At 40.8% G+C, this 144,179-nt stretch overlaps 1 protein-coding gene across 2 annotated transcripts; it reads left to right on the forward strand.

Moving 5' to 3' along the window:
* Positions 1 to 41,965: 41,965 nt before the first annotated feature.
* Positions 41,966 to 105,663, forward strand: FAM78B (family with sequence similarity 78 member B). Of its 2 annotated transcripts, none has more exons than XM_075182682.1 (2): positions 41,966 to 43,100; positions 104,886 to 105,663. In XM_075182682.1, exons 1-2 carry the CDS (start codon positions 42,838 to 42,840, stop codon positions 105,406 to 105,408), a joined length of 786 nt encoding a protein of 261 aa, XP_075038783.1. In that variant the 5' UTR covers positions 41,966 to 42,837; the 3' UTR covers positions 105,409 to 105,663. The 2 variants fall into 2 exon arrangements, with proteins under 2 accessions (XP_075038783.1, XP_075038784.1); XM_075182683.1 differs by having other exon boundaries at positions 41,966 to 42,688.
* The last annotated feature ends 38,516 nt before the right edge of the window (positions 105,664 to 144,179 follow it).

Here is a 144,179-nt window from a genome sequence, read left to right on the forward strand (position 1 = left end):
TGACTAAGTAAGTTTTGTCACAGGCCGTGAGGCACAAGACAACACCACCAACATTATTGACTTGATGCACCACATAAAAGGAGGTCATTCTCCTACCCTATTGTTATCCACTGACGCTGAGAAGGCCTTTGACAGGGTGGACTGGCAATTCCTACAAGGCGTGCTGGAGCACATGGGACTGGGTCTGATTTGTCTTCATAGAATCCTTTCCCTCTATAAGAACCCAACAGCGTGTATTAAGATTAATGGCTCTCTCTTTGACCCGGTCTATTAGAAAAAAAACAGATATTTCTGGGGTAAGGGTGGGGACAACAGAGCACAAATTGGCTCTCTTCGCAGATGACCAATTAGCAACGATAACCAATCCCTTAATCTCACTACCCAATTTAATGCTTGAATTTGAAAGGTTTGGGACACTGTCCAATTTTAAAAGCAACTATACAAAATCTACGGCTCTGAACCTCTCCATCCCATTGCTCGTTGTGGAAGGTCTTAAAAGCTCATTCCCCTTCACCTGGCATCCCTCTCAAATTAAATACCTGGGGGTACTGCTATCGGAAGACCTCTCCATCTTATACAAAATTAATTTTGGCCCATTGATCCCCAAATTTCGAGCAGACTTTGCCCGCTGGCGTTCTCGGGGCTTCTCATGGCTAGGGAGGATAAATATTATCAAAATGAATATTCTTGCAAAGATCGTATAGCTTCTCCAAACCCTCCCGATACATATTCCTCCCTGATTCTTCTTAGATCTACAAAGATTGGTACGCAAATTTGTTTGGGCTGGTAAGCCACCTAGGATTTGCCATGACATTTTATATAGGTGGAAGAGTCAGGGGGGCTTTCAGCTCCCTCACTTTGCTAAATATTATCAGGCGATACTTCTAAACAGGGTGATGGAGTGCACTAGCACGACACCCTTTAAGCAGTGGATTCATATTGAAGAACATGGAATGGGGGTCTCCACAACTATATTTCCCTGGTTGCCCAAACTCGCACACACTTCACATCCCACAAATGGGCCCACTCTTCAATGCTGGGCCAGACTCCGAACTTTAAAATTTATATCATCCCCATTATCACCTCTTGCTCCCCTGACTGCTAATCCTGACTTTACACCTAGACTCACACCAGGGGCTTTTGGAACTTGGTACAGAGACAAGACGCTTCGGAGTGGCCAGCTGGTGGTTAATGGACGAGTACATGCCTTCTCTCTCTTACAGGACAGACTAGGCCTATCTGCTTCAGAGTTTTGGTCATACCTGCAAATTAGACACTATTTACAATTGAGAGATGTTATGGAGGGTGCAAATAGGGGTCTAACCGGCTTTGAGGAGTTGTGCTGCGTCTCCACTGAACCCAAACATACCATCTCAAAGATATACCAAATACTCATTGTTCATTTATACTTCAAATTACCTGTTTATGCCAGTACTTAGGACAGAGAATTGAGGAGAAAATCCTCTGAACAATTTTGGACAAAGCTTTCCAATACACGATGGCGAGCTCCTCTAGCCTCTCTGTGGTGGAGATGCGATACAAGGTCCTCTCCCGTTGGTACAGATGCCCTTCTCAACTTAGCAAAATGCACCCGGATGTCTTGGGGTTGTGTTGGAGATGTGGTTATGGACCAGGAACCACCTTCCACATATGGTGGTCCTGCCCTGTGATAGCGACATTTTGGAGTAAGATGAAAACTGTTACAGAGAACATTTTAGGCACCTCGTCCCCAGATGGACCAGACATCTGGTTATTTAGTATCTCAAATATACCAATTTCTCAATACAAAAAATCCTTACTTCTCCATCTTTGTAATGCTGCCTTAGCAGTTGTCCCAGTCCACTGGTGGTCTCCTGTGCCCCCTGACATACGGGAGGGGTTTAGATGGATTGACCTTTATTGGCTTATGGAGAACATATACTTCTCCAGCCAAAAGAAGGTCACTGAATGCGTGTCAATATGGCTACGATGGCTTGAATTTAAAGAATCCACGTCTTACCGCTCTCTTATCGACTCAGGTTAACTTTTCTCAGTTGAGATCTGATGTTCATTAACACAGATATTTAGAACGTCTAGTTGATAACTTTTAATAATTAATATTAAAATAAATAAAATATAAAAGCCAGCGAAATATAAAAAAAAAAAATGTGTACATAAATAAACTAAAATGTGTATTTAAAACTGCTGGATGCACTTAATTCATCTCCTATATATTTATTGAGAAATTAATGCCCAAATCAAAGAGATTTTATAGTCAGAATATTCAATTCAATTGGTCTTTGGGGACAAGAATTCCCTATGTGTGGTTTACACTTTTCATTGAAGATTATTTATAAAATTCTATAATTACAATCCTTCTTAAATATCCATCATTAATTATATTGTATCATTCATATATCTGGCTGGTCACTATGTTGCCGTGTCTAGCATGATTTGATACATGTATCTTTTAGTATAGAATCGCTACCTCTGAACGTTTGTAGCAATGCAGGGGATAACTAGCTGACTATTCCCACGCACTTCGTTCTCCCTGGGGGCTTGGGAAGTTTAATGCAGTAAGCGGACCTAGCTGTTAACGGAGATAATTCTCTGACTACCTCCTAAATGCTCAATACTCGGCTAAAACTTTGAACTTTGAAGAAACTTATTTTCTTTTTTTTCTTAAATATCAACGATGCCAAGTTAAGTGGTCACACCGCATGGTTAATGAGTGAGAAATATCTCTGAATGTGCAACCTAGGGCATCTTAACTCCTGGTGCAAAAGTAACCCCTCTTCTTTTTGCTTGATCTGCATTTTATACGAGAATGTGTTTTTTTACATGCATTTCTATCACTTTAGTGGTAGAAATGCACGTAAAGAAAACATGTGATAAAAGCAGTCCTCCGCATGATTAATTTAAGACTTGCAGTTCGAGTGAACAGTAATTTGTGTACAAAACTGTAAAGTTTAAACAACAGTAGATATGATTTAAAGGGACATTTTTACACTATGCACAGGGCCAGTGGGTTCCATATTCCCACAAATATTAGCAAAGAATGATTTTTCAGCCACCAGAATGTAACCATGTACCTATGCATGCATCAGGTGGATAGATATATTTGCACAAAATTAAAATATGCTGCCAAAGCTATTTTTTCCAGTTCATATGTAGTTCGTATATCATCACCAATGTAATGGAAGTTGAGTTATAGCAATTTGCTTAGGTGCTAACATAACATGCTCCTATAAACTGTGATGCAATAGGAAATGGATGTTTTTAAATAAGTATAATAAGGCATGTTATGCTAAATTTAGAAGAACCATACATAAGATCATGTCAAATAGCTTGCTATGGTGGGCTAATTTGGTTATTTAAATAACAGTACAGACAGAGCTGTAAAGCATTGTCATAATGAGAGGACATTAAAATAGCACACACCAACAGTACAAATGTTGGAGACCTTTAGAAATGTTTGTCATTCCTTTCCACATTCCTGAAGAAATACCTCTAGCAGTGTACTAGTTAAAAATAATACTTGAAACCATGTTGTAATGTATGCTGCAGATGCACTGCTGGGGCAGCAACTAATCGATAGACATCACTACAGTAGGACTGTGGCATTCTGTAGAAGCCAGTGGAGCAGTCGGAGGGACTAATATAGAAATTGCTCACATGCTTTTAATTCTTCAGCTACTTTGGTCCCAGCTTTTAACTTGACAGTAGGAAAAGTGATCCAGCTAAAAGCCTGGCAGTCTTGTGGGCTCCTGTAACACTTGCCATCAACAATTAAGAGCTTGGTAGTTGTTTCTTGATGTGTAAGGCTTTTCTTAGTGCTCAGACATAGAACCAACAAAAGAATGTCATACTTCATATCATCATGAACACCTTATCTGGCAGACAAGAAAACATAATTAAAACAATAGATGCATCCTTTTATTTTTCTACCAATAACATTCAAATATATATTTAAGATTATAAATGCCTTAATAGGTATAAAAATGTTCCTATTTAACATAACTTATAACAATATATGTTATAAAGCTTTGTTCTTCATTAAAAATGACTTTCCCCTGCACAGCAAACTTCATCACTAAACCCTCTGAAGGAAATATAATTCAGCCCAGAGCTGCATACAGACCCCATGAGACCCCAGGCAAGAAACTGGTTTGAGCCCCACCTATTTGATTAGCCCTTACAAAATGCCAAGTTCTTCCGAAGCAGACCAGTATTCTGCAAATTGTTGCCCTCAAGTTGTTGTTAAACTACAAGCACCAGCATACCACACATGTTTGTAGTTCCACAGCAAGTGGAGGACAGCATATTGCATAATACTGGTCTACATAAGTTCTTTGAAGTAAGTTTTATTAAAAAGGCATTATAAAAAAGTTTTATTCAAAATGCTGTACTTACCTTTCAGGGTCCACCAATGATAATTACATATCCGCTTGACTTATTGAGAGTAACCCAATGTCAGTCACACATCAGATGTGTCCATTCATGAACTATGTACTTTATCTTAAACTTTAGCTGCTGGACTGTCTGCCTAAAATGTAGTGGCCACAGTGGGGGCAGATTCAGGAAGCCCTGCTCACCCCCGCTACATGATCCAAGCCTCATTGGAAAAATAAAAGGTTTAGAATATCCTGGTGGCAGCTGCCCACCCCCCCCCCCCCCCCCCCAAGAACAAATAAGGTGGTCCTTAATCAGCCTAGTTTTGTCTGAAATGGGGAATAATAGCAACTAGGGCTGCCCGTAAGAAGATTGGGCCCCTTGACAATTTTTGATTCCAGGCCCACTTATTTTTGAGAAATGAGGTGAAAAATGTTCATATGCATGTTCAATGCTATGTATTTTATTAGCCACATGTCGATCTGTCATTATGATGTTAGTAACATGGCTTAAAGTTGCCAGCATACCATACTGCATTAGAGATGACAACGCAATTTCAGGGTGTTTATGGGCGTCGGAGTGAATGATTGTCAGGGCAACCTAATGGGTTATAACATAGCCTTATTTATGAAAACTTTCTTCATAATGTAAGTTGCTGCAATATTAGGTACAAACACCCTGAGATCGCGAGCCCCAGAACATCTGTCCCTTCTGTAGTGGAATGACAATTGTTGCCAGTGCTTTTTGTCAGAGAGGATGCCAGAGCCTGTGTAAGCCAAGTAGGTAATTTCATCACCGCAGAGGAAGGATGAATAGCAGTTGAGGAGTGATAGAGCTGCATAAGAGAAGCTGACCCTGGATAAGGGAGGGGTAAGGTTTAACCTGTCAGAGTGAAAGTGAAATCCAGCTGAGTACAAGGAGTCTTCATGTGATGAAGGGTAGTAAAAAACAGCCTAAAAGTGTGCCTGCAGACGGAGAGCTGATTCATCTGAGGGAAGTGGAACTACAGTGCCCAGGGTGGTTTGTAACATGAATTGTAAGCTATGCAGCTGACTTGTTTTATCTGTGAACTGTGATATTTACAACCTGGCAACTGACAAAGATTTGTACCGGAGCGAGGATGGAGCTGTACATAGTTACTGTACTAGTGTTATTTGCAACTCAAGTATCTTGCTGGAGTGAAAAAGAGTGTAAATAAAGATGTTCTATTTTGTGATTATTGAAACTCCTATTGCACTGTATCACCTGTGTCCCTTCACCTTCACATAGACTTTGTACAAAAACCTGCATGTACAGGGATCCTTTGGTCATCTACATCTATGCCCAGGAGCTAGCGAGGGCTAGAGAAGCCTGTGCACCTCCACACTACACACAGAGACAGGGGTTACGTAAATGTAAAATTGTGATGCATGAAATCAATATAGCAGAATGTCCCCTAATTGTCATAAGATATAAAATGCATGTGATAGTATATTTGACGGGAAACAGAGTTAAGTGCAGCGCATGCACCCTGGGCTCCCAAGGAGGATCTCACCCCTTCTTTTCTTACCTTCTAATCTTTTGTTCCTCAAACTATGAGTGTGGCACTGGGCAGTAGCATCATTGTCCAGATCCAAACTCCATGCCTATCACTGACATAGAGGAGCAACAGCCAGCAGTGTTACAGATAATAAATTGCCGAATGCTGTTGCAGGAGCAATAAGGTCACTGAAAGTGTGACATCATGTTACTCATACAGTGTTTTAAGCTCATCCAAAACCCTGGCACCTTAGGCTATTGCCTAGTTTTATCTAGTGAGAGCACCAACACTGATTAAGTAGCGTACAAGCATCATAGCTGTACTTTGTAGAGATATTTGCAGAAATAAACTAGCACCTCTGTTAGGGTGTATAAAGCATCTGGTTGATATATCAGCATGTGGCCATGTTAGGAAATATGTGCCAGGTGGTTGCAAACTTTATTAAATGACCTCTGGTCACAGGAGTTGGGTACTAAATTGTGACTACCATGACACCTACATTACTTACCCAGGCATCCTCATCACAAAATTGTTCTTCCCAACATCTTGCCATTCCTGATTCTTGAAAAAGCTGACTTTCCACCCACGTACAGTCCGGCACACAGAATGACGTCAGTTGTAAGCGCGACCCTATTATTGGTGGCGTTAATGGGGCAATGCAACAACGCTACGGCTGGACAATGTAGAAGGATTACTAAAAAGAGGTTACTTTCAGGATGGACTGTGTGTTATCTGTGTGTTAACCAAGATCCAAGTGGGGACAGATTCTGTCCTGTACATCAGAAAGCAGGCGGTTGCTGCATCTCAGGAGACACTCGCCAAGTTCTGTGTAAATCGGTGCACCCACGATAGTGAGAAGACTGATACCCAGAGCCTCACCATGCTGGTGGAGAATTGGCCAAGTGGCCAGGAGCAGCAAGATATTAAAACTCTCTGGACCTTCTATTGACATATTCTTTTGCCTGTGGAACTTTTGCATGACTAAGGTGGATGGCTAGCCTTGCTGGGACTCCTTTTGACACTGGTGATCTGCTGACCTATTGTTTAATGCATGCAGCTTTATTTTCTATTGTTTTACTGTAAGAAAAGTAAAGATAGCATTGTATCTTTTGTTTTCCTCCTTGCCTGTAATATTTCTGAACCTAAGGGGGGGCGGGTAACCTAGTGAACTTTGGTTCTAAAAACCTGGTATCCTCACACAGACTTATTATTATTTGGGAATCCACCACTAAGCACCCTGCATAGCTCCATGTCTATCTGCATGATCATGACTTTGGATGGACTGTAAACCTATGTTACCACACAGGTGTCCTCGTCTTTTAATTGATGTTAATAATCTTTTTTATCGCACATTACAGTGAAACTGTAAATAAAGCACCCTACAATGTACTGGTGACATAACTGAGATGCATGGCAGTACGGATTTTCAGACCTATAAAATCCATTACTGTTCTGGAAGAAGCAGGGGACTGATTGGCAATTAGATGTACGACAAATGTGGAGGGTGCACCAATGTTCAAAAATATGCTTACTCACAAATATAGCAATATTTTACTGCTACTAAACTAAAACATAACATACAAATTAGCTTACCAATAACTGGAAAAATAGTCCCTGGCTTGAAGGGAAAGGATCTATACCGATATTTTACTTTTATGTTATTAATGTTTTTACTTATCTTTACTATTGTGGTTGAAATTGTACCAAATACACTTTGATTATAGGGTGTTTGATACTACTTCTCTGTGTTCCAACTTTCAGACACATTGTTGTATTCTGTTGTAGCAATTGCTTCTCTCAACTACTGCTATAATCTCTCACATCTAATAAACTTGTTTTATTTTGTATTTCTCTTCTTGGTGTGTGACTTAAGTGAGTAACAGTTATTTTGTATTTTTACAAGTCTTAACAGTGAATTTATTGTGCAGTTTGATTAACTATTTTTCTCCCCACATATCGATTGTAAAATCTGTTATTTGGTGAAAAATTGTTGTGATATATACACACGGTAATAAATTCTTATTTTTACTCTATCTGTTAAGACAGAGGTACTGAGACTGGTGGTAATCATATTTCCGAAGGTGAAAATACAGACGGAAATAATACTGACACAAAAGTCCCAACAATTTAAATACTGACATGCAGAAAATGCCTAACAATGTAAATACCAACATGGAATAAGACGGCAATGCCGAAAACGCCATCAGTAGACATAGAAAACAATAAATAAATGTTTTAAAAAAACATAACCCCCCAGTCATATCAACCCCAGTGCTGAGGAAAATCGGGGGGGCAAACAGCGTGAGATCTCCTGGTTCTCTTCCAACCAGCTCTATGCTTAGCCAGCTGGGGCTGGTGGCACCATAGCAGAGGACCACGCAGCAGACAACCAGTCCCAGGTTGGTAAGCATGGGACTGAATTACCTAGGGAGTTGGGGTCTGCAAAAAAAAAAAAAAAGCAGGCTCACTCCTTAGGGGTACCCAACCCGGTGCTGACTGCACTAGGGCTCTTCCCACACCCTTGGGCAGTGGGTGTGGGTAATGAAAGTGTTACGCTGTCAGAGACGCAGTCGGCAGGTCTATAAATAAACCTTCCAGCTGTTAGATTTTGCGCTGAGTTGCTTATGGATTATTACGGGGATCAAGCTCCCAGACAGAGGATATATTGGAATATTTTTTGGGCATCTTTTTTTTTTTTCATCTATTGGAATATTTTTGGGCTTTTTTGAATTATTTTACTTAATTTGGAATATTTTTCGGGTTCTATTTTTTTTCCTTTACTTCACTCACTTTGGATTAAAAGCTTACAAGACTGAATCATGAAGCACAAAGAAGAATAGAATTTGTAAGGCTAGCCTGGGGCTTGTTGACATGAAGGCAGGGGGACTCCCTACTGCGGGTTAACCTGCTATGGTGCCACCAGCCCCTGCTAAGCCTGTGGCTGGTTTGAGGAAAATAGGGGGGGGGGGCACTCTACGCTGTTTGTCCCCATTAATTTCCTCTAGCTAGCCTTAGGCTGACAGCATTAGGTCTTTCATTAACAGTTGCCGCACACCCACTGCCCACTGGTGTTGGAAGAGCCCTGAGCTGTCAGCATGGGGCCTGGGTACCCTAGGCAGGGGGCCCACATTTGTTGCAGACCCCAACTCCTTAGAGGCAGACCCCACACTGTTTGTCCCCCCCCCCTAGTACAATCACCGGACCAGCTCGCATTGCCGTCTTAATGTCGGCAGTGTTACTGTTGGCGTTTTCACTGTCAGCAATCACACTGTCTGTATTTTACGCATACTTGCCAACTCCCGGAAACTTGTTACCGGGAGAGGGGGTGTGACTGGAGGGTGGGAGGGGGCATGACTGGAGGGTGGGAGGGGGCGGGACGAGGCTAATCGCGTCATTTGGCCCTGCCCCCGTGAAACCGTAATTTGCGGTGCAAGGGGTGGGGCCAAAATGACGCGATTGGCCTCGCCCCGCCCCCTCACGCCATCCAAAATGGCGTGAATCATTTCACGCGATTCGCTGTGAAATCCAGGATGCGGGAGAAATGCCAACTCGCCCGGGAGCCCGGGAGACTGACCCGAATTTCGGGAGTCTCCCGGACTTTCCGGGAGAGTTGGCAAGTATGATTTTATGTGTAGGTATTTTCCTTATTGTATCATTATTGTATGCATCAGATACATGGTGTCAGATGTAATCCAGCCCACAACTGATGCTGCTCACTAGAAATGAAACACTCAAAATTTTGGTAAACCTTATGCAAGGTCTATGTGATTGAAAGCACATATACTATTGAGAACAAGTTTACAGCTATTTTGAAGAGAGAGAGAGAGCACATTATTATGGAAACTGAAAGCAGTATTCCTCCCCCAAAGGGAATGCAGATATGTAGCAATTTGAGTAGCAAGTGGGACAACTTCAGAGCTGAATTTGAAGATTTTGCATTAGCCACATGCCTTAATGACAAGCCAGGAGGAGTGCAGGCAGCCACACTGAGGAGAGTGATGGACAGTGAATATCGTCAGATTTATAAGCACAATCTGGGCCTTACAGAGGTACAGCAAAAGGATGTTAAATCAATATTAGATGCATTAGAGAAATACTTTAAAACTGCAAATGAAAGTAATTTATGAAAGGTAAATTTTTGGCTGTTGCAAACAACATGAAGGTGAACAAACTGACATCTTTCTTACCTGGCTGAGAGAGAAAGTAGCAACATGTGAGTATGGAATCTTAAAAGATGAACTAATACAAGACAAATTAGTAATGGACACAAGTAGTGATAGCACACAACTACGGCTATTAAGAGAACTAGACTTAGACCTGACAACAGCTATTGAGATGTGTTCAGTGGCGCACGCAGGGGGGGTTATGAGTCTCTAGAAACCCCCCCCCTGCACACCATATCGGCACCGTCCTATATAGCAGCCGCGGTGCTGTCAAAGAAGCGGTATACAGCACCGCCACGGACGCTTCTTTGGCCGCGCCGCGGCTGCTGTATAGGACAGCGCTGCTGAAACGGAGCTGCTCGTGTTTTTTTTGTATTTTTTTCTGGGTCGGTGGGGGGGGGAACCCCCCCCTGACAATCCTGCGTGCGACCCTGGTGTTGCACAATAGAGCTCACTGACCAATGAATTAGAGTAATGTATAGTCAGCAGATCGAAAATGTTAATTCGACAGAATACCATCAGCTCAGTAAAGGTGATTTAGTTAATGGACAACTGCCCAAGTAGCAGCAAAAAAGTGCAACAGCAGCCAAACATTACAAATCACTTTGCTAAAGTGTGTTTGTCATGCAAGAGGCAGAATTCAGCAGGAAAACTAAACACATTAGAAGAAACAGATCCAACTGAAGCAAACCTCCACTAAAGTAATGTGCTCAACAGAATGCATTGGAACTGTAAGAACAGCAGTCCAAAAGTGGTTTGCACGTCTCACCTAAAATAATCAGAGGCTACCCTGCCAGTTAGACTCAGGTGCAACATGTAGTGTGATGAGTCTGAGAGACAAGATGAATCTAGCACCTAGAACCCTGCTACAGCCAAGTAATGCCAATATAAAGCTTTATTCTGGAGAGCTGATGAAATCATTAGGACAGTTCCAAACAAAATGTGCTGTTCGTGGATGTACGCACATGCAGACACCACTCACAGTAACGGACTACTGGTTATTCCGAGATTAAATCAGCATATAGAATGGTATCCTTTATAAGGGACCAAGGATCATTATACCTAAATCTTTAAGGCCAGAGATGGTAGCACACATACATTCAAGACACATTGGGGGCAATGCATGTTACAGACATGCAAAATATACATTGTACTGGCCCAACATGTAAAGTGAGATTAAAGACTTTGTCACCAACTGTTCAGCATGTAATGAATATGCACATGTACAACAGAAAGAAACCCTGATGTCACATGAAATACAACACGTCTATGACAGGTTGTCAGCATGAATTTATTTACATATGAAGGCAAGGAATTTCTTTTGATAGTTGACTACTATTCCCAGAGTGGTCGTCAGTTATGACCGCCTGACAGACCCAATTTATAGAGGTATAGTAGACTTTTATCTGTATTATAATAAACACACAAAATAAAAACAAGGGAGATGTTACAGATGTTACCCTGATATCTGGCCCTACCCAGTGGTGCAATGTTATTGATTAATATTGCCAAGCCCTACCTCTGGTCTGGATGTGTTTTGTGTTCTGCTCCTGTTTTAACATGGCTACATTTATCTATGTTTTGTGTGTGAGTCTTTATTGCATGCATCAGGAACACAAAGCTACCATCCTCAAATGTATAAGTAGATGGACAGCAAAAAACAAAATGCAATGACGCCACAAGCACCCCTCAGTAGTCAGGGAGCATTGTGACTGCCTTTATTATTTGTGGCACCTTTGTGTGTTTAATTTTTTTTTTTTACATTGGGCAAAGAAGGCCTACAAATGCATTTTCTATCAAAAACACAAAATGCATCCTATTGAAAGGTTCGATCTCTATCAGCTTAGAGGTGGTTAAAATTCAAGTCCTGTGTGTCCCTCCGCACAGCAAGGAACATGACTAAAATTGTGCCTTCTCCACTATTTTATTTCAATAATCTCACTCTGCAAAGTGAATTTTTATTTTTGCACTGCTCTTCAAAACTAGGCTCACCTGTGCACCTACTTCCTATGAAAAGAATGCTCTCACTTTGCCCATTGGTCGCTACAAACTTCTGCTCCTCCACAAACGCCTGCATCTTACTCCATTGGCAACCATTGGCATTACTTTGATTGCACCTATATTTAAATTACCACACATTTCATGTTGAAGTAAGAAGAAAGTAACACAAAATTTTGTCTGGACTTGCCAGTCTTATAATAAAAAAAAAAATCACCCATACAAGCCACCTGCACACTGCAAATGACCAAAGTAAAACGATCAAAGCCAGAATTGGTGATTCGCTGGTGATAAACAGCTTTGATAGTTTTGCTTTGGTCATTCGTAGTATGAGAATTGGTCTTTTTTTATGATGATTTTTTGGGAGGGGAGATTTAATAGTGATTTATTCAAATACTGTTTTTTTTAAATTGTGTGTAGAGTATATATTTTACTCTTTTTTATGTTTTTTTTTTTAACTCATTTGGTGTTATGGATAGCGGTTTTAGTGACCCATGTCAATTATTTTGGGACCAATGAACCATTCCAGGGGCCCAATCTAATTAATTCCCTGACCTCCACAACCAGTGGGTAGAGAAGTCCTGGTGCTTTACAGTGTGGGGCTACAAACCTCTAGGATGGGAAGAGGGGGCATGCTGTTTTTTGCCTCATATAAATGCACCAGTCCTGCTTTGAACAGCCTGTGGCTAGTGTTCACTTTAAAAAGGGCTTCAAGCTCATACTCTCTGTTATATTGGGAGTTAAGTCCAGTTGACTAGCACTGGGGCTCCTTGAGCATTATGGTGTGGGCACACAGCCTATATATTATTTATATTTATTTATATTACATTACACTGTACATAAAAAATGGCAAAAAAAACTTCTGTCAAACACAAACTTATTGTGCACGGAATTTTGCCACAATTTCACTTATCTGTTATTAGGGTAAACTAATGTGTGCAAAAATTATAAACCAATTAGGAGGGGGTAACCATTTACCCTTTTTTTTTGCAAAATGATTGTGTATGAACAATAACAATAATAATAATATATAACAGCAAACCGTTTGAACTTTCATTGATTACCCCTTAATGCTACTTGTGTTTGTTGAAAAACTTTCATCCATCATCTGCACCAGCTCCCCAAACCCCATCCATGTCTCACATGTATAAAATAAATAAATATACTCTGCAAATCATTAAAAACATTTTTACATGCAGGCACACAAAACAAACATATTGTGGCCTATTCCTGCATACAGGTATACATGTATAGGAAGCAATAGGAGGTACATTAGTAATTGAAAACTCAAAACCATGGATCTAGAAGCTGATTTAGAGTCATATTCTAGGCCTTAACTTTATAAAGTGGCTAAAAAGTGCAAAGCACAGGGGGCCTGATTCATTAGGGCAAACAAGACAAACGTAAATTTTTAAAAAACGTTTTTTAAAAAAAAATGCAATTCGGGCAATTGCACATTCATATTCAACAAGGAGCCGTTCTCTCCGTTCCGTCTCTTGTTGAATACTGCTCTGACACACAACACACTGCAGGATACGTCCAATAGTTATGTGAAATATAAAGACTCAGCAGAATGCACAGGAAAAACGGTACTCAATTAATGTCACTTGTCACTAATATAGTCATTAATGACAAAATATAAAAAAAAATGTGTTTTTATTTAAAAAAAAAAAAAGTTTTCTTCCATAAAATATATTTATGCCCCTAACAACCTGAAAGGGGATTCATCAGAGAAAATTACTTTACCCCAGTCCGCAGCAGACCAATCCCTGTACCTTTTGCAGAATATCAGTCTGTCAGTGATGTTTTTCCTGGAGATAAGTGGCTTCTTTGCTGGCCTTCTTGACACCAGGCCATCCTCCAAAAGCCTTCACCTCACTGTGCGTGCAGATGCACTCACACCTGCCTGCTGCCATTCCTGAACAAGCTCTGCACTGATGGTGCCACGATCCAGCAGCTGAATCAATTTTAGGAGACAGTTCTGGAGCTTGCTGGACGATCTTGGACGCCCTGAAGTCTTCTTTACAACTATTGAACCTCTCTTCTTGAAGTTCTTGATGATCCAATAAATGGTTGATTTAGGTGCAATCTTACTAGCAGCAATATCCTTGCCTGTGAAGCACTTTTTGTGCAAAACAATGATTGCTGCATATGTTTCCTTGCAGATAACCATGGATAACAGAGGAAGAACAATGATTTCAAGCACCACCCTTCTTTTAAAGCTTCCAATCTGTTATTCTAACTCAATCAGCATGACAGAGTGATCTCCAGCCTTGTCCTCATCAACACTCTCACCTGTGTTAACGAGAGAATCACTGACCTGATGTCAGCTGGTTCTTTTGTGGCAGGGCTGAAATGCAGTGGAAATGTTGTTTTTGAGATAAAGTTCATTATAATGGCAAAGCAGGACTTTGAAATAAATTACAATTCATCTGATCACTATTCATGACATTCTAGAGTATATGCAAATTGCCATCATAAAAACTGAGGTAGCAGACTTTGTGTAAAATAATATTTGAGTCATTCTCAAAACTTTTGGCCATGACTGTATGCAAACCTACACTAATCTAACAAGGTTCAATGACCTTAAGAACTATGTGATCACTATGCTGCACAACTAATAACTACAGAGTAGGTGTAATGCACTAACCGAACTAGTTCTATAATACCCCATAATACACAACTAGACACAACAATAAAAACCTAAGCATAGAATACAGAAATATACAATACAGTAGTGATGAAAACAATCATTAATAATCACCGGTCTTTGATTTTATAACATAGAACAGATTCAGCCACAATTTAATTAGCACACTGACTAGGAACAAATCCTTCCCCCATCTGGGAATATGGATTGTAAATACTTGATAAACAGGTTTTGAACATTTGGTCTGTAATTAACATATGAAAGACTGTAGCCAGGTTCTAGACTCCACCCACAAGAAAGGTTTTTACTGTACACAGAGAAATAATCCCTTTCTTCATGCTTGGTGCTCGGACTGAGGGGACATGCTGCCTTTTGCTCCTAGGTGAGCAGGCCTTAGGCCCTGACTAGTGTGAATGATGGAGCTTGAATGTAGTGAAAGGTGAGTGAGTATGGATACATAAATGTTACATGGGAATGAATGATTATGTGTAGAGTATATGAGAATGAAAGTTTGAATACAGATGGTAAATGTGATTGGAAAGATTTTTGTTTGGTATGGACAGTGTTACGTAAATGCATGCCTTGTTTGGGATAGATTGTTGAGATAAATGGAGACGTTTGTGTTATACATGGTTCTGTATTGGTTAAGCTTTGGTCATGGAAGCATTGGTGTTATACATAGTCCTGTGTGGTTTTGTGTTGGTTTCAGGAAGTGATCAGATTGCTAAATATAACGTTTTGTTGGCTGTGTTGGTTTATGCATAGAAAGTGCAGGAAGTGATCAGATTGTTAAATATAATGTTTTGTTGGCTGTGTTGGTTTATGCATAGAAAGTGCAGGAAGTGATCAGATTGTTAAATATAACGTTTTGTTAGATTGTTGGTTTGAAGGGAAAGTAGAGCAGATGGATCTGGTTGTAACATGTGTTTAAAAATGGCTGTTGGACTTGAGTGAGGTGTGCATGCTTGCCTGTATGGATTCTTCCCCTCCCCCTTCACTACACAATGCATTCACATATACATACCTTAAAACATACACACACACACTACACCTTTAGACAAGAGTTAGTTAACACACACACAATTACATATATATATTACGTATATTACAGGCAATAAGAATGATGTATGGCACAAAATCTATATTTTGTGTAAAATATTGTTACGCTGTTTATTGTTCTATAATATAATACAACATACTTTAAATGAAGCTATTTCGTGTTGTGGTTATTCTTGAAGTCTGTCGATATAAGGGAATATAAGATTGATGTTTCTTGGGTTAATTTAGAAATACCTTTTGCGAGGAGTTGGTTGACGGTAATAATCATATATATAAAACGGTATTAAATGGTCATACATACATTTGCCAGAATATTAAGGAGATTGAAACACTAAAGGTGGTTAAAATCCTTTAACACATGTGCCCAAAGGCCTTACTTGGATTATGCAGCTATCTGCATCAGCAGGGAAGAACCATGATTATAACACGTTCCCCTGCAGTCTTCTTGCAGCTGTCAATGTCTTCTATCTTGACTCGGCTGCCAATGTCTTCTTTGTTGATCTCGCAACCTCCTATCTGCAGCAAGCTTCAATTGGCTCTCCATGACAGCCTCCGATTGGACCAAAATTAAATTTCACAGACTCATTTGATCGAGGAACGGAGTGGGGCGCAGATGTCTAACCTGTTCCATGATGTCGGCGAGCAGGTAAGTGGTGCTCTTCTTCCTGGCACCTCTTCACAGTGGGACACTATTTAGCTCAGTAACACACCCAGAATTTGAGATTTATTATTTCTTTTACATCTGGGATATTTTGCATCAGAATGGCGAAAGCAATGTTCATTTTTTTTTTTGTTGCACTAGCAATATACATTATACACTACATATCTTTTTCAAGATAGAAAGGCCTTTCTTAAAACATTTTTTTTTCATTTATAGGCATTTTTCCCTAGGGGAAAAACAGCCAAAAATAAGCCTCCATTCCTGTCTATAGATATACCAAATCAAATATACATATTGTGCTCAAGGTCTAACTTGAAACAAAGATACATATTTTACTTTTAAATGTTTTGCTGTTTCAATTTTGTACCGTGACAAAATACAGATACAAAAAATAGGTTTGTTCAGTTGCTAAGGTCAATGCATGAGAAGAGAGGGATAGTGGTAAGCAGACAAATGCTGGGGGGCTTTAAACAACTTCGACTTCCTTCATGCATGACATTCATGTACTTTTCTGTAACACGCATGGCAAATAGTCTTGTGTTGGGAAATTGGCTACAGAAAGATGATCATTTCTTTTTATACGTTTGTTAATCATTTAATTTAGATTATTTTAATAATATAATCAATAAACTGTTGTCTGCAATTAAGACACCTTGTGAGCCTTCTGCTGTTGCTGTTGAAGAAACTGCAAAAGCATTAATAAAAAGATATGGCTGAAAACCACCATTTAAGCTTATCAGCATTGCAGCATCTGTACATGTTAAAGTGTTTGTGTTGGATTTCAGAAACAATGAGCTCTTTTACTATTCAATGACATTGGTCTCGGAACAATAGAGAGGCGGAACCAGAACCAAAGGATTCCCTATTTAAGAACTAATAGTTTTGAGTGATACCCAACCCTTGAGAAAGTCCTACAGGACGCGTTGACATGGATCCTATTGGCCCTATATTGTGACATCATTACACAGTGCACAGTTGTGCGCATAACCCGGCATACCGTAAGTCTTCATGCGTTCCAAGGACTGAGCGATGGAAACGCACACAGCTTACTACGGATAGCTGGACTGGCACAAGATACGCAGCTCCAGTTTAGTAAGTAATTTGGAGAACGTGGATGAGAAAAGTGAATGGCATTTGAGACCGAATGGATAAATGTATCTGTGTACCACAGTGAACTTTTTAGAACTTTTTTGGAACTTACCACTGGTTTTGGACTCAGACATTATTTAGTACATTGGTATTGGTCAATTGTTTTTATTGGCTTTTAAATTTATTCTTTTACTGTTACATTTTGTTTAAGAATATTCATTAAATAGAAAGTTTTTATGAAGTTGACTACATATTGTATTTGTTAGAGGTTGTGCGCTCTTTTTTCAAGAATATACATATTTATAGAGGGATCTATATTGGGCAGCACCCTCATACATATATTACATTGACTTACAAAGATATTAGTCTCATATTGTATATTTAATTGGTGCAGTGCTTATTTTTCTGTAGTTTATCATGGCCACAACTTATATATAGTATACATGGAAAAAAATACACCAGTAAAGTACTGTTTATACTTGGTGGAAGTCAGTTAGCAATAACAATTGTTCTGAAATTCAATTATTATTACAAACTGAAAGGGCAACAACAACAAATGGTGTTTTTAACTATCCACATATGAGTTAGTGATTCTGGGAAAGGAAGACAATGTTATTTTTTGAAATTTAGTTTTAAATCTTTTTATTTTGAAAGACAGAGCGATACACATACATAAATATTGGAATTACAACAATATAAATAAGCATCAAAGTCAAACCAATACAACAATATAAGTAAGTGTCTTATAATGTTGTGCAAATCTAAAATAATAAGTAAAATTTTCCAGCTCATTACATAAAATAAAATGGAATGATTCTGATCTATTTTTAAAGACAATATACATCAGTCTAAATTCTCCACCAATACACACATTTAATCAGAAACCAATTATTCTGACAGTGTGTTTTTGGATTGTTAGAGAACATGTGACTATGGGAAAACAATACAAACTTTACACAGGTAGTGACTTGTTTGAAATTGAACCCTTGGCCCCTGTGCTAACAGGTAGCAATGCTAATCAACTTGCCATTATGTCACCCAATAACTTGATTTTCAATAAAACTTTTGTAAAGTTGCTACAAAAAGTATGAATTAGAAGAACAAAATGTAATCAACTCTTGATTGAAGTTTTGAATCTTGTAAAAGTGGGAAAGTGTACACTTAAATAAAATGTACCAAATGGAAATTTTTTTTACAAATATTTGAAATAATTACCATTTCAAGTACATACTGTATGGCAACAACCTTTCTAGGAATAAAAGGCTAAACTGGAAATTATTACGGGTAGTAGCAGGAAAAAAAACACATTTAAACCATTAAATATAGAAGGTACTAAAATTTTAATTATGGAAATACAATTTATGTAGCGAGACATGTGAAAAGGAAATCAAGTTATCAAAGATTGAAGCTACATATCAAATTGCGAGAGATAGTAACCCTATTTCCAGGCTATTTTTCAAGTGAATAAACACAGCGAAAAATAACATTTATAATATCAAGCCACTAAATAATAAAATAAAAAAAATAAATTGTTGAAAATAAAGAGACAGCGGATCTTTTAGGTATTTTTTTTTCAGATTCACAATGAAGAAACAAATACCAGGAACAGGTTGTGTAGTATTAGCCAAGGAGTACCATTAAATGTAACTTGTCTAACACTAACACGGGCGGAGGTGCAGTTATACTTAAACAAAAGAGATGAGCACCTGGTACAGATGACATCCATACGTGTTAGGTAATTTAGACTGTAAGTCTTAATGGGGCAGGGACTGATGTGAGTTCTCTGTACAGCGCTACGGAATTAGTGGCGCTATATAAATTGATGATGATGATGATGGATTTCCTCATATTTGGGTTAGTGCTATAGGATTGGTTCAAAGCAGATGTGGTAATGTTTTAAAAGGGGACAAAATTGGTTCCAGGAAACTATAGATTTGTGAGCCTGAATTCTGTAATGGGTAAATTATTTTGAGGGGATTCTGAAGTATAAAATTCTGAAATATAATGTACAAAATATTTTGATAACACAGTGTCAGCACGGATTCATTAAGGATCATTCTTTCCGAGAAACATAGTTTAAATGGAGAGGTAAGTTTTAAAATGTATCTTGGTAGTGCAAATTGATGTGATATATTTGGATTTTGCACAAGTGTTCAGTACTATTCCACATAACAGCCTTGAACATAATCACTCACTAATCACACTAGTGATTAGTGAGTTACCAAAGGGATTAGTATTGCGCCTGTCCATTTTAATAATTTTTTTAAAGACCTTGTTGATGGCATAGAAAGAAAGAGATTCATATTTCCTGATGATTTTAAACTATAGTAGGCTAGTAACATGCTACAAGAAAGATTAAGACAATATGGCAGATAAAATTTAATGTAGATAAATTAAAGTTTATGCATCTAAGCCATGGTAATAATTATGTTATATATTTAATGGAATACAATTGGAAAAACTAAGATGTAAGACTTAGGAATACTAATTGATATGAGGCTGAGTAGCCAGTGCCAGGCAGTGGCTGTAATGGTTTATAAACTACTGGGATGGATAAAAAAAGGATAAATGCATGTGATACAAACATTGTATTGCGATTGCATAAGTCATTAGATATACCTTATCTTGAATATGGTGCATAGCTGGGCACTTTTTTCTACATGGGAGAACTGAAAGCGATTTTAGAGATGGGAAACCTTAATAAAGGGAATGGAAAGGTTAAATTATAAAAACAAGGTTTGTTAATTTTGAAAAAGTTGCCTTAGAGGTGGCAGTTAATATGTGTAAATATATTTGAGGTCAATACAAAGATTTGTCTAACAATTTTTTCATACACAGAGGACAAAAGGCCATTAATTGTTAATGGTAGCCCAACGGGTTTAACATAAGCATAGGAATGCTGTATAGTAGCATTCTAATGTCTGGGAATCACTAGTTATGGTTCCCAACAGTTGCACAATTTTCAATAGCTTACAGTCAGTTAGGTTACTTGGTGCATGAAGACAACATATAGCAGAATGTACAGTTACATACCGTTGAGCAAAGGAAATAAAGACAGTTGCAGGAGCGCACGGAGGATTTGTCAGGGGGGGTTTCCTCCGCCCCCGGAAAAAATAATAATCTAGAGACCTGCCGTGCATGCGCGGCAGCGCCGTTTCGGCTGCACTGTAGTATACAGCAGCCACGGCGCTGTCAAAGAAGCGTCCGCGGCGGTGCTGTATACAATACAGCACCGCCGCGGACGCTTCTTAGACAGCGCCGCGGCTGCTGTATACTACAGTAGGGCACTTGTAGGGCACTTTTTAGCGGAGGGGGGGGGGGTTTCTGGAGACCCAGAAACCCCCCCTGCGTGTGCCACTGAGTTGACAGAGAACTAAAAGCAAAACAAAACCCCAAAAAACCCAAAGTGTCTTATTCAAGATAACCATTCCAATATGTTAGTAGTAGCCTGGACTGCCCTACAAATAAGTTTAGTGTATAAGGATGTTAGAATAAAAACATTATAAGAAATTACATAGGAATAATAAAAGTGTAATATTATTTGATGTTAATATGCTAGACATGTCAGTTGTTCAATTTAGAAATCGATTGTTTTCAGTAAAGTTGTATAGCTTGAAACATTGATGTGTGAGTTGCCATGGGAATATCTGATGATCAGCAGAACAGAAAGTTGACAATAATAGCTGGAGAGAAATAAAGAGAGCTCACAAGAGTATGTGAGAGAGGTTAAGATATCATCCACAGAGAAATACAACAGGGATGAGTCACCTGAGACTGATCCAGTACCTGAAGAAGAGAGATCATAAATAACTCCCAGAGAGTTAAGTGACAACACTCAGAAACTTGTACATTACACTTACCAAAGATAATAATTTGTACGCGTAAGCTCTGGCTAGGTGAAATTAGCCAATGAGGGACTAGCCATAAGAACAAAACTGTACCACCTTCAAACTCCAGTTAATTTAGTAGCAGAATTGTGGACTAAAATACGACCTATCTGAATACATACTGTGTAAGGCTGTTAAGAGCAAATAAGAGTACTGCATCCTTAATACTGAAGATTTTGGCTGTTAAGACAGTGCTTATACCATTATAAAAATAGCATCATAGTTTGAACTGTTGTGATCCTCAAGCTTTTTATTGTTTAGAGAATAATGTTCATATGGGATGTCATTGAAATGTCTACATCATAATGTCTACAGAGATAATGTCTACATTGTTATAATGTTGAACAACAAAATGTTGACATACATCAGGTCTACACATGCAAAATGTTGACTGTCTTCATGTTCATAATGTCTACACAGTTAAAATGTCGACAGTATATAAAAAATGTAAAAAATAAAAATCTGTGAGAGCTGATATAGTCTTCCTTCAAGAGACCCACCTCACGGGACAACACACTCGTCTACAAAGTAAGCTTTATACCCAAACATTTTTTGCCTCTGCGGACTGCAAGAAGAGTGGGGTGGCAATTTTAATACACAATAGGGTTCCCTTTCTCCTAACTAAATCATATTCAGACCCAGATGGTCGGTACTTGATTCTGATTGGCACACTCCGATCTGAGCAGATTACACAAATTTCTCTATACGCACCTAATCAGGGTCAGAGTTCCTTTTTTTCTGAAGTATTTAGTCGTGTTGGGCGCATTGCACAGGGTCATATAATTCTTGCTGGGGACTTCAATACAATTTTACACCCAACACTAGACAGATCCTCTAGCACCTCCAACCAAAAACATTCACCCACTTCCTTAAAAGGCTCTCAATCTCTACTGGCATGCCTACACAATTTGGCTCTACATGACACTTGGCGACTTAAAAATGCGGACGCAAAAGACTTCACACATTATTCAGCCCCTCATGGCAGCTATTCTCGCATAGATATGATTTTTGTTTCCCATTCACTCACTCATGCGATATTAGATGCAGGAATTACCCCTCTCAGCTGGACAGATCATGCAGAAGTAGATATCACTCTTGACTTGATAAAATTAGCTCCAAAACCTCGTCGATGGCGCCTGGATGACTCACTGTTGTTGTCCCACTCTGTCCACCAAGAGATTAATGAAGCAATTAAAGATTACTTTGAACTGAATACTTCAGAAGAGATCGCTCCAGGAATTATTTGGGAAGCTCATAAGGCTACCCATCCGAGGAAAAATGATAAGCAAGACTTCCGCAGCTAAAAAATTGGCCTCTGAAGAAATAATATGCCTTGAGAAAAAATTAGCCTTACTGCTTTCCCTACATAAACTACGCCCATCTACTACTCTTCTAACACAAATTTCTGCAGTCAGAGGCCAACTGAATACAATCCTCTCCCGCAGAGCTGCAAATACACTTAAAAAATTAAACCAGCAATACTATGATAAAACTGACAAAGCAGACTCTATACTAGCTAACAAACTTCGACAGAGGAAAGCTAAAGGACTGATCACAAAACTTAAAAAAACATCTAACTCTCAGGCGGTGTATGACCTGGTGCAAATCGCCCAAGAATTTCACGATTATTATAAAGCACTGTACAATCTCCACGATGCCACATCCTCTGCCGCCTCTCTTGACGAGAAGATCACATCCTTTATATCATCTCTTTCATTGCCGCATCTCTCAGACAGTGACCTCACCTTCTTAAACGCTGATATCACTCAGATAGAGACAATCTCAGCGATTAAGATGATGAAATCATCTTCTACCCCGGGCCCTGACGGACTTACCCCACAATATTACAAAAAATTCGCTAAAGTTCTCGCCCCTCACATGACAGACTTTTTTAATAAAGTATTAGCAGGTTCCCTGTTTAACGAAGCGACAACCTTGGCCACCATCATTGTTATACCAAAGCCAGACAAAGATTCCACCTTGTGCTCCAGCTATAGACCAATATCGCTACTGAATGTAGATCTTAAGATATACGCAAAAATTTTAGCTAATGGGTTGAATGTCCTTCTTCCTTCCTTGATCCACCCGGATCAGGTCGGGTTTATACCAGCCCGCCAAGCCATAGATAACACTAGACGTGCTATTGACCTCGTACACTCTATTAATACCACTAAATGTCCATCACTGATTATGGCGCTTGACGCTGAAAAAGCATTTGACCGAATTTCTTGGCCCTTCATGTCTAGGATCTTGAGGTCAATGGGCTTCTCTGGTAAATTTCTAGACGGTCTATTAGCTCTATACCAATCACCCAGGGCAACGGTGGTGGCCAATGGGATCTCATCCTCCCCCTTTTCAATCTCCAATGGGACTAGGCAAGGTTGCCCCCTCTCACCTTTAATCTTTGCCCATCTAATTGAGCCCCTAGCTGCAAAGATTCAATCTAATAAGGCTATTCATGGAATTAAAGCAGGTAAATCTGAACACAAAATATCATTGTATGCTGACGATGTTCTCCTGACTCTCTCGGACCCAGCAGTCTCTCTACCCCCCCTCCTTGCAGATATCAACACTTACAGCGCCATCTCAGGATACAAAATAAATCCCCAATAAACAGAAATTCTTGATTTCTTTCTGACAGATAAAACTAGATCTTCCCTCTCTCAGCAATTTCCCTTCAAATGGCATCAAAAAAAGATTAAATATGTAGGCATTCACGTCACTGAGCAATATAACCAACTTTTTCAAGCTAATAACCCAAAATTACTCTCCCAGATTAAATCTGATCTTGAAGCCTGGAGCCAACATTTTATTTCATGGATAGGACGCATCAATTCAATCAAAATGAACATCTTGCCTAGATTACTATATCTTTATAAAGCCTTACCAATACGCATTCCTCCATATGTTTTCAAATTTCTACAACACTACACATCGCAATTTATATGGGGCAAAAAACGCCCAAGAGTCCACCTTCTCGTAGTATTTTTTTTTTAAAGTTATCCGTTCACCCCACCGACAAAGAGGGGAGCGATCAGTGTCGGGGCCTACCTGGGGATATCCCAGCCCCCCGGCGGCCCAGTCCTACCCTGGAGCAATGCTATTCTTAGCACTAAAATGAGTGCGTCCACTAATAATGTAAGATGCAATCAATAAACTATATATCAAATTCTAGCATCCAATTAACCTACTGGTATATTTTTGGAGTGTGGGAGGAAACCGGAGCATCCGGAGGAAACCCACGCAAACACAGGGAGAACATACAAACTCCACACAGATAAGGCCATGGTCGGGAATCGAACTCACGACCCCAGCGCTGTGAGGCAGAAGTGCTAACCACTTAACCACCGTGCAGCCATGAATTGGAATCAACTGGCTGACACGTTTAGTCTGCTGACATCCAGACTTTCTCAAAGCAATAGTAAAAAGTCTTGAAACTCCACCTATATAAAGGCTGAAAGTGCGGTCAACTGCCAATGCCAAGATGAATATAATTAATATACATATCAACATCACATGAGAGACTCATTTGCATCCCAAATGGTCACAAATAGCCCAATACTAGCTTAACCAAGTAACAAAAAATATTTTCCAATAAACCAACTGAATAAATACATATAAGTCTATAAAAATATATTAAAATATATGGTTCTAAACATACACAATTAATCATATATTATACCAGTTGCATATGAAAGAGTCCATAAAGTTTATACCATAATAAAATAAAATAAAATTAAAAATATTATTTAAAAAATACAACATTCAAACAATAAAACTAAATGTATATGTATAAATAACATGGTTGGCCACACACTCTCCGGAGACGTGACTGACATCTTTCAGACCTGCATAGTACAGCATTTCAGCCAGGTCCACAACACCACATATTGATGCACTGAAGCTGAAATGAATTATGAAGGCAAACAAACAGCAAGAGATATTAAAATATTTCCTTTCTATATCAATTGAATAATTATCAAATACAGGTTCAGGATTTAATAATTATTCAATAATATTTGAATAATTATTAAATCCTGAACCTGTATTTGAGAATCAAAGAATAGTATAAGCACTATCAATAATATAGAAAGATGTATTACACTGCTGAGGGCAATGTTTAAAGGACAGAGATAATATTTGTAATGATATACTCTTCTTCGCAGAAGCAACACCTGGTAACACATTAAGCACATCACTAGTTGAGAGGGTTTAATAATGCTTGATACTTTCCTACGGTAACACACGCTCATATTAAACACATATTTTTAATAGGGTCATGTATATATAACATGGGGATTTCCCAAAACCTGAACTCCAGCCGTGGGAAATCCCCATGTTATGTATATGACTGCACTGATACTAAGACCAGCCTAGGGCTGGTACCCCATGCTGCAGGTTTTTCTACTATAGTTCCTCTAGCCCACACTGGCAGAGCCTAGTGCTGATAATAGTAAATTTGGGGGAGCCAAATGCTTTTTGTCCCCTCCATTTTGTTAGTACCAGCCTAGGCTGGCAGCACTAGGGTTGGTTAAGCTGTTTTTGGAGGGGGGGGATGCTGTATTTTTACATTTATCTATTATGTATTGTCAACATTTTAACCATGTAGACATTATGAACAAGTAGATAGTTGACATTTTGCAAGTCTAGGCTTTATGTATGTCAACATTTTAACTGTGTAGACATCATGAAAATGTAGATATTTTGTTGGTGATTTCTAAATGTATCTTCCATTAAATGATGTGATTATCTCATTGTTCCTTAAAGCTGACTTGACATGAATTTAAATTTCTTGACACAGTGGTAAATGATAGAAAGGAGAGAAATGCAAATTGGCTCACAGTTGCATGGTTGCATATGAAAGAGTCCATAAAGTTTAAACGACTATATTCGACATATACATACTAGCAGTGTTGATAAAGAGCAAGTACCCAGCTGCCAATGTATCATAAGAGTAGGGAAAAAATAATTCCCGACCCCATTAATAGCAATGGTATTATTCCCCTTGACCAAACACTGCAAAAATACAGTCTCATAATAACAGCTGAACACCAGTTAAAAAACTGGACATCTTCTTTGGTAGAGAATTTCAAAGTCTGAATAACCTTACAGTGAAGATCCCTGTTGTATGATGATGAAAATATCTTTCTTCCAGTCGAAGTGGATACTCCCTTGTCACCTGTACAATACTTAGTAGAATAATGTCATTACACAAATTTTTCATTGACCTCAGATATACAGTACTTACACATATCTAACACCCCATTAATGCATTAGTACGATAGATGCCTCATGAGTTGCAAGGTACTACCCTGAGGGCATGACAGATTGTGGGATTGTAGGGTTTAAAACAGACAGAGCCCAAACAACACTTTGGTAATACCCTTGTTGGTCTTGTGCATGTGGAAGTGTTGAAATGGGTTAATATCGAGTCAAGTTTTTGATTCCTCAAGTCTCCTCGACCATGACTGCCCATGGGTATTCATATACTGTTCCGAGAAAGTGGCTTCAGAACCCAGTGAATGTCAAGTGTGCTGACAGCAAATTGTAAATGGAGTCTGTGTTCTGAGAGGAAGACTCTGGAATCCAATTTACATTGTATGGGGTCTGACATATGCTGACTGCATGAGAGCTCAACATAAGAGACCAATGACTGTAGTCGAGTACTAAGTAGGAAATCCTACATGGTAAACTGCTACCATTGGCATGTACACCAAATGTTACCCCTGAGATGTCACAGAGTAATAGCTAGCAGAGAGAGAGAGAGAGAGAGAGAGAGATCCAATGCTGACTGAGAACGAAGGGACAGTGAGAGGATGGTAATGCACAGTTGAGATGTCAAGAGACAGACTTACAGTACTTACATCTAGAGAATCTATATCAGCTCTTGAGACTACCTGTGTAAGTCATTGCCTTCATGTGTACTGAAATTAAGAAATGGGCAGGAGAGAAAAGAGATGTAAATATACTGACAGGATGGACCGCCTATGCCACCCTGTCTGCTGTTGCTGGGAACCCATTGGGCTTACTTTGCCACCATTCCCTTTCATTATCCCAAATACGCCCTCTTGCCGCAGTAAGAGGGGCTTACACGTGCTGTTACCACTGGACTTCTTACTGGAATCCAGAACCGGGTTTCTGCGGGGTGACTGACGCTGGTAGCGTACCCTGTTACTGGTGTACCTGGGCTTGTACCCTGAACTCGTCCTATAGATCAGTGTTGCTGTAGATGGATCCCCCCAGGCCTATCACACTGGCCAGAGCTGCTGGGTAGCGGGCAGAGCTGTGGTACTGGGTGCTGGGTCCAAACCTCAGAACAGCCGGGAACGGATTAGAGTTGGATCTAATCTGTAGGTCCCAGGATAGAGAAGTTTCTAAGCAGGTCTTTGAAGCAAGTGATGTTTATTTGCTCTTACACTGGTTACAGGTACCAGTGATCAAGTCAGATGAAAGAAGAAGAACAGCTTTTAAAACAAATCAGTGTCTTTTTATACACATTTGGAGACTTGTCTTTGACAGGAGGGAATCTGTCCCCCTGTCCCTTTAACCAATCTGGGCTGATTCATGCAGCCTGCCCGTGAATTAGCACAGAGAGGTTTAACAACTTTAACATTGCTGCTAGTGGCAGGGGAGAGTATACTTCCCCCCTGTCCACGAGCTGCCATGAAGAGGGGGCCTCTCTGCTTGGGGCGAGAGATTTATCTTTTAAATCTCCAGCCCAAACTGACATCCAGGGACCCTGCCCTGTCGCTAGTTGAAGCTATTGGAGCTCCAACTAGAGACTTAGCTTCCTGGGACCCCCAGGAGGCGCTACAACTCCTGGACCCAATTAATTCCAGGAGGCTGGTTGTCACCCTCCAGCAGCCACTGAAGCTGGCTGCCAGAGGGTGACAGGGATACAGAGCTGTCTCCGCAGCCCTAGCACAGGGTAAGTACTTTTTATTTATTATACATACATACTTTACACACATATGCATTTAAAATACACATTTAGGGGGGCGTGGCCTGGCAGCCATTCTAAGAGGGCGCAGGATTGAGGAGCTCCGGTACAAAACACCTATTTTCTCCCTCCTCACGGATCTTAAAGAGAGTTGTCCTCTATTTTAGTGGGGCGGGCACCTCCTGGAAGTTCCCCACGGCTGTGGAGCTCCAGTTTCCGCCTGGCAACACCCGCGCGGCCTTCCCTGCCCGCTGACACCCACTGTCAAGCCATATCCTCAGCACCTGCAAGCGTTACAATCACCTGGTGACTCGGCGCAACTCCTGCACTGGGGGATCCATGAGCGTTTAACCCCAGCTTCCCCCCTACATCCTGTGGCTGTATGTGCTGTGGCTCCTGTAGCAGCTTGGAAGTAGTCTGTGCCTCTTCCCCCCCTCCTTTCTAAAGCCATCTCCTAACACAGTGTCCACGAAACCCAGCAGGACACCCTCATTCCCACTATCCTGGTCCCCTGTGCCATATAATACTGCCTACCTGTTTGGCTGGGATCCTCTCGGGATTTCTTCTGGAGTAGCTGCTCTCTGGGCGATTCCTGCAGGGGTCCTGCTTCTGTATATTGGCTGCCTGCATTACACAGTACAGCAACCTCAGGTCTACACATTCTGCTGCCCTCTAGTGGTCAGTTGCCTATATTACCGTGACTGTGTTTCCAAGCAGCTAGAGCTCAGAATCAGGCTCTTAGTCCTTCCTTATAAAATCTGCTTCAGGTTTCCAACTCACCTACTCCGCATTCTATTGGATTCCAGGTCGGACATTGCAGTGGCTCATTTTAACCTGGTTCTCTTGTGCCGTCCAATGATGTAATAACCCTCCACATGCGGGCGGGGGGGGGGGAGTTGTTTCTATTTTGCTCTACACTTCCAGATTCATGTGAGTTCTCTCACCTACGTGGGTCCGCACTTTCTATTTTACTCTACTAACCTGCTTGGGTTTACCACTGATTCAACGATTCCTGCTTAAATTTCCAGCTCTCTGAGTCCTTCCACAATGCCTAAGGGAAGTAAGAAGTCTCATCCCAAAGGTCTTCCTCAATATTTCTCGAAGCAATCAGCCTCAACCCCGCACCGGGGGAGGACAGATTCTCCACATACCTCTGCCGGCTCTGACTCAGAAGAGGAGGATACATCCCCAATAACTAGACGGGACTTTCTAACGCTAATTAAGGAAATGAAGGAACTTAAATCTTCCGTCCACTCAGAGGTGCAGACTGCCCTTCACTCACTACGTGCGGAAGTGTGCGCGATCGGTAACCGCACTGACCGAATTGCACAAAGACTGGAGACGGTGGTGTCCTCCCAGACAGGAATGGGAGAAAAGATTGGTCGTCTTCGCAGTGACCTGACATCTGTACAGGAACACCAGGAAGACATGGATAACCGGGCTAGGCGAAATAATCTACGTCTAAAGGGCATTCCAGAAACGGTCGAATCTGCACACCTGGACCAATATCTCAAGAAGCTTTTCTTCCAAATGGCTCCAGAGGTCCCGGAGGACCACTTGCGATTGGACAGAGCCCATAGGGCCCTAAAACCCGACCAAAACCAACCTAGGGATGTTATTCTATGTCTTCATTTCTATACTACCAAGGAGATGATCCTACGGGGAGCCCGAAAACTGCATACTCTAACGTATGAAGGTCACAACATACAAATCTTCCTGGACTTGTCACCAACCACCTTGGCTAGATGTCGGGAGTTTGCTCCAGTAACGCAAGTTTTATGAGATCATAATGTGCATTATAGGTGGGGCTTCCACCCTTCCACCGCTTCCTCTAGCATCAGGAGTGCCAGATTTCCGCTCGCACACTTCCAGAGGCCCAGGCTCTTCTTCATCGATTGGGCCTGGCTCCCAGTCCTCCTCCAAGCTCCTCTCAACCATCTACTTCAGGCGATCAGGATTCTAGTCCACGACGTCAAAGAGCGCCACAAAGTGATGGGTCCACGGTCCAGAAGTCAGTGGTCTGCGTATAGCAAGTTGTACCACTGCTTATGGTGAAGAGACTTGTCCAGGTGCAGGTAGGATAGCGGGGAAGTCAGTGGTCTGCGTATAGTGTACAAGTGTGGATGAGTGGAAGCATGCAAAGATAATAGGATGCAGACACTGAGAGCACAGAGGAACTTGATCCCAATAGGTATGCAGCGTATCCAACAAAGTCTATATAACGGTATGTGTGGCGCTGCTTGGTAGAGACTTGCTCAGCACAGATATGCAGGCCAATAATGGATAGTCAATCACAGTTATGCATATAACGACTGAGTAGTATGGTTAATTCCAAACAGGTATGCAGCGTAACAATAACAGTCTATAGCGGGTATGGATACCGCTGCTGAGCGTGGAGACTTGTCCTAGCGGATATGCAGAGTAAACATAGAAAGTCAATAACAGATAGGCATACCGCTATTCAGTAGAACAGTCTGTCCACAGGGAGATGCAGGAACTGCAGAGACGCTGGACGGCAGAGACGAGTGTAGGAACCACAGGTGAGTAGATCCGGTAATCAGAGTCCAGCTGAGGACACAGGCAGGAAACAAGAGACTGTAGCAGGTATGGAAACCAGCGATGAGTAGCACAGGGAATCCACAGGAACTGAAGACACTAGTAGTACACAGGAGATGGTAGCGGGTATGGAAACCAGCGATGAGTAGATCAGAAATCAGCAGGAAACTGAAGACACTAGTAGAACACAGGGAACACCTTCAGAGACTCACAGGGAATGAGACTCCAAGATCAGGCAATGAGGTAATGCACACAGGTGCCTTAAATAGGGAGTTGCCTGATCAACCAATTTGGATTAAAAGCAACAGTCACAAGAGTTCTTGGGAGCTGCGCATGCGCAGTCCATTAGGATGGCGGACGGCCGCGGTTCAGGATAGGTGCCGGCAGGAAGGCTAGGGAGCCACGCACCAGCGCAGAGGCACTCACGGTCCGGTGAGTGACAATACCGTTGTTTAGCATTTATTCTTCCCCATACGGGTCATCATTTGTCATAAACTCGAAGGGCCTATACACCAACCATACACCTTCTGAAACCCCCCCCCAAGATATCCACTGTATCTTATCTATGACCTAAAATAAATACACGGACACATATGCAGATTGGCAAAATAAAGGTCACAGTTTATTTAAACAGAAACTAAAGAAGTGCAGGATAGCTACCAGTCAATGTGAACCTATGAAAACTGGGGATGGCCCTGAATTCTTTAAATACGAAAAAAAATTGATACTTAGTGAGGGGTGTTCCATCAGCATGAAGCAACCACACCTGCCCACTGACTGGCCCCCCAGTGAATATGCCTTGGCAAGAGCCGCTGAGCAAATCGCTACCTCTTTGTGAGCCATCATAGTGACGCAACGCCCCTTGCCAAACTGGTCAGTTTTGGATTTGTGTTTCTTGCCCAGCAGGAATGCATCTTTTACAATAATATTCTTACACAAAAGGCCAGAATTCACCGCGGACCTGGAGGCAGCTACCAGTTCCCCTACTTGAAAAGCCCCAAAATTAGCTGTTGCAAAAGCAATACTAAATAGCAGGGCCTCATACTCCGTCATAGTCACGTCACATGTAGCGATTACCAGTTTATGAAATAAATGTACATGAATTGGACGTCTTGTGTCGGGGAGAGCAGGTTGGCACCTACGCCAAGCTTTCAGAGCTTTTTTGACTAAGAAACTCTTTGTGAAGTCACACCTTCCTTCTAATTGGGACATAAAAGAAATAGCCGCTAGAGTAGTTGTCATGGATGCTCTAGAAACACCTAAACTGAATTATGCCAAACGTAACATAACATACATTGTTGTTGATCCGAATGCAGACAACTGACTCCAGCAGAGAATTGCGCCCAATTGCGCCAAGCCATTCTGTAGGCCCTCAAGATGGAAGTAACTAGTGATCTCTCCGCAAGTCCCCCTATGCCAGCTCTACAATCTGCCAAACATGAGGGGGACAATGGGTACCAGCAGCGTCAGCATTGGGAGCCAGCTCTCTAAATTTTCCCCAATTGAAATGGGAAAGGGCGTCCACTAATGTATTCTCCACCCCCGGTACATGCCTAGCTCTAAAACCAACATTATGCTCCAGGCAGCGCAACACTAAATGCCGTATGAGTTGAATAGCAGGAACGGTCATGGCATTTTGTTTGTTCAGTGATTGGACAACACTCAACTTATTGCACCAAAATATTAAAAATATTAAGTTACGATCTTTAAGACAAGGGGCCCAGAGTTCCATAGCAACTACTATAGGAAAAGGCCGAAGATTCCTCCCCACTTTGGTTTTGTCTCTCCCAGGAACACTTGTGAATGTGCCCGGGGTATTGCTTGTAGAAAGTGTGCCTTTATTGAGGCCAGGAGGGGGAAAGATTTTCTGATGCCTTTAAATTAGCTCCGGGGATTCAAGGCCAGCTGGCCATCCCCAGTTTTCATAGGTTTGCATTGACTGGTAGATATCCTGCACTTGTTTTCATTGCCACCATAATTTCCTCAGTCTCCCAAGCCCGCTGCCTTGGTGTCTCCGCCCTCTGCTTTGTTCCTCACATCCAGACTATCCCACAGTCCTGTAGATTCCAACTTAAAATCACTGCCAGAATATGCCCTTTTTTTACTCAGCATGCTGCCAAAACTCTTATCCATTCTCTCATCATCTCTCGTCTTAACTACTGCAACCTTTGCTATCTGACCCTGACATTTACGCCACCCATATATCCACACTTCAATTCATCCTAATTGCTGCTGCAAGACTGAGCTTTCTCTCTCACTGCTCCACATCTGCTGCACCACTTTGCAAATCCCTACACTGGCTCCTTGTGTCCTCCAAATTACTCACCCTTACCTACAAATCCCTCAGCAATATCACCCCTTTATACATCTCAAATTTCACATCAAAATACTTTCCCTCTTGCCCTCTTAGATCTACCTCAAACCTGCTCCTTGTCTCATCATCACTCGCGACTACAAAACTTCTCCTGTGCTGCTCCCCACTTATGGAATTCTCCACCGCACCCAATCAGGATTTCCCACAGCCTTCAAATCATTAGACGTTCTCTAAAAACCCATCTCTTTTTGAAAGCTTACCAATTGGCCTGCAGGTCGGCTCCTGGGGACTTTATTCCTGGCACAGTTATCACAAGAGAGGACATAGCTTTTGACGTCAGCAGACAATGACTGCCACCAGACCGTTCGGGAGAGAATTTCGAGCCTTTTCTGGATTCCAGGATGTCCAGCAGTCTTACTATTATGTGCCTCTGTAAGAACCGCCTTCCTTAAGTGAACCGGAACGAATAGACATCCCTCTGGCATATTATCAGGAGCTAGTCTTTGGAATCTTTGAAGTGTTGTGCTCAGGTCTTGAGTTAGCCCAGCATGAATTATGGACGAAGGAATGATGGGTTCCGGATTAGTAACTGGAACATGATGTGCCAAGAAGCTCAGAGATAGCGCATCTGCCCGGACATTTTTAGAACCTGGTCGGTAGGTGATTACGAAATTAAAATGAGTAAAGAACAGCGACCAACGGGCCTGTCTGGGGTTCAGACGTTTGGCCGATTGTATAAACTGTAAGTTTTTATGGTCCATGATAACAGAGATTTGATGTATTGCACCCTCCAGCCAATGTCGCCACTCCCCAAAGGCCCATTTAATTGCCAGTAGTTCCCTATTGCCCACATCGCAGTTGGCTTCGGCTGAATCATCATCATAATCATCATTTATTTATATAGTGCCACTAATTCCGCAGCGCTGTACAGAGAACTCACTCACATCAGTCCCTGCCCCATTGGGGCTTACAGTCTAAATTCCCTAACAAACACACACACACACTAGGGTCAATTTATTAGCAGCCAATTAACCTACCAGTATGTTTTTTGGAGTGTGGGAGGAAACCGGAGCACCCGGAGGAAACCCACGCAAACACGGGGAGAACATACAAACTCCTCACAGATAAGGCCATGGTCGGGAATTGAACTCATGACCCCAGTGCTGTAAGGCAAATGTGCTAACCACTACGCCACCATATATTACAAAGTTTGGTTGTCTGTAGTATAAAAGCACACAGAAATGTCTGTTCATGTCCATCTACAATGTCAGGTAAAATACTTCACTTGCTGGTCCTTGACATAACCAGCAACAACATAACTATCACGCTTTGCGTTGAATTCATCAGGCATTATCAGGTGCGATAATAGCATGAAGTTCGGGAGTAGAAATCAAATAATTTATAAATTGTCAGTATTATTGTGAAGCAAGTCCTAAGCACTATCTGAACTCTTCCTTAATTTAGTGAGCCTTCGGCAGGGTCGTGCTGTTAGAAAGACAATACTTGACTTGCAAACATTCTGCTGAAGAGTTCAAGGGGCAACATTCAAGAAAGGTTGTAGTTCTGAGTGCGGAGGTAACCTCCTTATGCTTCACCAGTGACAAGCAGCTATAGGAATAATACAGGAAGATTTCCAGCACTGTCTACCTTGGGACTGAAGAGAACTTACGTGAGAAGTAGGCACATGGGTGCAGACGGTGAGTATGAGAGTCCTTCTGAGATAATATAGCACCAGCACCGACATCAGAGGCGTCGACCTCAAGAACAAACGTTTTTTTAGGATCTGGGTGTCTAAGGACCTGAGCGGATACAAAGGCCTTTTTCAAGTTTTCAAATGCAGCTATTGCTTGAGGCGACCAATTAGTGGAATCCATTCCTTTGCGGGTCAGGGTGACAATAGGTGCCACAATATCAGCAAAGCCATGAATGAATCTTCTATAATAATTATTGAAGCCCAGGAACCTCTGCACCGCTTTGTGATTATTTGGTTGCACCCAATCCAGGATAGCTTGGACCTTGGTTGGATCCATAGAGAACCCTTCTGAAGAAATTACGTAACCTAGGAAGGATGCCTTCTGCACCTCAAACTCGCACTTTTCTAATTTGGCGTAAAGGTGGTGTTCTCGCAATATCTGTAGGACCTGTTTGACGTGACCCTGATGTATAGTTAATGATTTGGAATAGATGAGAATGTCGTCTAAATAGACGACCACGAAACAATCGAGGAACTCCCGTAGCACTTCATTAATCAGATCTTGAAACACAGCAGGTGCATTACTGAGGCCAAACGGCATGACCAGATACTCGTAGTGGCCGGAGTGTGTATTGAATGCCGTCTTCCATTCATCTCCCTCTCTGATGCGGATGAGGTTGTATGCTCCACGGAGATCGATTTTGGTGAAGACCGTGGCACCTCTTAACTGATCGAATAACACTGAGATGAGAGGGAGAGGATAGGTGTTCTTGACTGTAATTTGATTGAGACCCCGATAGTCAATGCAGGGCCGCAGTCCACCATCTTTTTTTGATACAAAGAAGCATCCGGCACCTACAGGAGATTTAGATGGCCTCATGAACCCCTTCTCAAGATTCTCCTCAATATAAACTTGCATGGACTTGGTCTCGGGACCAGAGAGAGAATATAATCGCCCCTTAGGTAACTTGGAACCAGGAATCAGCTCAAAAGCACAGTCGAAGTCTCGATGAGGCGGTAACGTGTCCGCAGCCTTTTTGGAGAACACATCCCAGTATTCATGATATTGTGCGGGAAGTTGCTCCGGAATAGACTGGATCACACGCAGAGGCAGAGTTAAGAAGGACTGTGTACAAAACGAGCTCCACTGGACAATTTCACCTTTTGCTCAATCCACGACAGGATTATGACGGGAAAGCCACGGATGGCCCAGGATCAGCGGGACTGACGGACAGTCGATAAGGAAGAGGGTTATGGCCTCGGAATGGAGAGCTCCTCTGTTCAGTTGTAGTAATGGAGTCTCACAAACAATTTTACCTCCAGGCAATGGACTCCCATCTAGCCCACAAACTGTAACTGCAGAACGAAGCTTCACCATAGGAATCCCAGCAGAATGGGCAACCCCGATGTCAAGGAAGTTGCCTGCAGCTCCACTTTCAATGAAGGCCGACAGGGCCACGGAACTGGCACCGAAAGCGATTTGTGCGGGAATAAGGACAGAATTCTTTTGGGAAACAATTTGGAAACCTAAGTGGACCTTTCCCAGACATGCTCCTTTTTCAGGTTTATATGGACAAGAGCAGGAGAAGTGGCCTTTATTGCCACAATAAAGACATAGACCTTGCGACCGTCTCTTGTCTCTTTCCTTAAGGAGGGAGGCGATACGCCCCTGACTGCGTAGGCTTCTCAACATCCGTGGAAGCCGGAGTAAATGTAGATGAAAAAGAAGATGACTCTTTCTCAGTCCTCCTCTCCTTGAGTCTTCTGTCAATTTTAATAGCGAGCTGCATAAGACTCTCCAATGAGGAGGGGGAAGGATACTGGACAAGTGAATCCTTTATCTCCTCTGACAATCCTAGGCGAAATTGGCAACGCAATGCTGGGTCATTCCACTCACTGTCAGGCGACCATCTGCGGAATTCAGCGCAGTAGTCTTCTGCCAGACACTGGCCTTGTTTTAAGGCCCATAGGTGAGCCTCAGCAGAGGCAACCCGATCTGGATCATCGTAGAGGAGACCTAACGCATTGAAGAAGGCTTCCAATGATTGCACGATAGGACTCGACTGTGGTAGGGTGAAAGCCCAGGACTGGGGGTCACCCTGCAGGAGGGAGATGACAATTCCAACTCTCTGCTGTTCTGAACTAGAAGATAGAGGTTTCAGCCGAAAATAGAGCTTGCAGCTTTCCTTAAAGTTCCGGAACAGGGCTCTGTCTCCGGAGAACCGGTCCGGCAAGTTCAACTTGGGTTCATTGGTGGAACCGGAAATGACTAGTGTAGTCCGGGGGTCCTTCTCTTGGGCGGACAAACACTGGGACAGTTCCCGGATCATCTGGAACAGGGTCTCAACATGACCCGCCAGGGCTTGCAAAGGAGACGATTGGGTTCCGCTTTCTTCCATCCCAATTTCGTCTCCGGAACGTCTGTATTGAGGCCGGTTATAATGTTAGGAACCCCTCTAGCCGGTACAGCACAACCCGGAGTCTGCTCTGCTAGTCAGGTGTTCACTGGAGCCCCTAGTGGTGGGGACAGACTTGGCCGCAGACTAGCAGAGGGTCGTGAAGTGCGTACCGACTAGGGAGAACCCAGGAAAGCGGAGTAAGTCCAGGCAAGGGTCGAGGGCCGGCAGCAGACAGGGAAACCAATATACAATCCGGGGTCAAGGGTCACAGGCACGATAGCTAGGTCCAGATGCAGGCAAGAAGGTCAGGGTCACAAGATACACAGGCAGGGTCCAAATCCGGGCAAGGGGTCATACACAGGTAATCAGTTCAACAGGTTTTCACCAATACAAGGCAGGAGCAGGAGAAAGTTAATCTAACAGGCAAACTGGACGCTATAACCGGCAGGGAGGCTAAGCCCTCCCTGCCTTATATACAGACTTTGGCCAATCAGGGCTTAGCCCTGCAATACATCACAACCCATGCCCCTGACATTAATTAGCCCGCAGGCTATCCTAGCGCATGCGCCCAGCTGGCTCACTTGCCGGGGCGCACCGCTTGTCACACTCAGCGTCCGGCCATCGCCTTGGCCCGAGAACCGGAAGTGACGCCCCGGTCGTGATGGAGACAGCCGGGACATTCACTAGAACCAGGAAGTGAGTCGCGGCGGTGTCCGAGGCCGCCGCGGCTCCTGACACCTTGATGATACTATTCACACTAATACACCCTCACAGCTGTCCCAATCTGTAAGCCACCCTCACTTCTTTTGTTTCAGCTGTGCTCTCTTCCACTTAGAATGCAAGCTCTCTAATGAGCCGGGTCCTTTTGCCTTTATTTTCATGTCTGCATTTATTCTGTCTGCCTTGTATGTTCTTGTTTGACGAAACAAGTTTGATTACACCTTAGCCAGCCTATTCCTTGTTTCCCACAAAATGGGGATTACAGCATGTACTTTTTATAGCCCAGTGTCTAATTACATGTGGATAAGTGGACATTGTAGCTTATTGTAAATATGTATACTGTTTATTGTATATTGTTGATATTGCAGTGAAGCTGTTATTCATTGACCTTAAAGTGAAGTCAGAGGGGTTATGTGTAAGGATCAGGTTGCAGGATACAGGTGAGGGGGAAGACCAAATAGTATCCATTGTTCCTCCACAGGACTAGTCCAGACAGTTTGTCTGCAACCCAGCAGGGAGCTTCTATGGAAGCACAGGTCATCTCCACTCCCCCTTCAACCCCCTGGTTCAGCACTCACTAATGTTTTAAGATGGAATAACCCAGGGGTTTGCCCAGTAAGGGGAAAAGTCTGTGGATATTTGACCCTAGATATAAGGAGCCACTCTAGGGGACAATGTGATGTTAATTCTGGGAATTGATGGCTGGAAGCTGCAGGGTGGCTGGTTTTTGAGTTGCCGTCCTCTACCAGTGGAATATATCAGCAGATCCACGGGTTGTCAAGTCAGGACAGCCAGGTGACTGTAACTCCTTAAGCTAGTGGGGTAAGGGACAGATAATGTGGTGAACCTGCCTGGCATTTATTTACTATGTGTATATAATATTCTAGTGATTGTTTTCATTGCAATAAATGTATTGTTTTACTTTCTAACTGCATTTGCCTGAGTGACTATACAAACCTTAGAAGGTACTGGGGTAGGCTTCCCTGGCATAGTAAGGCACCCCTGGGTGCCAGCGTGAAGTGGGTAGAATTGGGCCAAAACAAATGGTATCTTCACACCTTGTTTTTATGTATGTCCTTGTTTTAAGTATGTCCTGTTTTATGTATGTCCTGTTTTATGTATGTCCTGTTTTTCCTACTGTATTGCACTGCAGATGGCGCCTTACAAATCTGCGATAATAATATTGATAATATTTGTAGATTTCTAATTTAATTCTTCAATCCGTGTTCCCTGGTGGAAATTAACTTACTAGACAAAGAAAAAGACTATTTGACTTCCTGCAAAGCAGAAAACACCCATGTAAATGCATTTATTACCTCTTTAACTCATTTAAATGATATACTTTGCAAAAAATCAATCTGATTGTTACATATTGGTGCAAAACTCACTCATGCACCTAATCTTTACTCAACATCTTCCAAGCAGACACTGCCATCTTGGACCATAAATTCATGCACTCACCTGTAAAACATGTTATATTTGTACAAACAATGAGCATGTGACTAAAACCATTTGTGCTGTGTGTATGCACTTTGTAACACTGTAAGTTAGGCTGGGGTACACTACTGTGTTTTCAGCTGATTATTGGGCCAATCAGATGATAAATGACCAGTTGGCTCCATATCAATGTACCCTGCAATGAGGAACAATTATCGTTCCAAAGCACATCATATCTTTGATCGAGATTTTGAAACTTAACTAAAAATCTTGTTCAACAATGTTGTTCCAATTATGCAGTGTGTATGCATTCAATACAGGTTTCCGCTATATATTATGCTGCTAGCCTAATTGTCCTGTGATACAGTCCACCAGACTATAACTGTCACCACTCAGACATTTACTGTCATATCCTAAAGCACAACAGTAAAATGGGCTTACAATCTTATTGGTTGTCACAGGTTACAGCATCTTATTTCCTCAGCACCAGTTTCTGTGGATTGCCCCCAGCCTATAAAATTTATTTGTCTGGATGATTGTAACATTTCTCTGTCTGTCAGACAATCCCTGCTATGGGGTTATCCTCTTATATCGGGGTGTTTTTCCTCTTAGTGCTATTATGCCCTCCATTAAACGGTGTCACACATGGCCAGGATATATATGTACAAATGTGTAGAATCTCCAATGAGCACTACAAATATAACTGAACATTTATACTATCTGTTCCCTCTTATTCCGAACATTTATACTGTCTGTTACTTCTCATTACCTACAATGCGACTGGCAACATATAAAGTGACTGGTAAATAGCCAGAAACTGGAATCATAGGCTACAATACAGTCCGATTAATGATCTGACCAATCAGCTTCCATCTGACACCATACACACATTGGGTAAACGTATCAAGATGCGAGTTTCCATTAGGTTTGAAAAGTGGAAATGTTACTTATAGCAACCAATCAGATTCTAACTCATTTTGTAGAATGTACTAAATAAATGATAACTAAAATCTGATTGGTTGCTATAGGCAACATCTCCACTTTTCAAACTCACCGGAAACTCGCAGCTTAATACATTTATCCCCGTGACTCAGCTGCAATCACTGCAGGTATCTCCGGGGTTCTACTAGTTTGGGGCAGGGAAGTTCAGGGGAAATAATAGTTTAAATAATAGCAGGACGTCAGGCCTGCATGAACAGGGTTTCACGCAAAACCCATTGCGCAAGGATGTTTGGATTGGCCCAGCGGCCGAGAGCGAGCACTGATTCTGGAGAGTGGAGGAGACCACAAACGGATTGTGGGTATGGGGCTCCTAGGTCAGGTACTGTACCCTAGGTGGAAGGCGCAATCTGTATTACAAGTTGCTGGGGACACTGTGCCCATCACTCTGTTACCATGCAGTTACTTTTTAGCCAATAATTATGACAGATGAAGAGCACAGATATGAAGGTAAATCATGTACAACATGTATAGTGTGTACACATGAATCGGCATGCTGATTGAGACTTTTTTTTTCTGTCGTTGGTAAAAATCGATAAAACTATCACATTGTTAGAATTTGCCTGTAGTGTGTACCCAGCCTTACCTTCTCTTTAAAAGCATTATGTAGTGTTTGACTCCAATGTTTTGCATACACAAATTTCATGGCTTCCATTTCATGAGCTCACTAAATGCATTTCCAAACAGGTTTATTACTGATTTCTTAAGAGCAGAACCAGGTCAAGGTATCAGATGTAGTGGAGCACATTCCATGCCTATTTTTAATCTGTCAGAAGAAGCTGGGGGGATTGCACCATGACATGCAGCTTTGCTAATGTCCATTTGACCACTGTGCATGTTTTCTGCTCATGAAGCTACAAGAATAGCCATGTTTCCCAAAATAAACTGCAAAGCAGACAGTTCCTTATCCTGGACTAAAATATAATTTTCTTACTGCATAATAGCATAGGTGCACCTTATTTTCTATAATAAAAACTCAAAATACTAATGTGTTACTCTCTCAAAACAACTATTTAGTAGGATGTAAGACTTTCCAAGTCTGTATAATAAACAGTTACAATATTAATTTATTTGCAAAAGCAAATATTCTTTCTTCTTGTATTCATTCTGTGTGATTAAAAAGTATGGTGCAAGAATGCAACAGAATGATTCGATAAACAATAAATAATAAAATGTCAACATATTTAGTGCATGTAGCACAGTAAATGCTAAGCATCTAAGGCCTCCCTGCTGTCTCAGATTATTAGATCACTTGTGTTTGTTGTTTGTTGAAGCAATTACATATTCATTTAATGTGATTTAACAACCACATTACATGTATCACTTATATATTTTTGTAGTTTGAGGTATTTTCATTTTTTCCACTAGCAGACAATCGCATCTATATACACATTAATGCTCGACTTCTACAACCTGCAAGTGTGTGTGTGTGTGTGTGTGTGAAGGTATCAGGGGATTTAAACCTTCTAATCTTAGCGTGGCCGAGAAGGGACAAACCCATCATGACAGTCATTACAATCCACCCATTTTAATTTAGGTAACAGCTATTATGCAGAGAGTTTTGGTAATGTGCATATGCAGAATTAAGGAAGCAACGATAAATGACAAAGAAGGGCGTGTACAGAGAGAGAGATGATGGAGATACGGTGGTTTGTACCGCTTGCATACTCACAAAGCCTCCCATGCTAGATGCCTGCCTCCCCTCCCTTACCAGATACAGAGAGGTGCATGTTGGTAGTTATAGCAGAAGATCATGCAGTGTATTTGGATCCACAACCTGCATATGGCAAGGATCTCCCTAACCGGTGCTTCTGATTCTCTAACAGCACGGTGGGTGGGAGTGTCAGACTGAAACCCCCCTCCCCTCCCAAACCGCACAAAGCGACTGACAGCAAGAGGAAATAGAATCCAGCAACAACGATAACATCAGTTTCTGTCCACCTGGGACATGACAAGTCCTGGCTACCCTAGCTGGGCTCAGGATGAGAGGCTAGTATTGGCCTGTGGTGGAGGGCAGAGGTTGGGAGTGGGTCGGGTAGAAGGAATCAGAGGCAGGTGGCACTGGAAAACAGCATGGTAGGGAGAACAAGATGAAGAGGAGGAGGAGGAACGGGGAGGGGGGTATACATCCATCAGTGTGCTGTATAATATTACCATCTGGCTAAAACCAAGTGAGGAAGAGGCAGTGCACTCACAAGACTCATCGCTGCTGGATTTAGCAGATCTGCAGCATGTATGTATAAACATAAGTGTAATATTGCTGTCTTTGGAAGAGAGAGTGTTTCATTGTCACATACATAAAACACAAATTTTACCATTGCAATTGCCCTGTTCGGTTTAATTGATGCATCTGCCCTCCTGCCCCCGACCGAAGCACCGATCATGGGCTGTCTTCAGAGCATCACCTGCAAGTCCCGCGTCAGAAGGGAGAACATCACCGTGTATGATGTGTGTGCCACTATAGACCAGTGCCCTACCTCTGTAGAGGAGAACTCGCCCATTGTCTTAAGATACAAGACCCCCTACTTCAAAGCTTCGGCCCGTGTGGTCATGCCACCCTTACCCAGGCATGAAACCTGGGTGGTGGGATGGATACAAGCCTGCAACCAAATGGAATTCTTCAACATCTACAGCGACCTGGGAATGTAAGTGACCGTTGTAGACTAACATGGTATTTGACATGTCAAGGCTTAAACCGGGGACAAAGGTACTGGGACAGTATCAATAATGTTCTTCTCGACGGTAATTTGACATTACAGACTATAAACGTTAGATTCTATTTTAAATGCACTGTATGATGATTATTCTTATTTTATTTTGAGTTATTTTTATATGTGATTAAGTACTTGAATGTAAGACACAAAGTCAAGGCTGCTAGTACTGTGATTTCATTGTTATTATCCACAGTGTTCTATTTCTATGCTTGAATATTGAGTTAGCTGTTTGGGAATCCCTTATCAATATTGCCACAGAATTGTATGCCAGTCACTAAATAGTTGGTGTTATTAGCTGAACTTCATTGGTGTCAAGGACACATTAAGTGGGATTATGCTTCTTGAACAGACAATTATATTGGAATCTAGCTGACATTTCATGTCAGCAATTTACTAATAAATTAATGTTGCAATGTCAACATACCAGAATGAAACTGGAATAAGAGTAATATAATATAATTTCATTTGAAATTACATGTGAAGAAGAATCACTGAATATCACCATTCACTTAAAAGATTTTATTTTGAGTATGTTACAATTTTATGTTGTTTTTGAAAGTTTACTATCTGCAAACAATGCAGCACATTTACATTTATACTCTGATTCGAATGAATCTATGAATAAGTAAGTTGTTTCTCTGAGGAGAGATATTGTAATTTAGTCATCTTATCTTTGTTTACTGAATGGTAAATATGAGTTAAAAGGGTTATTATCATACTGGAAAGCAAAATACATCACAAAAATAATTGTTACCTTAAACTTGGCACTAAAACAGTATTATGCCTACCCAACAATGTGACATTGAAGTGGTTAACAATATCAAAATAATAAGGGTTAAACTTACAATAACACGTAACAAAGTTAGCATGTTTATATATTTTTTTTATCAGTTACCACCTAGAGTTAGATTACAATGACTTCCTTTTATATCATGTTTCACTTGGTTTTTTTTTTGCATAAAAATGTAAAGACTGGTGACATTTCGGGCCTGATTTTGGGTTAGGAGCAAAGCAAAAAATAAGAAGCAAATTTGCAGCTTGACAAACCATGTTACAATGTAATGGGTACAAATTGACTTATTTTTTTGCATGCAAGGAAAATACTGGCTGTTTTTTCATGTATTACACTAATACTTGATAGCTTTGTTTTTACACTGAAATTGAAGTTGATCTATGACATGCCATATCACAACTATAAGTCTGTCTCTACATTTAAAATTTACCTCCCTGTCTAATGCAACATGGTTTTGCCAAGGTGCAAATTTGCTCCTTTTCTTAGCATTACTCTTAACTCAAAATCAGGCCCATTTTATTTAACTTTAAATAACTTTAACCTTTCATAGGGCTCTATTTATTATTATAATTATTATTATTATTATTATTATTATTATCATTTCTAGCAAAGAGAGGTGTTTTCACCATATCTATCAAGTATTTACCTCCATCTCATAGGCAAACCGAGGAGGGGGGGGTTCCTAGTGCCTGGAAACCCCCTCCAAGCCTGGGGCACTGTATAATTGAGGTGACTGGACCCAAAAAAAATATGTATCCAAATCATGTGAACAATTGCCATGTGTCTGTGTAACTAAGAGATAAAGCACTTGTTACATTTGTCACTTGTTTTAAGCAATTGCATATAAATCAGGTTATATTATTAAAATGGACTTGTGATCTACACAAAACTGCTCATTAATCAGATGTCTGAACAGACCACATATAAATACACATGTCACATTTACTATGTGTTGTATCTGTAATGTTTCTTCTGTATTCACCAATTAGCATATCTGCATGAAGTAAATCATCTACTGGGAGTATTAACAAACTTATAAGTGACCCAGGTGCAGTATTGGCAAGAGCATGCTCAGTATACTCCTGAGGAACATTCTGTGACATCATCAAGTTACCAGCTTTTAGTACTTTAGCTCTGAATGATCACAAGATTAGTGTCACAAGAACACCGTCTGCACAAAATAATAGCTAAGGCATTTATGACACAGAGAGGGAGGGACAGTTTTTGATTCTTCTCAATAATAATAAGCATATTAATAACTTTACATATAGATTAGCCATCTGGCTGTTATTAAAAAAAAGTGGTATCTGTGTCATTGTTGTTTACAGGGCAGAAATAAACTGAGATAAGAAAGTTGACGTTTCTTTTCAGAAAAGATGGCAACCAAGTTTACCTTTCCATTACTCTTTTATTCAGACTGTACCATTAATATTGAGATTTGTTTTTAAATGGCTTGTTAGGTAAGCTTAAAGTTATGTTTATTTATATGAGATATATGTATTTAACAAAATCCATACATACCAAAGCATGCTTCTTCTTAAATCACAGATTTGTCAGAGAGGTTCTGGCTTTCTTTTTAAGGATCCATTAACAGAAGGATTTATAGGGCCTTTTGATCTGTGAACAACCATATACTACTAATAATGCCTTGGTGAATGCTTCTTAAGTTGAATGTGTGAAAATGGTGTTTGCTGTGCTCCACAAAATAGTTGGAGAACACACTTATATTTGAAAGTAGAGTTTAGTCCACATACTGAACATGCAGGCTGGTAATATTTAAACGTATGTCTAAATCATCATTTATAGACAGTTATATGAGCAGCAATTGACTTTACACATTTCAGGCATCAGAGCACTTAATCATAGGGCTGTGAAGTCAGGTGTCAATCGCTGATGATGTACCTGTCTTTAATGATGTATCTGTCAATTGCCACTGATGTCTGTGTATTTTAATGATCTACCTGTCTTTTAATGATGATTTAATAAGATCTGCTTTTAAACACTACAAGCCAATGTATTTAGTGGGCACACCCTATATTATGCTTCTTTGGAGGTGTTGAATTTCATGTAGGTCTGCATTTTCATGTAAATCCTATGTAAATCCCTGCACTCAACAATTTACCAAGCTGTAATGAACCTAAGGGAGATCAGCAACAAAATAATTGTTGGAATTGCTTCAATACATAGAAGAAAAAAACAGGGATTTTATACAAACTTGTCTCATGTGTGATTTGAAAAAGAATGTAATTCCCTTAAAAATTTGTTTCAAATCAGTCAGATTATTTTCAGCTATTCCAGTAAATCTACTCAGTAGATGATAACTCTGTGTGAGTAAGATCGTTGCTATACTGAATAGGACCCCATGGCCTCAATTAGAGTCGGGCGCAATTTACACTAAAATCTTAAGTGTAGATTGCCTCCCGTAATTTACACAGTATTTTGATTGGCACAGTGCGACTTAGAATATTGTGCAAATTGCACAAACACACCCCTTTATCTGCCTTATGGGCAGGCGTGCAAGTGTATCATGCACAGTGCCCTGCAAAGCAGATAATTAAATAAAGAAAAAATGTAAAAAAAAATAAAAAGTGTTCTTTTTCTCCCCCAAACAGCACAAGGGTTGACTATGCTGTTTGGGAGGAGGTGCACACCTTTATTTATTTTTTCCTTTTTTTTTTTTTTTTTAATACATCAAGGCTTGCACCAGCTGAAGGCATCCACAGAAGATACGTCTCCTAAAGACCAATTTGCAGTTGCTTTCAACTCAAAATAGCATGTAAATAGCGTGAACACAAGGTTAGATGGCTAGGCTCACCCACTACCTCCCCGTTATACCTCTCTAAGCGCAGAAAGGTGCAGCGGGTAGATCCATATCAGCTGGTGTGCAAACTGAGATGAATCTTTGGCCAAAAGTGCTTTTGCGCTGAACAAAAGGAGTTGCATCCAACTCTAAATCTGGCCCCATGTGAGCAAGTTCCTGCACCTACATTTATACATATTGGAAATACATCCTGTTGTTGGACACTCGGATTTTAGCAGCATTACTTGCAATAACGTTTTTAAACTCTTCCCTACTCAGTTTGTATCCCAGAAGAATTTATTTGTTTTCAAATAATGTTCTATATGTAGTTGCATAGTGCACTGAAAGACATGTCTATTGTTTGCTATTCAGTTTATGTGAAAGTTGAGTGGAAGTTATAATGATTCTGATGAACAATTCCTGTTTGTATCTGTATGAATTATTCCAGACTGGTTTGAAAAACTGTTGTTTATTTATTTGAAACTTCAATGGCAGTGAAATCTTAGTTTTTGAATCATTAATACAGTACACGTGGACCATCTCTTTCTGTGATGTAGAAGAATGGCAGGTGTGAACTTTGCATTCCTTATTTTGTGTTTGGAATGCGTTTGGAATCTGCAGTCTCTCCTAGAATGTTTTTAAAGACAATATACAAGCAGGTGATTTCTATATTAATGAAATGCTCAGTATGCACTAGAAGTTTGAATCTGCCTTGTGACATCTTAGACGAGGTTTCTAAAATTGGAGGTCTACTAAGTGTTTTATTTCAGTTTATAAATAGGGAAGCACAGACTTAAACTTAGTATTAATGCAGTATGCTAAAATACCAGCACAGTTGTAATCTTTTTCTTCTTCGACAGTTTATTTTATATATGACATAAATAGTTTTCCTTGTATTTTTTCTTCTACCAAACTTTTTTTGCTTCATATTAAACTGGTGTTATTTTTCAGCTGTATTTTTATGCAGCAAGTATAAAAAGTATCAAGGTCACATATCTTCTAAATGACTGTGAAACAACTTGAACACATATATTAAGGCAAGATTCAAATAAATTACATAAAACTGTAAATCTCAATTTAAGTCATTAGGGCAACGATGATCACCTGGAACTTTCAGATATACTTAGCTGGCATAATGTGAGTTGAGTTAATTAGATTGAGTCACTTAGGTTTGCCTAGGACTTCATCACAACTGATTTAACAATAATTATAGTAAATGTAAAATAAGTAACTAAATACATTCATGTCAGTAAAGTATTCGTGTTATTTGATATAGATAGTTACAAAAAAATGGCTGAAGAAATAAATAGGGGGAGGGCATTTAAAGCATCATGTTCAGAGGATAATTACATCAAAATATATTCTACTGCAATATGAATTTTAACATTTGTGCACTTATCCTTAGAGTTATCTTAATATTATCACTATTGTAGACAGTAGAAACTTCACTATATGAACTATGAGTGAAAGGTAGTTAACCACTACAGTACCATTACATACTGTTATATGACATCACATGCTGCCTGTGATGTCTTATGTCACTGTATTCTCTTTTATAATGTTATGTGTTATTGGTTCACATGACATTTTCTGTGCTCTGTGATACCATAAGCACCAGACTCATGTGTTATTCCTTTTATCTTCCTATAAGAGATGTGGAGAAAATTGTTTCTGTTCCCCAGCAATTATATCAATGTATTTTTTGCCATCAGAGGATGCTGGGAAATTTAGATGTCTGATAAATTCTGGAGGAAGTATGGGGGTTTTAGCAGTGATGATGGCACCAAGTGTAAACTACAGGTTGTTATTCAGAAACAGTATGTTAGTATGTCAGTGCTTAATATGTGTTCACATATTGTCAGCGCAGTCTTTGACTTTGTACTATTAGTTATTATTATTATAATTACTACTGTTATTTGAATAAAATATATGAAATGTCTCTTTGGCCTATATGCTGTGTTATCAACCTTGATTTACAAAGACAAACTGGTGGAACTACCTTGGGCGCTATGCTATGGATATCCTCTTCGAATCACATGTTTAGAAGAAGCCCCTACTCTGCACTTTTCTGGCAGCTAGAGTGGCATCGCCTGGCCCCTTCCACATGTTGAGTATAGTAGAAATGATAAATTAAACAAGGCAACATATTTGTTTATATTTACTGGTTGGTACAGTCAGATGACATGTAGTATCACTGCTGCCTTTTTTGTACATAATTGAATTTTTTAGATACTTATGTACAGATTTGAATTTATTGTTAAAGCAGATTGAAATATCAGACAACCAGATAGATATATCACCATGTGTTGCCTTAACCCAGTGTGAAGCCAAATCATAATTTTATATAATTTGATTATCTTATTATGGGGAGTGTTTAGGGGTATGGTCTTACCTGCTTACTGCAAGTGTGTGCAGTCATCTTGGACTGGAATAACAGGCCCCAATGAAGCTGAATGGGATCTAGTCATTAAGCCAAACCTCATACTAGATAGAAATAATTTTGTTGCAGAAACACCTTTTTTTAAAACATTATCATTATTATTCGTTGTAGTAGCAAATATACGTTTTCAGAATAATTGAATTATGGTCACTGTCAGGGCCGGAACAGTCCATTGTAAGGCCCATAGCAAAATTTCGTGAAGGGCTCAGTGACGCTGCATTTTAAGAGTATTTGGAGCATCCTTCTTGTCAACAAGAGAAGTTATTAAAGACAATACTGTGAATGGCAGAGGTATATTTTACTTGTGCTTTGCTTCTATAAAAGGTCCTGTTTTATATACTGTAATTGAAACAATATCCGCTGTCATGTGGGTGTCCTGAGTGGTGACATTCAATATTTCTCAATTTCCACTGTGTCCCATTAATATCAGCACATTAATCCATGAAAGCTAATAGCATATATGTTTGTCTCCCTCTATCTCTGTTCACATAACAGCCAGGAAATCAATGACTGCTAAAGGACCTCCCACATAGTTTTTATCACCATTTTTGCAAACCAACATTTTCTTTGAAGGTATTAAAGATCTTCTATGAGTAAAAAAGTCTGTATCATTTGTCCTTTTAGTGGACAGTTACAGATTCTTAGTAGTGAACATGGTGAATGCTGTACTATGGTTTTCAGCATGCTCTTTTTTATTTTTAAAGATACATCCCAAAATCAAAATACAAAAGATGGATGTTACTATGATACTAGACCACTATATTACAGCATAATATGTTGCTATGCTGTTGCATTCCCTTGTTACTATGTTGACTTGTTGCTATGTTACTGGAGTTCGCTGGTTTATTACCAATCTTTCAGCAATAAGTGTCACACTTTAACCCATTCAAGACCCGGAGACTTTTCATTCTATCCAATTGTAACATGTATCACTAGTTTGCTTTTGTTGGAATAACCTTTTTTTTATTTGTTAGATTAAAATGCTAATTTTAGGCCCGTGCCCATTGACATTAAAAATCATGCTTTTACTGTTTTTTTAACTCAAGTAAAAGCATGACAAAAGAATGAAATGTATGTATGGTGATGGAACCTATTAGTTCGAATGAGGCCAAACTCACTTCCACTAGCAGCATATCTTTCTTTCTGCTTAATTCACTCAAGCTGCCACTGACATGCAACACCCCCCCCCCCCCCGCCCCCCCCACCTCCAAGCGAAGGTGACACACCAAGGCCTGATTTATTCAGGCACACATACTGAGCGCAGTGTGCGTTTGTTTTAAAACGCAGGTAAATCTGGTATGTAATGGCCAAATGCATGAAGGAGCGGATCTGAAGATACGTGTGCTGGTGAATACGGGTGTAGGTCTGCTCTGCTTTACTAGACAGGACACTGCAGGATATGTGGAATACTTATGTGGAATATAAATCAAAAAAGAATGCACACACATAAAAAAAACCTATTCAACTAATGTCACCTATTAATAGTACAGGCATTAATGATAAAACATTAAAAAATAAAAACATTTTTTTCCATGAAATACATTTATTAGTATGTTATGAATGTCTACTGTACATAAAATACATTTTTACAGTTGCTCTTTAATGCAAACACACATAATAGCATACACAGCCATCATCACTAGTAATCAGCATTTAGACTAAACTGGAGCAAGAAATACGGCTGAACAACAAGTATTTCAGAGATGCCCAGAGTATGCTGCTGCATGCGCTCGAGATTGGCACACCATTACTATACAGTGACTAGGGGCCCTTTCCTTGTTCCCTCCCTGAAATCGTAGGCTGTAGTAAGTGTCCTTTGTGCACAAAGATGAATTGTACCTGACTACGTCCTGTGGCGTATGGTCCACTTCTCGGCATACACAGAGTGATTCTGTAGATTGTACGCCGTTTATGTCCTATAATGAATCAGGGCCCACATGTCAGACATTTTCTTAATGCCAGTGGATAACTCACACTAATATTGTTTTTTGGGAACAGAACTTTCCTTTGGTAGCATATTAGAATAAATATTACTTATGGGAATTACATAAGGGCAAATTAGGAAAAATGTACAGAAAAAACATTCCTATGATTTTTCTTTAGTTACCCTCAAACAATTAGGTTTTTGTACTTTTCCTAATGTTTATAGGCAAATGTATACTTTATTTTAGGTTGTGCTTACTTTAGTAGACCAAAATTTGGTGTGTTTTTTAACCTCTTTATTCCCCTTTTGTTATCAGTAGGGTATACTTTGTATATACTTTTTGATTACTACAGCTATCATCATCATCATCAAGACCTAAGTGTTCTCCTTACTACAACTATATCGCCATGTGACAGGGAAGACATTCCTGGAGCCTGCAGTCAGCGTTTTATTTTAGAATGTTATGTTTGATGATATAAATGCTGGGGATTGAATGAAACAGTTCCCGGCAGATGTAATGAACGCACAGCATGTCTGCCGTGCAGGTGGGTAGAAAAGGGCCCGCACCATCCTGCCGAACAACAGAATGTAGCTCTATGACCAGCGGTCAAAAAGAACCTGTCTATTAGAATGTAGATTTACTTTAGGTGGTATCCAAGTGGTTAAATATGTTCTTAATTTTACGCTAAGCAGGACAATGAAAATTACAGTGATGCCTAGAACCACAGGAATAAAGGATAGCATAAGTTTAATGAACGTAACACCAGGGTTACAATTTCAGGATGTGTTTTAGCTACTCCATTTCAAAACGCGCACCGTCAGTGACATAACAGTAAATTGCTTTGGTCACCAGGGTTACTGCATTTTTATTAATAGCCCATTGCACATTAAACATGCATGTTTGTTAAACAAACTTGTATATGTAAAAAACAGAGTCCATTAAAGAGAATAGAACTTTGTAGGGGCAACATCCACTGAGAACTTAATCTTTCCCGCGATCTCTAATTTTTCCTGGCTTGTGTTTCATTATAGCTCAAATATATGATTCTCAAATGTGTTTAGAATCAAAGTATATTTCTTACCCTGATCTTTATTACTATGTTGCCATATGTTGGTATAATAACATAGATATCATATACATAAATATCCATGCCTTGTTGGGAGTGACATAAATAAACCAAATTTCAGATCTACCATTTAAAAGCTAAATAGACTATACTTTCTCTTACAAAAATATCTTTTGCCTGAAACTACTTACATAAATATGAGTACATGCAGAAAAAATTCAAAAATAATGGCTGCCTTGTTTTTGAGTCTTGAATATTTAGTTGTATCTTAAAGTTTTTAACGTGTCCTTAATAAACAGTAGTGATCTTGTTCACTAAATGACACAGGAAAGGCCAAATACAATTTATATTAGAGGAGTTTCTAAGGGCCTCTAATCATTTTGTCATTCCACAGAACTGCATTTTTAAACCATATATATCTGAAATTCGACCATAAACAATCTCTATCTCCTTATAAAAGGAGATTCCAGACCCTCATCTGTGGATACTTCTGTAGCTATGACTGGTTTTAGCCCAAATTACTGCACAGGTGCATGTGCACTGCATTTTCTTCATAGCTGTGTTAATAGTACTGCAGCATTGCCTGTCTGATTTATCTTTTCACTGTTTGTGCTTTTCATAGTTTACTCCCTTGCTAAAAGATGGGGCAAAATTACACAAGTGTCTTCTCCCCAGTCACGATCCTTCATTAACAACAGGATCAGCACTGTTAAAAAAATAAACAAATGAATGAATAATTAAAAAAAAACAGGTAGTGTGACTTCCCTGCTAATGATCCAATTGTAGTACCCACCACACAATCAGCTGTATTGCTAGCCATATTAATTCTCACCATGGGGAACCACAAGCATGGGGTCTGCCTTTTATGGTGAATACCAGCTCCATGCCTCATAAGCACAAGTCTGGTGCCTCGGTTATGAAGGGAGGCATAATTCTAGTGACGACTATATTGCAGAGTGTGACTATCATTATATCCATATTATAGATTATCGTCCATTTTTTGAGTAAAATTATGTATTTGTGGTGTATAAGATATATTATTTTCACCCATACAGTAGGTCATTGTTTCAGAATGTTCTTATTGGCATTGCATACACCAGTCCATTATTGAGAAATGATTTGCATTATTTGCAGACATTAGCATGCATCAGTATACAGCAATCAGCACCAAAACTAAAACCACCGATAAGTGAAGTAAATAACATCTCATTACAATGGCCCCCAACAAGGGTGGTATATTTTAGGCAGCAAGTGAACAATCAGATCTTGAAGTTGATGTGATGGAAGCACAAGCGTAAGGAATGCTTGTGTTTCCAACACAAGGGCTAAATTGTGATAGCTAGATGATATCTGCAAATGGCCAGCTCTTGTGGGGTGTTCCCGGTATGCAGTAGTTAGTACCTACCAAAAGTGGTCCAAAGAAAGACAACCATAGAACCGGCAAGAGGGTCATGGATGCCAAAGGCACATTGATGCGCATGGGGAGTGAAGGATAGCCTGTCTGGTCAAATCCCATAGAAGAACTACTGTAGCACAAATTGCTGAAAAAGTTAATGCTGGTTATGATAGAAAGGTGTCAGAACACGATGTGCATCACTACGCAGCAGACCAGTCAGAGTGCCCATGCTGACCCCTGTCCACCACCGAAAGTGCCTACAATGGGCACGAAGTAGACCATGGATCAATGGAAGAAGGTGGCCTAGTATGATGAATCAAGTTTTCTTTTACATCATGTGGATGGCCAGGTGCGTGTGCATCATTTTTCTGGGGAAAGATGGCATCAGGATGCACTATGGGAAGAAGATAAGCCGGTGGAGGCATTGTGATTCTCAGGGTATTGTTCTGCTGGGAAACCTTGGGTCCAAGCATTCATGTGGATATGACCTTGACACGTACCACCTTCCTAAGCACTGCTGCAGACCAAGAACACATGTTCATGGCAATGGTATTCCCTGATGGCAGTGGCCTCTTTCAGCAGGATAATTTGTCCTGCCACACTGTAAAAATTGTTCAGGAATAATTTGAAAAACATGACAAAAAGTTCAAGGTGTTGACTAGGCCTACTAATTCGCCAGATCTCAATCTGATGATTGAACATCTGTGGGATTTGCTGGTAAAATAAGACAGGATCTGAAGGATCTTCTGCTAACATCTTGGCACCACATACCACGGGACACCCTCAGAGGTCTTCTTGAGTACGTGCCTCGATGAGTCAAAGCACATTTAGAGGTATGAGGGGGACCTAAACAATATTAATCAGGTTGTTTAAATTTGTGGCCGATTGGTGTATAACTAAACATGTGAAGTCAACTAAATAATATAGTCAAAATACTATCTGTCCCATTATATTGCAGAAGATAATAAATATCTTTTGCTTTGATCTTGGAGCATTAATCCTGCTTGGTTATCTTCTTTAATGCTGTCTGTTGAGTGAAGTAAGTTATGTGACAAGGCGAGGGGAAGCTGTATCAAACTAAGGTTTACTGTGTGTTTTAAAAACATCATCAATAGGGTAAATATTGCATCCTATTAATAGCAGTTTTAAACTCACATGATGTCCACTTTAAACAGCGCAAATGTTGGTAGGTATTTTTTTTCTTATACAAGCATCTTTTTAACTATTAATAGCACAGTTGGTTTTCTGTTTGTAATATAATGTCAGAAAACTTAAAAATGTAACAAAACACTTCACTTTTTTATTAACAAAGATGCAGTAGATGGTCAGGGTAATATTCAACAGTGCATTTATATGTACCTTTCAAATACAACAATTTAAATTTTAGATTGAGCTTACAATTGAAAACTGCACAGGTTTAAACAGTAATGATTGCCGGTCATTAATTTCACAATCAAGCATAATGTATCTGTGATTTTGACAGTAAACAGACTGCCAACATTCCATGAAGATGAAGAGAACATAATATGAAAGTAAATGATGATGTATCCCAAAACTAGGTCTGGAATTATGCCACTCAAGTATACTTTTTCTTTACCTACTCATGCCACCACCACCACACCAGAATCATAGCATTTTATTGTAGCATGAAATGTATACTTAAAAATTTCAAAAGTAATTCTGTCTGTTTCTGGTTTATTTTTAAATCTCCAAATAAACACTATTAATGTACAAAATAGAACAAATAAAATCAAAGAATTGTAACATGAACTGTCATATCCTGGCACTCCTGCCACACTAGGCTTTGACCTAGGTAGCCTTTACTCAAATTCGGGCCTGCCCATGGCACATCAAATGAATTGTTCCGATAACATAAGGTATGCAGCTCTGGAGTTGAACGCTGTGTGTCTAGCAGCCAATAACCTGCTGTTCAGGTGACAAGCTATGCAGTTCTTAGGAATCACCTATCAAATGCTCAATCTTCAAATTGATTTCTCACTGCTGTAGTAATGCTGTGTCAGACATCAGGCTTACAAGAGTTCCTCATATAGCTCTTGCTGTTTGACTGTCCTTGAAACACAATGCAGCACATGAAGACCGCACTGCACTGTTCACATTCTATGTGTTTCCTAGTGTTCCTCATGTAACATTACAAAATGCACTAGGGTAGTGTAGCTAGAATTAAAACCTTATCTCTACATTTGTGCTTGTCCATGTACTTTGATATACTAATGGCAAGGACAAAGATAACGGTTTCACTTACAAGTGAGTCCTGGGTTATGTTACAGAGGCATGCTGACACTGAAACTGTTACTGATAGAATAAATAAAAGACAGTTGTTAAATACAACATATGTTGCAAATATCTATATGTGTATTAAAGTGTGTTATCGTTTACTGTATTATACAACAATTGATTCATACAAATTATTCAATCAATATAAATTATTGTACAATCTAGTAAAACATGACATTTTAAATAGCTGAAATAATAATGACCACTACAGCCATTTATGATATCACTGTACTGTAATTATAGATGGGATGTGTTAGTGAGTGTGTCAAGGAAAGCATGTTCAAAGTGACGTAAAGAAGGAAATTTTTTGAAATAGCTGACAGTTTTATTATACCATGATGTATTACAAACATACATAAATATATTTAATTATTTCTAAATGCACTGGGGATTATTTACTAACAGTGGAAATGTGCAAATATGCAGTCAGCAACAGCAACCAATCAACTTTGAACAATCTAGTGCAAGTTACACAATGAAAGTAAATGTGTGACCTTTGCTAATGCTGACAACACACTTTTATATTACAGCTCATATTAGGCAATTATCCTGATATTGCAGTGGATGTAGTACAATAACTACATTATTGGGCATGTTGGTAAATGTGGTTGATAAATGACAGCTTTCGCATTGTCAGGCTTGTGTAAAGTTGGACACAAATGGTTCTCAGCTTATAGTATGTTTTTTTACATTTTGCATATGTCGACAAAGCACTAGTTACATTTGTGGCCACATGTAGACTGAGTTGCATCTAGCTCTTACTGTAGCTTGCAGCCCTGTATGTTGGAGCAAATAAAAATTGCGTAGACTGGGACTCAGATGCATATGCGCCTGCTTGGAGCAGGAACCTTGTGGGTACTTGATCACTGGTGTAATTACAAACTGATAGTGGTGACCACCAGCTTAGATGAGCCTGTCTCAACATACCTGTATAAAATGTGTCTTCATTTGGGATGTAGTTTCCTTATGCATTTTAGATGGAAACTGTTCCATCTCTATAAGAGGCCCTATGTGCACTTAACCACATTAATATGTCTCAGTGATAATAGAAATGTCAACGAATATCATTGGTCTGTTAGTGTCCCTTTACTAGAATTTTTCCTATTTTAACAATCCGTTGTCAGTTTATATCACTGCTACTCTAATTTCAGTTTTACATATTTTGTTTTTTCCTAGTAATCGCTTAATGTTTTCATTCAATCACATATCACTTCTTATACTTTCTTATTATAAAACAATAATAAACAATATAAACTGACTGAATGAAGTATAATACATTTTTATATTTATAATTTGATATTTTTTTTTATATTCACATTTACTCAAGTAAGGAGACCCTTCACCAAAGAAAAGAGTCTTTCCAAATATTTTCTTTAACTGTCTTCTTGTTATAGGCCACAGGACTTCCTTCGAAACACACATATATCTTCACCTTGGCTACATCAGATAAGTCTTAAGGTTCCTCAACTGTGGTTGCCTGACTCCGACTTCCTAAACCCCCCAAACTTGCTCCCAGAGCTATCTCCCTACCAATGTCCCCATTCTTATCTATTATATCCACATGGCCCCACTGTCCAATACCCAGCCCCTAATAGCCTGACATTACTGGGGCCATTTGTGACCATGCCTTCACTGGAGGTGTGGTACTCACTGTCACTGGGGTGGGTTGTGACATTCTTACAGGATTGTGTGCAGCAATCACTGCCTCATAATGCACCAGACACATTCTCTGAAAACATTCTACAAGCACAAGAGCATGCTATCATCACCCCAATATTAATAACACCAGATCCCTCACTCCCTGCTGTCTCACATATACCCAGTCAGTATGTAAGGAATGGAATGCTGTGCCTTGCAGCTGTGTCAATCTGCCATCCTCACAAGGTTTGTCTCCTGATCTGGCCATGCACAATCCCTTGGGTTAGCCCACTGTCACTGCTGGACTCTGCCACCTCCATGTCATCTCCAGTCCCTTGGACTCTTCTGCCTGCTCAACCCATTCACTTTATAAGCGTTTATGCAATCTCTTGCAGAACCAATTAAGCTACTGCAGCCATTTCTCTGTAACCAGATGATGCTCCACCGCTGTTGCCCATCATTGTGCAGCAAGTTTGGCCCACCACAGTAATTTTCTGTACTCCATCCCTCACTTGTATCTCTCCTTGCTCTCCTATCCTCTGATATTGATCCATAAGGTGCGCCACCCATTGCGAGAGCCTCATCTTATTACAGGAATTCTCCTGGGTTTCCTCCCTGACAGGGCCATGTAGCCTGCATGTTGGGCCAGTCCTCTGCACTATCAGCTATGCTGAAATTATATCCTCACCAGTGCCAATAGCATTTGAAGATGTTTTCACTGCAAAATACTTCCCTTTCCCTCTATACAAAATCTCACTATGAGCCTAAGTCCAACCCCATAGCTGTCCCTTCAACAAATCTCTTCTTGTTCCACCGTCTTCTTTAGCAAAGTACTTTGTGGTTGATGTTGTTTAAAAAAATTGCCTTATCATCACGTTGGAATTTTTACCAATACTATATGAGTTCAAATCATTTACAATAATGTACTTTCAGAAATCAACTAGAAAACAGGTTTCTGGCCAGCTTAATTCATTGATTCTGAAACCAGGGCTCAGAAATACTTTAATAGACCATGCGTGCTCTGTTAATTCAATGAATGCATCTACTAAATTCAATTGCGGTCACATAAATATATCCTGGACTATTTTTTTTGAGAACCACTGATCTTCTAAGTTGTTTAAATAAACCTATTATATAACAGAGATTTTACTTAATTTCAAACTGAACAGACAAGGAAGATGTATGCCATAATGTCACAATAGTTTAGATGCATAATGCATAGCATATTATCTACAAAGTTTAATTAGCTTTACTCCTTCTCTAATAGGAATTATTGGTTGTTGAAGAATATCCTAAGGCAGATTGTCTCCAGGCAGACTGCTACTTTGCCACAGATCATGTATATTTCATATGTGTCCAGTTAAACAGATGATGTGATGTAGATTTCTTTCTGCTGTTCCTGGTTCAGGAGGCAATTTTCTTCCACCGTATCTATTGTCTTATTACAAACATATAGACAGTAATCTGAGAATTCAGTAAAGAGGACTATATGTCTACATGCCTAAAAGTTTCAGAAGCATATTAGAATGGCTGCTTCACATGCAGCTCATATGTACACCCCTGAGCAGCTGCCTGTCATGATATCCTATTTACACTATAATTATTTATACAAACTAGGAAGAGGGAGGTGCAGTTTCCTTCATATGCCCTTATTTTCCTGCTGCACGGAAAGACAATTACTACCTAATCATTCCCAGATAATTCAGCTTCTACTTTCCATTTCAAAGATTAATTAGTGTTGATTCATTTATTTCATTTCCTCCATGATAAAGATGAAGAAGCATTGCCTTTTCATACTTTTTTTTATACTTATAGGACAATTTGCAGTGATGACAGATGTATTCCCCTTTAATATATATTTTTTAAAATAAAGTTTTATTAAGATTTTACAGAATAAATTGGACAAGGGAGGGGGTACAGCCACATATATGTAATACCCTTTAGTTAGGATGGCAAAGATAACAGTGTCCATTCTTCTGGAGAGGATGTCACCAACAAACACAGACTGAGACCCCCAACCAAGAGGTGAGACCTGCATCCAAGACAAGACCCAAGAAAAACTGACACTTTAAAGAGAAAATGTTTATTACCGTGGAGTAGTAATAGTTTGTTTATATATGATTTCACAATAATTAGATTAAAACTGGCAGGAGTAAATAATCATACACTTAGTTTAAAAAATCACCTATATAGTCTAATCCTCTACACTTAGCAACTATCATCAAAATACTTGTGATAGTTTTATGAGAAGCTTCTAAACAGTAACACTCTAAAATCTAAAATCACGCTTCCTTTTAATCAGTCTAAGTACTAAATATTTAAAGAACTTGATTGATGCCTCTGCCGCTATAGTTTCTGTAGCGTTGTTTATGTAGCTGCAGTCTCTGTATCAGTGTCAATGCAGCTGTAGTGTCACACATCAGGATCTTAGTCACACTTACCATGTCCGCCGCTGTCATCTCACAGCTATCCGGGGCCCTCCTGGTTGCCTGCAGAATTCCTGACCACCACTTCTCATTTGTAAACAAACACATACTGTTTGAATCCAAGATGGCTGCACCCATGCAGCAGAACAGTCCAGTGATCTTTCCAGACCTACCAGATTCAGCAGCTGTGATCACATGATCTGTACAACCAATAGTTATTATTAACACCCTATTTGAACCTGCTGCCGAGATCTGTTCTTTGAAATTTGTATTTCACATACATTTTTTAATATTTCGCTAATGTTTTTATGTAAGTTTACTCAATAAAGATATATTTAACAGTAATTTTCAGGTATCCCCTGGTCCATTTGAGTGCCCCTTAGGATCATCTCTTTTTCTTTTTAAGTGAGATCTGTTCATTGCCAAAGCAACACACTTTCTCTCCTGAAGATAATTCTTGGTTCCAGTTGTTTCTAGCACTATTCCTTAATACCTTGCATTTCCAAGTGATCATCTTTCTGCGAGTACTCTGCATCTCCAAGTGATCATCTTTCTGCAAGTACTCTGCATTGCATAGTGATCATCTCTCTACAAGAACCCTGCATTTCCAAAGTGCACATCTTTCTGCAAAACATCCTGCACTTCCCAAAAGTGCTCAACTTCCTGCCTTACATTTTCATACCTCAGCAAGAACTTTGCATCATCTAGTGGTAATTCTGCAGTGCTTAGGTTTTTTGCCAGTATCACTAGTCCCGAAGCTGGGGCTGGCTATGACTCTCTAGGACTCCAGTTCTGTGTATATGTGTGTGGGTTCCAGGTCTGTGGCTGGCTCACAGTCCTAGTTTCAGTTTTGAGTTCCTGTCTCCACTTACAGCTCAATCTGTTCTGAGTTTCCGTGTATGTGCATTCTGAGTTCTTATCAGGGGGTTCCAGTTCTATGTGCCTGGTTGCAGGTGCCGGGTTTGAGTTCTCACGGCAGATGCCAGTTCCGTACTCTGACGCAGGCTCCGGTCCTAAACTCACTTCCTGCTAGTGCTACTTAGTGTATTCCAGATAAACAGAAGTTTTATAAAGGCCTCCAGTTTCTGTCACACTCCTGCTTCAGCAAGACCCAAGGGTCTCGAATCAGATAAATAAAAAACAGAGTACCCTGGTATGTAGTATTTGTCGACAACTGGCTGTCCCTACTCTAATATACTTATTTCAGGTCCTTTGTCACTGAAATAAGTATATTAGAGTAGGGATCTAGTGCAATGCAGTCCTAATCAGGTGTGAAGCATATATTTCTTTCTCATTAAGGAACCCTAAATGTGTGAGATGTCTGTAGTGTGTGATAAATACTGGAAATCCTGTAGAATATCCTGTAGTGCAAGTGTAATAGGGTGTAATAAATCGACATGGGCTTACAATGAAGGCTCTTTTCCTTTCTGGGTCCCTGTCTAGTGAACCACTGTCCTTCTATTTTCTCTTTTACAGTGTAGAGGACAATTAGGAATTTATATATCAATGTGCATTAAAGTCACTGTTAAGTAAATTAAGATTCTGCCAAAGAAACATCTATTGTAATTATGGATCAATGTGTGAAAGTGTTGAATGAAGAAATGTACAGCAATATTGCATAGTCCTTTATTTGGGGGTAAATACCATTCAGGATGCATTGGGTTTAACTCTTTAGACCCAGGGTCTTAGGTAGTAAAGGAGGGTTAAATGGGTATTAGGATTAGCTACTAAGGAATAAAAATGCTTTGAATACTCCCATCTCCTAAAGTCTCCTATTTGCTGCAAAATATTGGAGAATTTACTTTAGGTGGAGCAGTAATAATAACACCTTCAACAAACATTTACTGTACTCTGTGGACATTAGTTTTACTTCATGCTTCTATATAGTAAATAAACCATCTTATAGAAATGATGTGGCACTTTCTGCTACGGTATACACTTACCTATTGAAAATATTGATCAATACACTTTATGCTGATACCTCTATATTATTTTATTGATTCAGACTTTATGATTTGCGGAGATATATTCATTTACTTACTACAATTATATATAAAACATACATTTAATTAAAAAAACCTGAAATTTATAATAATTAATTATATTTTCTTTATAATTGACATTAACACGGGTAGTATCCCTTACAGCACACACAATGAGTTATATCGCTTTCTATTTGTTTTACATTTTTAACTATATCTTTTTCTACAAGCAATACTTATTCTTAAGCGAATGCAGATCAATTTTAGCGTTTCTTTTTACAATCACCAAAAGTACTGTGGTAAAAAAGGTGGTTAAAATTAGAAATTATTCATTTACTTAGAACACTAGAGGTGGTTCATTGACTTAAGTGCACACTTGCGCAGTGCACTCTCCAGTAGCATAATATGAATTAGTTTAGATTGGACAGGTGCAAAATAAATGTATTAACAGGATCTTTAACATGACCATTCCATGTGGTACAAAGGCTTTTACTGCTGAACTCCACAATTTCTGTTGCAGAAAACTAGGCACAATTCTTATCATAATGTTTAAAAAGACCTTCCTATTAATTTAAATAGTTCAACCCACATACCTGCAATAGGAAAAATAAGTCGGAAGTTCAGAAGCATCTTGTCGTAGATGGAAGGAGTCATGTTGGATGGTTGGGATAAATAAAATGAAGTTTCTTATTCATTATTATGGGTTACTACACATAACGTTATACTACTTAAATATATAAAAAAAAAAAATTATATCTCCCCCTGTCAAGTCCTGCTCATCTTGCCTCATAGAATAAAGTTCATTGAGAATGAATTATACAAAATGAGAGGAGATTTCATGAATAAGAAGTAGCAACAAGAGGAGGAGAGACATCAATACTAAGAGAAAATGATGCATAGGTGAATATTTGCAAATAAATCTAAAACTGGATAGAAGAGCACCAATGCCTTTGATTGCCCCCCTCTTCTCCTGTGCCAGGTATCAAAAACCATAACTGATTTAATGAGCGATTCGCAGTTTCACTGTACGGTGGTGTTAAAAAGTTTGTGAACCCTTAAGAATTTTCTGAATTTCTGTATAAATCTGACTTTATTTATTTTTAAGACTTAAATGGAGATCTGAAAACATTTAAAGAGAAAATACAATAAATCAATAGCACAAAAAAGGATATACTTTTTCATTGATGTATTGTTCACAATGATACAAAATGATCCAGTAAATTTCTTTCTCGGATAACGTATGAGAACCTCTAAGATTATCAGATAATTTAATGGCTCAGTTAAAGTCAGCAATGTCAACCAATGGGATGACAGAAATGAGTTTGGGTAGCCCTATCCCATTTAAAAAATATAAACCTGACTTATCTTTACAGAGGATTATCCTTCACAACACTGGTTTGTGAACATAAGCCATTCCTCATTCAAATAAGATTTCTGTCTGTGCTCATCAGCAAATAGTTACAAAACTATTTCTAAAGACTCAGATAGTGCACAAATGTAGACAAATCAATGCCATTGTTACTCTCCCCAGAAGTGGTAGTCTAACAAAAATCATTCCAAGAGCAAGGCATGTCATATCATGTAGCATCCCAGGGTAACTTCAAAGGAATTCTTGGACTGGCTAATATTAGTGTTCATAAGTCCACCATTGGGCAGACACTGAACAAGAATGCATGGGAAGATAGCAAGGATGAAGCCATTATTTTTGAAGAAAAACTCTGCTACCCATTTAAGGCCAAAGACTACCTGGTTGAGCCAGAAGACAACTGGAAGATTGTTCTTTGGGTGGATGAGTCTAAAATAAAACGTTCGGCTTAAGTGAGAAATGTTATGTTTGCAAAAAAACAAACACTGCATTTCAACATAAGAACCTAATTTCAGCTGTGAAACAATGTGGTGGCAGTTTCTTTGGGGTTGTTTTGCTGCCATAGGACCTAGACCACTTGCTATCATTGATTGAACTATGAATTCTGGATTGTGCTAGCAAATTCAAGAGGAGAATGTCAGGGCATCTTTCCGTAAACTGAAGCTCAACAGAAAGTGGATCTTGCAGCAACACAACGACCGTAAACACACAAGTCAGTCTACAAAAAAATGGTTGAAGCAGAAGAAATTCTGCATTTTAGAATGGCCAAGTCTAAGCTCAGACCTTAATCCAATCAAAATTTTCTGGCAGGACCTGAAGCCGGGTGTTCTTGCAAGAAAGCCAACCAACATCTAATTGAAGCAGTACTATAAGTAGGAATGAGCCAAAAGTCGATTTGCAGGACTGATGAACAATTACCATAAATGTACGATTTGCTGCTCAGGTGGGGGTTACACCAGTTACTAAAAAGCATTGGTTCATATACTTTTTCCAACAAAAACATTTAATGGTTAATCACTTTGATCACTAAATGAATGAAAATGTTTATCCTTTAAATTGATATTTGATTTATCTATATATATTTTATTACTTAGATAAAGATCTGCACGCATTTAAGATTGCATGTTTGCAAAAATTCACTCAATTCGAAAAAATTCACAAACTTTCTAGCACCACTGTAGGTGTAAATTATGGATTGAAGAGGAGGCACTCTCAGGAGGAAGATATTAGAGTCTCTGATCTACTGTATTTAGCAAACTTAGCTCATTAAATAATTTGTGCATATATAGCGATAATTGTACTTAAAATTACGCTTTGTAACAGCTGATTCTGACTTAGATTCTCTCAATTTTTGGTATCAGCTTTCACAAGATGAATAGATAAAAGCTAAAAATGTGTCTAATTCAGGGTGACAATAAGCCAGATAAAATACTGTACAGATCGTGCAAGCAGCAAAATAGTTAAGGAAGGAGTAGGTTCTGCTTCTAAAACATGACAATAAGACCAGAGTGTTCTCTACTCAGTTAAAGTTCAACAATGCCCTGCTGAGCTTCTGTTCGGTGGAAAGGTCATAAAAACGTATTCCAGAATCATCAAACCATTATGAAAATAGAAACACTTGTGGATGTGGAGATGTGCCTGAGTGCAGCCGTACATGAAAATTGCCATGTAAACAGATGTTTTGACAGCTCAAAATATGCATCTATTTATCTTCTTCTGAACATATATATACTCCACTCCCATGTCCACTTGTCTTACTGCTGTGCCTTATTCCATTTATCCTTCTGTTGTTTGTTTCCCACCGCCATCAATAAATCCAAAGCATGATTTTCTCTTCTCTCTCTTAGATATTAAGGAGCTTATAGCAGGCATATTGGACAACAGCAAGAATTCAAAGCATTTTCAGCATTTGGCCAGCTCCTGTGTCTAAGCCACCAGCTGACTCTGAGAGGGGGTGGGGAGAAGAGTAAGGGAAACCAGAGATAATTAATAACTATTTCCTTACTCACTGAACAGCAAGTACAAAATCTGTTATTGTTGCTCATTAGCTTCGCTGCCAGTTACATTTCTGCATTATGGATTTTTATTTTCAAACTTTATTGAAACAGAAGCAAATGACATAGATAAAATAAACTGACAGAAAATCTAATTTGTAATCATTTCCCTGCCAAAAGTCTGTTGATATTTGGCACTTTAGGTTACCAGGCGTGTTTTCAAAATTTTGATATACAGGTTCAAGCATTATTTTTGTGAACACCTTCCTCTTTACACAGGTGTAAGGATGTGCCTTTTCCGTACGGAAAAAGGGCACCTGCACACTTACATAGGTGTTTTGAGTTGAACATATCTTAAGATACATATAGCTTAAAATAGAGACATAGATGTCTGGAGCAAAGCTCATAAACTTGCACCTGGCTTTAGGGTGAAGTGTGCTTTTCCAAATGCATGAAACTCAAAATAGGCCGCATCTTAAAGGCGTGGTTAACTGGAATCTGAACAACCCAATTTTCCTGATTTTTACTTGCACATGAATCTCTGACCCAGCTCTGAAAGCGCAAGAGTCTGTAACTGCAACTGAAAATATACGTGCAAGTTGTGTACATGTGCAGTGCAACACAATTTATGCAAAATATTAAGCTATGACTGGTATCATTAAAATATTTTTTTTTTTTCAGGACAAATTTAGCTTTTCATTTGTATATCATATAAGTTATGATGCATAAATAAAGATAAAAATAAATGGTTAAAACCAGCATAAATGTTAATTGTCTGGACTCTTCTGAGTACAATATACATGTAGCTCTGACAAAATGTTTGACCAGTATGGCCCTCCAATACAAAGGTACTTACGTGTGAAACATTCACTATAAAAGTAATTGTCTATAAAAGAAAACAATTACAAATACTATTCAGTATGGGTTCCCCAAAATCTACATATATTCTGAAAACATGGTGTTATTCAATATTCAAAACTTATGTGTACATTTTGCAAAGAAAATGGCCTGAAAGCCTTACTTACAATAAAAAAAAAAACAACAATTAAATATTTTTTGCTTCTGAATATTTTATACAAAACCTACACCTCAAGTAGACACCTCACTAAATGTAAAGCCACATATTATACATGTTATGCAATGTGCATATATGTAAGTGGAGGGTGGCACTGGGTATTCGCGGAAAACCCTTAAACCTGGAAATGCCTGTATTGCTAATATGCTAATGTGTGGTAAAGGCACTTAGTGTTGGTAAAGGAAAGCCAGATGTAAGAGTGGGGTCTTGCTGCCAATCATTCCACCACCACACTAAATAAAGGTGAACACAATAGAAGATTTAAAAAAGGAATTTGAAATGTTTATCCACACTATCAGGTCCATTATTCAAAAAAATCCTGGTTGACCTGGCAATTGCAGAGAAAGGAAATAGAATACATATTTTTGTGGCTAGGAGTGGTAATACAGAGGCTAATTTAATTTGTAGTGAAAAGGTTATAAAAAGCCTGCTGCCTTTTTGTCACACTTGATTTCACCCTCTGCTTTATTCCTCACATCCAGATTCGCTCCAAGTCCTGTCGACTCCACCTTAAAAACATTGTCAGAATATGCTTTTTCTTACTCAACATGCTACCAAAACTCTTATCCATTCTCTCATCATCTCCTGTCTTGACTATTGCAACCTCCTGCTATCTGGCTTTCCTGACACCCATATATCCACACTTCAATACATCCTAAATGCTGCTGCAAGACTGAACTTCCTCTCTCACCACTCCACATCTGCTGCACCACTTTGCAAATCCCTACACTGGCTCCCTGTGTTCTTCAGAATCAAATTCAAATTACTCACCCTTACCTACAAAGCCCTCAACAACACTACCCCTGCATACATCTCAAATCTCATATCAAAATACTCCCCCTCCCACCTTCTTAGATCTACCTCTGACCGTCGCCTTGTCTCGTCTCTGGTAACCACCTTTCACTGGCCCCAAAAGACTTCTCCCATGCTGCTCCGCACTTATGGAATTCCCTACCATGCTCAATCAGACTTTTCCACATCCTTCAAATCTTTAGACACTTTTTGAAAACCTATCTCTTTTTAGAGGTGATCTTATCCAGGATAACTCTATTCACACTAATGCACCCTCACAACTGTCCCAATCTCCACTCTGAACCACATTTGCTCCTTTTGTTTCAGCTGTGCCCTCTTCCACTTATCATGTAAGCTCTCTAATGAACGGAGTCCTTCATACCCTTTGTTTTCATGTCAGCGTTTATTTTGTCTGCCTTGTTTATCCCTGTTTTATGTATATACTGTTTTCCCTACTGTACTGCGCTGCGGAGCACTGTGGCGCCTATTAAAGTAATTCTATCGTTTTCAAATAAGCATTGCCCAAGCAAGTGTTATATATATAGGGGCCCATGAGGAAAGTGTGGGTAGGATATTGTGAGATACAGTCATTGTGCGATCTTCAGCCATTTTGGATGTAATTTTTGTACTCATGACTGATTTTGTCATCACCAGTAGCCGATATTTTGGTTTCCTCCACTCACAGGATGGTTTTCAATCTTGTAATCATGTATACTATAAAAGCATGCTTGGTACAACTAAACCATACACTCTTATCACAAAATGCGTAGGGTAGTCTTGTTGCATGCTCTGCTGATTTTACCGTGAAAACTTTGGTGCTGTTTCGGTTTGATCCCACTGCAGTTTTCCATATGAGATGATGATTCAGCTAAGCTCTATTTTCATTTTATTCATGTAAGTGTTTTTAACCGTTGTTGAGAATAAACATTCTGGAAATAATTCTATGCGTCTGGCCACTTTCTGTGGCTTTTCCTTTGCTTTTCATAGAAGGTTCCCATATTTGCCAATTGGATCTGGCTCTATTTTAGGATCATTCTATGAGGATTACAGATAAACCCTACATTATTTATTTCACGTAATATATATTAGAAATACATATCATTTTTGGTGTTGAGTAATTGCACTATGATCGCTCTCTGGCACTATATATATATATATATATATATATATATATATATATATAGATCGATATACACATACACACATATTATCTTCTATTTTATGTTTTCAGATTCTAGAGCTTCTGATATTTCCGTAACAACTATTTATGCTTGCTCATTTACTATTTTGTGATTTGTCTAAGAGTTTCTGTCAGATAATGTCTTTTCATGTCAACTCAATTTATATAATTGTTCATAACATACCATTATTTTCAAGCTGTTCTGATTTTATGTCACTTTAGTTTATACTAAGACTTGTATGATGGTGAAACATAGGTCTGTTTGAGACAAAGTAGACATCAGTTGACGGACACCAGAAAAATATCTAACAAATTGCTGTACTTCCCTCTTAGCACTGATAAGAAGTCATGTTCTTGTGAATGAATGAGGAAAGATAGATAGAAAATAATAGGAAATACATTATGAAGATGTTGAAATTCTGTATAATACAAACTGTAAATAGGAGGTCGAACTGTATATTCTTCAATCATGTCCTCAGCTGCACTCAATGTAATTATCATGCTGCATGTGATGGACCGTGCTTCCTCAGTCATTGCTATGTTCCCTCTGGGCATCCAGGTCAGATTAGGAGGGAAGTCTGCATTGACTGCCCAACAGAATCCTATGTGTATCATAATGAAGAAATGAGTCAGTCTGCATTGAAAGGGAGACCCATTGAATTCACTTTGCCAGGATTAGTGGATAGTAAATTTACCAACTTATCCAATCATGTCATATTTTAGATGTTTTCAGTGTGTAGGGACCTACATGCATCTGAAAATAAATCAAATACTATTAAATGAAAAAAACTATAATGGCTCCAGTATGTGATATTTCATAACTAGTTATACAGAGCAATACTTAAGAAAGATAACAGAATCACTTTGCACAATGACTCAATAATTTAGTCACAAGATTCATCCGGAGACAAAAATTTCACTATAATATGATATTCATTTGTTATCATAGTAACTACTCCTGCCAGATTCAATAACGATATATTGTCAATGGTTCTTTTTTATCAGTTAGGTTTATATTTGATCTATTTAAATTCAGGCTTCCATTGCATAATATAATAATATGATGAATAAGAAATGCTATTTCTTTGTAAATGTATGTATATATTACAAGATCAGTTGTTATATTGCTTGTATTGTCAGGTAGTATAAAAAAATAGTGACACCCAGTGACTAAATTATCACAAACAAATCAGAATGGTATTACAGAGTAATAATGTTTAGATAAAACATTTGATACTGTTTTATTCAAGCAGACGTTGTTTACCTGTTTAGTAAGGCAGCAGGTTCATTTACATTTTAACAGGATTTATTGGACGTGTTATGCTTTGATTATGAAGATGTTGGCAACTGATGGGGCAACTGAAGAATCAAAGAAAACTCTTAATATGCAATATCATGTTATGCAGTTGTTCACCTTGACACAAGTTCCATTTTTCATAGGTTTATTTGTATGCTTTCTCTTTATTTTAATAGAAAAACACACAATCAACTATATTTAGTCACTATTTTGTGCACCTAGAAAAGTCAGATACCATGATTAATCTAATTAGATCGCGGGTGGATTAGAGCAGTCACAGATGCAGTTAAAAACTGCATCTAGGAGGAGAGAACAGTCAATTTGGACTCCATTAAAAAAATCAAAACTGTTCTCTTGAAATCGAACATCTGACATGGGACAACAACCCATAGAGCCAATATGTTGATGTGAACAAATCTTTTCTCTCTTGGAATCAATGGGCCTCACATAGTTTGATGCCGATTGTATGCAAAAAAATTCTGTTGCAAAAATTGCGGTCCTATGTTTGTGTTTTTAGCCATATGTATCTCAAGATACATCCATCTCAAAACACAACTGTATTTCTCTGTCAGACATAGGTCGTACACTTATGCCTAAACAATGATGTTGCTTGATAGTGTTGGTAATAAATACAAAAGATGTTTTACCCTATTTGTACACATTATTATGTATGTGTCATATAAACCAGAGATAAGTGTCTTGACCGTGTTAGTAATAAAAGTGAAAATCATATTTTCCATATAAACTATAATGAACTTCGAACAACCCCACTGTCACAGTTCATAAGGCTGGATCCTACGGTTTGCCTAGATTTGTACTACACAAGTAAGGTGCGGAGTCTAACGAGGAGACGGTATTCACCAGGGACCAGCCTCAAGGCGGTTTGGCCTTTGCTGCACAGGTTGCGACCCTTATTAGGAGTACCAGGCAAATCCCCTTAGAGGAACATGCATAGATGGTCAGCAATGGCAGACAGCACGTGGAGAAGAGTAGAAGGGGTTGGCAGGTACCACTGGAACAGAGGTGAAGTGCAGAATAGAGAGTCAGCTCTGCGGACGACTGGTTACCACTGGGATGGCTGCAGGAATACTTAGGAAATGTCAGTTTTGAAGTCAGCAGGTTACCACTGGAATGGAGAAGAAGCGCAGAATAGAGTGTCAGGTCTGCAGACGACAGATTATCACTGGGATGGCGGTAGGAACACTTAGGAAGTGTCAGTTCTGAAGTCAGCAGGTTACCACTGGAACGGAAAAAAAGTGCAGAATAGAGTGTCAGGTCTGCGGACGACAGATTACCACTGGGATGGCGCCAGGAACACTTAGGAAGTGTCAGTTCTGAAGTCAGCAGGTTGAAGGAAGGAGGTAACTAAAAGGACAGGCACCAAACATCCAAGGGAGGTGCCTTTTAACCTTTGAAGCCAAAACCTAAACCAATAGGAGAGGGGCAGATAAAATGAATAGAACGGGTCTGCGCATGCACGAAGATGGTGGCGGATAGGACGGAGTGGGCGGACGGCGAAGACAGGTGAGAGTGCCGGGGATCGAGTGTGCAGCCCGAACGCCCAGCGTGTGACACTCACATCCGTCATTTAACACTGGGGAGGATGTGTCCAAGTCTCATTAAGTCACATCACCAGGAGGCATGCTACACTTTCCTATATGCACCCTTGTTGTGCTCACCTTTTTGATGTGCATACAACTGTAAGTTAGGCTCCATGTGTCTGAAGCATGGGTTCACCATACTGTAAGTGGGTGCACATATTTTTACAATACTATATGTCCCTAACAAAGAATAACCGAGCCAAATAAATTTATATAGATATCATTAAATTCTCTCTAGTACTTTCTCAGTAAAATCCGAAAATGGATTATAACTAAGTAAAAATAGGAGGGTGGGAGGCTTTCCCATGATAACACTGATATTAATGATCAAAGTGGGTTGTCTGTGAAAGCTTCACTGATGAGAGAAGTGTTCTTAAACATCAGTTAATTAGCAGAGCAGAGCATTTTAAACTAGGTGAAATACATCATGTTGGAGGGTCGGTTAAGGGTTAATATCATGAACATTACAGAAACCTATTGTTCTTCTTGGTAGGTATGATGTTGCTGGCTGAATAGTGTGTAAAGATGTAACATACATACCACAGTCTTTTTAGTCTACTAGTCTTTGCGTTATACTTGACTCTGTCAACTCCTTTATTACTCATATCCAGTCTCTCTCCCAGTTCTGTCACCTCCACCTTCAAATACTCCCAGAATATGCCCTTTTCTCGCTCAAGATGATATCAAACTCTTATCCACTGTCTCTTAATTTCCCATCCTGACTATTGCAACCTCCACCTATTTGTCATTCTCCTCACCATTCTAACCTAACTTTGATTCATCTTAAATGCTGCTGATTTATGTCTCTCACCAGTACACAACTGCTGCACCACTTTGTAAATCCCATCACTGGCTTGCCTCTTCTCTACCCATCTCCAACTCTAGCCTGCAAGACTTCTCACATACCGCTACCCACAGGGGCAAACGCAGGATTTCTAGGGGGGGGGTTTCCAAATGTTTTCATGGGGATACCTATTTAACAAGCATTGTGGTGGTATTTGTAACACAGCAATACCTGTTCTGTTATCGCCTACTCAGGATGGTGATAATAGATTCATTTCATTTAAAAAATGCTGTATGCTTTGAATATAGTATTTTTTTTAATGAATTCATTTTGTAACGTTTTTTAAATAAATTTAATGTTTTTTTTAAAAAAAACTTTAAAGAAAGATCCACATTGTTGGAACCAAAAGCCCAATATAGTTAATATAGTTTACTGCTATTAAAAATGTACTTATCGCTGGAGTAAGGAACTATTGATAACTAGACCCCAGTCTCACTAATATATATACACAGCATTATTAACAGCCACTCATCTTCCCTAAAACATGCTGTCTGCTCCCTGCCATCTGTGGTGTTGGGGAATAGGGACAGTGGACTTCAGTGTTTGACCCCGGCTCTGCTCTGCCACACACACACTCCGCCGTGTGAGAAGTCTCCATGCGGCAACCTGCTTCAGCATACTACATCTGCACAGGGCCGGATTAACCATAGGGCTAACTGGGCTACAGCCCAGGTGCCTCAGGCATCCAGGGGGGCCTTGAAAGTGCTCAGTAGCAGTATTGATCGTTCGGGGGCGGGGGCGCCCCCGGCGCGATCAATGCTGCTGAGCACTTTCACTGCAGTCCTTCCCCAGCGCGCTGTAGTCTCCTTACTGGGGAGATCTCGTAAGTCTCACTCTCATGAGATCTCCTCAGTAAAGAGCGTACAGCGCGCCGGGGAAGGACTGCAATGCCAGGAGAAGAAGGTAAGTGCCTTGGGGGCGGCTCGGCTCACCGGGGGGGGGCACCTCGGATCACGGGGGGGCCCTCACGGGGGAATGGAGGCCCCCTTAGCCCAGGGGCCTCCATTCCCTTAATCCGGCCCTGCATCTGCACAGTTGCAGATCTCAGGATACTGTGATTTGAGTGTGGTGGTGGGAGTTCAGGACAACTGAAAAACACCCTAAGGGCTAGATTCACTAAACTGAGGGTTTGAAAAGCTGAGATGTTGCCTATAGCAACCAATCAGATTCTAGCTGTCATTTTATAGATTGTACTAAATAAATAACTAGAATCTGATTGGTTGCTATAGGCAACATCTCCAATTTTTAAAATCTGCAGTTTAGTAAATATACCCCCCAGAGTTCACCTAGGGCACAGATAGGATGAGAGAACAAAAGTATAGAGACGTACACACAAAGGGGGAAGAAAGAAAGGCACACAACTATAAGGGGACAGAGAGAAACACACATGAGGACACAGACAGAGAGATACAGACACACACAGGGGCAGAAAGATAGGGATAGAACCACACAAAGCGATATGTTAATACATAAAACAGGGGTGGTCAGAGTCATATATGGGGAGAGAGGTAAAATTCGAGGTAGACAAACACAAAGGCAAAACTGAGATAGTAGGAGAAGATAGAGATAGACACATATGTTGGAGGAGGCAAGAGACACAAGATACACATACATAATGAGCAGGGGTGAATTGAGAACTTTATGTGGCCCTGGAAAAAATTCTGAAAGCGGCCTCATGTTGCAAGTGTGGTAGGCAATGGTAGGCAAATCACAGCAATAGCAGGTGGGGGTTGTCATAATAGGTGGAGCTTGCATACAAGTATACAAAGCATGTTTAAAATGAGATCAAAACAACTATTGCCATATGCTACTCTTCTGAAAAATGTGATATATTAAATACTTAAGGAATATAGTTGCAAGGTATCCTCAGGAATTTGCAAAGGCGCAAGGGGGCTGTTAATGTAAACTTTGCACTAGGACCACTAATTTCTAGAACTGGCCCTGGCTGATGTCACATAATAAGGTGCAGATTTAGGGAAGGGGTATCATCAGTGATATCATTATGTCAGTCACAGAAGTATTTAGGACTAGAAATGATGCAAAACTGTATGAATATCACTATATCACTATACGATCCTAAAGTAACAAAAAACTTGCCTTACCCCATCTTGTGTACCCATGCATATTTAATCATAGAGGGGTGAATTTAAATTAGAGATGGGCGGGCTCGGTTCCCCGAGATCCGAATTCATCCGAATTCAGCCTATCCGAGTACCGAGCCGAGCACGCTCGGTACTCTCCCCCCCCGTTCGGAATCAAAATCGAGGCATATTCGTATTTCTGAGCTCGGATATAGCAAGATTTGAAAAGCATAAATACCAGCCTCCACAGTAATCCATCGCCATTTGACAGAGGGTGAAAGTAGGGTTAGGTCACACAGGCTATATCAGCACAGGGACAAAGCAATAATTGGACACATTATTGTTTCTATTCAATACCATTCTAATCTTAATACCAGTTGTTACAGCAGTAAGAGGAGGATAGAGGAGGGTTTTTGTTCAATTTCTGGCACTCCAAGTGCTTTTGGGGTGTTCCCCATTCTTTTGCATAAATTTTTCTGGCTGTCAAAAGTCCTATTTGTCAGCAGTCAAAAAAAAAGTATTTAGCACTCCAAGTGCTTTTGGGGTGTTCCCCATTCTTTTGCATTATTTTTTCTGGCTGTCAAAAGTCATATTTGTCAGCAGTCTAAAAAACTATTTTTGACACTCCAAGTGCTTTTGGGGTGTTCCCCATTCTTTTGCATTAATTTTTCTGGCTGTCAAAAGTCATATTTGTCAGCAGTATAAAAAACAATATTTAGGACTACAAGTGCTTTGGCCTCATTAAAATGGATTCAAAGCAGTCCACATATGAGCAGAATCAGCAACCAGGTTCTGTCACCAGTCCTGATGGTAGTGTTCCCAGTATGTCATCTGGGAAAGGCGATGTCAAACTACACAGTCTTTTGAAATCAGGCAAAAAAACACACACCAAAAAAACATTTTACCGCGTTGAAGCGAAAAAGAAGTGTAACTGAGGAAAAGTTAACTGCCGATAAATTTTTTTTTGCAAACATGCCATTCTACACAGGCAGTGGCAAAGAGAGAATGAGGCCTTCGCCTTCCTCTATTAGTGGCAGATCCAAAAATGATAACGAGCCTTCTTCTTGTACGGTCACTCGTGAGCAAGCAAGACCAAGTAATTTGGAGTCTAAAAGTGGTGCACAACTACTGTTACGCGTCAAAGCCGAGCTGCAAGAAAACAGTAAGGCATTAGAGGATAATGTATGCTCAGAATCAGAAATGACACCAATCCCTGTGGAGAGTCCATCCACCAGTGGTATGTCTAATCGTGAGCATTCTGATAATGTGCCCATAAAGAAGGGCCCTTTCAGCAGTTCTGCTGATGTGTGCCTGAACAGCCCGAGTTTAGCCGGTGATACACCAAGTGAGGATGTCACTTTGGAATTAGAAGAGGATGAGGGGGAGATTTGTGTAGGCGATGAGGGCACTAACGATGATGTTGATGATTATGATGCAGACAGATACCAAATTGCCTTTCTCAATTTCTATTTATATTCTAGACTCTATAACAGCTGAATAATTTTCTATTTTACTCCTAGTGGAGAGGGGGTCTGAAGCAGACAGATACCAAACTGCCTTTGTCCATTTATTTTTATATTCTAATTCTACAGTCTATGCAGGCTGCTCTTTTTCTATTCAACTACAAGTGGAGGGTGGGGGTCATAGACAGCCACCAAACTACCTTGGTTCATTTATTTTTATATTCTACAGTCTATGCAGGCTGCTTTTTTTCTATTTAACTACAAGTGGAGGGGGGGGAGGGGGCTATAGAGACTGAACCAAACTGCCTTTGTCCATTTCAATTTATATTGTACAGTCTATAACGGCTGAATTTTTGACTATTTTCTACAAGTGGAGGGGGGCCTAGAGAGACAGAAACCAAAATGCCTTTGTCCATTTCTTTATATATTTAACTATAAGTGTAGGGTGTAATATACACCCAAAGACGATGGCTGCATTGCCAATAGGCTAAGATGAAGAGGAAGACAATCGGGTTTGTGTGCAGAATTAAGGATGGCCTACCAGGGATTAAACTGTTTTCTTCCTAATTTATTAGCTGTAGAATTATCTTACTTATCCAAGAAACAGGTGGAGCACTAATTTGGTTATTTTATGCCCCAAAACATTGATTTTTAAGCAAAATTGAAAAACAAAACCAACACCAAAACACGCAAGGGCAGTTTGGCAAAACCAAAACCAAAACCCTACGGTAATCCAGATCCAAAACGAAAACCAGAACCAAAACACGGGGGTCACTGAGCATCTCTAATTTAAATTGAATTGTGTACTTTGTTTCTGTACCTTATAATGGTGTCATACCTAGAGTGAAATAAACATATTTGCAAGCCTTTATTGAACAGAGCAAGTACTTACATTTTACAGTAAATAACAAGGTTTGTATTAATGGCTGAAAACTAACTAAAGACATTAAGTGGTTAAAGATTCACTATATAAATATTACTAGCATATATATGTATTCCATTGAAGTAAATGCAGGTCTTTTCTTGTTGGCTCCCAATGAAGATTTGTTATAATTCATGATCAAATAAGAAACCCAGGAAGGATATAACATGAAATAATCTTTGTCAACATAAGATAACATATGTCTGCTGTATATAGACACACATGTTTCCTACCTGCTCCGTGTCTGGCTCTGTGTGACCTTTCCTGCAGAGTAAGCAGTCTCACAAGATTAGGCTCCGCTGGCTGCAGTGAGAGAGAGCCTGGCAGCTGATTTGCTGTCAGACTGTCTGTTTTGGAACGCACACAGTTGGGGAAACCCCTTTTGTGTCAGGACAGGCCTCAGTGAGACTATGCAGCAGAGCTGCCTCCCGCAATGCCGGATAAAAAATAAATACATCACTTATTGACTTCAACAAAAAAAAACATGCTGGAGGTGAGGATTCGAGCAGAGGGGGTTTCTGGGCAACCAGAAACCCCCCTAAGTGCGCCCCTGACCCACTTATAAAATTCCCTAACATGTCCGATCAGCCTCTCACAGAGTCTTTTTATTTTTAATGCCATTTGAAAACCCATAGCTTTATTAAAGTTTAACCCACTCTCACCTATACTACCCACACTAAAGCACCTTCAAAACTGTCCCAATCTCCATTCTGAGCCACACTCTCTCTCTCCTCTTATTTCAGCTGAGCTCTCTTCCAATTGGAATGTAAGTTCTCAAATGAGCAAGGGCTTCCCTATCCTTTGTTATCATGTCAGCATTTTCTTTGTGTACCTTATATGCCCCTGATTTATGTGTGTTTTACCCATTGTACGATGCTGAAGAGCACAGGGGGACCTTACAAATCAATAATAATTATAAGAAGAAATACTTTAACCCCACTCCATCTCTTCTTACTTATGTCTTCTTCCTTTCAGATACACTATGGCACTAGACAGGGCTGCTCTGTCCCCCTTATTATTTCCTTTGATGATAGAGCCTCTAGCTGTAAAACTTTGCAAAAATTGTGACATAACTGGTGTCACGGGCACTAGGAGTTGCTTACCCGAGTTTCACCAAATGGAACTCTGCTAGAGAGGCGGGGTTATGGCACGCACCTCAAAGCAGGCAGGTGAATGATTGGAGCGACACAACAGCAGGAGAGTAGAGATAGTCTGAGGAAGTCAGCGACTTGCAGCTATGGTTAGAGGAAAGTCAGCGACTTGGAGCAGTAAACTGGAGGCTGAAGATAATGTAGACACGAGGAGTGGACGTAGATAGGTGATGGTAGGTAGAGGAGGAGTCAGTGGTCTGCATACAGCAAGTTGTACCACTGCAGTGATGGGAAGAACAGTACTGGTGCAGGTAGGAAGCAGGGTAGTCGGTGGTCTGCGATCAGCAAGTTGTACCACCGCTATGGTGAGGAGTCTGGTCCAGGTGTAGGTAGGTAATAGGAGAGTCAGTGGTCTGCGTATAGCAAGTTGTACCACCGCTGTGATAGGAGGACTTGTCCAGGTGCGGGTAGGTAGCAGGGAAGTCAGTGGTCTAAGTGCAGCAAGTTGTACCACTGCTGTGAGAAGGAATGAGGACTTGTCCAGTTGCAGGAGAGTGAAGTTGAAAGGCAAACTGTGGCTCTATGGAAACAGCGCGAGTAGAGCAATGTCTTGTGAGGCAGAGATGGAAGGCACAATGAATAGTCTGTCTGGAGTAGATGCCTTGCAGGGAGGAGAAGCTGGTCACAGCAGATATGCACAATAAAGCTAAGTAGTAGCGTGAGGAGATATCGTAGCTTGAGTGAAAGCTTGTCCTAAATGAAGCAATGCAGTAACACAGTCTATATGGGTACTTGTACCCTGTGCAGCAAACAACAATGGATACAACTGGTATGCGAGCAATAGGCAATAGTCAATAGTCAGTAGAGCATACCCAGTTGTGTAGATCCGGAATCAGCTGAGAAGTGAAGCGTTGTAGCGGTATGGGAACCGCCGCTGAGTTGAGCAGAGAGCAGCGTGGAAGCTGAAGCACGAGTAGAGCTACAAGCAGTTTGGAAACTGCACACACGAGTAGAGCTGGAAGCAGTTTGGAAACTGCACACAGGAGTAGAGCTGGAAGCAGTTTGGAAACTGCACACAGGAGTAGAGCTGGAAGCAGTTTGGAAACTGCACACAGGAGTAGAGCTGGAAGCAGTTTGGAAACTGCACACAGGAGTAGAGCTGGAAGCAGTTTGGAAACTGCACACAGTAGTAGAGTTGGAAGTAGTTTGGAAACTGCATACAGGAGTAGAGCTGGAAGCAGTTTGGAAACTGCTCACATTAGTGGTCAGGTGTAGTTGTTAAAGGGACCTGCGCATGCCCAGTGCGACAGGATGGCGGACGGCCGCGGTTCCACACAGGTGTGAGCGGGAAAGATGGAGAACCACGTACCAGAGTGGAGGCACTCACACTCCGGTGAGTGAGAACTGGTATGAGTAAGATAGATATAGGTATGTAAATGATATTTTGATGTCTATTACCAACTAACATTTTTTCCTCTCTCACTTCATATGTAACTTTCCCCTCTTTGGTGATCAATTTAATTATAAAATCAACTCAAATAAATCTAAAACTCTAGACCTTAAACCCCCCACCCCTCCTGAAAAGATTTGCTATCTCAAAACCAATTTTGACTTTCGTTAGCATCCTCAAAAGCTAAAATACCTTGGAATTTACTTAACCAAAAAGTGTAACCAACACTGTTCAGTGAACTTTCCCCCTTTATTAGAGACAATTAAGTCAGATTACTCTAAAAGGGATCAAATTATTAATAACTTGTCTCGGTAGGAGCTCCTCATTGAACATGAATATCCTTCCACAGTTTTTATACCTCTTTCAGACCCTCCCAATTAGTGCCTTTAAAATGCTTCAGCAACTAGCTACTATCAGGAAACCTCAGGAAACCTAGAATCCGCATAGATAACTTGCACAAACCAATTCAGAAAGGAGGTCTTGGAGCCCCTAATTTTTTCAAATATTATAGAACCACAAATCTAACCAAATGTGTCTGGGTGGACATATAGGCTAACGCCTGCAATACATTATTTGTCTCAACGCTGCTATGATAAAAAGATACTCCCTTGGTGCAATGAGTATATAAACAATGTATCACATGCAGGATAGTGAGTAACATATATAAATATATTTCTTTATGTATTGACAGTGCAAAATATAAAAAAGTTATGGCCAGAACAAAAAAAACCCATACTTTAATGATATAGGTGAGACTCATATAGCTGAGTAAATACAAAAATAGTCACGTCAAGTAGAGCTCTAAGAGGACATAGAGATGTTCATCTCCTTAACTCCTAATGCATGCTCCTAGGTAAACTTGTTCATAGGTAAGATGCTCGTAAATGTATGTTCTCAGGCATCAGATATTGATTGATAATTCATATTGGCAGTGTGCTTTTACATTTGAGAACTTTACAATTGTTACATTGACTACAGTAGAAGAACCTGGACCTTGGAGTTCTTTTACCTACAAATTGGATCCACTTGAGGTGATGCTGCTCCGAAAGTAATTGGATGTTAAGGGTTCACTTCAGATCTGGTGCCTTTGTAAAAGCAATTTGTGGGCGTTTTGGTAATGATTGTCCTATTGTCTCATCTTGCTGGAGAATGTGCTAATGTTTATTAAGAATTTGTTTTATATAATTTGCCCCACTTGAGTAGTTGGATACAAAATAAATATTTCCCTTAACATTCTTTGGAGATGGGGCTCTTTGGGGTTGATGTAATTGTAAATAAAAACATTCTTCAAACCAGAAGTAATTATGGGTTAAAATAAATTCTATGTTATCTAAAATTAATTCAATTTTGTTTGTATTTAATGAGGATTCTTGTTCTAAAATTCCCTTGTGCTTCTTAACCCAAATTTGTTTGATGCTAGCATACAAGGAGGATATGTCACAAGTAACTAGCCAACGATTTGGATTCCAGGTAACTTCATTTAGTGATTGCAGGATATGAGTTGTGTCTTTACAATAAGCTTATTGCGCTTTTATATACGGTTGTAAAAATGTATCTAAGTAATGCGATAAGTTGGCCATAATGGACCTATCCCGGAAATTATGGGTCTACCGAGTGGGTTCTCTAGGCTTTTATGAATCTTCTGTAGGCGGTATATAAACGGTGTGATTAGTTGAGGGTTATGAATGTAGTTGTACTCTTGAAGTTTTATAATATACAGATCCTTACCACTTAGTGCAGTCCTATTTATATCTGCATGATTAATAGGCACATCCCTACTATATCTGTATGATTAACAATATCCATTGTGAGTATAGTCCTATCTATATCTGTGTTCCTCTTCTCTCAGATGTTCATATGTGCACACTTATTAAACATACAACAATCAAATAAAACAAAGTAGAATAAAAGACTTTTAAAATTACAGAAGTCCAATATATCCTAATGATGTGTGAAATGGCCGCCTACTGGAATCTCAGAATCATATAGGTCTCAACATGTTCTTATATTTGGGTCCCCGTTGGCTATAATACAGACAATATCCCGTCTGTAATTTTATAAGGATTTTATTCTACTTTATTTTATTTGGATGTTGGATGTTTAATAAATATACTTCAGTGAGGTAATACACTATACCGCTATTCTTCTTATGTTCATTTTGGATTACATTGAGATCCATTAATGTACGATATTGTGATCCATCAACGTATGAACATCTGGGAGAAGAGAGATCACACCTAAATGAAATGTCTAGGGGTTGTGAAGTGCGAAAAGAAAGAGAGCTCAGAGTAAACATATTTACAAAAGGGGATAAAACTACAGAAGACACATTTTTGTGTTTTAAAGTGTACCATTTAAAAAGACACATATTAATTTTGGGTGATTGGTTATCTTAGCTAGATTTGAGTGAAAAATGCTACACTATGTTTGTTATTATTCTAATTATTTCTGCACATATGATTTTATGGGATAGAATGGAACATTTAAACGGATATTGGAAAAACATCAAAAGAGGTCTGGACTATACAGACTTTATTGATTATTGAATTTATGTTACATATGTCAATCCTAAGGAATTTGAATATCTCTCGATGATCAGATAGCGCCAAAGGTTGTGTATATGTTTATATATTTATAGTAGGTTTTAGATGAGCTTGTGTAGATATGTGTTTTGGTTTGAGCCATAGCAGAGTTGATTCAAAAGAAAAGTGGGCCAACTGCTCTCCCCAGCATATGCAGCCATACAGGGAGAAAGAAGGAGGAAGGGATTCCACACTCCATTAGGTAAAAAAATAAAAAGATACTCCCTTGGCGCAATGAGTATATAAAAACTGTATCTTGCCCTGAAAAATGATCTGCTTTTGAGCCAATGTTTTTCGGAGCAAGATTTCCTTCCTTATTTGTTATTTGTAATTTGAATATCTCTTGATGATCAGATAATTCCGATAGTTGTGTATATGTTTATGTATTTACTTGTATTTTGAAGTGTGATGTAGATGATTGCTTTGTTATACTCCCAAGGCAGCCATCTTAATAAGGAGTGCTCCCAACTTAGCACACATCTTTATTTACTTTTTGTACTTTTACTTTTGTACTTTGTATTTTTTACTCTTCTAACCTACTATAGCTCTAACCTTCTATCACAATATTGAACTGTATCACTACCACGTATAACCTAATGCCTGGTTCGTGGAAAATTAGGTAGCTGCTGATGGCAACTGGCTTAAAAAAGCAAGAAGAATATTCTTCCAAGTAGGACTGCTGAAGCTTAACTTGTTGCCTGTTTTTTCAGTTGCATTTAAGTAGGACTCCCATACTTTTGGAACAGAAAACTAAGACTAGAGATGCTCAGGCTCAGTTCATCAAGAACCGAACACACCCGAACTTAACAGATCCGCTCTGCTCTGTACTTTCTTGCGCCCTCGGAATTGAAAATGAGCCAAAACGTCATTGTTACATCGTCAGATCTCGCGAGTTTTGGATTCTATAAGTACCGCCTTCCATGGTGATCCAGCGCCATTTCACAGAGGGACACAGAAGGGGTAGCACAGTTCTAGGCAGTCTCTAGTGCAGTTGGGCAGCGTCATAGGTAGAAAAGAAAGAGGAGGGGTAGCAGTGTTCTTCAAAGTCTGTAGTGACATTCAGGAGAGCTCCATTGCTAATTGTCATTGCTGAAATAGAAATAATAGGTCTGGCAGGCTTGGTCTTCTAAATCTGCAGTCACATTGTACTGTGTTATATAGGTAACACACAAAGAGGAGAGCTCCATTGCTCCATTGCAAATTGTCATTGCTGTAATAGAAATAATATGGCTGGCAGTCTTGGTCTAAATCTGCAGTTACATTTTACTGTACCATAGCTCACTCAGAAACAGGAGAGGTGGCAGGGTTCAGTGCTGAAGCAGAAATTGTAATAGGGCTGTCAGTGTTCTTAAAAGTCTCCAGTGACATTCTACTGTGCTATAGCTCTTACATAAATAGGAGGGTTGGCATTGATCTTGTCACTCTCCAGTCTCAGTCATGATGATACTAATCCCTCTACCTCATGTGCTAAATGCTATGTTCAAGAACATAGTGGTTTTAAGTCAGGGAAACAAAAATGTAAATAAAAAGCTTGTACCTTTGTAAAGAAAAAACACCTCCCTAATAAAAGTGAAAGTTTACTGTAGAAAAATATAAAATTGCCAACTTGCTATTCTACCCCAAATAATAGCAAGCATACCAGCATCAGCTAGCTCCCGTCTCTCAACTAAAGCTCAGCACTTGCACTCTACACTGTCATCATATTCACCCTCATCAGTGTGTACATCATCCTCAAACAATACTAATTTATCCCCGCTGGAGTCCACCATCACAGAAGTCTGTCTACTTTGATGTAATTGCCGGTAATGGCCTTCATCATGGAATTTGTAGTTCATTTTATGGAAGAGGTGTCACAATATTTGGGCAATTCTTTTAGACCAGACCAAACGTCAAAATGTTGTGCAGACTCATCTGCATCACCACTGGGTGTCTTGGGAAAGCTACGTTTTTTCCTAGCAGCAATTTCCAGAGAAACTAAAGGAGGAGACTTTATTGTGTCATTTACCACTTTCAGAAAGTCTAATTAAGGGAATCACTTGACTCAAGCTAACAGTGTCTGCACTCTCTTCATAGGTGACTACTTCGAGTGGTTTCAGCACCTTGCACAACACGGAAAGTATTCTCCACTCCGCTGGACTAAAGTACATTCCCCCTAAATTCTTCTTGCAGCTGCTGCATTCTCCTACATGCTGTTGCAGAATCCCCAAAATTACCCTAAATATTTCGGGACACAGACAGCATTTCCTGCTGTCATTGTCATTTTTTAAAAAGTTCTGTACCACCAAGTTGATTGTGTGAGCAAAATAGGGAATGTGATGGAATTCCCCCTGCTGTAATACTCTAACAATATTGGTGGCATTATCAGAAATCACATATCCTCAGGAGAGTCCAAGCAAGATAAGCCATGTTGCACTGACATCCCTTAGTTTTTCAAACAGGTTGTCAGAGGTATTACCTCAGACCTGCGCCTTGTCTCGTTTCTGATAACCACCTCTCACTCCTGCCTTCAAGACTTATCCCATGATGCTCCCCACTTATTGAATTCCCTACTACGCTCAATCAAACTTTCCCACAGCCTTCAAATCTTTAGATGCTCTTTGAAAACCCATCTCTTTATTAAAGGTGACCTTATCCTCGATAACACTATTCACACTAATGCACTCTCACAAATATCCCAATCTCCACTCTGAGCCACACTCTCTCTTCTTGTTTCAGCTGTGCCCTCTTCCCTTTAGAATTTAAGTAATTGTCTAAAACCAGCTGCATTAATTTAGCACATCTAATGCTAGCATAGTCGCCATGGAGTCTGTGATCCGCTTTGCGACTGGGTGACAGCTTTCATACTTGCTTCCTCTTGCAAAGGATTGTTTAACAGTCAATTGTTATAAACTACTAGTAATCTTCTTATTTTTCTGCTTCTGGGTCCACCCCCAGCAGCAGGAGCAGCAGCACTGGGCCTAACGCTCAAGGATTCTTCTGAGGAGTCCTGGATAGGGAACGAGTCATCTCGCCTTAGAACCTTGGATGTAGGACTAACTCCGATCACTTGTGAGGATATTGATGATGAAGGTGTTGGGTGTGTAGATTGCAGGTGCTGGGATCTAGATGAGAGAAGGGAGGTAGCTGATGCTGGACTGCTTGTTGTTATTTTTTAGCATAAGTTTCTGATTTTCAAAAAAACTTTCCATGAACTCGCTTCAAATGGCATAATATGAATGAGGTTCCTAGATGGTTAAGGTCCCTACCTCTACTGACTGTGGCTTTACAATGCTACAAATGGCTAGACAACTGTTGTCAGAGTTTGGGTAAAAATAATTCCACACATAAGAGGTGGATTTTTTGGTCTTATGTCCAGGCATGACAATGGCCTTCTTCTTATCACTGGCAAGAACTGCTGCAGTCTTTGTTGTAAAGTGTATGAAAATAATATTGTGACGTGTGAGGTGGTCAAAATTGACTGCAAATAGCTTGAAATTAGTGTTATTGAGGTTAATAATAATGTTTTGGGGGAAAAAAGCAAAATATGTGATTTTAGAAAAAAAAAATAGGGATCCAAAACACGCAAGGGCGGTTTTGCCAAAACCAAAACACAAAGTTAATCCAGATCCAAAACCAAAGCCAGAAAACGGGGGTCAGTGAACATCTCTAACTGAGACACCCATGTGACAAAGTTTATCTCATCTATAGCAATCACACCTAACTTTCTTTTAGATGCCAAATGTTTTTAGTAGTTGCATATACATCATTAACCTAATTTCTCCAAAAATAAAGTGTCTGATGTAAAGATTTGAAAAGACTAGAGTATTTATTTAAAAAATAGGAAAATGGAAAGATGAAGTTGTGAGTATTTAAATTATCAGATATTCAGAGTGATCCCAATGAAAGAGTACACTGGCAGGACAGTTTAAACAATTATCATTTCAGCAGACACAAATTTAGTGGAATAAGCCTTTATTGAAAAAGTAAATTAAGTCACAAGATGTTTCCTGCAGTTTTAAAATACATACCTTCCCATCGTATGTGTAATAGGGCTGTCTTACTTTTCACACATTGGTCTGGGCCCATGGAAATATTATTGCAACTTCAGAAGTGGGATTATAAAGAATACATTTACATTTATTTCTAATTTTAAGGGAGCTTAAGTTTCACCAGCTGATGACATGGCATGTCTCAGATTAGCAAAAGCAATACTCTTTATACAGTTTGGTGCTTTTCAACAATAATACTTTCCTTGGCTAGATGGTTGTATGATGGTTGCAGTAAATGGTTTGGGTGGTATTGTATACTTGGTTTAAGCTTGTCTTTCTATACCCTGAATCTCATCTATCCTTCCTTTTTGCTTACTGTAGCCTGGTGTGTTTGCTTTGTGCAGTATAGCTCTTTTTTAAAGACTCCTGTTTTCTCTCCCTCTCTTGAACTGCAGTAGAGCAGACTTTCCCCCACTCTTTAACTTAAGTGTAGATTGCCCATTTTTTCTTTCCTTTTTTTAATCCTCTTCTTAGCACTACAGCGGTTACTCTCTACTTGATTCTTTACTTAGCTGTACCCTCTCAGGGGCGCACGCAGGATTGTCAGGGGGGGTTCCCCTGACCAAAAAACAAACAAACCACGAGAGAGAGCTGCAAGCTCTGTTTCGGTAGCGCTGTCCTATACAGCAGCCGCTGCCCTGCCAAAGCAGCATCCGCGGCAGTGCTGTATACAATACAGCACCGCTGCGGACGCTTCTTTGACAGCACCGCGGCTGCTGTATAGGACAGCGCTGATATGGTGGGCACTGAGTTAGCACAGGGGGGGTTTCTGGAGACTCAGAAACCCCCCTGCGTGCGCCACTGCCTCATCTGTGCTCTCTTTGGCTTCAACTTTATTCTATCTCCTCATCTTTATTTTCTTGTTTTCTCATCTTTACTGGTTTTGCTTCTAGTCTGTCCAAGGCCCACTCTCCTAGCTCACTTCCTCCTTAAATAGCATCCCTTTTCTTTTCTCAAGCTTCATTTAGAATAGTGCACTTAAAAAATGGTGACCAAAGTTCAGACGCAGACATAACATCTCCATGCAGTGCATTCCCTAGTGCCTTTTCAGAACTTCTTTCAATAGAACCTTTTTAAAGAAAGTTTTAAAAGCAGTCAACATGGAAACTGAGGCTGGAGTCTACAGATGCGAACATAAAATGTCTCTTGTGCAACCCTAGTGCTGTTTCAGAGATCCTTCGTAGGGATTAATCTCTGCATGAGCAGCCACTCCATGATGCGAGCAAGGGAAGACTTTCCCCTGTCACATCACATTGGTTGACAAACCTGTGCACACAATGCAGTGGACCTAGTGATGGTAACCATCAGTTTTCAGTGCTGCTTTGCCACAGACAACCCCCCAATTCTGTGGCCCAGTACAAAAAAAAATATTTTAATTATTTGAGAAGGCTTAGAATATTTATTGCATGATTTTAGACAAGATCTTAAAACAGCAATAAAGATGGCAGCTGTGGTGTGTGAGAGGTGGGAAAGGTGGAGATCAGATGATAAGAGGAGAGTGGAGTGAAAATAGTGAATGGGATACTTCAGAGAGGAATGGGAGACAGAGTATGGTAAGGTTGGTAGGTAAAAAGGGGTTGTGTGAGGGTGGAGGAACTGGAGTCAGAAGCCTAATGGGTGGAAGAGGGAGTGTGTTTGGAGTGTCAGAAATGAAATAGGACAGGTGGTATGTTGTTGTGTGTAAGAAATAGAGGGGATAGGTGTGAATCGAAGGACTTGTTGTAAAGAAATATATTAATAAGGTTTGTGTTGTTGCCAGCAGCAGATAATATGTAAGAACACAGGATATATAAGATTGTGATGTAAATAGGGAGAATTCAGATTGGTGTGTAGATGTAAAAATATTAGAAAGAGACCATAAAGCTTTTAGGTGGTTAAAGTACAAAAGTTTAATTAAATATGCGTGAAAAAAGCAGGATAGTGAGAGCTCAAAAAAGGGTCAAAAATAAAGAAAAATAAAGGTGAATGTAAGTATTATAATTTAGATATAAGTGAACAAAAGTAAAACAAATATGTAAGAGTTCAGATAAGGGATAGAAGTGAGGATAAAGTTCCGGATAGACATGTAGCCTAGGCCTAGCCTAGTAACGTACACACCACTTTGTCCGGTCGCCTGAAGGAAAGGTGGAAACAAGCCTTAACCAGTTGTTCAAACACAACACTAATTATATTGATTAATGATGAAAATACTAGATGAGATAACCAAATCACGTGATACCCTACTACCAGAAATAAACCCTCCAATTGATAAATCATTTAAAACTGCCAAAAGAAGATGTTAACTTGACAGAACTGATAAAATGATAAAAGTATAAAATAAACATAATAATAGGAAAAATAATCATTGTAATAGGAAATAGTTTTGAAAGGCTGTTATTTATATCTGGGGCAACAAGTCTAAATATGTGCTAAACAATACCACACCATTACACAATACTGATATTGATTAATTCTGTGAATTCAATACTGTTTATATAGAATGCAGTACTGCAAAAGAGGATTCTTATTAATACCTTTCACTCATTGAAATTGATTGACTAACATGAAGTTATGCAAGCACATGTAGGGGAAGGGTCTGGATACAATCTACCACAGAATTACCATAGGATAAATCTAACCAACAAGTGTACTGAAAGAGTGAATTAAGGATCTGATTTTTTTTTCTACTAGACAATTAAGGTATTACATATGTTTTCGAAAAACTGGATGGGTTATGTTTAAATATTCATAGTAGTTTAGCAATCTTTGATGTGGAATCCTTCTCTATGAGTGTTGGCCAGAATGCAGGAACCACAGCTATCTGTTACGTTTTGGGTATGGAAAAGAAAATTAGTGGTAATTAGTGTCGTTTAAAAACAAATGTATGGCAATCGGTTCAGCATGTGCTCCAATAAATGCTAACTTCTACCTGGGCTGTTGGGAGGAAATATATGTTGTCTAGGACTTCTGTCTTTACCTGGCTCTGATATATAATCACATTTTGTTATTTTAGAGGGCTCATTAAATGACACAAAAATGGAAACACATTGAAATATGCATTTCATCTTTTAAAGCCTACTACAATATCGATTCATGCAAAACAATATCTAGTTTTTGCAGTTATGTATATATTCTCTTTTATAGTTATATTTTTGTGTATCTGTAAATAATGGCCAAAGTTTCATTTTCAAAAATGCAGGGAAAACCAGGAGCACATAGTTCTTCCTCTCTACAGTCACATAATAGTTGTTAAATGATACTTGTGTCTTTCTTTTGTTTGACTGGTTGAGAAAACGAATCTCACTATACTAATACTAGTACTATAATCACACTTTAAAAATAAAGTGAGGTGAAGGATGACAATCACAACTGTAGTAATTACTGTGTCATTATTTTATTATGATTAGTGTCACTACTAAAATAAACAGGCTCAAAATTGGTGAGCAAAATAACTTTCAAACAGAAATGCTATGTTCAATTGTGGTAAAATAAAAGGAAATGGAAAATGTTACTCAAAAAGTATAATATTTAATGAACCGCAAATTTTGTATTGCACATGTTCAGTAGACTCATCCATCATTGCTGAGTCAGTTTATATTGCAATGAAAAAGATAATGCTGACTGCCTGTTATATTATTTAGTGCAGTATAAACTTAGACACAAAACGTTTGATAGATAATCAATTGGTCTTGTGTTTTAGATTAATGAAGTAAGTTAGTTGTTTACTATGCACACTATTATATATGTTTTATTTCTAAAATATTTTAAGGAAGTTTTTGTAACTTTATAAATCCATTATTATTTTTCCATACCACTTTACAAATATACATTTTCTGTAGTTGTAAAGGGTTCAGCTTAACCATCCTGTAAAGGAGTTGTCCACCTTTAGACAAGGTTTGGGACATCTCTGGTAGTAACCCCCTGTGTTGCTTGAAGCCGCAATTCTACTGACTTTCCTGCAAAAATTGAGTGCATTATACATCTTCCATAGATCTACAATAAAGCTACATGGAGTTTCTTCTTTATAGTATGTACATCAATTCCTTCTACCACTTTACATTAGTCAGTAGTCATCAATTTTAGACATCTTACCAACAACTAAACACACCTAACAAATTTGGAATAAAACTATATTTTAATTGTCTCTGCAAAATGTTAGGACCTAAATGCCATGATTGGGCTAAGATTGTGCTTTCACAAATGGGCTGCTTACTAATGTTTTGGTACACTTACCAAGCATAAATGTGAAAATGTCAGTACAATTTTTACACACATATTGCTACAGGTGGTCTGTATCTAATTATCATATGACATGAATTGGGCATATACATATGTGTATTATTTTCTAAATACATTTCTATGTTAATATTACAAAGCATATGGAATAAAACAAAGCTGCATGCAAAGTACAGTGGTGGCACAAAAACATTTAGAATTATTGTAACAGACTAAAATATCCAGGGACAAATATAAAGAAATGCTGGGACCATTGTTGGGTCTAAAGAGAATAAACCCACTTCTACTTACATAAGCATCTTGCTTTTAACCATCCCAATTAATTGTAACATATCTGGGAGAGATGCTGCGGTGATGTGGAACACAGAAGGATCTCAGACAGCATTTGTACAGGTATATAATAATAATAATAATAATAATAATAATAATAATAATAATAATAATAATGTCTAACCCTAATGAAAACAGGTTCTGCACAACCTTTATGGATTGCATTGGAATTGAAAAAGGGTTACTGTTGATGATCAGAGAGTGCTAGGCAGTTGGTTAGTTCTACTGATCTATATAATTATCTCTATAGGTTTCTTTAGGAGAGGACCCTGCACGTGAGCTTACAGTCTAAAGATCCCATAAAAAATATAGGGATGAAAAAGTAAAAAACTATTTTCTTTTTCCTAAAAGGCCCACTATTCACTCTGGTTGTTTTACTAATACTCAGTTTATATGAAAGAAAGAGAAAAGTATTTTTGTGGAACCTCCCTTTCAAGCAGAATGGAAACGGCTAGTACTGTATGAATCATTTAAACATGAGATATGTGCTTAAAGTAATTCATAGATTGCTCTGTCAATGAACAGTTCAAGAAGAGATGACAAAATTTCTAAAACTGGTCAGCAGAATATTCATTTCATTTCACATTTGGCTGCAATATTTTGTTCATAGAGCAATTTGACCTTAAGTTTTCCACATGGAATTCCCACTATCATTTTTATTTCGCTCCCAGAATTCAAACTGTACCACAGAGTACAATGAATTGACATTGCTCTTGTCTCTGCTTTATTTATAGACTATACATTCAGCAAAATGTGGAGTTTACAAATATAGTGCAGCATGGCACAAAAGCAGAACTCAAAGATTGTAGTTCTGTAGTTCACCAGAAACTCAATTAGCAGGTGTTTTATAAAAGCTTTTTATGGGCCTATATTAGTTGAAGCATATTTGTCAATTAAGCGGTTGGGTAAGTCAAAGTTCAAACTAGCCATTGTGGGTTAGCCTCTAGAACATATGCTGCAGATCTGCTACAGACCCCTGAGAGATTATATTTCTTTTTTAAATTTTCTTGTCCATGCTCTGAATAAACCACTGTATACAATTTATTCTTCAATGTAAAGATTCTGCCAATGGACAGCACAGAGCCACTTTTTGCATTTAACTACCCTGTCTTTGTCACCAATTATTTTGCTATGACACAAATATCCATATGGATTAAATAAATAAATAAATAAATAGCAGACGTCCCAACTGTCCTCTCAATTCAGAATTGTACTGCCATCCTGCAGGCAGCATGTTTTTTTCAATTCACAGAAAGCTTGGAGGAATGTCTCCATGGTGAGTGGTGCATGTGGCAATTCAAGGATATTTTTAGAGGAGTGTGATAGACAATGGCTCAGCACCCCAGAAGTGCTAGGCACGCCCCAGGTGGTGTGACCATGCCCACTATTACATGGATATGCCCCTAGAATGATGTGATCATGCTCACTTTTTGGGGGGAGATGTGTCCATGTCTCAATTTGAACATTTTAAACATTGGGGGTATGCAATAGAGACATTTACATATAAACTTTATTGTAGCTCATGAACGTAGACCACACCTCCCAACTTTACTGCTCTAGGACAGATGATAGAGGGGGTGTGGTCAAACCATTATGTGGCCACACCACTGGGGGCACAGCTAGCGTTTCTGAAGAGCAATGCTGCCGCTTCACCTCCAAATTCCCATTAATTGGCGTGTGCATCAGTGACAGGTGCGTGCTGCACGCGTTCACCACTACACTGTTATACAGAGCAGAAATTAACGGGAAATACCTCACAACTTTCTGATCCACAAGAGCCCTCAAATTGGGACTATCCCTTCAATTAAGTTAGTTGTTTGTTGTAGGTTGTACTAACAGCTCTTTTTCTTATATCTGCTCATCTTTCCTAATATAGAAGGTTGAGATTACCCTCCTGCAAGGTGAAATGTGCACCCTTGCAGAATTGTCCATGCATAATAATTAATAATAAATATATTTTTTCACTGTACTACCAAAGCAAATCCCTATTTATTGTCCACAAATAAATACATAAATAGGATGTGATAAGATTAACTTAATTAAAATGCAATAGCTGCTGTAACCAGTACAGGCAATTAATATGAATTTTGATGACCTAAAGGTGCAAAATCTACATATTCCTGTGGCGGTGAAAGCGCTAAGCAGGTTATTGCTATGATATTGGAGGATATTTACGCTCCTATTACCGCACTATAAAACTGTTGCATACTCATTTTGTAAGTTACATTTTTTTGTTTACTTTATTTTTTATAAAGACTCAGGAAATAATATACACTATTTTGCAGAAAAGCCCATGTGATTGCATATTTATAGTTATTAATAGCAGATTATATCCTGTTATACTGAATATTTAGACTGATGTATTTCATGCTGGATGACCAAGGTACATGTAAAATTGAAGAATGCTGGCTCTGATTTTAAAGCCGTAGCTTTCATCTTTCAGCCTGCATTATCAGATGTATGCACTCTGCTTTGTATAATCCAGGATATTGTTTTAAAACAAAACTGTTTGTGTCTATTTTAACGTTTTGTACCATGGCATTTTTGATAGAAGGGTCGATTGGAATCAAATTCACTGGAGACCTGTATCCAATCTGTACAAAATGGGTCAATAGGTACTTTGTAAAACAAAAAGATCATCTTCAGCATTGCAAAGTGCATTTACGGGGAGATGTACAACGACAATGATTTTCTTGAAGTCACAGTGCTTTTATACCAGTGCCTATCTCTTCTGTACAATGTCTCTCTATAATATATACACACACATATATATATATATATATATATATATATATATATATATATATATATATATATATATATTCATATATACACACACACACACACATATATATATATATATATATATATATATATATATATATATATATATATATATATATATATATATATGTATGTATATATATATATATATATATATATATATATATATATATATTAGAGATGCTCACTGACCCCCGTGTTTTGGTTTTGGTTTTGGATCTGGATTACCGTCGTGTTTTGGTTTTGCCAAACCACCCTTGCATGTTTTGGTTTTCTTTGGTTTTGTTTTGCAATTCTGTATAAAAATCAATGTTTTGGGCATAAAATAACCAAATTTAGTGCTCCACCTGTTTCTTGGATAAGTAAGGTAATTCTAAAGCTAATAAATTAGGAAGAAAACAGTTTAATCCCTGGTAGGCCGTCCTTAATTCTGCACACAAACCTGGTTGTCTTCCTCTTCATCTTAGCCTATTGGCAATGCAGCCATCGTCTTTGAGTGTATATTACACCCTCCACTTGTAGTTGAATAGAAAAAAAGCAGCCGTTATAGACTGTAGAATTAGAAAGTAAAAATAAATGGACCAAGGCAGTTTGGTGGCTATCTATGCCCCCCCCCCCCCCCCCCCCCACCCTCCACTTGTAGTATAATAGAACAAAAGCAGCCTGCATAGGCTGTAGAATTAGAAATTAAAAATAAATGGACCAAGGCAGTTTGGTATCTGTCTGCATCAGCCCCCCCCATCCACTTGTAGTAAAATAGAACAAAAGCAGCCTGCAAAGACTGTAGAATTAGAATATACAAAGAAATGTACAAAGGCAGTTTGGTATCTGTCTGCATCAGATCCCCTCTCCACTAGGAGTAAAATAGAAAACTATTTAGCTGTTATATAATCTAGAATATAAATAGAAATTGAGAAAGGCAATTTGGTATCTGTCTGCATCATAATCATCAACATCATCATTAGCTCCCTCGTCGCCTACACAAATCTCCCCTCTTCTAATTCCAAAGTGGCATCCTCAATTTGTGTATCACCGGCTACACTCGGGCTGTTCAGGCACACATCAGCAGAACTGCTGAAAGGGCCCCTCTTTATGGGTACACTAACAGAATGCTCACGATTAGACATCCCACTGTTGGATGGACTCTCCACAGTGATTGGTGGCATTTCTGATTCAGAGTAATGCCTTACTGTTATCTTTCAGCTCGACGCGTAACAGTAGTTGTGGGCTCGGTAACATTTTTGGATCTGCCACTAATAGAGAAAGGTGAAGGCCTCATTCTCTCTTTGCCACTGCGTGTGTAGAATGGCATGTTGGCAATTTCTTTTTTATTGGCACTAAACTTTTCCTAAGTTACACTTCTTTTTCGCTTCAACACAGTAATTTTTTTTTGGGTGTGTGTTTTTTTGACTGATTTCAAAAGACTGTGTAGTTTGACATCGCCTTTCCCAGATGACGTACTGGGAACACTACCATTGGGACTGGTGACAGAACCTGGTTGCTCATTCTGCTCATATGTGGACTTCTTTGAATCCATTATGAGCCCAAAGCACTTGTAGTGCTACAAATTGTTTTAGATACTGCTGAAGAATAGTACTTTTGACAGCCAGAAAAATTAATGCAAAAGAATTGTGGACACACCAAAAGCACTTGGAGTGCTAAATACTATTTTTTTAGACTGCTGAAAAATAGTGCTTTTGACAGCCAGAAATATTAATGCAAAATAATGGGGGACACCCCAAAAGCACTTGGGAGTGCTAAATATTATTTTTTGAGACTGCTGACAAACAGAACTTTTGACAGCCAGACATATTAATGCAAAAGAATGTTGGACACCCCAAAGCACTTGGAGTGCCAAATATTGAAAAAAGAAAAAAAGACTCCTCTATCCTCTCTTCTCTATCAATTATTATCAGAATTGTTATCAGAATTGGATGAAGAATAAGGTATATTCTCTGTCCCTGCTTTAATCAGCCTGTGACTACAGCCTGCTCTGTCCCTCTGTCAAATGGCAATGGATTGCTGTGGAGGCGGGTATTTATGGATTTCAATTATCGCGAGAACCGAGCCCCGACGACGTCATGATGACATTCGGCCTTGATTTGGAATCCGAGCGGGCGGGAGAGTACCGAGCCTGCTCGGCTCGGTACTCGGATAGGCAAAGTTCGGGTGGGTTTGGTTCTCGGGGAACCGAGCCCGCCCATCTCTAATATATATATACACATTATATATATATATATATATATATATATATATATATATATATATATATTGTGGCAAGAGCCCGCTACTGCTGAAGCACATACGAACAACTTCTTCTTTTTATGCAGCTTTATTGTCAGGATGGAAAAATGTATTTGACACCATATGAATTTCACAGCAATTATGGAGACCCTACACGCTAGCTAGACATAGACCAGCTCTCTAAGGACCAGCCAGCTTCCCCAGTGTTGGTCTCAGCGAACAAATGACACAAACAAGCTGTAACGATACTGGTGGTATTACCTGAAGCCCATTAGCCGAGTAGATATCCAGAGAGTAGTCAGACGTTTGCCGGGTCGGTACACAAGCGGGTAGTCTCACGTTAGCCGGGTCGGTACACAAGCAGGTAGTCACAGATGCAAGGTAGAGTAGCAGGTAGCAGGAGCTGAGCAAGCAGAATACTCAAGCATATGTCTGAACCAGGAAGTGCCATTTATAGGCCCAAACAGGAAACAGGATCCAAGATGGTTTCTCTTTGATTCCAAACTGGCCATCTTGGATAAGGGCAAATCTAAGGGCAAGTTTGCAAATACAGAGACCTCTAGTGGTCGGAGGTGCAAATGTCAAAGTAATTCCTTACACAAGCTTTAATACATGATACTCCTCCCCCCCGCCTTAGCTTGATGGGCAGGTGACACACCCACCTTCCCTTTAAGAGGAAACTCCCATCAGCGGTTCTGTTTACACTAACAGACATACCCTGTCTGTTTGCTGAGAGGAAGGAGCTTTCAAACCATGTGAGTTAACCAAACTTAAACTATTGTTTGTCATACATAAGTCATTACCTGTTTTATCTTCAATCTAGGTGCATTACTGCACCACTGTTTTACTTTGCTTGCATGCTTTCTCTGCATCTTGTCAAATAAATGCCTCCTTTTGTTACAGTATGTGTACATATATACATACATATACATATCTACACATATATATATTGTGGCAAGAGCCGGCTACTGCTGAAGCACACGCGAACAACTTCTTCATTTTTATGTAGTTTTATTGTCAGGATGGTAAATATTTTGACACCGTACAGATTTCACAGCAATACTTGGAGACCCTAAACACTAGCTATACATAGTCCAGCTCTCTCTCAGGACCAGCCAGCTAACCCAGCGTTGGTCTCAGTGCACAAATGATATAAAACAAGCTTTTATACCTGATACTCCCCCCCCCCAGCCTTAGCTTGATGGACAGGTGACACACCCACCTTCTCTTTAAAAGGAAACGCCCATCACTGGCTCTGTAATTCAAACAGACACACCCTGTCTGTTTGCTGAGAGGAAGGATTTCAAGTCATGTAAGTTAAACCAAATTTAAACTATTGCTTTTCATACATAGGTCTTTACATTCAATCTAGGTGCATTACTGCACAAATGTTTTACTCTACTTCCCTGCTTTCTCTGCATATTGCCAGCTAAATGCCTCCTTTTGTTACTATATATATATATATATATAAATATATATATATATATATATATATATATATATATATATATACATATATATATATACATATATATACATATATACACATATATACATACACATACACATATATACATACATACATACATACATACATACATACATACATATATATATTATAGCACATACCTTTCCTTGTAAAAAAACAAGTCTTTAATTATTTCAATATAAGTAACTAGTGCCAGTGTTATATCATGGATGCTGGTTACAGTTAAAGGAAATGGACAATGTGTGTGCATTCACTCTCCAACAGCAGTAACCATCACCATGCTATGCCAGGCTGGGCAGGCCATACTATAACAGGGTAACCCCTAGCGTGTTTTCCCCCTGTCATAATGTGTAAGCAGCCCCAGCATAGTCAAAACACAGTGAAATTCCCTAGGGAAAATAGGTCTACATTAGGCTATGCTAGATGCATGTCTTGTTCTCATAGGGTTTTTATTATTTATTACAATTGGACAACATCAAGAAGGAAAAAGTCAGATTCCCTATGGATTTAGGGCACAAACAAAGCGATAAACAAGTTATTTTGGGGGTGTCTATTTTAGTTAAAATGCTTAAACAGTCCATGTGTGTGTTTATGCTAATTTCTATTAAACATAGCATACATACCTCCTAAAAGCCTTGATTTTGACTGGACTATCGCAAATTATGGGCTTGACAGGGGTGTGGGATGCCAGTAACAAGGTGCAGTAAGTCAGTGTAGTTTGGGCAGTTTAAGAGTAGGTTTTATTTTGCCCTGATTTTGCCTGGATAAATGTTGATAGGTATGGACCTATTTCGGTTGAGTCATCAAATTACCTTTTTTTATTATATATTTCTTTATATTGCCACTGAATGATATAGATATTAAGAAACCAGTGTCGACTCCCCGGAAGACTACGTGGTTTACATTCTATGCTGGCACTATTATTGTGCTGTAAATACAGGAGGGCAGCCATCATAAGCACATTATATGTCACCTCATTTCCAAGCAGACCTCAATAGCTGGGGAGAGCATGCACTACTCTAAGTAAATTACTTTCCTTCAGTTGAGCAGAAGGGACAGTGTAAGTGTTCCCTATCAGTGTTATAAGCGTAAGGACAGGAAGGAAGCATAGTACAAAAATGAAAATATAATGAAGACTGCATTGCCCTGCACATCACAAGTAATTTACATCCACTTCAAGAAATGACAAAGGGGCATAGATAAATAAGTTATAAGCTGAAAATGCAAAAGCCTAAAACGGAATACATTCTCTGTTATGTGACGACCTGTTCCAATTTACTGCATTAATGTTTTTTATTTGTATCTAATTTATGTATTTTTATACTATATAACCATTGCTTTATACATTTACAAGATACACACAATGGACAAATGCACCATATAATGGAATTGCAGCAAGGAGTTTCTCCAAAGACATTGTAAATAGACGAATATTAAAACATGCAGATACACTGATGGGCAGCCCAATATGCTTCAAGGGTCACATGTGCAGCCCTTCAACCTGCAAAAGGACTGTACATTACACTTTATTTCAAATAAACTTGGGCACCTCACAGCACTGATCCCAAAATGTACCCACATGCTCCAAAATTCCCCCACATGCCCCTCAGATCTGCCACTTGCTCCAAATTATCACCATATGCTCTCAAACTCCACATGTATTCCAAAATTACCCAAGATGCCACTTAGACCTCCCCACATGCCCCCATGCAACTCAAATTTCCACACAGATCTCTGCACAGCTCCACACTGAACTCTGCACATCTCCCCTCACACATCTTCCCTCATACCTCCCTACACGTGTACAGCCAAGCCTGCAAAGAAAGATAGGAGAGAATGTAGTACCGAATGCACTGACTCCTCCCTCTTTTCTGATGCCTGTGCTGCGCGACCTCCCTGCAGTGTGTAGAGGACGTTGCATGACAAGGAAGCCAGATGCTCACATTCACAAGTGATATCAGAAGCAGCAGGCCAAGGGTCACCTGTTGCCTACCAGTGCAATAAATAGTAGGGAACTTCTTTCAGGAGTTGAGCTTTCAGTTAGGCCTTGAAGGAGGTAATTATTTATGAATAAATTATTATTATTATTTATTAATTTTTATTTATAAGGCGCTACAAGGCGTCCGCAGCGCCGTACAGAGACAAACAAATTACAATACAATGGGAGACAACACAGTACAGTAAACAGTAAGCACAGCAACTCAGTAAATCTCCAATTTATGATTTTGTGGAACTATTCACAATTTTTGACCAATAGTTCTGTTTTCACTGGTCCAAACAAAAAAAACTTTGTGAAGATAGAAAAAGTTATTCATAGTATAAATCAGTTGATAGTTTTTGAGTATTTTATGGAGCTGTTCAAAATGAAATGTTAAAAGATAAATGTTAGCTTTCTTATGTATTGAATCCCCTGCGTGCAAACTTTCTGCGTTTTCTGTTGAAAGTTTATTCAAGTGTCCTGAAATGACCCAAATGTGATGAATTTACAAAACCTGACAAATGGCTTCACTCATCTCTAGAGGTGACAAAGCTTGCTGGAAAACAGCTTAAACTGTTTTGTACAACAGACTCTTGCATAGCATTCAACCGGAAGACTAGAAGTTAAAATACTCTACGTCTTTTCATGCTGTGATATATAATTCTCACTGTGCTAATTGAGTACAATTATGTGCAGGTGGATATGCCTGCATGTATAAATAGCAGTGGAGAATTCAGAGTTGATCCAACACTTGATTAGATGACAAGGAGGGGGTCCTGTTTACTGGATACAGACAGGAAAAGATATGACAGCACAGACATCAATCTACAGACAAGGGCGTTATTAACACATCACAGCTTTTGTAGGTGAGAAGATTAAACCACCTTCCAGTAATCACCTGTTCTTATTAGTTTGTATTATGCAATAAAAGCATGATATTTACATGTACTCTTGGGTTTCCTCTAATAAGGTGTAAAACAGTGGATCGCAAATGTGTCAAAATAAATCTCATTGAAATGCAATATCAGATGCATTTTTGTATCGCAGAGTAGTTACACTGCTCTGCATTCATAATAGCTACCATTCAACTGTACAAACATCTCTTTTTGTTGCTTTCTCTCTCTCCAAAAGAGTCAAAAAAGTAACAATAAGCCAATCTGTTTAGGGAATACAATCGTCTATAATGTAATACTGTGTTACTTACTGTACATTTTAAAATTAAGAAACTCAAATTACATATTTTTTTAAATCCACAAGGTCAAATTACATTAAATATTTCTAAATGAAGGCTTACTCTTTATCAAAGTAAACATTTTTAATGTACATAAGGAAATTACCTGTAAAATAGACAACATCAAAATCATGCCACATGATATACATAACCTTCAAAAACAGATCCGTTTTGACCTTGCACTTTGACAGTAGTAGTTGATTCTGCCTATCCCCTGCTTTGTAATGCAATTACAGTCTTTCAAGTTATGCCTTACTTGCTTAGCATCATAAAGGATGTATAGGAGCAAAAGCAAACATCAAAGAATGTCACGGTAGATAAAATGCAAATATACACAATTACAATTGTCCTTAATCATGCAGATTTTGGGCAGTCCCTCATCTCTTTAGCTAACATGTCATCTTCAAACAGAATCTGGGCACTTTGGCAGTACCTTTGCCTCTTTGAGTAACTTGTTCCTTACTCCTGGATGCAGGATTGCTGGATGTAATCATCATGGCCAGCAATAGATCAAGTAGGAAGTTACTTTATTATAGATAAAAAATACAATTCTGTAGACTTCCAGTTTTTGCAGTTATACTCACATTGGGACTTATAGTAGCTCTGTACTATGTAGAAAACAGGTAACCTGTATCCAAGAATGCATCTTGCAACTTGGTTTGAATTACAATACAACACTCCTATGTACTAAGCATCTCCATTGTTTTGTTTTAAATATGGGGTTTTGTATTCAACTTATATGTCTAGACCGTGTGCAACTAGATTTGTAACACCTGGTAACTAAAATTAGGTAAATTGATTAAGCAATTATTTAATTAAGAACAAAAGCATTTGATAAAAAGCACTATGAGATTTGATTCATTTCTAAAATAACTGACGTCACATATAATTTTTTTGTGGTTAGCTTGATTTTATTTTAAACAAGTCTTGTTACAAACAAATATAATTTCTCATCATCTTCGGAGTGGAGAGAAGAGAGTGTCAGGGGATGGAGGAAAGGGCTCCAGGAGAAAGAAAGATGAGAGAAGACCGGGTGCTAGAGGAGAAGGAAGGGTGCTAGAGGAGAAGGTAGGGTGCTAGAGGAGAAGACCGGGTGCAAGAGGAGAAGGAAGGGTGCTAGAGGGGAAGGAAGGGTGCTAGAGGAGAAAGAAGGGTGCTAGAGGAGAAGGAAGGGTGCCAAGAGACAATGTACCAGAGAAGAGGACAGGGTGCCAGGGAAGAGTGTATGAGAACATTGTACCATGGAATAATGTAAGGGTACAGAGAGAAGGTCCAAGGGGATAAAGGATAGGATGTCAAGGGACAGGGTGCCAGTAGAAAGAGGATAATGCAAGGTGACAGAATACAAATAACAAGTACAAAGTGCCAGGAATGGTTGCAGGGTTTCAGGGGACAGAATCCCAGAGGAGAGGGTCTCAGGGGAAAAGGGAGAGAGAAGAGTATGTCTGGGAACAAATGAGACTATTTAAGGGCAGAGGGAACAGACAGGATGCTCATGGCCACCATAGTAATGTTTATTTTTTGTGTCTTTCCTCCTTCTGTGTGTTTAATATCATGGTCACTGCTAAGTGTAGTGTGCTCGGATGAGATGATGTGTTTACATATATGTTTTCATGAGCAAAGTACAATACCAGTATTGCAACAACAAAATGAGCCAGTCATTAGCTGTTGTGAAATTGATAAAGTTAATACTCTATCCCCGTGTATGTAATCATGTAAATGTCTGGGCCAGATTGTCTACAAGGCAAATTAGGTTCTTGTCTAGTTCATGCTGTGTGGGAGCCAAGTGCTGGCAGCAGGAGGGCAATGCTGGGGATGGGCTATTATGGTGCTAGAGTGCTGCTACAACTTAAGCTTTCATTTTTCCATCAACCTTGCAGTCCTGCTGATATACAGGACCAATTTCTTTCCCAAACAAAGCTACATAGTATGTGTGCTGGACATGAGCCATGCCAACTTATGCAGCCTACACCCCGTCAGTTGTGCATCATGGCTCTGGGCTTCCTGATGTGGCATTGATAGACCCCAAGCACCTTTTTTGGACATTTATAAGACTGGAATACTATGGCTCCTTATGCAAAGTACAAAGGAAATGTTAATTTTCTGCTCCCCTTATGACAGTGTACAAAGGGGATGGGGTAACTTGAATATGAGGTAGCACTTGCAGCAAAAAATAGTGCTAATAAGACACTTGTTTGCATAGGATAAACAAAAGTTACCAATGTAAAGTTATAAAAACCTGTCAGTGCAGTTTTTATAAATATAGCTCATTTTTGCCCATTCATTTTCTGCTTGTACCATGAGACTCCTGTGCCCCTTCACTACACAATGGGGCCTCACCTGGCTCTGCTGATGGTGCTTAATGGCTACATCCCTCCTATAGTGTAGCTGTCTGTTAAAGCAACTGGATTATCCCCTCAAAAGAGTAGTAGAACTGATAATTGGGGTTATCTGATATAAATAATAAGGGGAACAATGCTTATATAATCAACATTGGAGAAACTGTTTGTATAATCAATATGGGGACCATACTGGTATACTCGATATAATCAATATGGGAAAATTACAGTTATAGCCAAACGGAGAACTGATTTTATAACCATATTGGGGCAATACTACAGTATACATGATATGGGGACAATGCTGGCTCAACCATTATGAGGGCAATGTTTGTATAATTTATATGCACAATATCCTAGTATAATTAATGTGGGGTATTGCTGGTCCAGAGTACTGCTGATATAAGCATGAGTGTCATTTAAATTTAATATAAGCAATTTTGAGATTAGAAAAGGTGGTCCCAAACCTGTGGGCTTGAATAAGGCCTCATTTGATCTTACTCTAGCATAAACAAATTAGTATGTTCTTGTGCAAATAGCCATCCTTCTGTATTTATGTGTATATTAATATAAATTCATATTACTGTACTTTGTTCAAAAAGAAAATGAATGCAAAAACCGTTGTTTCTACATATTTGCCTAACTTTGTGTATACTGTGTTTGTGTAGGTAAAGATGCAGAGATAACAGACAAGAGTCTACCATAATGTACATGTCTATTATAAATGTGAGACAGCATAATGTCAAATCACATGTACTTTGCACATGAAGTGACACACTGTTGCAGTGGGTCTGGGTATGTTTGTTTTCAGGTTGTAATTTATGATTGCTGGTTAACATCAAACAAAAGTATATATTTATGTAAAATGCCTAACTTCTCTTTCCCTTTCCTCCTACTCCATTATTACTAATGTTTTGTGATGACAATCCCATTCCGATGGCAGCTCTGCCTAGCATATATGCCTTAGGAAAAGTGTAACAAATGTTGCAACAAATGCTTATAGTAAATGTCTTCTTGTGTTTCTTGAAATGTTGCCTGTTTTTAATATTGTAATATATTAACTGCTTTACTGCACTTTTTTTCCTGTACTTTGTTGATGTAATTCTCAGTTTCTGTATTAGAGTTAGCAATATGAAAATGGTAACTTACAATTTGCATAAATAGATGAGGGGGTAAATGTATCAACGTCCAGATTCTTCAACTCCGGCGAGATCGGCGTCTTTAGCGCTTAAATTTAAAGCAGCGCTGCCTTGTAAAGGGAAACTTCACTTTACAAGGCAGCGCCGCTTTAAATTTGAGCGCTGAAGACGCCGATCTCACCGGAGTTGAAGAATCCGGACATTGATACATTTACCCCCAGGACTGTAATGGTGTTGTGTTATATTTACATTGATATTTTATTACATGAATTAGTAGATGTATAAGGAAAATCTTACTTATCAATCTGATGTATTTTATTTTAAAACATGTATTGCTATATTGAATCAATGACCTCATAAACTGTGCAAAAATTAAGTTGAATAATGTGCGACAAGCCTGTTATCAAGCAGTAGAACATAGTGATTGCATAGTTGTCAGCGCGGAGAGCTTGCTTTCGGGCTTACATTTTTATGCCTCTTGCTGTGTGGTCTTAACTATGCTGTCCCATATTCATAAAGGGTGCTGTAGATTAAATGCTCTCTCTTGAGCTGTCAGGGTCATAGGGGAAACCCATTGTTTTTGATAACTACACAGTGTGCGCAAGGCACACTGCAAATATATTCATCTGACCTCCTCCCCAGGTAATGAGAGAGCTTTTTTATCAGCATCGTTCAGGTGCAACTCCTGATTACTAGAGCTAGCTGGTTGAAAAACCTGAAATGGACCTTATAAATGAGGCTGACGCTTCTCTCTCCATTTATGTCCCGGGGACTGTTGCCAGCATTTCTTAAAGCTGAAAAGAAACTTTGAGAAGGTTTTCCCAAACACAACAATCTCCATGGTGTTTTAAAACATCCAAGACAGAAGCCTGTGAAGTACATATCTGCCTTTAGTCACCTTCCCAGCGCTAATGTCACTGTATCTATATATATATATATATATATATATATATATATATATATATATTTATTTTTTTGTTGGCTGTTGTATACTTACAGTTGTATGCCATACCGTCGTCTCTCCTACAGCTTACATTGTAAAACTATCAGATCAGATTCCATTCATTTACATTTCCATACTGTCACTTCCAACTCTCCATTTTGAGCACTGTATATATATTCATATGGAGATGCCTGGCTATAGTTCACATTAAAATATACATTAAGCAAAAAACACTACTGCATACATTTTACAAAGAAAAAAAGGTTTAGGTGTCAAGTATTTAGGTGTCAAGTATTTAGGTGTCAATAATTGCAAGCCCCTGCCTCTGTTTGAAGACATGACTTGCAAAACATGTAAGTATTGTTTAGGATTGAAAAAGCAACAGATGGAATTGGATTGGGGATTATGATTGCAGAATGATATGCAGGTTTATTGAAATGTGATTAAGTGTATGTAATATTTTTCTCACCTGACAAGATATTTCTATTTCTCCCTAGGTCAAGCTGGGAGCTCCCTGATTTGAGAGAAGGACGGGTAAAAGCCATCAGTGATTCAGACGGTGTAAGCTACCCTTGGTATGGGAATACCACTGAAACTGTGACCCTTATGGGTCCTACTAACAAAATTTCCAGGTTCTCCGTCAGCATGAATGACAACTTTTACCCCAGTGTGACGTGGGCAGTGCCTGTGAGTGAAAGCAATGTACCGTTGCTCACCAGAATCAAAAGAGACCAAAGTTTTACAACCTGGTTGGTAGCTATGAATTCAAACACCAAGGAGAAGATAATTCTTCAAACAATAAAATGGAGGATGAGGGTAGATATTGAGGTGGATCCATTGCAAATGTTGGGTAAGCGGGCCAGATTGGTGGGTAGGACTCAGCAGGAGCAGCCAAGGATTTTAAGTCGCATGGAGCCAATCCCACCCAATTCACTGGTAAAACCTAATGCTAATGATGCACAGGTGCTAATGTGGAGACCGAAAAGGGGACAACCTGCAATAGTTATTCCTCCTAAGTAGGACTGAATGATGTTTAAAGAATGAGTGCAAGAAAACAAGAGATTATAAAGCTTCAATTTACTTCAAAGACTACGCATGGGGTTAACAGGACTTTTGAAACTCTAAGCAGCGAATTATTTAATGTGTGCATTTTTTGGAGGTGTACAAACATTTTATACAGTATATTTATTTGAATTAACTCAAACAAATGGCATTTGCCATAATTGTTTCATAGTGCCTGTGGCCAAACAGAAGTAAAAACAGATGCTCAGTTAATGGCTCTTCTGTCAGTTAAACCCATTTATGAGGTGCTGTTTGCATTCCTAAAGTATAGCTTTGGTACAATGCAATTCCAGGAGAGTTACTGAGAAATGGGTAAGATTATTATCAGAACAATCAATGTTGCTAATCAATATGGTTAGAAACTGAAACTTGTATACACAATTAAGATGTTTAAGTTATAAAACTGCAGCTGTTGGAATGAAGATGACATCATTCATTAACCTTTGCATTGGTTGAATTGCTGAGATATTTGATATTAAATGGAAATCCAATTTTAAACAACCTTCTATAAGTATAAATTCTGACAAATAAGAGTATACATCAAACGTATACTACTTACTAAGTAAATTTGGAACATTTGAAGTCATCTGGATAAACATTAAATATCCCCGTAGAGCAAACTTGTTTATTGATTGCTAAGTGAGCTGAAAACATTTTTTGTTTAAATTTTAAATAAAAAAATACAGAAGTAAATATTGTCAAGACTATATAGTATGTCATTTTTAAACATATTTATGTTAACCAAGCATATTTCACATGCTTATTATTTTATTTTGACTGCTGTCTGACAGTTGAGCTAAACATTTTCTCCCTGAAAAGCTTCCGTTGGCATATGAAATGTTATAGTAGTAAAAGTAATAAATATAGACAGTATCATAGACTTAGTGGTCAAAATGTTGCAATGCTGACTTGCCATTGCCTCAATAGTTTACAGGTCACAGCAACAAAACAGAAAAGAATCTCAACTTGCCTATCTGCGGCCCAATCTGAAGCAACACATATACCTGTACTAGTGAAGCGTTTTTAACATGTTTTTCATGCGCTTTTCGGGTGGGATTCTTTTACCAATACAATTATTGTACAGGTAGCACGTGGTAACACAATTTTAGAAAGCAATGGTGTGAATGACACCATTGATACTTATTTGTCAGATTTTTAAACAATTTTAAGGGCTTCATTAATGTGCAAAAAGCATATTAAAAGCATATATGTGTGAATGAGCCCTAAAACCGAAACTCTGTAACCCAGTAATAAGCAACCTGGTACAATTCAGGAGCACCATGGGACACCCCCGTAACCTTCAAAAGGGCAGCAAATTAACCTTAATCTTAGTAATAAGTTAAAACAATATATTTAATCAAAGAGACACCTATCTGTAATACCATATCAACAGGCATTTTTCTGTCGAACAAGTGTTACAAGCTATCAAAACAAATCTGACATCAAACCACGGATGGAGCTGGTGAAGCCCAGGACTGCATAGTGCCGCCTGTTGCCCATCACAGCTGTAACTCCTTACTAGAACAGCTATATTGCTAATTTTTAAGTGCACAGTTGATCTTGCACAGCTCTGACTGTACAACAAGCAAACCGTTTTTTTAGTAAAGCATGTGTTTTTTGTGACCTCTGGAGATACAAATATTTATAAAAAACACACATTTGCCTTTTACAATAAAATCATGATGCAAATATGCAAAATATTATTTTTCATGCAGTCCTCTAATAACATTTCTATTTACCAAGTGCAATAAACATGGTCACAGTCACATCAAAGCTTCTAAGTGTATTACAGAAGGGCCTGTAGAATTTCACTGCTTTTACTTAAGTGGTTTGATTAAAAAGACTGAGCCAACAACATTGGTGTATAGTGAAAAAAACAAAAATAATAAACTGTTTTAAGCTTGAGTAATATTTGTCAACGGATACATTTGTGTACTAAAAGCATGAGAAGAAGAAATATAATGTGTGATTTACAAACCACAAAATATTAAGGATTGTTGCTGTTTTCATTTTGCGCAAACGTACATACTGGACCACCTCAAGTATAACAAGAAGAACAACCATAATCTGATTTTTGGAACCACCTTTGGAAAAACGCAGTGCATGGCAATTTGTGAATTTGTAGACCTAGCTTTAAATGTGCATTGTGGTCACTTCAAAGCTCAGCCTATTGCAACTTTACAACCACCCCTATATTCATTTCATTTTTCATGTTTTACTTTTAAAATACTGCCTAGTTTAGCCTCATTGTTGTGTCACTTTTGTTTTTATCCATAATAGCCTAGTCTCCCAGAATATCTGGGAGGCTATTAAACATACTTGCCAACTCTCCCGGAATGTCCGTCAGTTTCACGGACTCCCGGGAGCGCTGGAAAATCTCCCGGATTCCGCAACAGCCACCACTAAATGTCCCGATTTGCGGTGAATTGCATCATTTTGGCCCCATCTCCCGCAACAAAACGGCATTTTCATCGCGGGGGGGGGGGGGGGGGGGGTCATAATGATGTAATTTGCCGTGCCGCCCCCTCCCGCCCTCCAGTCATGCCCCTCTCCCAGAAAAAGATTCTAGAAAGTAGGTAAGTATGCTATTAAAGAAGGGTGAGACACACCAACAAGCCCTGTATTGTGGAAAAAATATTTTCTGCAGCTCTCCACTAGACATGAAATGCCTTCCATAAATGCACTTATCCACCCCTTGAATCTCATTAAAATAATCCCATATCACAGTTTAGTATGTAATGTAGGTGCATAACTAGGGGCATTCATACAACCAGCCAACATACTGCAAGTATTACTCTGATCCTCCCACGGAAGCTGCCATCTTGGCACTGCCTATCCATGTGCTTTTCTTTATATACAGGTGCACTCACACACATCACACAATTACATTTGCAATGCATATTGATAACTGGCCCTTTGTATGTTTTTGAATGTGACGTGAGGTGTTTAAAATCATTTAATGTTTGGACTGCCAGAATTTTCTCTTCTTGACTTTCAAGTTTAAAATGTACTATAAATATCTGTAGTCTCATATTCTTCCCCTACTGCAATTTGGACTGTCAAAGTGTCTTGCTACTTTTGTTACATTTCTATCTATTGTGAGTCAGTGAAGCTTAGTTTATTTCTTCTCTGTAATTTGTTTTGTTCCTCCAACATAAAGTCATACTTGCCAACCTTTGAAAAGTTCATTCCGGGAGATCCTCAGGCAGGGGGCGTGGTTACTTGTCAAAATCACACGATTTGCTGTGAATCGCGTCATTTTGGCCCCACCCCCTTGACAAAAATGGCATTTTGTCGCGGGGGTGGGGCCAAAATGAAACGATTCACAGCGAATCATGTCATTTTGACAAGTAAGTTGCAGTATGCGGGATACTTGCCTGCTCTCCCGGAAGTCCGGAAGACCTACCCGAATTTCGGGAGTCTCCCGGACATTCCAGGAGAGTTTGCAAGTATGCATAAAGTTCTCCAGTGGTGAGGCACATCAGCAACTACAGGGGATTTAATAATTCCTTTATTTTATTGGAACTTTTTTGTCTGTGCATAAAACTCACATTTTACCATAAAGTGTACCAGTTCTGGGGGTACATATATAACACTCATTGGAAACAGTGGTCTGGTTAAATTGATTGGCCCGTCACTATGCCAAAACTCCTGGAGGTGAGCCCTGATTGGTTCACCTGACAGCTGCCGCCCGCGCCGCATAATGAGCGGAAAAGAAAGATGGACTTACTGTTGCTGGATCCTGGGATGGCTGAGTCTTTTTTTTTTTCTGTATTTTGCCCTCTTCACATTCACCATGGGACACCTTTTAACATTTGCCCCCTCTTTTCTCTTTGCAGTCCATGAAAAGAGTGAATGAATCCAGTGAGACTAGGATTGGCAACACGGGGATCCAGCAGACCCAAGTTGATGCATTGTGTAGCCTTTGTGGCAAGGGAGCACTTTGGCTGGGACCTGTAGTGGGCTCACTGGAAGACTCTCCTCCCTGGGTACAAGTTGACGTACCTCAGATGGTGCGGTAGGTCACCATTCCTGCTTCACTTCTCTGGAAGCAGGCGTTGCATCTTCGTCCACAGGTTCAGCAATGTCCTTCTCCGAGAACACACAGGATCTGAAGGAATACCTTGGACATACCTACACAAAGTTTTGCACAACCTCAGGCCATTGCATCCATACCAGCAACACAGTTCCCAACAGGGAGTGTTTCCACCAGGTTCCACCAAAAGTGTATCAAGAGAAAAAAAACAGCCTTATCTTGTTGAAGTTCTGAATGGATGAATTTGGAAGACCTTATGAATTCTTTACTGAGTTTCTCCTGTATATATTCCTTCATGGTCTTATTTTTTGGACAAGGATATAGCCTCCCTATAGGCAGTCTGGCCCCTGGAACAAATTCAGTATCACAGTTATAGTACCTATGTGGGGGTAGAGTATCAGCTGCATTTTTGAGAAGACATCGAAGAATTCATGGTATGGATGAGGGCAATTAGGAGGAACAGATTGAAGCATGCATTCAGGAAAGGACAAACAGGAGGCAGCACAAGAAGACCCTCAACTAATAATTTCTGCATTAGTCTAGTCAATAAGATTATGATTAAACAACCACAGATGGCCCAAGATGAGAGGAAGCAAGGTACAATTAATCAAATACAGTAACAACTGCTCCAAATGCAGGCTCCCTATGGGTAATTGTAATGTGGAATTTTGTTCAAAATTTTACCACGACTAGGGGATTACCATAAAAACCATGTACATTGATGGGAGGGTCCATCTTGCAGAATGGAATATTAAGGGTTTCAGCAACCCAATATCCAAAAAGTTTCCAGCAGCTCCACCATACAGGAAAGCAGAGGTGTCAGCAACTTGATTATCTAAAGAGATGCAAGTAGGAACAAGAACAGAATATTTGAAAGAGATTAATTTTAATCCTACCATGGCCTTATCTGTGTGGAGTTTGTATATTCTCCCTGTGTTTGCGTGGGTTTCCTCCGGGTGCTGCATTTTATTCCCACACTCCAAAAATATACCAGTAGGTCAATTGGCTGCTATTAAGTTGACTTTAGTCTGTGTGTGTATGTATGTGTATGTTAGGGAATTTAGACTGTAAGCTCCAATGGGCCAGGGACTGATGTGAGTGAGTTCTCTGTACAGTGCTGTGGAATTAGTGGCACTATAAAAATAGATGCTGCTGCTGTTGCTGATGATGATGATTGTGACTGGATTCCTGATAAGTAACATATGGTATAAATTTAAAGGAAATAGCACAGGGCGCTTTTTTATATAATTGCCAATGCACTTATTTTTGATATTGTATATATTTTGATATAGGAAATCTTTATTTATAAGATCAGGGAAGAAACTCATTTGTTTTAACCTACTAGAGGAAATGCATTATTTCTGATGTATATATCTGATACAATAAGCCTTTGTTAGGAAGCCTTTTGTGTATCTTGGTGTAAAGAAATGCCTTGTTTGGGGTTTTGCAACTCTTCTTGGGGAATTATTTTCTTTGGAGAAAATGTGTATTCTGCAACTGTTGGAAAAAAGCTCCCATGCTAATCTTATATTAATTAGACCTTTTGATGTGAGTGTCCAATACCCCTTAAGGGAAAGGAAGGGGTAATTAGACTTGCTGTCAGATGTCCACTGTGTCCAACATAAGATACAGAAAATCACAGCAATGTTTTAGGATATCACAGAAAAAGCATAAATATTGTTAGCTTTGCATTGCATGTAAATCCATTTTTGGGTGAACAATTGCATCCTGATTCTAAAAATAGCCTGTGAGGCTGTGTCTAAAACTGAGAGCCCCTGTACACTGAAATGTATCATTCTTATGTTCCATCTGACCTGACCACTGATACCTTTAATCAGTGGAACTGTCCTTATCAGGACACTTGAGCGAAATAAACATCACTCTCTGCTTCAAGACCCTGCTTGACAACTTCTTCAATATTGCTGTAATCCTGTGACCTACAGATTAGACCCCAAATCGAATCCGTTTCCGGCTGTCTGAGGTTTGGACCCATCTCTATAGTACCACCGCTCTGCTACCCAGCAGCTCTGGCCAGTGTGATAGGCCAGGAGGATCCATCCACAGCACCCTGATCCATAGTAAAAGGTCAGGGGTACCAGCCCAAGTGTACCAGTACGGGAGAAAACTAGCAGCGACAGTTGCCCAGAAGAAGCGTGGTTCTGGATACCATAAAGGAGTCCATTGGTGGCAGCAGGCTCCTCCTACTGCAGCAGGTGGGGCATATTCAGAATAACGAAAGGGGATGGTGGCAAAGTAAGCCCAGCCGGGTCCCAGCAACAACAGACAGGGTTGCATAGGCGGTCCATCCTGTTACAGATTCCTGGTGGCAACAGTGAGATAACCCCAGGTGGCTTTTCTTTAACCAATCAGGAGAGCCGAGTCATTCAGGAGAGGAATAACTGCAGCCAGGAGAAAGCACAGGGGGTCTTATTACACCAGCGTGACCAGGGCGGACCTCGAGACTCTGCGCAGTGCCAAGGGCATTGACATCAGCCATTCGCCAAACAGGGCGGAGATGAGAGAGTGGCTGAAAAAATGACACCAACAGCATGGTACCCCAGATGCCCAGACAACGGAGATCCCTGCTCAACAGCCTACATCGACCTCTACCTAACAGACTGCACCCGCACAACCAGTCCCTCTTCCCTATGATGAGCGCAGGGCTGCCGGGCTAAAGATCCAGCTGGCGGTCTTATAGGATAACTCATCTGCAGCTGACTGGGCACAGGTCATCGAGGCATGGTGCCAAGAGGGAAGGGCACCAGCCATGCAGCCGAGGGGGGGGGAGGGGCGCCCCCTAGAAGATCAGGACTGTCATCTCTACCTTGCCCTAAATTTGAGGACTGTGTTGGGAATATTGATGAGCACCTGCAGGTATTTGAAAGGAGCTTCTGGCTACATGCTGTACCCAGAGAGGAATGGGTTAAGCATCTGGTGCCCGCACTGCAAGGACGTGCAGTGGAGGCCTACAGTGGGGTGCCCAAAGAGGACTGTGAAGACTATGATATAGTGAAAAGGGCACTCCTTAAACTTAGTGCTACCCATGAGGAGTTTGCCAACCTGCTGCGGGAGTCTGCCAGGAAGTGGGTGAGCGGAGCAGGTGCCCAGACTGTGAAAGAGGTAACAGATTTGATGTACCGAAACCAATTTCACCGCCGTTATGCTCTGGAGGTAACAGAATGGGTGCTGGACAGCAAGCCAGGCACCCTGGAAGCCAAGCTGGCGGATAAGTATGTGGCAGTGCGGCCACACTGGCAGAAGCGCCAGGTTAACAGCCAACACCAAAGGACTGTACAAATAGGGGGACATCCCTCTTCTACTCACCCCCAAAAGCAAGTACCTAACTCTTCATGTACCATTCACCAGCCACCACCCCATCATGTTCCTGGGAGTTATCTGATACCATCTGAGCCCAGGCTGGAGAAGTGCTACAGCTGCGGAAAAAAAGGTTATTTAAGGATGGACTGTCCCACGGCCCCAGCACACCAGACTCGTTCCCTTAAACCAAGTCCTGGGGCCCGGCTGAGTTCCTTAACTGGCGAAGGTGAGCCATTAGAGACTGTTTCCACCCCTGCCAGCCCAGTGGAGAGACCGACCCAGAAACATGTGGATGAACCTACAGCCAGTCCAAGTGAGACCCCTGCAGGGAGAAGGACTGAGAGACTCAGGGGCCTCTATTACTGTTGTGAGTCCCCATCTTAGTGATTCTGCTGCAGTATTGCAGGGTCGCACTGCTAAAGTTACTGTGGCAAATGGACTGGAGAAGGACGTACCTGTTGCAAGGGTGTATCTGGACTGAGGAGATGGCCAGGAGTTGCGAGATGTTGCCGTTATGAATGTCCTCCGAACTGACGTGATCTTAGGCTTCAATGTTAGGGGTGGAAATGTGACCGCATTTCTCAACTCTATTACCCGGAGCCAAGCTGTTAATCTACAGTCTTCAGGATCTACACCTGCACAACCCAGCCCAAAGGAAAAGACCACAACTGCTAGACAACAGCCATCACCAGCAACCACAGCTTCAGCCAGCCCAGAGGAAAAGACCACATCTGCCACTTCTACAGGAAACAGCCAGTCCTTTGCCTCTGGAAAGACTACATCCCCTAGCAGTGCAGGGATGTTGTCTCTTGCCAACCTGATCTTGTGGGGGTGCCCGGTGATGCTCCTGTCCCTAGCAGTATGCCAGCTCCAGCAGTGAGTATAGCTTACCACAGTGACCTCCCTTTGACTGACCCCACTTTGACTGACCCTAATCACCCCAACATAGACTCCCCTGCAGAGTATCCTGATTTAGATGATAGTGAGGGCTGCAGGGAAGAGTTCAGGGCAGCACAGCTCTCTGATCCCTCACTGGAAGGCATGAGGCACCAGGCTGGCGGCAGCCTTCCAGCGATGGAGGTGGGGACTGTGACCTGATGTAAAGGGTTGTTGTACCATGTAGCTAGGAAGTTAGATGGGGATAGACCAGTCCGGGAACAAGTTCAACTGGTGGTACCACAGGGCTTTCACGCGCAAATAATATCAGTTGCCCATGAAATCCCTGGGTCGGGACACAAGGGTAGAGACTGAACACTGAAGCACCTGACACAGAACTTTTTCTGGCCGGGAATGTCGGATGACCTCCGGGCTTACTGTAAGTCCTGTGATGTGTGTCAGTGTCTCGGGCGCCCCATTGCTCGTGCTCCCCTCAGATCCTTGCCAATAATTGGGGAACCTTTTCAGCGAGTGGCTTTGGACATAGTAGGTCCCCTGCCTGTGACCAGTAGATCGGGGAAGAGATACATCCTCACCATGGTGGTCTACGCTATCGGGTATCCAGAGGCTATAGCTCTGTCCTCCATAACTATGGAAAAGGTAGCAAATGCACTGCTACGAGTATTTAGCAGAGTAGGATTCCCTTGTGAGATCCTAACCGATCAAGTGACACAGTTCATGAGTGAACTGGTCCAGTGTCTCTGAGCAAAAGTGTGGAGTGTGGCAACTCCGTACTGCCCCCTACTATCCTCAAACTAACGGACTGTGCGAGCGGTTCAATGGCACTCTGAAGCACATGCTACATGCAGTTGTAACTTCGGAGGGAGGGGACTAGGAACGATATTGCACCTCCTGTTTGCTTATCGGGAGGTATTGCAGGAGTGTACCGGTTTCTCCTCCTTAAACTACTATATGGCTGCAGAGTCCATGGGCCTCTTGACCTGTTCTGGGAGTCTTGGGAAGGGGTGCTACCCACCCAGGATGTCTCTGTGGTGGAGTATGTGTTGAAACTCAGAGATCGGTTAGAGAATTTCATGGGGCTAGCACAGACTAACCTAGCGGAAGCACAGGCGAAACAGAAGAATTGGAATGATCAGGGCGCGCATGCCAGAGTGTTTGATGTAGGGCAGAAGGTCCTTATTCTGATGACCAAGCGCCAGAACATGCTCCAGGGATGGAACGTACATGATCTCAAACCGCCTGAGTGACATCACTTATGCGGTGTCGTTTGATAGCGACGGTAGGCGGCAGCGGACCTACCACATAAATATCTTGAAGGCATACCGCAAGCGTGTGGAGGCAGTAGCAGCGGTTTACTGCTTACCAACTGAGGATCCAGGAAGTGACCCACTACCTGACCTCTTCGTGGATGCCAGAGAGGAAGGTGGTGTAGAGGAAGTAGGCTGGGATGAGCCGTTGAGTGCCCGCAAGAGGGAGCAGCTTGAGGCAGTGCTGTGGCCATTTGCGACTCTGTTCAGTATGAAGCCCGGTCGAACTTCCTTGGTGATGCACCATGTGGACACTGGTGAGCATAGTCCAGTTAGGCAACCTGCTTATCGGGTCTCACCAGAGGGCAAGGAAAGTATATACAAGGAGGTACAGGAAATGCTTGACCTAGGGATGATCCAGCGTCATTCTGGTATCAGCAGCTGTGGTGTGCAGAAGCATTTTGCAGAACTCCTGAGAACCATTGATCCCTGGGATAACGCCCAGGGAAGCTTGGAGGATCCTGGGGGAGGAGTGGAGGAAACTCCCCAGGCTTTAGGGCCTAGTCCAAGCCCAAGCCCAGCAAAGCATGCTGGGCCTTCAGCTGGGGTGAAGCAGGAATATGTTGGTGTTCAGCCTGTAAATGACGGGGTCCCTCCCAGCAAGGAATGGAGTGCTGATTTGGCTTTAAAATCTGCCAGAGACATAAAGGATGTTCTCCAGGCTTCAGTAATCAAGCCTGGCCTGAGCCCAGCAGAGAAAGATCTAGCTGGGGCGTCAGAAGAGGTGAATCAGGGATGCAGTGATGGCCGAATAGTGCAGAGAGAGGATCTCACTACCAATAAGCCAGGTACGAGCATGATATTGGATGCCGCTGTAAAGACTGTATGCTTACCTACTTTGTCTGGTCTGCCTTTGGAAAGGAAAGAGTTAATGGACTGTGATATGCAGCCTGACAGCAATGCAAATGGTGCAGTGTCTGATATTGGTTTGGCTGATACTGATTTAATGAGTCAACTCATAAGTATTGAAGGAAAAGGGATTTCTGCTGCAGTTGGCCCTATAGAGGGTCAAGTGAAACCCCCAATACCCAAGTCACTCCCCGAAAAGGAAGGGGTAACTGCTAAAATTAGTATGAAACTAGTGACTAACCTGGAGGAGGTTGCTGCATGTGACGGCCTGACGAATTCTGAACATAGCGAGTGATGAGATGTCTCTGCCGGAGCCTATTCGTCTTTTGGAAGGAGTAATTGTAAAACTACATCGCCAGATTACCCTCAAGAAGAAAAGGCGCAACTCCGCTTATAGGGCACATAGTACTGGATACAATAGAGAAATAGTGGCAATGGAGTCAGCCCTGGGAGAAGAAATTGGTAAAATGAACATTTTAAAGGAACGGCAAGCTCAGAAGAGCAAACTAAGCAGTGACCAGTGCCTAGCAGACTCTGTGCCAATGCCTGGTAGTGTGTCTGGGTCTGCAAATGTGTCACCACCTACAAATGTGTTATTATCTAAGAATGTGCAGCTATCTGAAAGTATGCCGTTGTCTGCAAGCATGCCTGGCCCTAGTTCTGATAGCAATCCGCTCATCCCTTTACATGACAACCCATTATATGATACCATCAGGTCCCTGGAAGAGGAACCATCAGTGATGGGGTCACGGATGGCCGGTGCAGAGGCGGGGGCCGCGGGCTTGGAGGTAGATAATGCAGCAGGGCCAGCAATCTCTTCCCCAGCCTCGATTGCGGATATGCAGCCAGCGTGTGATACGCTGAGGGCGGAAGTCGCAGTCATGGAACTTCCGGGTGTCTCGGTCAGTGGGGAGAGCGGCTCTGTTCAGCATACTCCTGGGCGTGAGGCAATGGCTGATGTCAGCAGAGGTAACCCTGTGTTGAAATGTAATGTTGTTCTTTCAGATTCTGTACCTAATGCTGTTGTCCCGGTCAGTGGGAGGACCAAGCCCGATCAGCAGTCTGTCTCTGGGCTGCATAATAAAGCGGGCAGTAGTGTGGGGAGCAGCACTATTAACCCCATGGTCATGAAAATTAACCCCATGTTGCAAGGTGATGTACTTGCTTCAGACTCTGTGCCTACAAATGTGCCTGTGAGTGTGCCAGTGTCTAATGCTGTTCTCATGGTTAGGGAAGAGTATAAGTCTGATAAGCTGTCTATCTCTGGGCTACAAACTAAGACAGGTGATAGAGTGGAGAATGTAATTAGTGACTCTACAGCTGTAAAATTTAACCCCATGTTGCAAGGTGATGTACTTGTATCAGATCCTGTGCTTACAAATGTGCCTGTGAATATGTCAGTGTCTAATGCTGTTCTCATGATTAGGGAGGAGTGTAAATCTGATAAACTGTCTGTCTCTGGGGGTAGAGTGAAGAATGTCATTAGTGACTCTGCAGCTGTAAAATTTAACCCCATGTTGCAAAGTGATGTGCATGCCCCTGCTCCTATATCTGTGGATATTACTACCAAAAACAAACCAGGGGGTAAATGTATCAATATGCGGGTTCTTCAACACCCGCGTGTTCAGCCTCTTCCGTGATTAAATTTCAAGCGACGCTGCATTGTAAAGGGTTAACTTCCCTTTACAATGCAGCGCCGCTTGAAATTTAATCGCGGAAGAGGCTGAACACGCGGGTGTTGAAGAACCTGCATATTGATACATTTACCCCCAGGTCTGGATAGAAGTACTTTATCATCAATACAATTTACAGCGGTTGAATCAATATATGGCCCTCTAAAAGTAGCAGAGGGCACTAGAGCAGCGTTAAAAGCTATAGAAGCTGCAGCAGTAACAAAGCCAGGGATGTTTTACCAGCCGAATGGGACTGGCAGTTCAAAGTCAGTCAGTGGAGTGGTGGGACAGAATGGTACTCTTCTTAAGCCTGCTGCCCAGTGTTCAGAACAGGTCCCCATGACATCTACAGCAGGGGTAAGTGGTGCAGCGGTAGTGGCTCCTGTGTCAGGTAGCATATCTTATGCAAAAGTAGTATCTGGTGGTAAAAATAATAAAGTAAGCACACCACAACTTTTAACTCAGCCTCAACCGTCAGTAACTGGGCAACCCTCAAAGCGTAGGATTGTAGTGCAAATGAAAGAATCCACCCCCAAGTCGCACAGATTTCTTAAGTTTGCTATTCTCGCATTTTGATTTCAAAGCAATAGACTTATTTGCATGTATCCACCCTGTAGTAACCCCAGAGTATGATATAAGTTTTATGTCATATCAGGGGCTTCAGAGCTTCTGGACAAAATGGGTCTGGCTAAAGGGTGTCGCCCCATGATTAAACTTTAAAGCCATCCCAGTAACCCGGCAAGAGAGGGCTAAGATCACAATATTGGTTCGCAATGAGTCTATTCCAGTGGCGGATATGACATATTGGCTGCATCGTTATGCAGATATAATATTTCTTTTAGAGAAGGTTCCAGACCCCAGCTGCCATGTCTGGGGTTGCGGGTGGTCAGCTGTGGCCTGTGACACATTCCATCTGAGGCCTTTATAGGTCGTGATCGCATTCAATGCTTTTACCCCGGCCAGCTGAGGATGTGCCATCGCTGCGGTGACATCCGTCACCTCAGCATGAACTGCCCCACCAGTTGAGTGTGGGCGCTGCGGGCGGCTGGGACACGAGGCCAAGTCCTGTACAGTGTAACCTGCGTGGATTGGAGGGCCATATGAGATAAGACAGTCCTTTAGAGACTTCTTTGAATCTCAAGTGACGCTTTTGGGGGCAGGGTGGAGTAGGTCAGAGTGGTGGGAGATATTTAAAAAGATACCCGGGGTTTCTTTCGAGACCTGGTAGCTAGAAATAACTTGCTAAGAGAAAATACCAATTCAGCATTAAGAAGGAAACTTGGATTCCTGATCTCTGAAAAGGGAGATGGTGGGGAAATCTCCCGAGTGAAGGCTCGGATGAGGGAGATACAATATGAATGGTATGCTTCCTGGGTTCTGGAGAGGGATTACGGGAAGTACCACTCACGTGATCCTTACTTGAACTGTAGGAAGTCGGTAGATATGAAAGGGTTGAGGGGCCTGTACGATGCTGGGGGTGTCCTCAGAGAAAACAGGGAGGGCATCCTTGGTGTTGTGCAGTCTTTCTACTCTGATCTCTTGTCTGAGAAATCACTAGACAGAGAGAAGATGGACCATTTCCTGAGGGAGACACCTGGTCTTGAGGATCTCAGCAGTTCGCTTGAGTCTTTGGGCAGCGAGATAATGGTGGAAAAAGTCAGAATGGCCATAGACGAGTTGTCTAAAAATAAATCTCCAGGCCCGGATGGCTTAACCTCCGAGTTCTTTAAGATCTTTGTGGACATTCTGATTCCACGCCTCGTGGTGGTTTTTAATGAAAGCCTGGAGAGAGGTTTATTACCTACCTCCATGAGGGTTTCCGCACTTATTTTGCTGTCCAACGGGAAGGATCAGTGGCGTATTGAGAACTGGCACCCCATAGCCCTTCTCAAAACCGACAGAAAGATTTTGGCAAAGGTACTTTTTAATAGACTGATCAAATGCTTTCCCCCTCACAGCATTGCATTGTGAAAGGCCGAAGTACCTTCAGTGCTGTCCTGGGGGTCCGGGAGGCCATTGAGCGGTTTCGGGCTGAGAAGTGGGGAAAGTATCTTTTAGCTCTCGATCAGTCTACGGATTTTGACAGGGTTGATCATGAATACCTGTGGGCTCTACTTCTGAGGTATGGTCTTCCAGTGCGGGTGGTGAATTGGCTTCTTACTATTTACAAACAGGCTGAGAGCTTCCCTCTTGTGAATGGTTGGGTAGGTCCATCCTTTGTGGTCATCTCTGGAGTAAGGCGGGATTGCCCCTGAGCCCCCTCTTGTAGGTGTTTGCAATAGATCCTTTCATTCGAAGGATTGAAGGCGGCTCGATAGGAGGGGTGCTGTTGGGTCCGGGGTGTCCTTTGAAGGTGGTGGCCTACACTGATGATGTCACTGTCGTCTTGCCGAGTTCTGCAGAAGCAATAGAGGTAGCAACCCTGGTCTGCAGGTACTCCGAGGCCAGTGGCTCGAAAGTAAACCAGGAAAAGAGTGACGTTTTCTGGATGGGGGAGGATGGTCCTCAGTTTGAGCTTCAGCACAGCCTTCTCCGGGCCAGTAGTAAGATCAAAATTTTAGGAATTCAATTCGGACCTGGAAATTATGTCAAACAAAACTGGGAGATAAAACTGGAGGAAGCTTCACGGAAAGTGGAGAGCTAGAGGAGGTGGAAGCTTTCTCTTAGGGAAAGAGTAGACCTTGTGAAGACCTACCTGATCATGGAGTTTCTGTACATTAGCTATGTGTGCCTTTTGCCACAGACTTTATGGTGTAGGGTTTATGCAGTTTCGTTCCTTTTACTTTGGGGGAATAGGCTAAACCTGATCAAGCGAACTGTCACCTACAGATCGAGGAGGAATAGTGGCCTGGGTATGGTTAACCCAGTGCTATTCTTTCTAGCAACTTTTTTAAAGTTGCACCTCAGTAGTCTCTTTCTTGAGACTCCTCCTCAATGGGTAGGTCTGGCTTTAGGGTCTGGGTGTATCCCTTCCTTAATGTTTGGATGGAAGGTGGCAGGGTGAGGACCTTCCAGGTCCATCACAGGTGTCTCCCGGCCTATGCATCTCTGGGATTGAAAGTGACAAAGTGTTGGGGCCTGGAGGCGGGGGAAGTTAGGAACTTCTCTAGAAGGGAGTTGGAGAGGAGAGTCCTGCACTCTCACTTCTGGGCTCAGCTGTCACTGAGAGACTGCCCAAGTGATGTTTGCTCAGAGGGTCTTTCCCTGGTTAATTCCAGGAGAGTTCCTCTGAAGTTTTGGGACATTGCCTGGCTCTCTTTCCATTGGAGACTCTACGTGAGAGGGAATCTGAAGTATAGAAGTGCCGATGATCATGGTTGCCCACGAGAGGAGTGTCAGGGGAAGGAGAATTCCATGGACCACTTCTTGCTTGAGTGCCCTTTTAGCATAAAAATTTACAGGAGGGTTTCCAGGTCTTTGGGCATTCCTTGCCTTTCGGGGCTCAGTTACCCTGAATGGGTCTATGGTGCTTTCAAGGATAGGTGGCGGGTTTTTTATTTTGGCACCCTTTTTTTAGTAGGTTTAGTTACTAGATACTTCACTTGGAACGCTAGGTGTCAGATTTCCATTAGAGAAAAGGTCCTTCCCTGTGAAGTGGTGGTGGGTGACATTCTCCACGAGGTGTGGAAATTAAGGGATATGGAGAAGTGTCGGATGACCAATGCAAACTGGGTCAGGCTCTGGCAAAGTCTGAGGCCTCCGTAGGGGGGCCAAAGTCCGGTATGTCTTCCCATCTGTGGCTGCCTATCTTTTCATCTCCCTTATATTTTGAGTGAATAATTACCAGTATTTTTATATATGGCTACATACATTTAAACGTTCATCAAAATATTCTTAAGCAAAGAAGAAATAAACTGGTTTGTTGTGATTTTTGGTGGTTGGGGGTGGTTTGAAGTGTTTCTTTGGGTGGTTTTTGATGTGGCTTTAAATAATGTATTATATATGTTTTGTTTTGGTTTATTTGGTGTGGGCACCCTTCGGATTTTATGTTGTGCTTTTAAATGTTATTTATTAAGGACTAATGCTGGACTTTACGGGATATTTCCCATAATATTTATGTTCTTTTAATTTGGGTGCCGCATTGTGTGTTAGTTGGTTATGTTAGGTTGCACGTTTTAAATAAACAATATTTCCAGCGTCATTCTGGAGTCAGCAGCCGTGGTAATCAGTTGTGCGTTGTTGGAGTTCTGAGAACCAGAACGTTACCTCAGATCAAGCCTAGGAAAGTGCGTGGATCCTGGGGTCCACGCACTTTGGGGAGCCCCCAGGCTTCCTGGTCTAGTGCCTTCATGGAGCCCAATATAGATCCAGAGTCTAAAGCATGCCCCACTCCCAGCCTACTTTTCAACACCTTGACTGAATGGTTCTACCAGCAAGAAAGGTCATTTGTAGGTGCTTAGCCCTGCAGCCAACGTTCCCCCTCCAAGCAACATTGCGGTGGGGATTTCAGGGCCTACTTTGTGTTAGGAGCCGCGGCGGTCGTGGGCACCGCCGCGACTCACTTTTGGCCCCCTCTGGCATCCCGGCCTTCTCCATGACGTCCAGGACGTCACTTACGCTATTCGGGTCGTCCGTTGCCAGGCCAACGGCCGGGCGCCAAAGCTAATTATCATCGCGCCCTAGCAATGTGGAACAGCCGGGTGCGCACATCAGAGCCCTCTGACCTATCAGTAGCCTGGGGATTAATTAGTGGCTACCTGCAGGTGCTTTCTAGGGCAAGCCCTGATTGGTAGATATCTGTACTTAGGGCAGGGAGGGCTTAGCCTCACTGACAGTTATAGCGTTCTGTTTCCAGTACTGCTGCCTGCTCCTGAGCTATTGTTTGGTGTTGAACCTTTGGATTGATTACCTGTGTATGACCTATTGCCTGTCCCCGGATTCTGAACCATTGCCTGTGACCTTGACCTATTGCCTGTACCCGGACTCTGAACCATTGCCTGTGACCTTGACCCATTGCCTGTACCCGGATTCTGAACCATTGTCTGTGACCCTGACCCGGCTGGTACCTGACATCTCCTCCGGTGCTCCATCCAGTCTGCAGATCGCTGGCCTGCCTCTGTTCCGTATGTTACCTCCTGTACCTGTGTGCTGCCGTGTGAGTATAAACTTATACTGATCTGAGTTTAAGACCTGGGGGCATCTGAGTACCTGTGAGCATAACCAGTCTCTACGGGATAGGCGGCTGCTAAAGATGAAGACCTCTTCTGCCAATTCTATGAGTTAATGCCGCACTGGTGGTTGTAACACTGTGATGGTGCTGACTGAAGCAAGTCCCTCTTGCATGGAGCTTAATACAGGAGAGTCAAGCAGCCAGCCTCTGGCTGAAGTTTCACCATGCAACAAGCCGGCTCCAGTAAAGCAATTGGGAGCTGGTGTTAAGGACTCACCTGTGGAGATTAACATGGTGGCCTCTGCATGTGAAGCCAGCAGGAGTGACTATACAACTGGTGGTTAGGAATAATATGCCTGTGAAGACTAGCATGGCAGAGACCCCAGCGTTTGAAGCCTTACCCAGTGGGATCATTTCAGCCCCAGTGAAGCCTCAACTTGTGGCTGGTATAGCAAGCACGCCTGTGATATCCAACATGGCAGCCTGTGTGGCGGGTAGTATGGTGACAACTCGAATAACCGAAAAGGTAGCTTCTGTCGTTATAGATGAGGTCACTAGGAAAAATGCTGAGATTGTACATCAACAAGGTAGCCTAGGTAGGCAGGCTGTATCCAGCTCTGGGGTGCATCAACAAGTGTCGGGGAGGTTAGGGTTTATTCTGGATCTGCTGCTTCTGTATGTCCTGCAGCCTGTTCCGTGTCTTATGCTGGATCTGTCAGTGGTATAAATAGTGCCCCTAGTACATCAACAAGTCAAGATTCTGCAGATCAGGGTTTTACTAGTATGCCTTTTCCAGGGCTAATATCCTATGCTAAGGTAGGGTCTGGTGCTAGTCAGAAGCCTACAGCACTGCCTTCTGGTGGATCATCTCCTAAGGGACAGTCTCCAAAAAGAAGGAATGTAGTTCAACTCAAGTTTATAGCGAAAGATTCCCCGTGTAGAGTTGAATTCTTGAAATTATTCTTTGATTCCTTCAAGTTTGTACCCTCGGATCTCTTTGCCTGCATCCACCCCGTCGGGATGCCTGAGTACGATATTAGCTTCATGTTGTATCAGGGTTTGCAGGCATTCTGGAACCGGTGGGGTGGGTGTAGGGGATGGGATCCGTGGGTGAATTAAAAGGTCATAGCTATTACAAAAATGGGTGGTCTGCCACAGTTGATCTGTGATGCACAGAGGCTGGCCTGGTGCACATACTTTCAACTGCCTACCTTGGAAGGGATATAATCCAGTGTTTCTATCCAGGTCAGCCGAGGATGTGCCGTTATGGCCACCTCAGTGCCAACTATCTGCATCAGAAGCGTGGGCACTGCGGGGAAACCGGGCATGAGTGCTGTTCATGTGGGAAAATTAGATGCAATTATGTGGCAATATTGGGCATCCCTTTAGTAAATGTCCACATGCCTAATACAATGTAGAAGTGCCTGATGTGGAGTTAGTTCAGGCAGCTGCAATGGTGGAGATGGAGCAGGGGGGGTAAGGCCTCTACAAGTTCTGCACAGCCAGTGCCTGCTCCCGTCTCTTCCCTGCCAGAGGCAGTTGTACAGTCTTGCACTCCAGTAGAGGCCCCAGTTAAGTCTGTAACAGAAAGTACCTGGGAAAAGCAGAAGAAGAGTAAAAAAGTAAGACCAAAAAGAACAAGGATGTGGTATTGTCTAACAATTTTCCATTTTTATCTAGCGAAGAGGAAGAGATAGATGAGAGTGAAGTTGTCAGGACCAAGGGTGGTGAATTAGTTCTTAGGCTGAGGTCAGACAGAAAAAGAAAGAAGCCTTGTGACTCAACCCTTGGCGATGTGGCATCCTATCGTAAGTCTAAGGATAAATTGAGGGTCCCTAGGGCATTTCTTAAGAAATCGGTAACCTCCAAGGGTCCTCCCTCGGTGGAGGACCTAGTTCCTGCCCCCTTCTCTGACCCTGTTCCTCCTTCTGTCCCTTCTGTCCCTGTTTCTGTCCTTTCGGAGCCTGTGTCGGGGGTGGTTCCCCTGGCTGTTGATGGTTCTGCACCCAGTCCTACCCCTGTATTTACCCCCCCCTTGCCCTGTCCCTTCCTAGGTTCCTGTTCCAGCCCTTACCTCTGCCCTTCCTTCTGTTCCCTCCCGCGCCCCCTTCTGTTCCCCCTCATGTTCAGGGGTCTGATTTAGGTGTTCAGCCCTCTATTGGGCTTTCTATCTAGTAATGTTATAATTGTTTCTGGGGAGGTGGTGAGTAGTGAAGTTGATGTGGTTCTTGTTGGGCCGGGTGAGGTTCCTCCTTCTGGGGAAGAGGTAGTTCTTCGGGAGGGTGAGGCCGGTGTAAACTGTAAGAGGTATGGGTCCTCAGATGAGGACTCTGCTAAACAGGTAAAAAAGTGAGCTGATTCCTACTTCATAACTCTGAATGATGGCTTCCCAGCCCATTAGATTCACCACCATTAAGGTGGCATCTATTCTTTCCAAACAAGCTCCTTACATGGCCTTTGATTTTTTTCAGCACGGTTGAGCCTGACGTTTTATTTGCGCAGGAGACCAGATTAAGTAAACTAGTGGACCTACACAAAGCTAAAAGAGAGTGGTGGCGGTGCTTTTTACTGGTATGATAACTGTCCAGTAAGTTATAGAATTAGAGGTAAGTAGATGTATGGTCTTGGATGTCAATCTGAGAGGACACAACCTAAAGCTGATTATCATCTATGGTCCCCAATCCAAGCGGGAGAGGGAGCCATACCTTTTTTTCGGCCCGGCAGATAGTCTTTGGTGGTGACTTCAGCACCGTTATCAGTCCTAAGGACAGGGGAGGTTTAAAGACTTCTCTGGGTTATGATTCCTTTTTTTTAGCTAGGATGGTTAGACAGGCAGGTCTGGTGGACGTGGACATTCGTCACTGCCCAGACGTCAAGGGTTTCACTTACTTTAGAGGTAGCTGTAGGTCTAGAATAGATAGGTTTTTCGTTAAGGACAGCTCAAAAACCTTGACTCCTGAGCAAAGGCCAGTAGAGTTCTCTGATCACGTTTACCTCTCTGTGTCCATGAATGTCTCAGAAACTCTTCAGAAAGGGAGGGGCCTCTGGTGCCTGAACTCTAAGCTCCTAGATGAGGCGGTGGTAAGACAGTCCTTTAGGGACTTCTTTGAATCCCAGGAAAGACTTTTGGAGGCTGGTTGGAGTAGGCCTGAGTGGTGGGAGGTGCTTAGAAAGAGGACCCGGAGCTTTTTCCATGGCCTGGTAGCTAGAAATAACCTGTTAAAAGAGAGTACCTACCTGGCACTGAGAAAGAAATTCGGGTTCCTGATCTCTGGCCAGGGACACAGTGGGGAGATCTCCCGAGTGAAGGCTCAGATGAGAGAGATACAATATGACGGGTAAGCTTTTTTTTGATTCTGGAGAGGGACTATGGGAAGTACCACTTGCCCGACCCTTTTCAGAGCTGCAGGAACTTGGTAGATATTAAGCAGGTGAGGGGCTTGCACGATTCTGGGGGTGTGCTCAGGGAGGATAAGGAGGGCATTCTTGGTGTTGTGCGGTCCTTCTACTCTATTCTCTTGTCAGAGAAGTCACTAGACAGAGGAAAGATGGACCAATTCCTGAGGGAAACTCCTGGCTTTGAGGATCTAAGCGGCTCGGTTGAGTCCTTGGGTAGTGAGGTATTCATGGACGAGGTCAGGATGGCGATAGATGGTTTGTCTATCAAGAAGTCCCCGGCCCAAATGGTTTAACATCTGAGTTTTTTAAGATCTCCGGTGACATCCTGGCCCCACGCCTCGTGGAGGTCTTCAATGAGAGCCTGAGTAGAGGTTTATTACCTCCCTCCATGTGGGTTTCTGCCCTTATTTTTCTGTCTAAGAGAAAGGATCAGTCGTGTATTGAGAATTGGCGCCCCTTCGCTCTTCCGACAGAAAGAAATACTGACAGAAAGATTTTGGCGAAGGTGCTCTTTAATAGACTGATGCATGTTTCCGGCCAGTTGCTTTCTCCCTCTCAGCATTGCATTGTGAAGGGCTGAAGTACTTTCAGTGCTGTCCTGGGAGTTCGGGAGGCCATTGAGAGGTGTCGTGCGAAGAAATAGGCGAAGTACCTTTTAGCATTAGACCAGTTAAAAGCGTTTGATAGGGTAAACCATCATGAGCTTAACTCATTGCGCTAGGTCTATTTATAGTATTAGGGGATTTACCCACGGCCGTGGGAAAATCACCTAATACTATAAATAGAGCTAGTGCAATGAACTAAGTTCATTGCGTATCAGAGCTTCTACACAGTACAAGCTCCGATGCGCAATGAGCTAAGCTCATTGCGTATCGGAGCTTCTACCTAGAAGAAGCTGTTTGCGGCGGTCCAGCTGTTTTATTTTTTTCTGCAAGCAAGAAGAGTCGTGGATGTTACAAATATGGGGTCCTCCTGGCTGAAGCAAAGAAGACTTCAATCAACAAGGGAGCCCTCCTGGCTGAAGACTGCAAGCAAAAAGGGGGGCTTTGTGCCTAAGAAGATCAGAAGAGATTTCAAGCAGAGACTTTTGGATCTACAAATACTTTGGTGACATTTCAAGCAGCACTTTTGGATCTACAAATACTTTGGTGATATTTTAAGCAGGACTTTTGGATCTACAAATACTTTGGTGACATTTCAAGCAGGACTTTGGAAATTACAAATTTATTTTGAACTTGGTTGACAGCCATTTTAGGATTAAAAGCTGCTGACGACAGAAGAAAACTTCAGCAGTGAGTATAGGTAATTTATTATTTTTAATAAAAATATATGGTGTAAATGAGGGTGTTTACTGTCTTTATTGTGGGTTTTTTATTTTTATTAAATGTTAGTGGTTTTAATGAGGGTGTTGTGGTTTTGTAAACATTTTCTTTTGTGGAACTCCAGGTCCCAGCCAGCCGTGGGTGTCAGGGCATGTTGGCACTTGTGGTTCTCCAAGTGCCAACATGCCCTGGCTGCCATGGTTATGCTGGTGCTTCTAGTTATACAAGTATCAGCATACCCACACTATTTATGGTCCCCGGGCTGGCTGGGACTTGTAGTTCCACAAAACAAAATGTCGTTTGTTTGTTTTTTTCACCTATAATCGCCATTACCCTACACCCACCACCCAGAGTGTAGGAAGAACCCTAGTGCTATCAGCACTGGTCTGGGTGTCCCTAGAGGGGGGGCCCACTCGTTTTTTTTGGCGGACTCCACTCCCTAGGGAATCGAGCCCAGCGCTGAACAGCCTGGGGTTGGTTGTCATTATGGCAGTGGGACCCCTGTCGCGTGTCCCCCTGCTATAGTGCCACCAACCCCAGCTGGTTTGCCTAGTGCTGGTTCCGTGAAAATAGGGGGGACCCCTCGCAAAATATTTTTCCCGATTTTCACGGAACCAGCAGTAGGATGGCAGCACTAGGGTTAATACTGAATAGAGGGGGGACCCCGCACTTTTTTTTTTTTTTTACTTTGATCTATTTTTAAGTTTTTACAGGACAGCTCCAGCTCTATAGGCAGAACAGTGTAACAATGATGCGTTTATACAACACGCTGCTACAACACAGGAGAGTTAGCTAACAGAGGAGTGTTTTACATCGCAGCAAAGCGCCAGAGATGACCAGAGATTTTGAAGATCAGGGTAAAAATCGCAGCTTGATACATTTCAGAAATTTTTGACCATTCCCTCTCGTGAATGGTTGGGTAGGTCCGTCTTTCGTGGTCAACTCTGGGGTGAGTCAGGGCTGCCCCCTATGCCCCCTCCTGTATGTGTTTGCAATAGATCCTTTTTGTCTAAGTATTGAAGGCGGCTCGATGGGGGGGTGTTGTTGGGTTCAGAGTGTCCTCTGAAGGTCGTGGCCTATGCCAATGATGTTACTGTTGTCTTGTTGAGTCCCACAGAAGCAATAGAGGTAGAAACACTGGTCTGCGGGTACTCCGAGGCCAGTAGCTCGTTGGTAAATCAGGAAAAGAGTGAAGTTTTCTGGATGGGGGAGGAAGCTTGTCAATTCAGCCTTCCAGACAGTCTTTCTCTGCCCAGTAGCAAGATCAAAATCTTAGGTATTCAGTTCGGTCCTGGCGAATACGCCAAGCAAAACTGGGAGCTCAGGCTTTGTGAACTGCACTGGGTGAGCCCTCAAAACAAATGGTGACCAATATTTGATCTCATGTACATGATAATCGTATATGTCTACATTGTTAATGGTCACCAAAGATGGTGCACCCACACAGTATACGTATATATTTTTGTTAATATTCAGAAAGGATATGTTTTACTATGACATAAAATGACCCTATGTGAGGGTTTAAAAATACAGCGAAATATAAAACGATATTAATAAAGTGAAAATAAAGACCCAAAATACAAAAAGGAAAAGTGGTTTAAAATAGCAGGTTGAATCTGCTACTCTGTGCTGCTGTACATGATATTCCCTTGTATAATCTAGTTATATCACATAGAGGGGTTAATTTCACCTTCACGACAGACTGCATGCCTTTCAGACCATTCTATTATGTCACTGAATGATAATATTATTGAGTGACCTACAATGGTATAGATCACTCATTAAATTGGAAGATCACACGATTATACAGGACCAATGTAACTGGTGTACATGATCAAAATGATGCTGTTATATAGTTCCCAACTATTAACACTGTTTCTAAAATAAAACACTTAGCACAAATTAATAATTTATATTTCTCCTTAGTTCTTGTCCATATAACCACTAATATTGGTGGTCTGAATATATTTTACAACAGTACCCAGCCTAAAGAAGTAGTCTCTAAAGGCATTGAGATGGTTAATTTATTGTGGATCTTACATAGAATGCTTTTATGCAAATTTCTTAGACATCACGCTTTGAGGCAGCCTGCTGTGTACGTTAAAGCCTTAGATCAATTAGTGAAAGTACACTATAGGAAGTCTCATATTTATAATAACAATTGTATCCTGTGTATTGGGAGACAAGGCTAATGTGGAGGTTCAGTTAATAAGCCCTTCCCTGAAATAAGTCTAGTAAGGTATCGGCAATACACCCTAAATATGATAAATAACCATTTTGCTATAAAGTAGCAGGGAGACAGCAGCACAGAAACGCCTGATGCGCGTTTCGCTGGAGAGCTTAATCAGAGGCAATATCTCAGGCTTTAGGAAGATAGAGAGCTGGAAGAGATGGAAACACTCTCTCAGGGAAAGGGTGGACCTTGTTAAGACCTTTCTGATCCCAGTATTCTTGTATGTCAGCTATGTGTGCCTATTGCCACAGTCTTTATGGTCTAGGGTTTATGCATTTTTCTTCCATTTACTTTGGGGGAATAAGCTGAACCTTGGCAAGTGGGCGGTGACCTACTGATTGAGGAAGGATGGTGGCCTGGGTATGATTAACCCAGTGCTTTTCTTTCTTACAACTTTTTTAAAGTTGCATCTGAGTAGTCTCTTCGTTGAGACCCCTCCTCAGTGGGTGGGTGGCTTCAGGGTTTGGGTGAATCCCTTCCTTAGTGCTTGGAATGGGGGGGGGCACTGTGAGAAGTTTTCGGGTCCCTCACGGATATCTCCTGGCCTACATTTTCTTGGGATTGAAGGTGACAAGGTGTTGGGGCCTGGGGGCAGGGGAGGTCAGGAGCTCTTCTAGAACGGAGTTGGAGAAGAGAGTCCTTCACTCTCCCTTTTGGTTCGGAGGGGCTTTCCCTGATTAATTCGGGGAGAATCCCGTTGAAGCTCTGGGACATTGCCTGGCTCTCCTTTCATGGGAGACTCTACGTGAGAGGGAACCTTAAGTACAGAAGTGCCAATGATCGTTGCTGCCGATGGAAGAAGTGTCTAGGGGCGGAGGAGACTATAAACCACTTCTTGCTTCAGTGTCCCTTTAACGTAGATGTTTACAAGTGAGTTTCCAGGTCCTGGGGATCCCTTGCCTTTTGGGGCTCAGTTACCCTGAATGGATCTATGGGGCATTCAAGGCTAGGCGGAGGGCCTTTGATTTCTGCACTATTTTCTTAGTCAGTTTAGTGTTTAGGCACTTTACGTGGAAAGCAAGGTGTCAGGTTTCCATTAGACATAAAATACTCCCTTCTGAAGTGGTGGCGGGTGACATTCTCCATGAGGTATGGAAACAGGGATATGGAGAAGCGCTGGATGACCAATGGCAACTGGCCCAGACTCTGGCGGGGTCTGAGACCTCCGTGGCGAGGTCAAAATCTGGTGTTTTCCCATTGTAAGTGGCTTTTTCTCGCTATCTTTTCACCCCCCTAGATTTTGTTGGTTAAAAGTATTTTTTAAGTATGGCTTACGTACATTTACAGTGTGCTCTTTGTGGCGGTTGTAATGTGTGTTGTATTTGCTATATTGTGTTCGGTTATGTCTTGTTTAGTGGTGGTACCTTTACTGTTTTATGCATTTTTTACCCTATTTATATTTTGTACTTATGCTGGACTTAGCTTTGATGGGACCAATCCCAATGCTTAATTCTTATTTTAAAGTCTGGGTGCCACCATTGGTTATGTATTGTATGCTATGTTGCAAGAATTCAATAAAAAACAATTCCAGCGATCGAATAGTCCGTGGGCATCCTCCGTTGTATTGGTTCCCAAGAAGGACAAGACAACGTGGTTTTGTGTAGACTACGCCAGTTGAACAAGGTAACCGTGTCTGATGTCTATCCCCTGTCCTAAATTGATGCTCTGTTATATGAGTTAGCTGGAACAAAGTATATTTCTACCTTTGACTTGAGCAAGGGGTATTGGCAGATACTGCTGACCCCCGAGGCTCAGGAACGATTGGCATTCATCACCCCATTTGGCCTGTTCAAGTTTAAGTCCATGCCATTTGGGATGAAGAATGATCCCGCCACCTTCCAGCGTGTGGTTAATCACATGCTGGAAGGGTGTAAAGGCTTTGCTCAAGCTTACTTGAATGACATTACCATTTTCATTAAATCGTTGGAGGACCATCTGAGACATGTAGGGCAAGTGTTGGAGAAAATTCAATGGGCAGGTCTGACCATCAGAGCAGACAAGTATCAAATGGGAATGTCAAAGGTGCAGTATCTGTGTCATTGTGTGGGGTGAGGTAGGGTTAGGTCAGAACCAGCTAAGGTAGCGCCAATACAAGATTGGTCCCAGCCCACAAACCAAAGATAAGTACTGGCCTTCTTAGGGACCTCAGAGTACTACCAACATTGCGTCCCAAACTTTAGCACTGTAGAGAAGCCTCTGACATGTCTCACTAAGAAGAAACTCCCCAAAGTAGTTGACTGGACACCCGCTTGTGAGCTGGCATTTCCGTTGTTCAAGGAAGCCCTGGTTCATGCTCCAGTACCGTTGGCACCCAATTATGACAAGGACTTTATTTTGCAAACTGACGCATCACAGTATGGACTGGGAGCATTACTTAGCCAGGTGGGGCCAGATGGACAGGAGCACCCTTTGGCCTATTTGAGCAGAAAACTGCTAAACCGAGAGATGGGGTATGCCACAATTGAGAAGGAATGTTTTGCCATTGTGTGGGCAGTGAAAAAACTACAACTATATTTGTATGGACGACATTTTACTGTGATGACTGATCATAATTCTTTAAAGTGGCTGTCACACAGTGCTCTCCGAATATCTCCACCCAAGCCTCAGCACATCTACTTCCACCTTAATTCTCTTCATTGTGTAGGCTGTCACCTGTGCTATGCCTCACCTGTGTCAGAGCCTGTCTAGCCATTGGTCAGCACTCCTTTATAAGGCTCCTTCCCTCAGCTTTTCACTGCTGATTCTTCGAGTCTTCACGTGGCCTAAAACAGCTTCCTTCTTCCCGTTGTATTTACTCTGCATGCACCGCTGACCTCAGCTGAACCGTTCCACATCCCTGTGGAAATAACTGTGGCCCACCGTCTGCTGCATAACCTGAATACCGGTGATCTCTGCTCACCTGTTCCATTCGTTAGTGGTAATCGCTCTGATCAATGCCCGCTATCTACTCTGCATGCACCGCTGACCTCCGCTGATCCGTTCCACATCCATGTGGTAATAGCTGTGGCTCACCGTCCGCTGCATAACTTGGATACCGCTGATCTCTGCTCAACTGTTCCACTCGTTAGTAGAAATAATTGTGATCAATGTCTGCTAACTATTCTGCATGCACTGCTGACCTCTGTTGATCCGTTCCACTCCCCAATGGTAATAGGCGGGGTTCATCGTCTGCTGCATACCCTGTATTCCATTAAGCTCTGTATACATGCTCCTTTCCTTAGTGGTAATTGCTGTGATCATCATCTGCTATCTACTCTACATGTACCGTTGATCTCACTGATTCATCCACCCTCCAAGTGGTATAGCTGTGGTTCATCGTTTATTGTATACACTGTATATCTCTGATCTCTGCCTAGCCACCACATCGTGGATCACCTGTTCAGGCACATCATCTCCTCCTCTATGGTGTTCTACTAAGGAATCTTGTAGTTGATGTCACTGGGTTACTCCTCAGTGTCAAGTTGCCTCTTAAAGTCACCTCTCTGTTCTGTCTCACTGGGAAGTTCCCTAGAGGGCCGCGACCTGCAGGGTGGAAGCCGCTGTAGCCCAAATCTCCTTGCGAGGATCCATTGTAACTACCTTCATCATCATCATCATTTATTTATATAGCACCACTAATTCCGCAGCGCTGTACAGAGAACTCATTCACATCAGTCCCTGCCCCATTGAAGCTTACAGTCTAAATTCCCTAATATAGACATACACACACACAAACCTTCCACTCTGTTAGACTCCGCGCCTCTGGGGGAGTCTAGCAAATGCCAGCTGAGACAGCAGGATCTCCCTCACCCTTGTGTGCAATCCTGACAGTGGCTACAACACACCTCCGGGGAAAATGGCCGTTTGTTGTGCTGGAGCCTTGCTCTTCAAATTTATGACTTTGACATAAGTCACAAGCAAGGAAAGGCTCACAGCAATGTGGATAGACTGTTTTGGCAGGAAGAGCCGGATCCTCCGGGTCACCTCTGGTAACCCTACGGATCAGGAGCTAAATCATTGGGACATGGCACTCTAGTGGTCCGCATGGACAAGGGGGGGGAGGAGTGTGATTTATAAGTAACTTATGGTATAAATTTATTTAAAGGAAATAGCGCAGGGTGCTTATTTATATAATTGCCAATGCACTTATTTTTGATATTGTCCTGATCCATAGTAAGCGGTCAGGGGTTCCAGCCCAAGTGCACCAGCCTGGGAGTACGCTAGCAGTGAAAGTTACCCAGAAGAAATGGGGTTCTGGATGGCATAAAAGAGTCCAGTGGTGGCAGCAGGCTCCTCCTACTGCAGCAGGAGGGGTGTATTCGGAATAGCGAAAAGGGGACGGTGGCAAAGTAAGCCCTGCTGGTTCCCAGCAACAACAGACATGTTGTTGCTGGGAACCATAGGTGGTCCATCCTGTCACAATGATCCTAGATGGACCTCTTCCAAATCTACTAGGCTTGGTTTTATCCCATGATTTTGGGGCAGGTGCGGGCCATGTGACACCTTGTTGCCACAATGCAAACAAAGTCCCAAAGATTGTCTTCTGGATTTTTCATCCAGAGAAAGTCTGTAAGCCCATACTGCATGGTCTCTACCAATTTAGCCACGGCAGGAGAAGATATAGGAGACAGGTTAAAAAGAATCTGATTTCTCCATTTTTCTTCCTATACATCCCCCTATACTTACCTTTCAATCGCCCTGTTCAAAAAATCCTCTCTAGTTATTATACTATAATCACTTTTTGTATTGTTTCGATGCAATATCAATAAAGTGCATTTAAGCCAGGCATTGTATATCAGGGTGCCCTGACCAGGCCTGCGGTACCTGACATATACATCCCTGTGACCCCAAATTGTGACCTGTTTTGCTAATTACACCACTATGTTAGTTAAGGGATAACAACTTATAATGGGCCAAAGAGAATAATATATAATGCCCCATTAGTATTACAAATAGAAGTATGTAGCAGGGAGATAAGGTCCATGATGCTCCAGGACCAGGTGACTTTTATTCACTGGTCAGCGTCCCTTGAAATAATAAAAAAAATCCCCCTTAACTTACCTTTTAATCGGCTTGTTCTCCTGTCCTCTTGTCTTTTTTTCTCCAATTCTCTGCTGCTGATTGTTCTTCTCGTGCGGGTGACTCCTCTGTGCTGCGCTCCGCAATGGATGTTTGGCGTGATAACATCACGGCCAACATTCACTGCGAGCACCGCACGGAGGAGGAGACAAGGGAGGGAGCCGGAGTACCAGCTGACGTGACCGCAAGGTAAGTATTTTCTTTTCTTTTTTTTTGCAGGATTTTTTTTTATCCATTAACAGTGCTGCCTCCTTGCCACAACCAAAACTCCTTCTGGGCCACATTTACAGGTGTGCTGGACAACCCTGCTTTAGTGCATTTGTTGATGTTAATCGCTAAATGCATTTATTTTACCAAAGTGTCTAAGACAAGGTAGTGGACCAGGGAGTATTTAATCGGTTTCAAAAGTGTTCAATGTAATTGGCAGTACAGAGCAGGATCATTCCATTCATTGTCTGCGAACCTGCATCTGAATTCCGCGCAGTATTCCTCCTCTGTCCTGTGGTGTTGTTTGAGGGATCGCAGATGACTTTCTGCAGAAGCTACTCTGTCTGGATAACCATACAATAAACTGAGGGCTTCAAAAAAATGCTTCAACAGAGAGTAATGCTGGATGGTTAGGACTGAAATCAAAAGCCCATGTTTGTGCGCCTCCTTGGGGTAATGAGATAACAATTGCCACCTTTTGTTGTTCATACCCGGAAGAAATAGGCCTCTGTTTGTAATATAATTTGCAAGTCTCCTTGAAGTTGTGGAAGAGTTTGCGCTCCCGATGAACGGTCAGGGAGGTTCCATTTGGGCTCCACTCCCAGACATCTGGAAGCTTGGGTTGTCCTGGAGGTCTCTTCCTGAGCAGACAAGTGACCAGACATCTCCTGTACCACTTGCAGGATTTGTTTAGCCAGCACTTCTGCTGGGCTTGTTTATCCAGTTATCCATGCCGTTTATAATGTTACGTCTCCCACTGATACCTTGATAAACTTTTAGAACAGAACAAGATAGAGATCTTCACCTATAGCAAGGCGCCTTTCCCGTAGAGAGAGATGTTCGTACAGGTACTCAGATGCCCCCAGGACTTAAACTCAAAGTAGTAAAAGTTTATCACAGGTACCAGGTAGCTAAGATGTATAGAGACTGGGAATTCAGCACACAATACAGTATACATTGGGTAAACCAGTAACAATGCAACTCTTTGAGGGCAGGAGGAGAGCAAGAATAATCATAGACAAGCCAAAAGGTTGAGGTGGACAGTGAGCAGGAATGGTCCAGAAACAAGCCAAGAGTCAAGACGGGCAGCTGGCAGAGAATATTCAGGTCTGCAACAGATTATCAAGTCAGTAAACATACAGCAAAAGAAGCACATAACGAGGTGCAGATACAACAATATCACAGGCAGGTAGGCTAAGCCCTCTCTGACATTTAAAGTAGAGAGGGACAATCAGATTGCTACATCAGGAGCAAGCCACCCCACTTCAATGGTAGGTGATGGCAGTCGTGAGGTGGTTGTAGTCCCAAGGCTGCAATCCCTGATCAGAGCATCCTGGCTGCTAGGCAACCAGCCAGGACGGAAGGGGCAATGAGCCCAACAGAACTATGTTCCAGCTGCTTAGCAACACCTGGGACAACAACCAGTGTGAGCCGTCGCAAGTCACTAACAGGACGGTAGAGAATGTAGCATCCCGACTGCTTGGCAACAGCAGGGATGGAGGATTTGAGACTGATCCGTTGCAAGCAGCATGATGGCTCATAGCTACATCAGGCAATTTTAACAGCTGGAGAATACAGTCAGGTCCATAAATATTGGGACATGGACACAATTCTCATCTTTTGGGCTCTGTACACCACCACAATGGAGATTGAAATGAAACTAACAAGGTGTGCTTTAACTGCAGGCTTTCCGGTTTAATTTGACGGTATTTACATCCAAATCAGGTGAACGGTGTAGGAATTACAACGGTTTCTATATGTGCCTCCCACTTTTTAGGGGACCAAAAGTAATGGGACAATCAACTCAAAAGCTATTTCATGGACATGTGTGGGCTATTCCCTCGTTATTTCATCATCAATTAAGCAGGTAAAAGGTCTGGAGTTGATTATATATGTGTGACATTTGCATTTGGAATATGTTGCTGTTGACTCTTAATGTGAGATCCAATGAGCTGTCACTAACAGTGTAGCAAGCCATCATTAGGCTGAAAAATCAAAACAAACCCATCAGAGAGATAGCAAAAACATTAGGTGTGGCCAAATCAACTGTTTGGAACATTCTTAAAAAGAAAGAACGCACCGGAGAGCTCAGCAACACCAAAAGACCCGGAAGACCATGGAAAACAACTGTTGTGGATGACAGAAGAATTTTTTTCCTGGTGAAGAAAAACCCCTTCACAATAGTTGGCCAAATCAAGAACACTCTCCAGGAGGTAGGTGTATATTTGTTAAAGTCAATAATCAAGAGAAGACTTCACAAGAGTGAATATAGAGGGTTCACCACAAGATGTAAACCATTTGTGAACCACAAAAACAGAAAGACCAGATTAGAGTTTGGCAAACAACATCTAAAAAAGCCATTACAGTTCTGGAACACCATCCTATGGACAGATGAGACAAAGATCAACTTGTACCAGAGTGATGGGAAGAGAAGAGTATGGAGAATCAAAGGAACTGCTCATGATCCAAAACATACCACCTCATCAGTGAAGCATGGTGGTGATAGTGTCATTGTGTGGGCATGTATGGCTGCCAATGGAACTGGTTCCCTTGTATTTATTGATGATGTGACTGCTGACAAAAGCAGCAGGATGAATTCTGAAGTGTTTCGGGCAATATTATCTGCTCATATTCAGTCAAATGCTTCAGAACTCATTGGACGGCACTTCACAGTGCAGATGGACAATGACCCGAAGCATACTAAAAAAGCAACCAAAGCATTTTTCAAGGCTAACAAGTGGAATGTTATGCAATGGCCAAGTCAATCACCTGACCTGAATCCGATTGAGCATGCATTTCACTTGATGAAGATAAAACTGAAGGGAAAATGCCCCAAGAACAAGCAGAACTGAAGACATTTGCAGTAGAGGCCTGGCAGAGCATCACCAGGGATGAAACCCAGCGTCTGGTGATGTCTATGCGTTCCAGACTTCAGGCTGTAATTGACTACAAAGGATTTGCAACAAAGTATTAAAAAGTGAAAGTTTGATGTAGAATTGTTTAGTTTGTCCCATTACTTTTGGTCCTTTAAAAAGTGGGAGGCACATATAGAAACCGTTGTTATTCCTACACCGTTCACCTGATTTGGATGTAAATACCCTCAAATTAAAGCTGAAAGTCTGCAGTTGAAGCACATCTTGTTAGTTTCATTTTAAATCCATTGTGGTGGTGTATAGAGCCTAAAATATGAGAATTGTGTCCATGTCCCAATATTTATGGACCTGACTGTATGTTCAATAATAGATGGTACTTATAAAGTGTCACAAAAGCCAGATAGTGGGAATGGTCTTGATCTCTGCTTGAGTGACAGCTACCCCCAGAGAGGTGCGGAGTCTAACGGAGGAGATGTATTCACCAGGAGATGTATTCACCTGCAAGGGAATATGGTCTTAGCTGCTCTCAACCACAGGTTGCGGTCCTCTAGGGAGCGCAGAGCAGATAATACAGAGAAACACGAAGTAACTGTAAGGCAGAATGAAATATAGTCTCAGGTGTATTAAATTCCGGAACAGGATGGGTGTTGAGCGATGATCAGTAGTATAGCTCTAAAACAAGGTAATACGATAGGCTGAGCAGGAAATACAGTCACAGGTCTAAACAGCGGAATCAGCTAAACAGATATAGCTGTGAAGCGATGCACTGCTGTGAGCAGAAGTACTGAAGTCCACACAGGTGATATAACTCTGGAACAGGACTGATGATGAGCGCTACCCTGCAATGAGGTCACAGGTCTTGACTGTAGAATAAGCTGAACAGGTAATGCTGTGAAGCAATGAACTGCGGAGAGCAAAAGCACTGAGATCCACACAGTTGTTATAACTCTGGAACAGGACTGATGATGAGCAATACTCTGCAGTGAGGCCACGGTCTTGACTGTGGAATAAGATGTACAGGTAATGCTGTGAAGCGATGAACTGCGTAGAGCAAAAGCACTGAGATCCACACAGGTGTTATAACTCTGTAACAAGACTGATGCTGCAGCCGATGAACGAACGGCCTAGATCACGAAGGCAGAAACACAAGTAAGTATAAGCACGGACGGGAGTCAGAGGAGATGCCTCCTATCAGATAGGAGATCTGATGAACTGACACACATAGAGAGGAGGAGGATCCTTATAAAGGGAGCCGGCTGGCGATCCCCCTATCACTGTGGAGCAGGGGTTTTAAAAGGTTCCCGGGCATGTGCAAAATGCTTGGCAAGATGGCGTCCGAGGATAGAGGAATGCCAGACTGTACAACAGGTAGGAGTAACCACGGGAAACCCATGTATACAAGGCTCAAAATGGAACTGAACTGGTGAGATGCGTGATATAAAGAGTTGTATTATTGCATCTGTTGTTTGTTTGGAGGTAAGAGACCATTTAGGAGCCTATAAATCCCAAACGATATCCATTCTTTTCACTCCAAGGGCTAGATTTACTAAGCTGCGAGTTTGAAAAAGTGGGAATGTTGCCTATAGCAACCAATCAGATTCTAGCTTTCTTATATTTAGTACCTTCTACAAAATGACAGCTAGAATCTGATTGGTTGCTATAGGCAACATCCCCACTTTTTCAAACTTGCAGCCTTTTAAATCTAGCCCCAAATGTCTAAAAATAAGTTGTAACTTTAGAATAACAAATTCCATACAGTCAAGTACACACTCAATGTATGATAATATTCGCTTCCAAATCCATATAGTAACATAGGGTAATACTTGACAGAAGAAAGGTGTCCACCTTAATTTTCATACTATCTGTACGTTGGTCAGCCTGATCCCAGTTTGGTATTACTAATTAATGGGACGGGATGTTTAAAACTGGTTCTATCCATACCATAGCATGTTTATTACATGAAGCAACCTATGGGAATTGTCTAAGCAGCATTTGAGGAGGCGGTAAAATGTATAAGTATAATAGAAAAATCTGTTGTTGGTGTCCACAGTATTCACTCATGGTGAGCAGGGATATATCCCCCAACTTCCTGCAAGTTGAGACAAATGTGCTGACTGCAAGATGGTTGTGAAATATACATATTCAGTATAACAAGGCAATTTAAAATGGAAGTAAAAAAAATTCTTGTTTTTTAATAAGTGCCCATTTATTGTAACATATGTCTACAGTGACCCTGCTACCTACAGATATATGAATATATAATATTAAATACATTTGTTTGTAATATTAGCCTACAAAATAGTCTAGCAATCTGCAAATGTTAGGCAGTATTTAGCACTCCCAGCAGTTTTGATGATTTGATGTCTCTGACTGTACGCGGTTTATACTCTAATTTAAGCATCATAGATTAACCAGCAGCTAGCTGTTCTAGCTCCCAAGAGTGCAATGACCTGCCAAACTTTCACAGGATCATGGCTCGTAGAGGGGTGAGTACTATTATTTTACTGCTGTATGTATTGCCCACTGTGGTTTATGAAACATAGGCTATGGACCTGATTCATTAAGGAACATAAATACATGTGGTATTTTCTTTTAAATTGCACTGCACATGTCAAGAAAAGGACTATACAACCAATTCATCTTTAAACGCAAAGAACACTTCCGCCAGCCTACAGTTTCATTAGCAGAATGGGAGAGGGTAGGATTATATGCACGTAATTAATGTACAGTAAGGGTGTGCCAAGGTTGAGGGCATGCACATCCATTTGATTCAAGCTCTGGACATCTTAGGTATGTGATTTTCAGCTGTATCACTTGCAAGGCCCCCTTCCTTCCTTCTATCACTACCACCATTTTTAATTTATCCTCTGTCAAACTTTTTGCTTATTCGCTCCTTACGCCCATACTTTCCAGCCACCTCGGTTTTATTTAGCCACTGCAGAAGTTTACTTACCTCTGCTTCTCTTCTCTTCTGCTGCTCATGCTGCCTCCTTTAAGCTCTTCTTCACTGACAGCGACATGACATCATTAGTTACGTGGCAACGCTACAGGGAGAAGGTCACCTCTCTGCCTTGTTGCTGCTCTCTGTCCCTCAGCCAGGCATCTCTTTCTCGGGAAGATGCACCACTGGGAAGCTGGGACTGGAGCAAATTGCGGCATGAGCCACTGTATGCAACAGGGCCAATCGCTGCATCCCTTAATTAAGTGCAGAGGCCAAACCCCATCGCTCACATCTCAGAAGCAACTGTTGCCTAAAAAGGGAGCATGCCACGCCTCTTATTTTACTGCGGAAAACCCCTCTCTAAATAAATCTTTTAGACCTAGGACTGGTCGGGTCCCATACTAATGTTGGACCCCATACTGCTGTACCACTGTACCCCCCTTGTGGTGGCCCTGATCACTTGCACCAGCTACAGGGCAGGTGTAAGTGCTGATTGATAGTGATGATGGACGAGTATTCATGCCACGATATGTGTTTGCCTTTAGGAGCAACTGTAAAAAGTAATTTAATATACAGTACACAATGAGAAAATTTCAATAAATGTATTTTCCTTAATGATTATATTATTAGCAGGTGACAATAGTTACATTTTTTTTTGTGTGTGTACTGTAGCGACTTTATATTGCACATATGCATTGTATCCTGCAGTGTGTTTTGTCTGCCTCAATACACCCATTCAACAGAGACAATTCTTCATCTCGTTAGTATTGCTTGTCTTGATGAATCAGGCCCTATGTGTCTTGTTTCTCCATGGTACTAGTCAGCATGCAGACTATCATCTATACCTTTTCATTTTAATAACTTCAATACAGCGCAAACTGTACAAATGACAATGCCAAGACTTTAACAATGTGAAATGTGACATTTTTTCTTTTAATTTTTTGTAGCCACAAAACAGTCAACTGTTTTACGGTGTCTGGACTTTATAGTAAAACCTCAAAAATGCAAAGCTAGTGCCAAGTGTTGCTCAATAAAAGAAGCACATCCTGTAATCCCTCTGTCCTGGTTCTTGATAATTACAATTAAAATGTGGATTCATTACAAAAAAAATATTTTTATTCATCAAAGAATGACCTTATTGTCAATAAAAACTTAGAAAATAAGTAAGGGCAGGGAGAGTTAATTTAATTTAGTAAATATGTATTAGTCAAATTCGATGATTTGTGGGAAAATTATGACCAGTGAAAAGCTGTATTGATTTTTAATTATTGTCTATATTGTTTAGGCTAACAGTGTTCATTGACCTATTTTTTTTACTTAATTGGGTTAAAATAACTGTACATAACACACCATTTAATTTTTTTTTTTTTTAATAAAAGAGTTATTTAATTGGCAGACATGAATTCAACTAGTTCCAAAATAAGTAATTTTATAACTCACCATGTCTATAGGGTACTGGAAACATATATTTTAGTGTCAACTCGCCACAAGGTATCAAGATTTCACAAATGTATGTAAGATTTAAGTATGTGGTTTTATTTGATACTGGTTAGTATTACAGGTAAAATAAAAAAATTATTCTAATGCAACATTGTTTAAGAAGTAGTATGTTTAAGTATAACTCATATCCTATATTTAATCACTGTCTATATACACTCCATAGTACAATTTATATAAAAAGTACCTAATCTGAAGCTGCTGCCATTTTCATGGTGTTGACTGTAGTGAGTCCTAGGTTTACAGCCACCCCTCCTCTTTCACTCCAGAACCTGATATTATTGGGTATAAACAGAAGGGACAGGCCATAAAGCTCAATAAAGCCACAACACAAGAAATGGCATGAGCTTCAGGAGATTTAAGTTCTATATAGTCCACTAAAGTGTATATAGAAATTTAATAAAGAATGGCAGGGCTCCCTTAATTTTAAAAGTGCAAGATACAAATGTCATATGTAGATAATGTAAAACCGTTTTAGAAACCTATTCACACATGTCATGTTCATTTAGATTTATCAATGATTTAAACTATTGGAAAACAAGTGGGAGTTAAAAATTTTGGTTAGAAAATTGGGGACTGGGTGACATGGGAGCCATAATAAATGTTTTGCATATATAAGCTGCATGGAACAAAAAAAGTGGGGTTTAGAAATGGGCAAATCAATTTTGCCCAATTCTGAAATTCAACCAAATTTTAGCAATTTGCGAATTAGTCTAGATTTGGACAGATCAGGGCAATTAGTGGGCAATCCCCACTTTGTGTTTATTTTTAGTCTGCCCCTTCCCTTTAAATTATAAGCTACAGCGAACAGGGCCCTCTAATCCTTGTGCCCTCCTCATTCTGTTACCTGTGCCTTTGGCACTCCAACCTCATTTTTGCACCTCAACACTAGTTCCCTGCCCTTGGTCTTCTCTTCTCCCTGTCTTCATATCTCCACCACTGCTCTGATCCTGTTGTGGTCAGCTTGCTTTTGTTCACTCCCCACCTCTCCTCCTTCTCTTTTCTTGTTTCTAGGTGCTCTATAACATCATATCATATATCCCTCTTTGCCAGCTGTATCAGCTCTCAGCTGGGTTGATAATTTAACTGTACTTTGTTTTTGTATTGCCTTGTATGCCATATTCTATTTCATCCTATGCTCTCAATATGGTGCTGCGGACCCTTTGTGGTGCCATTTAAATCAAAGATAATAATAATAATAATAATTAGAATGCTTGCAGTGTGAAGAAGCCAATCAGCAAGGTTTGTGTAATGTCTATAAGTCTATAGCCATATAAAAGAAGCTTACAGCTCCTCTGGCACTTATTGTTGCTGTATTGCTTTAGCCGAAAAATCTGTACTTTTTGTGATTGTGACTTGTGATGTGAAGTATGACTTATTATTAGCCTGGAGCTATGACTATACTAATGCGCTTAGCTGTAATGGGACATAGTGTGTGCGTGCTAACAACACAGGGTCCTCCAATTAATAAGACTGGAAAGAAATACATAGCTGTTCATTGCCATGGAGTATGTGTGTTATGATCTGCTTCTGTCTGCAGTACATCATCTCCTCTGTGGATGCTGCTTTGACTAAACAAGATGCTGCCTGCTTGGACTTAATCCCTCATAATATGATCTGGATCCTGATCACCTGTGCATGGTCTTTAAAAGTCTGCCTTTTCCAGCAGACTGGTACCTGTTCACGGATTGTTGCTGTTCCTCGTCTCACTCTCAGTACTCCTGGAATCTGTTCCTGATTGATCTCCTCATATGCAACACCTGCTTGGCTTACTCCTTTGCACATTTTCCTGTGACCCTGGTTCTCATCCTACCTCTCTAATCGCTCTTTCACTGTTAATTTCTCTAAGGCCACCTCTGCTCCGCTTCCCCTATCAGTTGGAGTACCACAAGGCTCAGTGCAAGGTCCTCTGCTATTCTCTATCTATACCGCTTCTCTTGGAAATCTAATAAGTTCCTATGGCTTTCAGTATCATCTCTATGCGGATGATACCCAAATCGATCTATCCT

Source organism: Mixophyes fleayi, chromosome 8, assembly GCF_038048845.1.
Source record: "Mixophyes fleayi isolate aMixFle1 chromosome 8, aMixFle1.hap1, whole genome shotgun sequence".
Classification (NCBI taxonomy): Eukaryota; Metazoa; Chordata; class Amphibia; order Anura; family Limnodynastidae; genus Mixophyes; species Mixophyes fleayi.

What these genes read in the sequence shown, in the direction of transcription:
- FAM78B (XM_075182682.1), top strand. Translation starts at nt 42,838, where the DNA reads ATGGGCTGTCTTCAGAGCATCACCTGCAAGTCCCGCGTCAGAAGGGAG. An exon ending in ATCTACAGCGACCTGGGAAT is followed by an intron (nt 43,101 to 104,885) that starts GTAAGTGACCGT and finishes ATTTCTCCCTAG; the next exon opens with GTCAAGCTGGGAGCTCCCTG.